General features: G+C 36.8%; 6 protein-coding genes across 14 annotated transcripts; 3 read left to right on the forward strand and 3 right to left on the reverse strand.

Annotated features, from left to right (window-relative positions):
• Positions 1-10,104: 10,104 nt before the first annotated feature.
• Positions 10,105-13,307, reverse strand: LOC144711294 (Ubiquitin carboxyl-terminal hydrolase family protein). Of its 5 annotated transcripts, XR_013583518.1 has the most exons (5): positions 12,089-13,307; positions 11,888-11,983; positions 11,204-11,662; positions 10,297-10,437; positions 10,105-10,211 (listed from the first exon to the last, which is right to left on the reverse strand). XR_013583518.1 is itself a non-coding variant. In XM_078585240.1 (2 exons), exon 1 carries the CDS (start codon positions 13,303-13,305, stop codon positions 12,127-12,129), a length of 1,179 nt encoding a protein of 392 aa, XP_078441366.1. In that variant the 5' UTR covers positions 13,306-13,307; the 3' UTR covers positions 11,768-11,983; positions 12,089-12,126. The 5 variants fall into 5 exon arrangements, 1 of the variants encoding a protein (XP_078441366.1); XR_013583516.1 differs by having other exon boundaries at positions 10,105-10,437; XR_013583519.1 differs by lacking the exon at positions 11,204-11,662 and having other exon boundaries at positions 10,105-10,437.
• Positions 13,308-20,620: 7,313 nt separating this feature from the next.
• On the forward strand, positions 20,621-28,221 carry LOC144710867 (RNA-binding (RRM/RBD/RNP motifs) family protein). 3 transcript variants are annotated; one of them, XM_078584704.1, is made up of 6 exons: positions 20,621-21,388; positions 22,760-22,883; positions 24,038-24,158; positions 25,868-25,904; positions 27,263-27,530; positions 27,972-28,221. In XM_078584704.1, exons 1-6 carry the CDS (start codon positions 21,200-21,202, stop codon positions 28,049-28,051), a joined length of 819 nt encoding a protein of 272 aa, XP_078440830.1. In that variant the 5' UTR covers positions 20,621-21,199; the 3' UTR covers positions 28,052-28,221. The 3 variants fall into 3 exon arrangements, with proteins under 3 accessions (XP_078440830.1, XP_078440829.1, XP_078440831.1); XM_078584703.1 differs by having other exon boundaries at positions 20,623-21,388; positions 24,029-24,158; XM_078584705.1 differs by having other exon boundaries at positions 20,631-21,388; positions 24,029-24,158; positions 27,990-28,221.
• A 3,981-nt stretch (positions 28,222-32,202) lies between these two features.
• On the reverse strand, positions 32,203-45,469 carry LOC144711209 (Haloacid dehalogenase-like hydrolase (HAD) superfamily protein). The gene is made up of 11 exons (XM_078585142.1): positions 44,808-45,469; positions 43,536-43,629; positions 34,466-34,510; positions 34,301-34,351; positions 34,131-34,205; positions 33,974-34,007; positions 32,941-32,996; positions 32,788-32,847; positions 32,621-32,680; positions 32,481-32,527; positions 32,203-32,382 (listed from the first exon to the last, which is right to left on the reverse strand). The coding sequence occupies exons 1-11, from the start codon at positions 45,200-45,202 to the stop codon at positions 32,334-32,336; spliced, it is 966 nt and encodes a 321-aa protein (XP_078441268.1). The 5' UTR covers positions 45,203-45,469; the 3' UTR covers positions 32,203-32,333.
• A 29,211-nt stretch (positions 45,470-74,680) lies between these two features.
• Positions 74,681-79,013, forward strand: LOC144711035 (cyclin-dependent kinase C-2-like). Of its 3 annotated transcripts, XR_013583447.1 has the most exons (14): positions 74,682-74,866; positions 74,991-75,112; positions 75,885-75,966; positions 76,071-76,161; positions 76,244-76,273; positions 76,717-76,826; positions 76,907-76,979; positions 77,163-77,283; positions 77,355-77,472; positions 77,562-77,701; positions 77,825-77,882; positions 77,967-78,037; positions 78,127-78,786; positions 78,873-79,013. XR_013583447.1 is itself a non-coding variant. In XM_078584947.1 (13 exons), the coding sequence occupies exons 2-13, from the start codon at positions 75,003-75,005 to the stop codon at positions 78,734-78,736; spliced, it is 1,569 nt and encodes a 522-aa protein (XP_078441073.1). In that variant the 5' UTR covers positions 74,681-74,866; positions 74,991-75,002; the 3' UTR covers positions 78,737-78,852. The 3 variants fall into 3 exon arrangements, 2 of the variants coding, with proteins under 2 accessions (XP_078441073.1, XP_078441072.1); XM_078584947.1 differs by lacking the exon at positions 78,873-79,013 and having other exon boundaries at positions 74,681-74,866; positions 77,208-77,283; positions 78,127-78,852; XM_078584946.1 differs by lacking the exon at positions 78,873-79,013 and having other exon boundaries at positions 78,127-78,852.
• Positions 79,014-80,336: 1,323 nt separating this feature from the next.
• On the reverse strand, positions 80,337-81,836 carry LOC144711288 (dihydrofolate reductase-like). The gene is made up of 6 exons (XM_078585233.1): positions 81,485-81,836; positions 81,294-81,392; positions 81,118-81,159; positions 80,910-81,039; positions 80,689-80,790; positions 80,337-80,595 (listed from the first exon to the last, which is right to left on the reverse strand). Exons 1-6 carry the CDS (start codon positions 81,731-81,733, stop codon positions 80,483-80,485), a joined length of 735 nt encoding a protein of 244 aa, XP_078441359.1. The 5' UTR covers positions 81,734-81,836; the 3' UTR covers positions 80,337-80,482.
• A 44,035-nt stretch (positions 81,837-125,871) lies between these two features.
• Positions 125,872-127,177, forward strand: LOC144711431 (zinc-finger homeodomain protein 2-like). The gene has a single exon (XM_078585437.1). The coding sequence runs from the start codon at positions 125,971-125,973 to the stop codon at positions 126,592-126,594; it is 624 nt and encodes a 207-aa protein (XP_078441563.1). The 5' UTR covers positions 125,872-125,970; the 3' UTR covers positions 126,595-127,177.
• The last annotated feature ends 17,002 nt before the right edge of the window (positions 127,178-144,179 follow it).

Genomic DNA, 144,179 nt, shown 5'->3' on the forward strand with positions numbered 1-144,179 from the left:
GTCAAAGGTATAATGTTGGCAGTCTCGCCGATGGTTTTACAAAGATGAGAGACATGGAAGATGGGATGAATGGTGGTCGTAGAAGGCAAGTCGAGCTTGTATGCAACGGGACCAATTTGTTCTAAGATGGTATAAGGACCGAAATATTTTGGGGATAATTTTTCAGAAGGGCACTTTGCCAATGTCTTCATTCTGTAAGGTTGAATCTTGACATACACTTGGTCAGCAACTTAAAATTGAAGATCACGTCGATATTTGTCATGTTGTCGTTTCATAATAGATTGGGCTTTGGTGAGATCGGATTTGAGAATTTCAAGGGTGACATCCCTTTCTTGGAGCATCATGTCCAGGGAATCGATAGGGGACGGTGTGGCGCCATACTTGAGCACTGAGGGTGGGTCACGACCGTAAACTGCCTTGAAATGAGTCATCTTAATTGAGCAGTGATGTGGCGTGTTCTAGCTGTCTCTGCCAGGGTATCCATTTGATCCATTATTTATGACATTGCGACAAAAAACAGCGTAGATAACACTCTAATCTTCGATTGGTGACTTCCGTCTGTCCATCTGTTTCTGGATGATAAGAGGTGTTGAGGTTTTTGTGTTTTAATGTACATTAAATTGAAATAGTAATCATGACTTTATAAATTAATAAGTTCCTTGAAGTTAAAGGTTTTTAAAGGTTTTTGAATGCTTTTAAAAAAAAAAATTTAAAATATTAAGAGCTATTAATATAATTGTTAAAGAAATTTTTAAAATCTTCTGTATAATTAAAAATGCTTTTAAATATTATGAAAATGTTTTTAAATGTTTTTAAAATGTTTTAAATAATATAAAGGGCGTTTTAGGTTTTAAAGTGTCTTTAAAACATTGATTTATATTTTAAAATATCAAAAAAAATAATAAGGAAATTAAAAGAATTTTTATTGAATGAGAAATGGTTTTTTAATCACTTTTTTTTTGGATTCATTTTGGGTTATAAAGGGCCCAATAAGGCCTAAATGGGCGGAGCCCATTAGCCTTAGTGGCGGACCCAACGGGGGGACTTAACCAGTTAAGTCTGCGGTCGGGTCCGCAGTAGAAAGTTTAAATAAAGAAAAAAAAATTGGGCGGGCGGGATTCAAACCCGCGACCTCCGCCCTGGCAACGTGGCGCTTGACCAGTGCGCCACGTGTGCACTTTAATAAAAAAATAAAATTTCTATATTTAACTCACTTCAGACCCGATAAATCGAATTAGGAAATTCAATTTATTCCAAAGGTCGGGTCCGACGGTTGACTTTCCAAAATTCATTTGTCATTTCTAAAAATCATATTTTTTCCGACTTTTGGAATTCCTATATTAAACCTAACTACTTTAATTAGCACTAATTAATATAATTAATTTTTTAATTAAGGAAACTTTCTATAAAACTTTGAAAGATCATAAAAAATTAATTACACCTCCTTTTGAGCTCGAATTTTTTAAAAAATTCTCAGAAAATTACAATCTACCCCTCTAGCCCTATACCCCTTCAGAGCAAGGGTTGAGGCATCCACTTTGAAAACCATCTCTCTTGAGCTCCTCTTTGAAGAAGAAAGTGCTCCCTCTTGTGAAGTTCTTCCCCTGCAATCAGTGTGCTTGTGCTTCTTGACTCTCAAGGGAAGTTTTTTCATTTTCATCATTCATTCATTTACTGAATAGGGTGATAGTTTCCTCCACAATCATTTAGTGGTGATTTTTATGAGATTTTGTGAAGGATAATGAAGGGATTGATATTATTTTTGAAAGTGATTAAGAGGAATTGATTTGTTGATCTTGAAAGTACTTATGAGACAGGTTTTCAGAATTGATCTTGATATCACATTTGAATCGTAGTGTGTTTGATCATTCATACATCATTGAGAGCGGTGATTGACCTTTGATCAATCACGGGGAGCGGTATATCGTTTCTTCCACTAATCTGAACAGGTGTTGAAGATCAAGAAGGCAGGGAGGTGACGTTGGTGGCACCAAGGACGTGACGGTGATGAGGGAAGTGGACGTACGAGGAAGAGCTCGTGACGGTCTACCCGAAGGCGATTCGGGGGTGAAGCTTGTGCACCCAAGGACGTGACGTACCATCGGAAGACTCCTCTGCAGAGGCAACTCGGTGAGTTGGGTTAGGGTGCCTTACAAGGGAGGATCCTTAGTAAGGTTATCCTGAGTCCTAATTTGGACTCGAAGGGGGGGGCCTTGGATTGACTCGATCACTAGCGGATTGAGGAACCAAGTAAATCTTGTGTTCGAGAGAAAGAAGGTGAGCGACAATCCAAGGAATCTTAAAAGTAATTTTGGCAAATTAAAAGTAGATAAGCTAATTCACCCCCCTCTTAGCTTCCAACAAGAGGAACTTATCTTTAGGGAAGTTCCTTGTTGTTTATGAAATTCCCTCAAAAACGAACTGGTAAATATACTACCGCAGTCAGATAAGATAGAATTAGGAATCCCATGTAAGCGAACGATTTCCTTAATGAAGATATCAGCTAAGGACTGAGCTGTGAATGGGTGTTTAAGGGCAATAAAATGACTGTATTTAGATAGTCGATCCACTACCACCAGAATCGAGTCGTACCCTTGGGAAGCCCTTCGATGAAATTAATCGAGATGTCTCCCCATATTTGATTCGGAATAGGCAGGGGCTGCAATAAGCCTGCTGGAGCTAAAGTAGAAGCCTTGTGCTGCTGGAAAACTTGGCATTGCAATACATAAGATTAGATATGTTTCTTCATGCCTGGCCAATAATGTTGTTGGGTAATTCTTTTATACATCTTCTGAAACCCTCCATGCCCTCCTACCTTGGCATCATGGAATTCGCGAAGAACCACAGGAATAAGAGAAGAATGTTGGGGAAGAACAAGTCATTTCTTGTAGAATAATAAATCTGCCTTCAATGAATAATGTGTAGGGGCTTGATTGGTGGAACGGAGTGAAGACAGTATTTCTGACAGCTTGGGATCTTCTTTGATTTCGTTAAACAAGAGTGGTTTATCTAACCAATGTGTCGTCGAGATTGAAAGACACTGTGTTGTTATTCCTTCCACTGAGAGAGAGAGGGCGTCGGCGGCTACATTGTTTTTGCCAGCTTTGAACTTCATTTCAAAATCATAGCCCAATAATTTCCCAAGCCATTTGTGATACTGTTGTGGAATCTCGTTGTGACTATTGAGAAATTTAAGACTGAGCTGATCTGTATGGATATAAAATTTTTGAAATAGCTAAACATATTTCCACTGGTGGACCGAAAGGACTACTCCCATGAGTTCCTGCTCATAAGCTGACTTGGCTTGTTGGTTTCGTGACAAGGCTTTGCTGAAATAGGCTAGGGGATGGGAGTCTTGCAACAAAACTGCGCCAATCCCTATCCCTGAGGCATCCGTCTCCACATAGAACGGTTTCGAAAAATCTGGCAATTTGAGAACGGGTGTTGTGGCAAGCGTATGTTTTAACTCATCAAACGAGGAATTTGCAGTTTCATCCCAATGGAAAGCATTTTTCTTCAACAATGAAGTCAAAGGGTAGGACTTGGAGGCATAGCTAGCTACAAACTGACAATAATAATTGGTGAGGCCTAAGAACCCGCGTAATTGTCTGACGGATGTTGGCACCGGCCATTTTTTGATAGCTTCAATCTTAGCTGCATCGGTGGCCACTCCTTGGTGAGATATGCAGTGGCCCATATAAGCAATTCTATCCGTTGCAATTTGACATTTGGACAAGTTAACCCAAAGTTGATTATTCTGAAGGATTTGTAAAATCTAATGCATGGCGATTTCATGTTCAGCCAGAGAAGAGCTATATACCAAAATATCGTCAAAAAAACAAGAACACACATTCTGAGAAAAGGTTTAAAAATAAGATTCATTAAGGCCTGAAATGTTGCTGGTGCATTGGTCAGTCCGAAAGGCATTACCGTAAATTTGTAGTGCCCTTGATGTGTCTTAAAAGCTGTTTTGTAGATGTCAGATTCAGACATTCTTATCTGATAATATCCTGACTTAAGGTCAAGCTTGGTGAAAATAACAGAACCATGAAGTTCTTCCAATAATTCATCCACTATTGGAATGGGCTACCTATTTGGCACGGTGATTTTATTGAGAGCGCAAAAATCGATACACATTCGCCATTCCCCGTTTTTTTTCTTAATCATCAGGGCGGGGCTTGAAAATGGGCTAGTGGAATGTCTGATAAATTTGGAGTCCAGAAGTTCTTGGATGATCCTTTCTAGCTCATTCTTGTGTAGGTGGGAGTATCTAAAAGGGCGAAGGTTGATGGGTTTTGATTAGGGTAGCAAATGGATTTGGTGGTCAATGGGTAAAAACCATGGGATATAATGAGGGAAAATCAAGAAAAGGGGGCTTAAGTTGGAGATGAATACCTTGGGAATATCTGGATGACATGCTCAATGTAGTTCTCTGAACTGGCGCTTGCTATTTAATGTATCTTGAGCAGTGAGATGATTGAAAACCCCGCTTGGTAATTGGTCTGGGTCAGACTGTAGAAGGTACACCTTGTTCCACAGGATCTTGAGAGTCAACAATTTGTAGTTGCTATAGAACCACTCTAACAATTTCAGCCACTGTACTCCCAATATAACTTCCATGTTCTTCATTGAGAAAGGAATAAAGTCTTGGATGATCTGTAATCCTTGAAATTTGATACGGACATTTAAACATATACCATGTGACTGTTGCAGGACACCATTTGCTAGGATAACATCAAAAGGTGAACCCTGGAACACTTTGATGGATAATGCCGCTACTAAATCAGAATGGATGAAATTATGTGTAGCGCCTCTGTCGATCAATACTCTTACGTTGAGTACTTTGATGTTTCCCCACAGCTTTACTAGTCCATTTGGCAATGAAGATTCAGAAAAATGGAATGAAATTTGAGCTGTAAATAAGGAACCTGAGTTGATTGGAGCTTCATCTGTTTGCATATAATCTGGCGCTTCATCCCCTGAGGAAAGTGAATCTTGGTCACCATCCAAGACCATGATGATGTTGAGATTTTTCTTGCATCTATGCCCCCGGGCGAATCGTTCGTTGCAGTAAAAACACAACCCCTTGTCCTTTCGTTGTTGGATTTCTGATTTTGTCCCAAATTTTGACGACGAGGTTGGCGGTCTGTATCTCAGCCTTGAGAAGCTTGAATTGGTGGAGTGTGATTTGGTAGTGATGGCCTTGATGATGCATGAGGACGGCTTGGAGGAGCATTGTTAGGGATGGGAGTATATGTGAGTGTTGGTAATCTTCTGTTGTCGTCGGAGACGCCGGTAGTGGGGTAGCATGGGTTATTTTGCCATGCTGACCATAATACTCCGAGGTCGAGCTCCGCTTGTAGAGAGATGTCCATGATTTCCTTTAGTCCATAGGGTTTTGACTTTAGGACTTCTCGGCGAATTTCAGCCTTCAGCCCCCAGAGGTACGCATTCTCTTTGACATTTCTTGCTAGATTTGGGATATGGGCAATGAGTCATTCAAATGCAGCTCTGTATTTTGGTACAAATCCCATCTGCTTAATTTCAAAGAGTTCTTGAAATAGGTCATGAGAAGAAATACTATACCGCCCTTCGAAGTGTTCTTTGAAATCCTCCCACGTAGTCATACCAAACTCTTGTTAAACATAGAGGAACCAGTCTTGGGCCGCCTCATCCAAATGTACTGTAGCTAAATGCATTTTTTCTTCATCTCGCACCGGATGTAGTCAAAAAAATCTTTCTACTCGTTTGATGCACCCTTCCAGATTTTCTCCTTGGAAACTAGGGAGATTTCCTCTTTTATAAACAGAATCATCGCCTAACCTGGGATTTTGGCATGGCATTGGCTCTCCGTAAGGTTCGCATGGAGGTCGGGCTTCCCCGGTTGGTGGTGAGTTCGGGGGCATGGCTTTCTTCATGGAGTCCATTTGAAGCTTCATTTCATTCATCTGTTCCATAATGTGCTCCAGTGCGATGTTTGTACGCTTTTGGAACTCAATCAGGCCCCTGTCACTTCTGGCTTCCGGTTCCATTCGGGAATATAAGGACGGTAGGAGAACAATCGATCGGGCAAGTGAAGGCCCTGTGGAAAACCGAGCTCTGATACCAGTTGTTACGATACTCCCGACGTAGCTCGGAAATATAACGACCCAACTAGCCGAGACCTCCTCACAGAACGTTCAACTGGACAATAGACTCTCGATTCAAACAAAGAAATCCGTTCTCAATAAGATAACTATTCCACGGGTCGAACGATGGGAAAATACGAAGTTCCAAGAGAGAAACGTAGCGACGAAACAAGAAAGATAAACGCTCTCTTCCTCTGGCTCCCAGGTCCGCTGCTCACAACTCCTTCGGGTGTTCTCTTCTTCAGGCGTCTTGTCGCCTTATATGTTGTTCGCCATCCCCGTCCCTAGCAGCGTCTGACCCGAAATGGTTGTTGCGTGAGTGACATGAGCGCGCTTTTGCTTTTTCCGTTTTTCCAGATTGGTCCTTGTAAATTCTTTATCATTATGACACTTAACTGTAGCTTGTGCTTACATCATGGGACTGAGCTTATTTAGTTTTAAAGTAATCTGGTTTGTCTAGATAGAAGTTATTGGCCCACAAACTGAGGATGACTCCTCAAAACTCAGCCAATCTCAGCCATCAAGTCTAATCAGATGGTCAGATCCTTCTCAATATAGTGGAATGTATCTTTCTCCCTCCCTCCCTTCCTCTCTCTCTCGTTTGACAGCATTGTCCAAAATAATTAGACCTTGCAAACCATTTTTTGTTGCAGAGTATGGATTTTAGTTTACTGGAAAAACAATATCAAAATATTTCATCTGATTAAAAATATGCACTAATTAAAAGAAAATAAAAATAAGCAACAAACAGAAGCATATGTATAAGGTGCGCCATTTTTTATTGAAGTTCGGTAAATCGAGACCAAACCGATACCATCGGTTCGGGTTTCATGGTTTTACCGAAAGTTCGGTAAAGGTTTCAGTTCAGACCACAAACTTGACCGAAAACCGAACCGAAAAATATATCTGCATAATATTTATTTCATTTGTAGGAGCCAGGATTTGAACCTTGCCCTCCTTTATCTCAGAAGACGCCTTCTACCAACTCTGCCATAGCACTCTTATGAAAAGTAAATAAAATACTTAGTAATATACATATAAATTTATTAAACGGTTTCCCACCTTCCTGGCTTCTAAGGGAGGACATTGCACGAGTCATTGCTCGCGGTCGCCGCCTGCATTTTGTGAAAATTTCAGTACATTTTTTCTCGTGAAAATTTCAAATAAAGAACTCTTTAAAATCTTACGTGAATCTTCTTAGATTATGTGGTGAATCAATGGTGAAAACGATTTACTACATTCTAAAATTGATTGACTCACTTTGTAATTAAGCATTTTATCTACATTTTGATTTTAATTTTGTAACTTTGATCTTCATTTTGGGTTGGTATTCATGACCGGTATAGGTTTTACCAAACCAAACCGATCTTGGACCGAACCAAGACCGTGCTGAAGATTAGGTACAGGTTTAGGTTTTTCCAGAAAACCGGTGCCGAGACCGTATGTAACAGAAATCATTACGCATGGAAGGTTCGCCCCATCGAGTCATTTTTATTGTCTTCGATATAAAAATTCTTAGGCTATGAAAACTTCTTGTCAGAGATGAGTAATGAACATTGCAAAATTTAATAGTTAAGGACTTTTTAAAACGGTGTTTTGATTCTTCTTAAGTAATTATTTGCTGCACATTGCTTTAGATGATTAGAGGTTTTTCAATATGTGATATTTTTCACATTGCTGATAAGATAACCTTTTACAGAATCAAAAGCTTTAATGTTAAAACCTATGAAATAAGATTGCAGGATTATTTATTAATATTTCTAAGTTTTTCGTGTTCATTTCACTCTAATGAAGTCTGTGTGTGACTCTATCCCTGCAGCTTACTGAAGGTACCTATGTTATTATCTTGGATCATATGAAGTCATCATACTAGCACTTAACTTCAGTCATTCATTCCAATATTTATGAGTGTTCAAAGGGGCACAAAGGTCCTAAAACATTGGTAAATATTCATCGTCTTCCTATAGTATTTGTGAATAATTGAAGATCAAATGAAGAAATTAATGAATTTCCAATAAGATGAGAAGTCGGAGGTTATTTAATGGAAGGTGAGGAACTATGTTCATGAGTATAACCAAGGGGAGCTTGGGTAGGTTAAGATAGGAAATCATGATTGGCTTCCATATCCAACTTATATTTTTTACAACATTTTAACCGTTAAAGATCATCAAACTGAATATTATTTTTTCGGTACCTCCACCTATACATGCATCATAATCATCCTCTTTTCTATCTTCATCAAAAAGCATAGATTCAATGAAAGAGAGTATGAAAATTGTAAATCCTTTCAAGAATGTGGTTTGGACTGAAAGGATTGAACATCAGTTTGGGAAGAGAAATGTTAAAGTGAATTAGTACGTTCTGCATTCATTTGTTGTACTATACTACTATAAAGTAAGAAAATATATTAGTAAGTTCACCTTAATCGCTTAGTACTAGGTAAAGCGTGAGCAAGGGGTCAACCCACATGAAGGAAGAGATGCAAATCTGAAATCAGATTTTTTTGAAAAAAAAAAGTAATATAAGGATTATGAGATTGATGTGGAAAAAAATAAGAGAGAATCAAGAAAGTACAGAATGCCCAACATTTGACTGGAAAGGAGTTTGTAGTTATAAAGTTTACGAAGAACGGGATTAGTGAAGAGAAAAATTATATTAGAGGATTATTTCGGAATAATCTGATACGATCCTCGATCTAGGCTCGTATCGGAAGGAGGGCAGAGGACGAGGAGAGGCAGAAGTTCCCGGGGTAGAGAGGTGAAACGGGAATGGTCGGGAAAGGCTGAGCTGAGGGGGTAGGGATCGGCCGGGGACGAGCCGCCTGAAGACGCGGTGAAGTGGAGACGATCGCGAGGGACGGGGATCGTAGAGGGAGAGAGGGAGGACAGACCTAGACGAGGAGAGGGGAGACAAGAACACCTTTCTTCTAACTTCTTGCCTGCCCTCCTAAAGGGAGGGCATCCCTATTTAAAGGGAAATACATAATAGCAAATATCTAAAATGCCCCTGTGGGATAAATGACGAAATTACCCCTAGATAGGTTTAGGATCCTATCAAGGATCCTATCATAATCAAATAGCAAAATAGTATATCTTGTTTGTCTGATTCAAGCAAGGAATCAAATATCAAAAGAGAAAATTCACATTAAAGTATCGAAGCACCTTGATGATTTAAGGAGAATATTTTCCTTCAAAAGTGAGGAGAGTGGATGATTATAACACCCCATACCTAGGTGTTAGTCCCCCTAAAATGCCGTTCACCAAAATTATCCCAATTTATGTTGATATGGGCCAGTATAAGTCCATAGTCTCTTCCATCACCCATCAATGTTTAATATTATACCTGAGTTATCGCATTATTAAAACACAAACCACGTGTCTTCTCTGAAGCCAAGTGGGTTAATCAAAATATATAATTCTACTAGATTCAGAACAATCAAGACTTGGGATGACACATGAAAATTCATTAAAACTTATGATATCACATTATTACAGTAGTATAATACATACTTTAACTGATGTAGCATATAATATGTTATCACCCTTGCTTTAAATGTATGTTCCCTTGAGCCCACTGCCAGGTGGTTCAACACTTTTTATTCTAATTCATTAAAACTTATGATATCACCAAAGGTTATACAAATATAACATACAACTTGAATTAGAATAATATAAAACTTATAACTTGAAAACACTTAAAAGTAATGCTACAAATAAATACACGAATACTTCTGCTCAAACAAATGAAAACCGCTAAAATAAAATTTCATGCAGTCAAGGTAAAATCTTAATTTTCTAAATAAAGAAAAAACGTGATTGAGAGTGTTTCAAACTTTAATTCATGCTTTAGTATGCAAAGTCTACTAAGTTGAGGCACACAAATCACATGCCGGCAGTAATCTTGAAGGGGAAATTAAGAATTGATAGCTCTCAAACCAAATGATCTGATGATTATGATTGATACTAATCCCTGATCAAGCAGACAACGATGATCCCTTTTTGTATTAGAAAACAAAATTTGTGGCAGAACCTGAACAGAAGATTTAATCCCAATTTAGCCATTCATCTTCGGCACACATATCTCCTGATCACGTAGAAAACAGCATTTCAAAGCCTTCATAATATGAGATTTGTCGGTTGTCTGACCTGAAAGATTTGAGTAATCATACTAGGAAAGTGATACGATACGACGACGCCAAATATACGAGGAAGAAGGAATCTGTCGTGTTTCATTGACCGAGAACGTTCCTCAGTCCTTTTCTTCTCTCCTTCTCCGAGAACGTCTCTCACTCGTATCTCTATCTCCTTCTCTGTTAACATTGAACAATCTTTCGTGTTTCATTGACCGATATAATATCTCTTAACATTGAACGAGCTATCGTGTTCATTGTCAAAGGTTTACAAGGAATCTGATACCGTTCTATATGGGAACGTATCATAAGGTGGATAAGGCTCGATACTTAAACCTTATTTAAATAAATAAACCATATTACACAGATATTTTCATGGTGACTATGAGTATTCATAACTTCAAGGAGCTTGAGCACATTTTACACAATGTATTCCACACCTAAATAAAAAACTAAACGGAGAGAGAATAACCTCTTTCGAAGCCTTTTGGTAGTAGTAAAGAAATTAATGATATCAGCATCATAAGATACGGAGAAATTTTAAATTCTAAGCAAGCTCCTATCATTTATACATAATCCCTAGAAATAAAAAATTGGATGATATATGCACACCATTTAAGAAATTGAAGTAGACCATTATATTATAAAATGGCAAAATCAATGGTTAATAAAATGACACTTGAATTACGAATTCATAAGTGACACCGTTTCATTAATGGTTAATATATAATCAGGTATAGTTCACAATCATTGCTGGGTTTCAAAAGATTCATTCAAAAAAATATGTTATTAGCTCCTATTTCAGGACTATGTGAGTATGCACATAGTGCACTGGCTCTCCTCATGCTCAATTAGCTGTAATCTCCATGATTGAGTATGCCCATAATGGCTTTTTTATCTAATAAGACAATGCAGAATATTTGATAAAGTTCCCCTAAAGACGTACCAGTCGAAGAAGAGAAGAGCTGAGGTGGCCCCACGTGCGGAAGGATCCACACGTGTGAACATTTGAAAATACACGGGCAGGAGCTGTTCAAGATTCTATAAATAAGCAGGAGGCGGGAAGGAAGAGGGCATCGAGCAGATCTGAAGTGTTCTTGACTCTCCCTGGAGATCCTCCCGGAGCTGAAGCGGACGCCCGATCCGGACGACCGCCGACCCGACTACCCCTACCGCGACTTCTTCTTGTACCTGACTCTCCAAACCTCTATCTCATTTCACAAACTTGGATCTTATAGCGGGATTGCTTCTATTCACTCTGAGTTCAAACCTCGTGTTACAGGAATTCATTCCAGTATCCTGATTTGTATTGCGATCAATTCCGGTGTTCAAACAATATTCTAAAAAATGGATATTAAAGACAAGTTGTAACCTCCTTGATTGGATGATATAAAAAAGATGGATCCTGAAAGAATCAAAGGTCAGAATATTGTAAATAGAGTTCATCCTCATTCTAAGTCTTTCCCAATGTTTCGGCTATAATTCAATGTGAACAGCTAAACGACTAGAATAGTTGAAAGTAATGCGGGCACTGGAGAATGCTAGCAATAGAGTTCAACAACGTAACAAATAAATTGGAAATTGTTGAATTTAACATGAATTGACACATTTGAGTGTAAAATTTACTCACCTCGTTGTGGCTGATATCATAACATAAATCCAAATAACGTCTTGGATCTGTACGTTGTTGAGATGACAGAAACTTCAGCTCCATAGTTTTTATAAACTGTACCGATGTCCATGACCGGATAATAAATGAATCAGTTAAATCAAATAACAACATTATAACTTCTTCTGAAATTGCAAAACAGGAGATATTAAGATATTGTACCTGGTTTGCCGCATAAATCTGAAGAACAACAAGAAAAGCTAGGATTTTCCTTGGAAACATTCTTCAGAAGTTCCATCACCCGTTTCGATCTTCGTCATCATGGCTAATCGCCGCAACTTCTCATTAAACTTCACCAGCGGATCGTCTTCCACCAGAGACCCGTCCTGATTGTACCCTTCCTTCAAGAACACAACCCAATTCATCTCCGTTCCAGCGAGATAGAACGCCCGAGGCTGCTTCAACAGCATCTGATACATGTGCTTGGTCAAGCTAAGCTCTTCCTTGAACTCCACGATATGGTGGATCGAAGCCCTCTTCTCAAGGGTTAGGGTTAGAAACTCGTGGATCACCCCAACGCGGTACTTCTCCGCCTCCAGAGTCCACAGATCATGACGCCAACCATCGGAATAAGGAGAAATCAACGGGAATGTGTTGGCCATGATCATCATACGCTCGTCCTCCTCGGACAAGCAAAGTGCCTTGCCATGGCGAAGAGGAAACTGAAACGTCCTTCGAACCCTATCCTCGTCGGAGATGAAGTCCTTCTCCAGCGCGCTGACCGCCAGCCGACAATCCCACTCCACCAGCTCCAAGATCCGCCGCCCGTCCGCCGGATCGATCGCAATTTTGAAGAAATTCGGATACTTGGAAACGCGATCTCGGAAATCCTCCGGCAATCCGAAGAGATGCCGGCAGTGGTGGAGTTTGCTGAGCGGAATCCGCCGGTCTTTAGACATCATCAGCAGCTTGCGGACCGCGGAAACCCTAACCGACTCGGTGGAATCCATGATTTCCGCCTCTTCCTTGAGCAGATCCTCCATGGTTTCCGTCAATCCGAGCCACGATTTGCCGTCCGAGTGACGGTAGATCTGCAGAAGAAGAGGATGGCGAGATGCAAATCGAGAAACCTTACGTCCGCGGGGAAATCCGAGTTCTCTGTGCAGTTTTCCGGCGTCGTCGAGGAGAAGAACATGCTCGGGTTGCCGGGAGAGGAAATCTTTGCTTCTGGCGATGAATCTGAAGAAGCAATCTCTCTGCACGATCTCTTCGAAGTGCGAGATCCGGCGATCGGATTCCTTCTGCACTAGCGCAGTTCTTGCGCTCTCCTTCTTCTTCTTCTTCCTTGCCTTCTTCCTGTTCAAATGGGGCATCGCCGTGGAGAAGAAGTCGCCCCTCAGAGCGGCCGCCAGGGTTTTCCCGCCCTTTTTCACCAGCATTCCCGCCATCTGAAGAATTTCGTAACCGTCTATCCATTTATATACCTCTCAGTTTGGGCCTTAATGGGCCTTAATGGGCCTTAATGGGCCTTCATTGCTGCATGCTGAGGACTTCTGAGGACATTATATATCTCTAAGGACTTTAGTGCAATGAAAGTCTTTGAGTATATGAGCCGTGGAGAGGAGAAGTAGCCCGTCAGAGTGGTCGTTGTGGGTTTTCCCGCCCTTTCTCAGCAGCATTCCTGCCTTCTGAAGAATTTCATAACCGTCTCTCTATTTATATACCTCCCATTTTGGGCCTTAATGGGCCTTCTAAGGATTTTGTTGCTGCATACTACGCGTGTGGGTTGAGATTGTAGTTTAGCAGTCCACCGGCCTTGACAATTGTTTGATCTCGAGTGCAATGAAGTCTTTGAGTATATGAGCCGTGGAGAGGAGTAGTAGTCCGTCAGAGTGGTCTGTGGGTTCTCCCACCCTTTCTCAGTAGCATTCCCCCCGTACGAGGAGTTTCATAACTACCTGATGCAGGACAACTAAGGGAGACGGGAGTGACGACGAGGGATGGATGACGTAGGACGATCAAGGGGAAGACGACTCAGGTGACGGGAATGACAATGACGGTGGAGGATGATGGACAGGTTTGGGTAGAGGAAATAAACAGGCACAAAGTTCACACGATCGAGTTCGAAAACCTAAAACCGATGAAATGATGGTGGTGCAGCCCCGTTCCCCGTCAAAGGCGGGAGTACTGTCTTCAACCACCGCGATGATGCCAAAGCACCAAATCCAATACTCGAATTCACGTCACGGGGAAAACTCACGATAGAGAGAGTTTTAGGAAGTTCTAAATCAAATCAAATCTATCGGCGATGGAGAACTCTCGCGGAACACTGGACGAAGAACACTTCGACACCAAAGAGTTCAGGCGTACCTTGACACCGTAGTGCGTGAAGAGGTTGCGGGGAATTCTGGTCGTGACGAGACTAGATGATTCCAAATGTTGAATGGCCCACTGGACGAGAGGGTATGGGCGTTTCGGGCGTTGAACAGCCCTGGCAAGGAGCGTGACGGAGGAGTGTGGACACGGACGGCTGGCGTGCACGGGCACTAGCGTGGTTGGTGCGCCTTGGGCGGCCCTAGGCGGGTGGTCTTGGGCGGCCTTTGGGTGGACAGCCTTGGGCGGCCCGGGGCGGATGCCCTTGGGCAGCCCTGGGCGGCGGCCTTGGGCTGTCCTGGACGGGCAGCTGTGGGCGGGCGGCCTTGGGCGGCCCTAGGCGGCGGTCTTGGGCTGTCCTGGGCGGGCAGCCTAGGGCGGCCCTGGGCAGGGCAGCCTTGGGCTGTCCTGGGTGGGCAGCCTAAGACGGTCTTGGGCTGGCGGCCTGGGGGTGTCTTGAGCGGCGGCCTTGGGCTGTCCTAGGCAGACGACCTTGGGTAACCCTAGGCAGACGAAGTAGAAGGTTGGGGAGGAGAAAGGAGGAGAAGGAAAAGAAGGAAGAAGGGAAGAAGGACGGGCGAGAGAGAGAGAGACGGTAGCCGGCGGCGGTGAGCAGTGGCAGCGGCGGCGATTGGAAGGAGAAGGGGATAGGGGAGGCTAGGGCAAGTCATCCAAGAAGAGTCTAACAAAAACTCAATTCTTGAATTATGACTTGCCTAACTGTTTCTTGAAACAATGGCCTATACATTAGGCCTTGAGGGAAAGAGAAAATATAGTTAAAAGAAATAAAAAATAAAGATGAGCGACGTGACAAGCGGCGTGGTTTCGTGTCACGTCAAGGGGCAGTTCTAGATCTGCCTTTGGCGACATGTCAGGACGCGCGAAGGGGTGTGCGTGGTTGGAGACGTGCCTGACGCTGGCTCGTTGACTTGATCCGGTGACGATGGCGGCATGTCTTTAGTGGTCATGTTGACTTCAGATGATGGTGGTAACGCGTCGTGTGTCGATGCGTTGACGTCGTCGCCACCACTACCTCTATATATATACCTCTTAGTTTGGGCCTCAATGGGCCTGCATTGCTACATACCATGCGTCAGGTGGCTACACTTGCATAGGTTGAGATTGTAGTTTAGCAGCGCACCAGCCTTGATGATTGTTTGATCTCATGTGCAATGAAAATCTTTGAGGATATTGGTCGCGGAGAATAAGTAGCCGGTCAGAGTGGTCGCTGTGAGTTTTCCTGCCCTTTCTTAGCAGCCTTTCTGCCATCTGAGGAGTTTCGTGACCATCTCTCTATTTATATACAGCTCAGCCTTAATAGGCCTTAATTACTACATGCTATGGCTAAGCAGCTACGCACCAGCCTTAACAATTGTAGTTCAGCAGTGCACTGGGCGTGACCATTGTAGTTTAGCAGTGCACTGCCTTGACAATTGTTTGATCTCGAGTGCAATGACAGTCTTTGAGTATATTAGCCATGGACAAGAAGTCGTCCGTCAGAGCAGTGTCGTGGGTTTTTTTGCCCATTCTCAACAGCATTCCCCCCATCTAAGGAGTTTCATAGCTGTCTCTCTATATATATACCTCTCAGTCTGGGCCTTAATGGGCCTTTATTACTATATGCAACTCATCAGGTGGTTACATTTTTGAGTAGGGTTGGAGATTTAGGTTGGATATTTTAAGGTGGACCGGTTGGTCATGCATGCTTAGGTCCAATGGTATTTGACTATATGCATAAATCTGGCTTATTTAACGATTTGGGGGCACCCGCTTAATGGAGAATATTTTTTCTTTGAAATTTGGCTGCAAGAACCCATCAAAATATCTTCCTCCATTGGACTTTTCTACTTTATATATTCACCCCACTAGTTCGCCGTGAAGAAACAGAGGTGTGGAGGGAGAAAGACCTAAAGAGGGAGATCGCGAGAGAGAGGGAACAAAGGGAGGTGAAGGGGTATTCATTATCGGCAGTTCTAAAGCTTGTTATGCTGATATTCAACATAACTATCAACATAAATTTTCTACTTTTACTTTGACATTGATAAGTCAACCTAACTAGACTGGGACCAAATTGCACCCGACCGACACTGAACAAGAATGGGACCAATTTAGGTTAGGTCTAGGTCTTTGCGGAACTCAGACCAGACGTGGATCACAAAACCCTACTCACGAGGGTCGAGATTGTAATTTAGCAGCGTACCGGGCTTGAAGATTGTTTAATCTCAAGTGCAGCGAAAGTATTTGAGTATATTAATCGTGGAGAAGGAGTTTCCCCTTAGAGAAGCTGATGAGGGTTTTCCCACCCTTTTTCAGCAGCATTCCCCCCAGCTTAAGAGTTTCATAACCATCTCCATATGTATACCTTATCAGTTTGGTCCTTGATGGGCCTTCGTCACTACATGCTAAGCGTCACGTTGAGTAACTTGGGAGGGTTGAGATTGTAGTTTAGTAGCCACTGATCTTGAAACGTTAATCTCATGAAACGTTCTCTAGTGCAGCGATAAGTGTACACACATCTTATAATTGGATCCTAATGGGCATTCATTAGGCTATCCAAGAGACTCTCCATAGTGAACTTGTTCGATTGCGATAATGTAGCATGTGTGTTGGCTGCAAGTACTTAAAAGACAGATTAAGTCATAGGATACATTGTTTGATATTGTTAACTATATTTTTTGTTAAAAAACTAGAGGTACTCAAATTTTCAATATTCAATTTAACTTCATTTCATGAAGTACATAATTTTTTCTATATTCATGTTCAGAAAACTGACCAGAGAGTCTGACATCATTGATCTGAGTACAAATAAACTACTACATAATGACCATGCGAATTAAAATGAAAATATATAACAAATGGGATTTTTTTTTCATTTACATTGACACAAAGCTTCAGTTTGACCTTTTAGTTCATTTGAATTATAAAAACTATATCAAAGACTTTATGTAACTATATACGGAACACTTAATCAAACAGTTGTCAAACATTTTCATTTTATCAAAAACTTTACTTTATTATATACAGAACTTGCAAAAAAATGGATTAAAAATTGATTGGAAACAACTATAAGATAATGAAAACCTAAAGAAGGAAGAGCGGCAACACCAGATACAGGACATATGATCGTCTATCGTCCGTTCAGTCCCTTATCACCATTAATCATGTCCTGACATCATAGAAGGTGTAAGGAAAGCCTTCATGCATTCCGTTCCATCTCGTCCTATTCCTTCTACATGTATATGAGTCACTCTAGTTCACTGTTCTATATAGACCCTAGAGGATAACAGAGCAAAACTGCAGACTTTGTGACGGATGACCAATTGTCTCATTCCATCAATATATGTGTGATATACTCTAGTCAATCGCTCCCTCCAGAACCCCCACATAGAAACAGAACAAACTGTTAACTCTGTGACAAACGACCAACTATCCCCGTTCCGTCAACATATATGTGATTTAATCTAGTTAACCATTCCTAGACATGGTTGTTCTGTTCTGTTCGCTTGAAACGAACAAAAAATTCACACAAAAAGACCGCATGGATGACCAATTGTCACATTCCTTGTTCTTTGTTCTGTTTTTTTTTCTTCAAAAATGAACAAAATTAGCACATTCGCACATTCACACAAAACTAGAACAAAATTCACACAAAGTGAACAAAAGAACTGCACAAGGGTCTATGCAATGTTCTGTTCTAATTCGTTTTTGTTCTGTTCAGAAAATCGAACTGAACGAACAATTCGCACAAATTTGCACAAAAAGAACAAAACGACCATGTCTACCATTCCATCAAGACCCCCAGACTTAAATGTAACAAAATTACAGATTCTGCGACAGATGTCTGGCTGTCACGTTTTGTCAACATGTATGTGATTTCTTCTAGCAAACCGTTCCATCTAGTCCCGAAGAAAAACAAAACTGCAGACTCTGTGACGTATGACAGACCAAACTGGCCATCATATTTCATCATCAGTTGCCGAACATTTTGGGCTTTCGAGCCACGTGTCTACGAAATTGCCCACCAAAGTGAACCACCACGGTCTGACGTCATCTTAATTGACGCTTAATAAGACAGAAGGCTCACTTCATAATGAACGCAATTAGGGATTAATTAACCTTTGTCAACGGCTATTATTGCTGGCCACTTAATCAAACAAAATCTTAATTTAAAATTATCAGAAAACTTAGCTGTCACTCTCGTGCTTGTATCGCTGGCATCCTGGCTGGCAGAGATATTTATACAAAGCCCACAAAAGAGGGTAAAATAAAAGAGACAAAGGATACATATACAATAAAAGAAGGAGCAAGAATTTAAGTTATTTATTGTTGTTTTGGGAGGGCTTTCCACTGCCGGGAAAATGCAAGTTGACCGGCGCCAGCGGACTGCCAGCTGGATGCCCGGGGATATGTTCCCCTCAAGAGGGCGACCGCAATTTATAAAATGAGGAGGTTTTATTTAAATTTAAATTTAAATTTATGTGGGTTTATTTGGGAAAAATATTCCCGCGAATACCGTCAAGTGGGAACCCCCGGCAGAGCGTGGCCATTGGATCCGCCGGTGATCATCGACTTCCAATTAAGAGAGAGAAAGAGAGTGGAGGAGAGAGAAACAGATAGAACCCGGCAAGGCGGCAAATATTAAGAGAGAGAAAGAGAGTGGAGGAGAGAGAATCAGATAGAACCCGGCAAATATTAAGAGAGAGAAAGAGAGAGTGGAGGAGAGAGACACAGAGAGAACCCGGCAAATATTAAGAGAGAGAATGACAGAATGGAGGAGAGAGAAACAGAGAGAACCCGGCAAGTACTAAGAGAGAGAATGAGAGAGTGGAGGAGAGAGAAACAGTGAGAACCCGGCAAATATTAAGAGAGAGTGGAGGAGAGAGAAACAGTGGGAAGTGAGAACCCGGCAAATGTTAAGAGAGAATGAGAGAGAAACAGAGAGAACCCGGCAAATGTTAAGAGAGAATGAGAGAGAGGAGGAGAGAGAAACAAAGAGAACCCGGCAAATGTTAAGAGAGAGAATGCGAGAGTGGAGGAGAGACAGAAATAGTGAGAACCTGGCAAGTACTAAGAGAGAGAATGAGAGTGGAGGAGAGACAGAAATAGTGAGAACCTGGCAAGTACTAAGAGGGAGAAAGAGAGTGGAGGTGAGAGAAACAGTGAGAACCTGGCAAGTACTAAGAGAGAGAAGGAAAGAATGGAGGAGAGAGAAACTGAGAGAACTCGGCAAGTACTAAGAGAGAGTGGAGGAGAGAGAAACAGTGAGAACCCGGCAATTACTAAGAGAGAGGGGAAGAGAGAGAAACAGTGAGAACCCGGCAATTACTAAGAGAGAGGGGAAGAGAGAGAAACAGTGAGAACCCGGCAGATCTTAAGGGAGAGAAAGTGCAAAAGAGGGAGAAAGAGAGAGAAGCCGGCAAAGATTAAGAGAGAGTGAAATTAAGAGAGAGTGCAAGAGAGAGAAACAGGGAGAACCGGCAAATATTAAGAGAGATAGAGTGCAAGAGAGAATGAAGAAGAAACAGAGAGAACCAGCAAATATTAAGAGAGATAGAGTTAAAGAAAGAGAGAGAATGAGAGAGAAACATAAAGAACCGGAAAATATTAAGAGAGAGAGAAAGAGAAAGAAATGGAGTGGAAGTGAGAGAAACAGAGAGAACCCGGCAGGTATTAATGGAGAAAAATGAAGAAAGAGAGAGAAACAGTGAATATAAGAGAGAGAAATAGAGAGAACCCGGCGAATAATGAGAGAGAGAACGTGAAAGAAGGAGAGAAAAAGAGAAAGAACCCGGCAACTTATAAGAGAAAGAAAGTGAAAGAAAGAGAGAGGGAGTGGAAGAAATGGAAAGCGAGAGACTAGAAGAGAGAGAAACAGAGGGAACCCGGCAAATACTAAGAGAGAGAACGTGAAAGAAAAAGAGATACTAGAACAGGGAGAAACAGAGAGAACCCGGCAAATTCTAAGAGAGAGAAAGTGAAAGAAAAAGAGAGACTAGAAGAGAGAGAAACAGAGGGACCCCGGCAAATGCCAAGAGAGATGGAGTTTAAGAAAAATAGAGATAAGAAGAGAGAGAAACTGATAGACCCCGGCAAATATTAAGAGAGATAAAGTGTAAAAAAGAGAGACTAGAAGAGAGAGAAACAGAGGGACCCCGGCAAATGCCAAGAGAGATGAAGTTTAAGAAAAATAGAGATAAGAAGAGAGAGAAACTGATAGACCCCGGCAAATATTAAGAGAGATAAAGTGTAAAAAAGAGAGACTAGAAGAGAGAGAAACAGAGGGACCCCGGCAAATACTAAGAGAGAGAAAGTGAAAGAAAAAGAGATACTAGAACAGAGAGAACCCGGCAAATTCTAAGAGAGAGAAAGTGAAAGAAAAAGAGAGACTAGAAGAGAGAGAAACAGAGGGACCCCGGCAAATGCTAAGAGAGAGAAAGAGAAAGAAAGAGAGAGAGAGTGGAAGAGAGAGAAAGATCGACGGTGGCCTCTACGCAGCTGTCCGTAGACATGGGAAGCCCTCGGACAGCAAAGACCAACCTGCGCCTGTCGGATCTACTTCTTCCCCTCGTTAGATTCCTCTCTCTCTCTCTCTCTCTACCCAGATCTATCTCTCTCTCCCTCTCTTCTCTCTCTCTCTTCTCTATATCTCTGCTACCCGCCTTCACTCCAGCTCTTTAGATTCTCCCTCTCTACATCATCATCTCTCTATCTCTCTTTCTCTCTCCATCTCTCCTCCCCCCGCTGATGGAAGGGGAGGCGAGGAAGAAAGAAGAAAGAGAAGGAAGGAGGAGAGAGAACAGAGAGAACAGAGAGAGAGAGACTCTCTCAGAGGAATGAGCTAGGAAGGGGAGAGACTCTCTCTTTCTCTCTCTACCGCTGTCTCCATCCATCTATCTATCTCTCCTCTCGTTTTCCTCTTCTGGGGACTGGTTTCTAGAGAGAGAGATAGAGGGGGGTGCCATGGCCGGCAGCCCTCATCAGTATCGATCGAGGTTTGGGGATACGACGCTGACGAAGGTGTTCGTTGGAGGGCTGGCTTGGGAGACCACCGACGATCAACTCCGACGCCATTTCGACCACTTTGGCGAGATCTTGGAGGCCGTCATCATCACTGATAGGCATACTGGGAGATCCAAAGGCTATGGCTTTGTATGCCTCCATCCCCACATCATCATCATCATCATCATCATCATGACCATCATCATCATCATGACCGTCATCATCGTCATGACCATCGTCATCATCATCATTATCATCGTCTTCTTCTTCTTCTTCTTTGTATTGCTTATTAATTTTCTTTCCCTTCTCCATAACTATAATCATCATCATCATCATCATTATCATCGTCTTCTTCTTCTTCTTATTCTTTGTATCGCTTCTTACTTATCTTCCCCTTCTTCATAACTATCATCATCATAACCATTATCATTATCGTCGTTTTCTTCTCCTTCTTCTTCTTCTTCTTTGTATTGCTTCTTACTTATCTCACCCTTCTTTATAACTATCATCATCGCCATCATTATCATCGTCTTCTTCTTCTTTGTATTGTGTCTTACTCCACTTTTCCTCCTTCATAACTATCATCATCATCATCATCATCTTATCATCATCGTCATCATAATCGTTATCATCGTCATCTTCTTCTTCCATTTTTTTTTTGTATTTATTGCATTTTATTCCTCATCGTCTTCCATATTCATCATCATCATTATTATTGTCTGCTTCTTCTTCTTTGTATTGCTTCTCACTCATCTTCACCTCCTTCATAACTATCATCATCATCTTATTCTTCTTCCATAATTATCAGCATCATCATCATCTTCTTCTTCTTCCATATTTTGTTTCTATTCCATTTTATTCCTCATCATCGTCTTATAATTATTACTATTCATTATTTTGTTTCTGTTGCATTTTTGTTTCTATTGCATTTTATTCTTCATCATCCCCCATATGCATCATCATCATATAATCATTATTACTATTTTTTCTTTTGTTTGTATTGCTTTTTATTCCTCTTCCTCCATAATCATTAGCATCATCTTCTTCTTATTAATCCTCTTCTCCTTCATTTTTCTACTTGGATTGCTTCTTACTCCTACTCCATATTTATCATCTTCATCATCATCTTCTTCTTCTCCTTCCCTTTGTTAGTTGGCATTGCTTCTATTCCTAATCTTCCTTCATATTTATCATCATCATCATCCTCCTTCTTCTTATTCATACTCCAAAATTGTTATCTTCATCATCATCATCTCCTATATTATTTCTGTTTGTATTGCTTCTATTCCAACACCTCCATTATATTCATCAGCATCATCATCATCATCTTGTTCTTTTTCTGCTTGTATTGCTTCTCTCTCCGACTCCATCTTTATTATCTTCATCATCATATTCTACTTCTCATTCCTTTTTCAGTTTGTATTGCTTCTATTCGAACACCTCCTTTAAATTCATCATCATCATTATCATGGTCAATGTCATTATCATTAGCTATGATGATTGATGGGGGATGATGGTCAGGTGACATTCCGGGAGCCAGAGGCAGCGAAGCTCGCCTGTGAGGACTCTGCCCCTCTCATCGACGGCCGGAGGGCCAACTGCAATATTGCTTCTCTCGGTCGCCCTCGGCCCTCCACTCCGCGAGGTTATCTCTCTCTCTAGAACTCTCCGTATCTCTCTATCTACCACGATATTTTTTAGTCTCTCTCTCCACTCAGCTGTTCATCTCTTCCTAGCTCTTCCTCCTCGTCATCGCTCGATCATTCATCCATCTGTTTCTCTTCATGCATCTCTCCCTACTGAACTATCTCTCATATTATCCTTCACTCTAGAATGGCTATCCTCGAATTATCATCTACTCTCTCTCTCTTTCTCTCTTCCCAATGCAGACAGTCTCTCTTACTCTCTTTATCCATGCATCTCTCTCTACTGAACTATCTCTCATATTATCCATCTCTCTAGAATGGCTATCCTCGAAGCATCATCTACTCTCTCTCTTTCTCTCTTCCCAAAGCAGACAGTCTCTCTTTCTCTCTCCATCCATGCATCTCTCTCACTATTGAACTATATCTCATACTCTCATCTCTCTAGAATGGCTATCTTCGAAGCATCATCCACTCACTCTCTTCTCTCTTCCCGATGCACACAATCTCTCTCTCTCTCTATTAAACTATATCTCGTATTCTCCATCTGTTTAGCATGGCTATCGTGGAATCATCGTCTACTCTCTCTCTCTCTCTCTCTCTTTCTCTCTTCCCAAGGCAGACAGTCTCCTTCTCTATCCGTGCATCTCTCTCTCTAATGAACTATATCTCATATTCTCCATCTCTTTAGCATGGCTATCGCGGAAGCATCATCCACTCTCTCTCTCTCTCTTCCCAATGCAGACAGTCTCTCTCTCTCTCTCTCTATCCACGAATCTCTCTCGAATGAACTATATCTCATATTCTACATCTCCCCAGCATCACTATCGCGGAAGCATCATCTACTCTCTCTCTCTATCCATGCATCTCTCGCTCTAATGAACTATATCTCATATTCTCCATCTCTCTAGCATGGCTATCGTGGAAACATCATCTACTATATCTCTTTCTCTCTTCCGAATGCACACAGTCTCTCTCTCTCTCTCTCTAACCATGCATATCTTCCACTTCATCTCTCTCTCTACATATATATTGAGCTAAATCTCATATTATCCATCTCTCTACCATGTTTATCGTGGAAAAATGATATGGCATCTCTCTTTCTCGCTCTTCCCTACGTACACGGTCTCTCTCACTCTATCTCTAGGTAGCGCAGGTGGAGGGAGCCATCTCTACCGGGGAGCACAGCCGCAACCTTCTGCTTCTGCTCTACAGTACAGTAGAGTGCCAGCCCAGCTGGCCCCTCCTGTCTCGCCACTTGTCTATCCTCCATATGGGTTAGCTTTCTCTCTCTTACCTCTCTCTCTCTCACCTCTCTCTTTCTTAGACAGACACACCTATTTGTCTTTATTTTCTCTTTCCTATTCATCTCTCTCTATCCATCCCTCGTTCTATCTCTCTCTATATCCCTCTCACCCTATTCATGGCTTGTTTTCTATCCCTCTCTATCTCTATCTCTCTCTCTCACCCTATTCATCTCTTTCTGTATATCCCTCCAACCCTATTCTTATCTTGTTGTCCATCTCTCTCTGTCTGTATCTATCTCTCTCGCTCTATTCATCTCTCTCTGTATATCCCTCTAACCCTATTCTTATCTTGTTGTCCATCTCTCTCTATCTGTATCTATCTCTCTCACTCTATTCATCTCTCTCTGTATATCCCTCTATCCCTATTCTTATCTTGTTGTCCATCTCTCTCACCTTATTCATCTCTCTCTCTGTATATCCCTCTTAACCATATTCTTATCTTGTTGTCCATCCCTCTCTATCTCTATCTATCTCTCTCACCCTATTCATCTCTCTCTTTGTATTTCTCTCGCTTTAATCATCTCTCTTTCATTCCATCACACACTCTCTCTATCCACCTATCCCCGTCTATCTCTCACCCTATTCATCTCTTTGTATTTCTCTCGCTTTACTCATCTCTCTTTCATTCCGTCAACCTCTTTCTCTATCCACCTATCCCTGTCTATCTCTCATCCTATTCATCTCTCTCTCTCTACCTATAACTCTCTATCTTTCTCAACCTATCCCTCTCTATCTCTCTCACACTATTCATCTCTCTCTCTACCTATCCCTCTCTATCTCTCTCACATTATTTCTCTCTCTCTCTCTCTCTACCTATCCCTCTCAGTCTCTTTCACCCTATTCATCCCTTTCAGTCTCTCTCATCCTATTCATGTCTGTCTATCCCTTTCAGTCTCTCTCACCCCATTCATGTCTGTCGATCCCTTTCAGTCTCTCTCGCCCTATTCATATCTCTTTATACCTATCCCTCTCTATCTCTCTCACACCATTCATCTCTCTCTCTCTACTTATCCTTCTCAATCTCTCTCACACCATTCATCTTTCTCTACTTATCCCTCTCAATCTCTCTCATCCTATTCATCTCTCTATATCTACCCTTCTACATCCCTTCCTATCTCTATCCATCTCTCTGACCCTATTCATATCTATCTCTATCCATTTCTCTGACCCTATTCATCTCTCTCTCTATCTTTATCTGTCACCCTATTCATCTCTCTCTCTATCTTTATGTCTCACCCTATTCATCTCTCTCTAAATCTATCTCGCTCTGGAGAGGACTGACACAACGACTGTACAGTATGTTTATACTTGCACCCACCACTCCCAACTTTCTTCGGCAGTTATGTTTTTTTATAGTAAGTTACTTTACAATATTCCTTCTCTCAGTCAAGGACCTTTCCAGCATTTATGTTGCTTTTACACCCCTCTGTACATTTCTGCAAATAAAAAAAAACCAGAGTCTTTTAAAAACACTCAGATTTCTTAGGGGCTGGTTGCTCTACGAGGGCTCTGTTCCTTGTCCCACAATCGTTAAAACTCCTGCCACGTCAGCCACGTTGTTCCACGTGGCCCTACCCCTTTCTTTGACCGTTGACATGCTTAAGATATCATCCTGACCGTCCAATGCCGATTTCGATCTCGGAGAAATTTCAGCCGTCTGATATCTCATCTGATCGCAGGTTCATAACGTACGGCGGAGATTACGCCTACCCACAGGTCAGTTCTCTCGTCGGTAGGATTCCAGGACGGATGACGGACGGTTATCCGGTTATTCCAACCCGTCATCCGTCCTCCATCAAACTGATGGACTGGTGCCTCGATGAATTCTTTTCCGTCGTCTGTCGTCCGTCATCCATTGACAGATGTCGAGAGGAAGTCATCTCCGTCATCAGTCCTCTGTCGGCCGTCACACCAGCGGACAGATGTGTGGAGGACGTCGTCGTCTGTCATAAGTCAAACCTGTGGACAAATGACTAGATAACGTCGTTTCCGTCATCAGTCCTCTGTCATCCGTCACACCAGTGTATAAATGCCAGGACGAAGTCATTTCCATCATTGGTCATCCGTCATCCGTCAGCCGGTGTATAAATTACTGGACAAAGTCATTTCCGTCATCAGTCCTCTGTCATCCGTCAGACGGTGTATAAATGCCTGGACAAAGTCATTTCCGTCATCAGTCTTCCGTCATCCGTCAGACGGTGTATAAATGCCTGGACGAAGTCATTTCCGTCATCAGTCCTCCGTCGTCCGTCACACCGGTGTTATAAATGCCTGGACGAAGTCATTTCCGTCATTTGTCATCCGTCTCACCTGTGGACAGACGATTAGAATAAGTCATCTCTGTCATCAGTTGTACACTATGTGTCGCACCGGTGAACAGATATCTAGAGAAAGTTATTTCCGTCATCTGTCATGTGCCATCCGTAACATTGGTGGACAGATGGCTAGAGTAAAGTCATCATCGATAATCTGTTATCCGTCACAGCAGTGGGCATATGCCTAAACAAAGTCATTTCCGTGATCAGTCATCCTTCAAACCATAGGGCAGATGACTAGACTTAGTCATTTCTGTCATTAATCATCTGCTATCCATCAAACGACAGATGCCTAGACGAAGTCATTTTTTCATGATCAATCATACGTCAAACCAGTGGACAGATGTCTAGACTAAGTCATTTCCTTCATCCATCAAACATGTCGACAGATGATTGGACGAAGTCATTTCCATCAGTAGGAATCCGTCAAACATGTGGACGGATGACGAGAGAAAGTCATTTCGGTTATCAGTCATCTGCCATCCATCAAAACTGCGGATAGACGACAAGACGAAGTCATTTATGACATCAGTCATGTGTCAAACCCGTGGACAGATGACTAGATGAAGACATTTCTGTCATCAGTCATCGGACCTCTTCGAAGGGACTGATGATGGATTGGTATCAATGATGAAATCCAGACGAGACGAGGATGAAACGAATGACTTAATGGATGTCTGTCAATCTATTCTCCATTGCTATTTAGCAGTATAATCAAACAATCAAGTGAATGTGACATGTATGAGCCACATGTATCAGGCACTGTACAATCCCCAACTTGGGCAACCCTACTATCCACAAGTATATGGGCCATCTTCATGGGGCTCTTTTATTGGGCCGCAGTATCAGTATCCGTCTCTCGGGGGGTACCCTGTCCAAAGTTCACCGCGAACCAGTTACCAGGCACCAGTTAGGCCGGCCCAAGAGGCTCCGGGCCCACCTTCTGTCCACATTCAGGCAGGGCCATCATTGCAACTTCAGCCACCTTCCCAGACTAGGGAGCAGCAATCATCTAATTCTACTTCTGGTGAGCCCCTTATTCTTCACACATTAAAGTCATGAATTAAAAAGAAGTCAATTCCTTAACTTCATGAATGAGAATCCTCTAAATGAAAATTTCACAAATTAGGTTTTATCTTGATTTCATTAAACGCGTATATAGTCATCATTAAAGTCATGAATTAAAAAGAAGTCAATTCCTTAACTTCATGAATGAGAATCCTCTAAATGAAAATTTCACAAATTAGGTTTTATCTTGATTTCATTAAATGTGTATATAGTCATCATTGTTTTGCATAACGAATAGTTTGTGAATGGATTTATACAGTATTTTATTTGTAAAGAATCAGAACAACAAGTAAGTTCTGCTTTTTGAAGACATTTGAGGCCCTCATACTTTTAATATCAAGGCGGGATACAAAATTTCCTAAAAGCTATTTGTAATTGCTGGTATTTTTTTATTTATCAGCAATTACTGTTGTTTCAGGTGTGCTTGCCTCCAGCCTACAACACAGCGAGGGGGGAGACAAAATGAGCACAGATTCTTGAGGGACCAAGAAGCTATTGATCATCTTCCACAACAAAGGCTTCTAGAAATAAATGGCACTTAACCAAAATTTCTCTCTCTAGTCTCCCTCATTGTGAGCCACTCATGGGTTGGATTTTTACCTCATGGGCTAAGAAAGTCCTGGATGGAGAGAGCATTTGATCAGGTAGAATCATTTATGGCATTATCATCTAAGCCTCCAGAGCTTATGTGGTGTGCCGCTTCCATGGAAACCATCTTAAGTTAGGCTAGAGAGCAGATCAAAGAGAGAGAGAGAGGAGGGAAAATAAAAAAGGGATTCTCATGCTCCATATCAGGGAAGTCACTCTTCATTTTATTTAGGGTATGAAGATACCCTTAAATCATTTTTCATGGTGGTTTCTACAAGTCTAATTACCAGGGTCACAGGGAAGATGAACTTCAATGACATCACACCTAGATATAAATAAAGAAAATTTTACGTTAAAAAACCCCTAAAGTAGAATTTCTGCATCATGCATACCCGGCTTAAAGTGGATGCATCTCAAATTGAGGGTTTTTTAACCCTTTTGTAGGTAAATCAACAATTTACTCTGCTGACATCATATGCTATAATAAATCTTCCCACTTCTCACCTTATCCTTAGTAAAAATATATTTGTATTCTTTCTATAATCATTGCTCATGGGTTATGTATGAACTCACTATTGCAATAATTTTGTCCATAGTGAACTGTTGTTTCTTTATCACAATGGAGCTTCATTGACTTCACATATGTGTTTGTCATTCATCAACATAATTCAGCTAAAGATTCCCTTGAAAATTTTTTGGAACTCTGGTTCTACATTTCATCTAAAGGCAAACTTATCATTTTTTCTCCGTGCAATTGAATTCCCTAAAAAATAATGATATGTTTGACTAAATCCTATTGCCGTTAAGGATTCACTACATTAAAATATAATAGTGAAAAACTGGAGGCTTGAGTGAATCATATTTTTTGAATTTATTATGGAGTATGTCTAGATTGATTTTACTGGGATGGTAGTCAACATCAGTGCGTACAGTTCAATAAATGCAAGTAATTACTCATCTACATCCTTCTTCCATGATGGATTAGTAATTTCACAGTCTACAGAGGTTCACATTCTAATAATTTAATCTTCTCAAGGAAATATTTTGTATGGAATATATAGTTATATATATGTAAAAAAACTTTCCACTACATGTGATTTATTCTGTGTTCATCATTGGTTCCTAAAAATGGGTTATCTTCAGTCTTGGCGTTTAATGGCTCAACACACACACACACATATTAAATATTCTAATTTTTCCGTATTATGAAGTTCCACTCATATTATTTTCTATTAATTAGGTATACAAAATTTTATTGGAACTACCTGCTCTCTTTTTTGGTTCACTAATGGTATATTTAACTGGCCCCTAGCTCCCCTTTACTTTACTGATCTAAGTATATTTGTAGGGATATTACCCAAATTGCTTTTTATGTTTTTCATCCTGAGGAGGTGCATACATTTTAACATGTATTCCACTCACATAAAGTTTATAAATAAAGGTAACACTAATGCCCTGATTTGTTCTAGTAAAAGTCCTGATTTCCTCGTGAGGTCTACAAATGTAGTTTCACTGACGATTCCCTATTTATTTAAGCGTAAAGTGATTTCTAAACTCTTAAAATATCTCCCATGTAAATTTGGAACATTATAGACAAACACAATGATAAAACTCACCCTTGAATATCATTATGTAATAGAAGAAATGGATAGTAAGACCCACTTATGGAAATTAATATTATGATTCTTCTAAAAAAACTGAAAATGATGCAAAACTATTTTCCAGGATGATATAATTCATAAAAACTTGACATAAGGAGTACAATATTGATGTATCCTTCACATCTTCTCCAAATGGGATGTTTTTATGCTCCATAACTTCTATCCATTAATTAGGTTCATTTGCAGGTTGTAGGTTAGCATACAATTAATTTTGCAATTCTGAATTTTTGGTTGGTCCACTTGTTCAATAAAAATTAGACTCGTCAAATTTTCAAAATTTTAACACAGGTTTAATCAGTCCAGTCCCTTGTCACAATTAAATCTGTCAACATCCAGGTTAATGAGTTCATGATATGTAAAACTAGTGTTATATGACTGGTAGAACCAGAATAAAATATCCATCCATGCTTCAGACATCTAATGTTAAGTCATTCATACCTATGGATACTAGATATGGATAGGAAATCTCTGAATCATTTCTTGCTATTTAAACGTAAACCTTTACAGAACTCCATTGATGATTTATTTATTTTCTCCAAATAATATTATTGAATCATTGTAATAAGTTTGTTGGATAAATAAATCTCCATATACTTGTCATGACATGAATCTAACCTTGGGTTCATGATGTTCCATGGAGCTTACTACAAATCCTACACGTATGATGATTTTTCAGCCATATACTATAGAGACAATACTTTGGGTATGTATGTTCCAAAGAGCCTAATTGTTTTCTGAATAAGGTCTTGCATGTGAGGATGTGCCCTTTGGGATGAACTCCCATGATTTCTCTGAATGATTTAGTCTGAGTTATGCAAAATAATTGAGTGTATAGATTTCCTTCTTCCTCCTTCATGCACTAACATTGTAGTGGTGCCTTCAAGGGACAATGCATACCCATTATACCATTGAATTCTCACATTTTCAAATCCAATTCTTTCGTATTAGAGAAATTGATACAATTTATTTCTATATGTAATTTCTTATTGATTGAGTTGTATGTAGATGGAATATAGTGGTCAATATTCCTTATATATCATGTGGAGATTCCATTTATTTTTTTACACACTAAAGAAAAAGAGCTGTCCTATTGAAGAATAATCATTCCCAGGTCCACCAGGTTTGAACTAATGGATTCATCCTCAGTATCATAATGCCATCTATTTAGTGCATTCCATAATTATATCCAGAATTTTTGGAGCTATTAGTGCATCCCATAACAATATCCAGACTGCAGTCTATCATACTTTTGGAGCTATCTGTGGATCCCATAACAATATCGAGAATGCAGTCTATCATCTAAGTGAATGACATATTTTCTTAATCTAATCCTTATTATACAAAAGTATGATGACGGACCATCATGGAACCTTAAATGAATGATTCTGTAACCTCTTGGGTTGAAGCTTCAGTTCTATGCATCTTGCCATTTCAGTAGATCATGGACATTGAAATGTTATATATAAATACTGGATGAAAACACAGAAGCCATCAATCAGATGCTACTGGAGCCATTAGGATCATACTGGTTTACCTCATTTACCTATTTCCAAAAGTATATCTATTCAAATATATTTATCTGTATATAATGTCTCCAAAAACCTCTTAAAGAGATGGCTTAGTAAGGAGGGGATCTCAAGTTGTACCATTCTGATATTTTAAGCGATGAATAACTTTGCTGCCACAATTATTAAACCATATAATACTATTTAAGCTTGATTTCATTCCAGAAAATCATAATTTAACAACACGAGTAGAGGTTTATACATAGAAACTTTTAGCTTCAAATAATTATTTTTAATTGGATTTTTTCAAGAGGAAATTTCATGGATGATTTCGGTTACGAATCATAGAGAATAATCACGAAATCTAGGAGATTGAAGTTCTTTTAGTCATCCAAAGACAATAAAGTGACAACAACAAAAAAAATAAGAAATTTGGGGATTAATTATACGTTTAAATAGCATTTTTAAATGTATAAATGTTTAACCTTAATCGTAGATCATTTAGAAACAAAAGACTTCCAGGGAGGCGTAGAAAATATCTGAATACTTTCAGGATCTCGAATTCCCCCAGGTTACTCTTTGTGGAAAGTTCCTTTAGATTTCCACCAAACCAACTCACACTCTTGAATGAAGAAACAAGACCAAAGTTTTAGAAAAAGGGAAAGTTATCAGATACATATATATATTTAAGTACACGATAACTTATATGCATTTTTTGATAAAGCTTAATTATTTTTTACATAAAATAAAGGTGATAGTTTAATTTGGGGAATGCTACTGTAGTGGAATGACCAGCTGGGACAGATTAATACGGAAAATAGCAAATGAGGGTATTATGTCCTTTTTGGGTTAGTAGAGTGTAAAGACTAGAATACGGTTGGAATAACTTCTCAGGAAAATCGAATATGAACAGTGGAGAATGAACATCATCAGTATTGGGAAAGTGGCATCAAAATTATGCCAATGATGGAAATAAATGAGCTCGGATACAAACCAGAATGCTTCTTTTTACTTGGGTATCCTGATGCTCTCAAGAAGGGACTCCAATTCGTCCAACCTGATTGGGTTTTTAATAAATAAATCATTTCACTAATCTCAGTCATAAAAATTTCCTAATAAATGAAATCATGGATTTCTAATTGGGGAAAAAATTACCTCACACCATCTAAATCAGGGTAAATTCCAATGGCATCGCTAAAATCCTGCAATTTTTAGATAGAAATCCATGAATTAGCTCCAAACTGAGGAAATGCTTGAGAAAAGGAAAACATGATGAGAGGGAAACAATGCTTTACCTGGTTGGCTGTAGAAGATGTGTAGGTGACTATGCATGACATTCCTGCCCCTGTGGCAGCCTGTTGGAAAAAAATGAAAAAAAATTAATTTTCTTGAAATAACTTTTAATGGTCAGGCATGAACCATGATATAACTGAGCCCTTAACCTGCCCAGCAAGCAGATTACCTGAAGCCCGATGACACTATCTTCGACAACCAGGCAGTTCTTCTCCAGCACATTGAGTTTCTGAGGACCAAGGAATTTGAGACACACTACTCGGAATGTCTATCAAGGTATTTTTTAAATTATATAATGAATTAAATAAGTTTCAGGGATTGCCTTTGCTGCAGTGCGGTATATCGATGGGTCTGGTTTCTTCTCCTTCACATCGTCACCTGTATTAATGGCACATGTTCATGAAATTCCTGAAGTCAAATCCTCCTTCATTATAAAGGAAACACAACCTAAACTTTGAATATAAGATTATGTATTGTCAAAAAATTTGAATGCGAATACTAGTCAACTTAGTTCAGAATTCCTTTCTGGGAGGAAAAAAATACTAACACAGAATGAAATTCAACCAGTCATATTCAAGTATAGGGACTGAGCTCTTACACCTGTACTAAGTTCTATGGCTATGACCAAGGCTGTAACAAGAACCATTTAACATTTTAGTCGACTCAACATCATAAGGGTTCTTTATTAAGAAGGAATTTGGTACTCCCAACATCTTCAGGTGAGAAAGCTGGTGCATTGAGTCTTAAGATGATTGAATCATCATTATGACTTTTCATGGTTCTGAATGACCTCCCAAGGAAGTCTACAAATCAAGGGTATTGAGCTCTTGATCATTTATATATCTTTAACCTTTTGAATCCTCCATATTTTAAGAAAAATTGCAGTAAAAACATTATAAGTTGTAATAGGAGTGAAGAAACTGTGATTCAAAACACAGAGTAGAAATCGACAGTGTACAATACTTCTACAAAGAGCAGAGCCAATCAACTTTATTCCAATTTTTCTGTCATCTCTAATTATAGATACCAAAGAAATGAATATTCACTGTGGTAAAGAATAAATTAGCAAGGATTGTCCGATTAGAGCTACATTACTCTGCTTTTTATTCATATTTTCACCTGGATCCAACAAAATGCAATCTGGTCTTCCCTAAAAAATAATAATATCAAAAAAAGTGGTAAAGTCTCTTGAAACAAGAGAATCCGTACCAACCGGGCTCAGGATGCATCAGTTTCAAACTTATCACTGGTAGTACCCTAAGGCTGATTTATTTTATTCCTACAAAGACTAACAATTTTAATGAAGCTAATGACAAAAAAATGGAAAAATATTTGATGTGAGCAACACAATTTACCTGCTAGAAAACAATCTAGACCCTGGAACCGTTCCTGGAATGGTAAATACAAATAAGTAATCTCAGATGAGAAGATTAATCTATTACTTCCACAGTTGAAATTGCGTTATAGGAAGATAATTTTTTTTGAAGAAAATGATAGGAAGATAATGCTTACATTTCCAATCAAGTTCTCAAGACAGAGGATGACAGAGCTCTTGGTAGCGGCAGAGCAAACTGCAACTTTGATTCCCTAAGTCAAATAATATGAAAAAAATTCAAATTGCTAAGAAAGAAACACAAATACATAGGAAATATAATGAAATCATTAGAGATTTGGCATCTTACAGCAGCCTTTGCCTCGTCCATTAAGCGAAGAACCCCTGGCCGTGGGGACACCTGCTCACAGAAAAACCAGAAAGCTATAAGTTTTCAGCAAGCTCCTAAAAAGTTAATTAAAATTGAAGTAAAAAGTATGCCAATCGGAGAAAACAGAACTCCAAAGTTACTCACAGTTCCTGATTTGATGATATCCTTGTACCTCTCTGTCTTCCAGTCCTGTAACAAAATGAACATAAGAATATATCGCTAAAAGACGAATAACTGCTGGACACGAATCAGATACATTGGTGGAATAAGCTCAAATAGAAACACAATATCTTTGATCCGTCTCCTTATACTGATATGTTTAGTGTTTGATAGAGTCCTGATAAGGATTTGTCACAGAAGGCCCAAACAGGCCTAATAAGGGCCTAGTTAACGTTTGGGAGAACATGATACCATCCCCATTGCATCCAGGGTTAATTTTATCCTTTGAGCCCACTAGGGGCATTTTGGTCATTTTCCCTTCATCAGTATTCCACTAAGTAGAACAGCCGTTACTTTAGGCAGGTAGCCAAGAAGTATTATCGATCACTATTTCTCCTGTCTCTGTCTCCCCGTGTGACTTTTATTCTGCAAGAGTATCCTTCCTAATTGACGTCCATTCTGTCAGGTCCTCTCCCCTGTGGCCGATGCCCATCCCGACATTTTCTCTCTGCTGATGATCATTCTGCCGTCCTATCCCTCTCTTCTCATCCTCTCCCTGATAAGAACTCTTGGGTTCTCATCAGAATACCTCTCCCTGATATTATTTAATTCACAAGGTTATAACAACAACCCCATATTCTATTAAATTGAAGATGAATGAACTCTCCATGTTTTCAATGAATCTCGAGGGCTATACCCAGATTGAATGGAGGACCAAGATTTCCGCATTTGAAATCTGTTAAGATCCTGACCTTCCAGGGATCTAAATTTTTTTTTTATTTTTTTATTTTGAAATATAAATGGGATGAACACCCAACTAATTGGTGAACCTCCCATCAGGACCTCACGGTCCCATACCTTACATTCCGATCAATCAAAATCTCCCTCCTCCTGTCACTCTCCAGAGCCATGCGGCCTGAAAACCTTCCACTTCCAGGGATCTAAATTCCGCTTCGTATGTAGAGTCCAAGTATAGATGTTAGGAGAAGAAACTCAGATGCTAGATTATATAACAATGAACAGGAATTAGGTGATATGTCACCACCGTAGATAACAAGCTCCAAGCAAATTTCCAGAGAAGATCAAACTAAATGACAAATAATGGTGAGAGATATCTCCCAATAGAGTGTGTAGCAAAGCCGGATAGGAACTCCCTCCCTTAAGTTGATGACGCTGGAAGAATCTTCCCCATTCCTATCCTCGATTTGGAAACTGATTTGTTGATTCTGGAAATGACTCCCCCTCCTTATGTATAGGCTTCCACTCCCCCCTTTATCATATTTGAATCCGCACATCCAGGCTCTGAGTCACGTGCCACTTGGCACCTTCTCCTCTTGCTGGTATGATAGGTTCATGCAAGAACCGTATCAAAACCTTCTTGATCATCCTCTTTTCTCTTTTCTTCCCCCACTTCTTCCTTCTCTGCCCTACTGTTTCCTGTATACTCTTGATTCCTGACAGACAGCATCAGCCTTCTTCCAGCATTCTATAATATGATATTTAACATAGAAATTTGGGCAAATGACAAAGCATGGGGATTAATTACTTTCTAGAATTATTATTACCCATAATCAACGAACCGGTCTATGCGATAAACCAAACCCATGAGACAATTGATGTTGTACAAACAATTCTTGTATTTTCAGATGGATCCTGATACAGTCTTCCCCCCCACCTATCTGGAGAAGAGGAAAAAGAGAAGCCGCCTCACTGGTGCTACATCAGACAACATGTAAGACATGTAATAGGAGGAGATATGCGCCTATAAATAGGAGGAAATAAATCATCGAAGGACTTCTTTAAGTTTGTTAGTGTCAAGTTGAGTGGGAGACCCTCCTCCTCCTCAGTGGGAGACGACGGCAATTCACCTCGTCTCTCCACCAAATCTCTCTTACCTTTCTCTCTATTCCATCTGTCCCTGCAGTCGGCTACTACATTGATTGTGGAACCCCCTCATCCCCTCGACTCTTGGAGTACTTTGCCAATCTTGATAACCTCTTGATATTTTGTTGAAACTGAAATCATACATTTGTTGAAGTTCGTCGTTATATCGGTCTTCTCCTTGGAGGATTATATCAGATCCCTAATCACATTGGAATAGAGGCCTTGATGGAGGCCTCCATCAAGGAAGTTGGTTTCTGCATGTTCAGAGGACGTAAACATAGGGCATTGGCAGCTGCATCGACGATTGGTTGATGATATTTTCTGAGTCAAAAACCTTCATTCCTGACATAGTCAACGTCAACATCAACTGCCAAAAATGTCAATATCCATATCATCGATCGTGCAACAATGGCAGTTCATGTGTGCTTCCTTCTATTTGGTTCATCCATTAGTGTTGCTATTGACATAATGTTGAAGTTGTCCTCAACTATCAATGTCAACCGATCAGGGCATCCTGTCAACTTCATCATCCCAACATGGAAGCCATCAACATCATCTCCGACGTTCGCATCCATCGAGGTTGATGACACCGTAATAGAAAAGGAGTTTGTGGGGGGGGGGGGGACAGAAAATTACAGTGATTAGCTCTTACCAAGGACTTATCATTGCAAGAGAAGACGCAGGTCAAATGCCGCACGTGCGAGTTAAGGGACGTGTGACCTCAAACGATTAAGAGCAGTGAGGACAGAGGCTACAAATAAAGGGCGGGAGTGTCAATTTGAATCAGGAAGTTTAATATGACCTGCGTAAAGGGTAATATGATCAGCGTCTTTCTATTCCATTCCCTTCTTGGATGATCCTCTTTGGGGAAGTCCTTTTGCAGTACATTTGAGCATTACTCGTGGAAAATTGTTGCGTTCATTTGAATACTGGACACATACCTTGTCACCAAGTATTTTGGATTTCGACTCGCTCATTGTTGATTTGGACCAGGGATAGAATCATAACAAATAGAAAAATAAAATAGCTAGAGGCCCACAATCGTCACCCATGCCCTGTTATGCTCCTGGATCGTGAATTTCCTGCAATGTATTTCTGACTATAATTCTCAACTAAATATTCTCTAATAGAATGACTTCAAGAACACTGTTTCTCCAAGGAAAAACAGAGGGTTGATAATCGATGACGAGAGAGTACAGGATGGGAACAGGACCCAAAAGAAGAGGAAACAAACGAGAGACTGAATCAGATCTTCTTGGATGAACAGTGAGGAGAGGTCGAATCAAACCTCGATCACCAAGACTCATAGGACCTCCTCAACCCCCGATAGTCCGCTCTGTAGTTCTTGATTTTGAATCGATGCCCTTCTCGTTTGTCACTCGAACCTTATTTATAGGAGGCACTTCAAGCCAGCCTCTATTCCAAACTCTCATGTGCGGCTATGTTTGACTTTTAGTGCGGCTTTGTCTCTTCTTTGAGCTATGATAAGTCTGTAAGGGGACCTTATCATGCCCCCCTTGTCAAATCGGCCCAAGACAACTTCTTGTCTGTTCTCCTTTGGGGAGTGCTACAAGTATTTAAAGGGGAACTACTCCTACGGCAAGTGATGAAAATACCCCGGACAAGGATTGGAAATCCTATCATATTGTTCGATTGTTACGATCCCCATGGAGATCTAACAAAATCAAGAAATGGGATGAGGGATAGAGAGGAGAATATGAGAGATGGAAGAGGTAAGAGAGAAGAAGAGATAGCGATAGGTGAACAAACTCTCAAGAACCTCCAAGTCGGGAGTTCTTGCCCTCACGAAAGCCGGATATAGCTACTCGTGCCAAGAAACCACAGGGTGATCATTCATCAAAAGTCCCTCTAATGACCTTAAAGGGGGTATTTATAACTGTTGAATGTATGGGCATAATAAAGCCCAATAAACGATGTAATCCCTATCGGGCTAAAATAAAGGCCAATTAACATCTTAGGCCCATTACCCGATTTGATATTTTCAAATCGGGTAAGTCCTAACGGCTAGTTTTCTAGCCGTTAGAACTAGTTTTCTAGTTTTCTAACTACCCTATAAAAGGGATCTCCCATTGTACTTATGATTTACTGATTTTAATATACATTTTTCTTCTCTTCATCTTCTCTCCTTCTCATGCAACCAATCTTGCAAGCTACTTGAAGATTCGACATGGTATCAGAGCAGGCTTTGTGATCGCCTGTGGAAAGCTGAAGTTCCAAGATTGCTGCTACGGAGGAGTTCATCCCACGCGAGGATCTTCTTCTAGATCGTTGAAGTTGAATTCCATCTCATCAGAAAAATTTCCCTATTATGGCAGACAAAGTTACAAAAGTTTCCTCTCAAGTGGTACCTTCAAGCCATCAAATCCTGTTCGCAGATAGATGGCTTACCCAATTTCCAGTAATTGCCAAGTGCAATATTTTCAACGGAAATAATCTTCCGCTATGGGAGAGGAATATCGAGGCAGTTTTGAAGCCTAGGAAGCTTACTCCTCATCTCACAGAGGATGCTCCAGACGAGACTCATCCAAGCTTTCCAAAGTGGATAACAGAGGAGGAGTTCTTGTTCGCATGGATGCTAGATTCAATAGCATCTGAACAAATAACAATATTCTCAATGTGCAGAACAGCAAAATCCTTGTGGGAGGCAATTCATCGAAGTCATTCTAAAAGGGATGATAAGACGAAGATTATTGATCTTATTGTGCAAGCATACACCCTCAGGAAAGGAGATATGGATGTCTTAACTTACTCAAACAAGCTACGGGATATTCATAATGAGCTGGATCACTGTCGACCACCGTCTACAGAACCAGTTGCCAGAGCTCATGAAGCAACAAATCGGCTATGTCAGTTCCTACAAGGGCTCAGACCTGAGTTTGAACTGATCAGGAGTCAATTATACAATAGGGAGGAAGAGCCCACTTTCGACCAAGCAGTGTTCAAAGTTATGCAGGAAGAAAGTCGCGTAAATGAAGTCCGTAGCACAGTTGAGAATACAGCTTATGCTACAAAGTCTCAGAACCTTGCTGGAACTGAAAGAATAAACAAGGAAGAATTGGTCTGCAACTACTGCAAGAAGAAGGGCCGTATCAAAGACAAGTGCTGGAAGCTTCATGGGAAGCCTCCACACATTGCCGGAGCTCACCTCACACAACAAGGAGCAACCAATTCAGAAAATCTACCCTCAGCCCAGGACTTCCAGAAGATGATCCAAGAGTTCCAGACCTTGAAGTCAATCATCTCTGGTGGTGCTGTCATCGGGTCAACGTCCATGGCCAATACTGGTAAAAGGGAAATACTCACTCATATTACTTTGTTTACTAGGAATCCAGAAAAGGCTTGGATCCTAGACTCAGGAGCAACAGACCATATGTCATCCCAAAGAGAAATCTTAATAACATATGAGAAAATTGCTCCTGGAAAGCATGTTCAAACTGCTGATGGCACACTACTTCCAGTAGTTGGCATTGGTGGTATGAACATTCAGCCCATTGGAAAATAACTAATGTGCTACATGTTCCAAAATTATTTGTAAGCCTAGTTTCAGTACAACAGCTTGCAAAAATGAGGGAATATACTATACTATTTGATAATTTGGATGCCTATCTATGTCATAAGGACCTCGGGTGGAAGATTGGACTAGCTAAGGTACAACAAGGTCTCTACTACCTACCTTGGAAGTCGCTCCGCACCCTGACAAACGATGAATCCAAGGTTGCAGCAATATCATCTCAAGCCTCCATTATGGAGATCCATCAAATAATGGGTCATCCTTCCTTTTACCTTCTAAAACATATGTATCCACATCTGTTTAAAGACATTTTGGTGGAACATATCATATGTGAAGCCTGTCAATTGGGAAAATTCAAAAGAGTTTCTTATCTTCCAGGTGACAACAGAATGACTAAACCATTTCAAAACATACATTGTGATGTATGGGGACCATCCCCTCAACCAGACATGCTAGGGCATAGGTATTTCCTAGTATGTACAGACGACTATAGTCGATATAGCTGGGTATTCCTACTCAAACATAAAACTGAGGTCGCTAAGAATCTGCAAGGATTGTGTAATCTCATTAAGAGACAATTTGGTGACCCAGTCCAAGGATTAAGAACTGATAATGCCAAGGATTTTCTTAACAATGAGCTAATGGAATTTTTCAGATCTGAGGGAATAAGACATGAAACTTCATGTCCTTAAACACCACAACAAAATGGCCTGGCTGAGAGAAAGCTTGGAGATATTGTTGATAAGGGGAGAACTCTCCTTATACATGGAAATGTACCTGCAAACTTATGGGGTTTTGCAGTAATGACAGCCACACATCTTATAAATCGACTTCCCTCTAGAGTTTTAGAATTCAAAAGCCCTTTAGAACTGCTTGAAACACACAACCAAAGTGTGAGACTGAAAACAGGATTACCTGTTAAGACATTTGGATGTGTTGGATATGTATACAACCATGCATATAAACAGAACAAATGGTCTACAAAAGGATTAAAGTGTGTTTTATTGGATACTCTGTCACTCAAAAAGGATACAAAATGTACCATCCTATTACTTGCAAATATATGGTTACAAAGGATGTAGTATTTGATGAGAAAACGTTTTATTATAAACCCAACGGTACTGAGGAGCACAGATAAATATCTCACTTACTCACTAGTGTGCCAGAGGCTCAAACCACCGAGGAAAGTTCACCTAGAGATGGAACAGATACTATATCTATCCATTCGATCGATCCACAGTATGTGGAATCCAGAGTTGAACTTGAAAAGAACAATGATAACCTACCCAGCGAAACAGGTGATACAATGGAAAGACTAGAAACCTTACATCAAGTATCCCCATACCCAAAATATTATCAGAGGAAGAGAAAGGAAAAAAATAAAGAAGCCACGGCCTTGGGTGAAGGGGGAGACATCTCTAATCAAGGGGGAGTAATAGCTGGCCATGGAAAAAAAGTTACTGATGGTAGAGGAGATGATTGGCCGATTGCACTGAGAAAGGGAACTAGGACCTGTGTGAAACCAGTCCCCTACTCAATGGTTAACTATTTAAATTACCAGAAAGTATCACCTGAATACAAAGTTTTTCTTAACAGGATCCAAGATATCCCTATTCCAAAATCTCCACAGGAAGCCATGAAGAATGTCAGATGGAAAGAAGCAATGGACGAGGAGATGAAGGCACTATTACAAAAAAATACCAGGGAGATCGTAGAATGCCCTAAAGGAAAGAAAACGGTAGGCTGTAGATGGGTATTTACCCTAAAATGTAGGTCAGATGGCAGTATAGAAAGGTATAAGGCTAGACTGGTGGCTAGAGGATATACCCAAACTTATGGAATCGACTACCAGGAGACCTTTGCTCCAGTAGCAAAGATCAATACCATCAGAATTTTTCTCTCATTGGCAGTCAACTTAGATTGGCCCCTGAACCAGTATGACATAAAAAATGCTTTTCTCCATGGTAATCTAAAGGAAGAAATTTACATGGATATTCCACCTGGATATGAAGAAAAAATACATCAAGGAAAGGTATGCAGACTTCGGAAGGCTTTGTATGGATTAAAGCAATCACCTAGAGCATGGTTTGGAAGATTCAACCAAACCATGAAAAACCTTGGGTACAAACAATGTAATGGTGAACATACTATGTTTTTTAAGAGTATAACTCAAGGACTGATAACAATCTTGATAGTATATGTAGATGATATTATAATTACAGGAAATAATCTAGAGGAAATTAAAGATCTTGAGCAACACTTAGAAAGAAATTTTCGAGTCAAACAATTAGGGCCCCTTAAGTATTTTTTAGGAATAGAATTTGCACGCTCCAGTAAAGGAATCTTAATGACACAACAGAAATATATTTTGGATCTTCTAGAGGAAACGAAGCATATGAATTGTCATATAAATGAGACACCGATTGAAGTTAACCATAAACTAACTATTAGTGAAGATGAACCTAGAGTAGATATTAACTCATATCAAAATAGTGTTGGAAAACTACTATATCTATCACATACTAGACCAGATATCTGTTATGCAGTAAATGTTTTAAGTCAATTTATGCACTCACCTAGAAATTCTCACTTTCAAGCAGTCAACAGAATTCTCAGGTACCTAAAGGGGACGTCAGGACTGGGCATCGCATATCGGAAAACAGGTAAACTTGATCTCATTCTATACACTGATTCTGACTATGCTGGGTCTCGTCTTGACTACAGGTCAACTACTGGGTACTGCACAATACTTGGAGGCAATCTAGTGACTTGGAGAAGCAAGAAGCAGAGTGTCGTCTCGAAGTCCAGTACAGAAGCTGAATTTCGAGCTATGTCCAAGGGAATAGATGAAGTAATGTGGATCAAATACGTGCTAGACGACCTGAAGATAAACTATATAAGCCCAATTGTCATCCACTGCGACAACAAATCCGCTATCAGCATAGCACATGATCCAGTCGACCACGACAAGATGAAACATGTCAACATTGACCGGTTCTACATTCAAGATCACTTGTAGCAAGGAATTTTGAAGACAGAACATGTGAATTCTGAAGAACAGTGTGCGGATATCTTCACCAAGGGTCTACCTACCAAGAGCTTACAACATTTGCTATCCAAGCTTGGAATGACGAGTATACATTCCTGCACTTGAGGGGGAGTGTTGAATGTATGGGCATAATAAAGCCCAATAAATGATGTAATCCCTATCGGGCTAAAATAAAGGCCAATTAACATCTTAGGCCTATTACCCGATTTGATATTTTCAAATCGGGTAAGTCCTAACGGCTAGTTTTCTAGCCGTTAGAACTAGTTTTCTAGTTTTCTAACTACCCTATAAAAGGGATCTCCCATTGTACTTATGATTTACTGATTTTAATATACATTTTTCTTCTCTTCATCTTCTCTCCTTCTCATGCAATCACTCTTGCAAGCTACTTGAAGATTCGACAATAACGCTACAATTTCAAGAATAGGTTATCTCATCACGTATCTAACAACTTCTCTCAAAAGTACAGATCTGAGGTCTGTGGTTTATTTTTCGATGCATCAAGCAAAGATTTTGAGCACAATAACACTAAGTCTGAAATAAGTAATAGAAAATATGAGCATGCAGTAAGTTTTACGAAGTCAGATTGCCTGAAGTGTATCGATCAGGGCCGCTCTCTCAGAATCAGTAGCTGGAGGAGTATCAGAGAGGGTTGATGTTGGCCACCCATTCTCGCCGAAATACCTACAATTGAAAAATCATTAAAAATAATAATTGAGAAGCTGCAACAAAAAAAGAAGCGCAGGACACGTGATGATTTTGAAATATTTTCTGTTGGTCCATCCATTATCTGATTTGTCAATCAGGAATTGAAGAATGAACGTCGCCTCATACTATCCCCTCTCAGACTTTCCTCAGCAAATTCAGTGATGACTTTGAAATCATCTAAAACTAATAGAAGTGTCTGAAAACAAATTGAATTAAGGGAGTTTTGTGATGGTTTTGAAATATTTTCCAATGATCAATTCATTGTCCTTGAGTTAACAAAAATATAAAATTCCGAGGTTGATCGACTATGGCAATCCAAATTCAAAAATCAAAGAATTAACATCTTATCGGTCCATCTCATCCTTGATTTTCCCCCTCTGATTCGGTGATGATATTGAAATCATCAATTGAAAAGTCTCAAAGCACTTGAATAGGAGACAATTCGTGATGGTTTTAAAATATCTTCCCATAACTAATCCATTATCCTCGAGCACAAAAAACTACATCCAACCGTTTTTTGAAATCATCAAAAAATAGTCGAAAGTCTCAAAACAGTAGAATAGGAGGCGATTCAGGATGATTTTGAAATACTTTCCAATGACCAATCAGTTAACCCTGAGCACAAAAATTCTAAATTTAACTGTATTTTGAAATCATAAAAAAAAATCAAAAAGTCTCAACACAGTTGAATCAAAGGACGAATTTAAAATATTTTCCATCAACTAATCCATCATCCTTGAGCAGAAAAACACAGAATCCCCAAACTGGCCGACTCAAGCAATCAAAAATACTAACTTTAACTGAATTTCGAAATCATCTTCAAAAAAAAATCAAAAAGTCTCAACATAGTTGTATCAAAGGACAAATAGAAAATATTTTCCATCAACCGATCCATCATCCTTGCGCAGAAAAACACAGAATCCCCAAATTGACCGACTCAAGCAATCAAAAACACTAACTTTAGCTGAATTTCGAAATTATCCACAAAAAAAAATCAAAAACTCTCAACACATTTGAGTCAAAGGACGAATTTAAAACATTTTCCTTCAACTGATCCATCATCCTCGCGCACAAAAAAACACAAAATACCCAAATCGATCGACTCAAGCACCGAAAAAATTCAAGAAAACCAGAGAACAAACATCACCCCATACCATCGCATCTTGGGTTTTCCCCCGCCGATTCGGTTCTGGAGATCATCATAGAACTCGAGGCCCCAATTCACGGGCTCCGAAGAAGAAGACGGGCAGCGGACGTTGAAATGCAAGAAGGTGTCGTTGTAGGCCTGGCGATGGAGGTGCTCCGACTCGAGGATGACGCCATCGCAGTCGAAGATGAGGGCGTGCAGAGGGGATGACGTCGCGATCGTCGTCGTCGTCGTCGGGGCGGCGCTGGGCGTCGTCCTCTTGAGCTGAGAGGAGAATTGGGCGATTCTGGCGAAGGAATTGGGCTTCAACTGAAGAAGAGGAGTGGCGATAGGGGGAAAGACTCGAGCTTTGGGCGGGCGAGGGGGAGAGATTACTGGGTTTTGAAGCAGAGACGAACCCATCTCCTCTTTCTCTCACTAGCTTGCTCTCTCTCTCTCTCTCTCTCTTTCTCTCTCTCTCTCTCTGTATAGCTCTTGCTCTCTCTTTTGCTCCACTAACTGTCTGGTTCGTTCTCTCTCTATGTAGCTCTCTCTCTCTCTCGGGATATCTGTCTCTAGCTCGCTTTCTCTCTATGTAGCTCTCTCTCTCTCTGGGGATATCTCTCTCTAGCTCTCGCTCTCTCTCTATGTAGCTCGCTCTCTCTCTATGTAGCTCTCTCTCTAGCTCACTCTCCCTCTATGTAGCTCTCTCTAGCTCACTCTCTCTCTATGTAGCTCTCTCTTTCGCTCACTCTCTCTTTATGAAGCTGTCTCTCTATGTAGCTCTCTCTAGCTCACTCTCTCTCTATGTAGCTCGCTCTAGCTCACTCTCTCTCTATGTAGCTCTCTCTCTCTCTCTCTACACGCTCTCTCTCAATGTAGCTCTTTCTCTAGCTCACTCTCTCTCTCTCTCTATGTAGCTCTCTCTCTAGCTCACTCTCTCTCTATGTAGCTCTCTCTCTCTCTCTCTACACGCTCTCTCTCAATGTAGCTCTTTCTCTAGCTCACTCTCTCTCTCTCTATGTAGCTCTCTCTCTAGCTCACTCTCTCTCTATGTAGCTCTCTCTCTATGTAGCTCTCTCTCTAGCTCACTCTCTCTCTATGTAGCTCTCTTTCTATGTAGCTTTCTCTCTAGCTCACTCTCTCTCTATGCAGCTCTCTCTCTAGCTCACTCTCTCTATGTAGCTCTCTCTCTAGCTCACTCCCTCTCTATGCAGCTCTCTCTCTAGCTCACTCCCTCTCTATGCAGCTCTCTCTCTAGCTCACTCTCTCTCTTTGCAGCTCTCTCTCTAGCTCACTCTCTCTCTATGCAGCTCTCTCTCTCTAGCTCACTCTCTCTCTTTGCAGCTCTCTCTCTAGCTCACTCTCTCTCTATGTAGCTCTCTCTCTAGCTCACTCTCTCTCTATGCAGCTCTCTCTCTAGCTCACTCCCTCTCTATGCAGCTCTCTCTCTAGCTCACTCTCTCTCTATGCAGCTCTCTTTCTATGTAGCTCTCTCTCTAGCTCACTCTCTCTCTACGTAGCTCTCTTTCTATGTAGCTCTCTCTCTCTCTCTCTGCACGCTCTCTCTCAATGTAGCTCTTTCTCTCTCTCTAGCTCCCTAGCTCTCTCTCTACGTAGCTCTTTCTCTCTCTAGCTCCCTAGCTCTCTCTCTTCGTAGCTCTTTTTCTCTCCTCTAGTTTTCTCGTTCTCTCTCTACGTAGCTCTTTCTCTCTCTAGCTCCCTAGCTCTCTCTCTTCGTAGCTCTTTCTCTCTCCTCTAGTTCTCTCGTTCTCTCTCTACGTAGCTCTTTCTTTCTCAGTCTCTAGCTCCCTAGCTCTCTAGCTCTCTCTCTCTACGTAGCTCTTTCTCTCTCTGTCTCTAACTCCCTCGCTCTCTCTCTCTCTCTCTCTCTCTCTCTCAGTGTAGCTCTTTCTGTCTCTCTGGTTCCCTCTTCCTCTCTCCTCTCTCGTTCTCTCCCTAGCTCTCTCTCTATGTAGCTCTTTCTCTCTCTGGTTCCCTCTTCCTCTCTCCTCTCTCGTTCTCTCTCTAGCTCTCTCTCTATGAAGCTCTTTCTGTCTCTCTCTTTACTCTCGCTCTCTCGCTCTCTCTCCCTCTAGCTCACTCTCTCTCTATGTAGCTCTCTCTCTCTACTCTCTCTCTCTCTTTAGCTCACTCTCTCTCTCTACCTCTCGCTCTCTCGCTCTACCTCTCTCTCTCTCTCACAACTCTTGCTCTCTCTCTACCTCGCTTTCTCTCTCTACGGAGGTCATTCTCTCTCTAACTCGTCCGGTTCTTGTGGTCTGCAGTGGACAGGTTTCGGTTGGTTCTTCGCGCTCTTCTTATCCCAGTCAGACGAAGGCCCCTCGACGTCATCGGACGACGTTTATAAATGACGAAAACTCGTCCCGTCATCCATAAAACCTTTGTTTTCCTTTGGGTTGATTCTTGACTTTGATGATGATTAGAAAGACGATAACGATGACACTTATGATGCTGATCATAGTAAAAAAATCATAACCGTAGTGATTTTCATAAGGATGATAATGATGGTGATGATGATGATGATAACAATAACAATGATAGGGATATCGATTACGAGAACGACCACGATAATGATAACGCAAACGGTAATGAAGATGGTGATAGTGATGGTGATGATGATGAAGATAACAATAATGATAAGGATAATGACACTGATAGCGATAAAAATAACGCTAACAATAATGAAGATGGCTGCGGTAATGATGGTGATAATGATTACATTAATGGTGATGATAATGATAATAATAACGATAAAATGATTTTGATGATAATGATGACGATGACGATAACGATGATGATGATAATGAAAAATGGGAATATAATTGTTCCTTTGTGAACCTTATTCTCATGGCAAGAGAGGATGCCGAAATTGTCACTGTCGTCATCCTCCTGCGGAGAAATGACGATGACGATGACGATGATGATTTAGTTGTTGTCACTTGTCATTCTGAGCAAGGTTAAGAAAGGGGTGATGCTAATTTTTCCGTTGGCTCCAATCATCTGAGTGAGATTAACAAATTCAATGTGACTATTTTATCTCGTCATCGTCATCGTCATCATCATCGTCAGCGGTGTAAAACACAGATTGGCCTGGGTCGTGGAGATGTTTAATTGGGTGAAGGTTGGGATCGAGATGGGCTGATTAACTCACTCTTTAAAACCTCTTGAAAGGCTAGCCAATATTCATCAGATATGGAAGTGAGCCCTAGCACGAGGAAGACTGTACCAATCATCCATTTCAAATGGCAAGGATTCTTTTAAAAAAAAAAACTATGCAAGGGTGTGTCTTGGGACTTTGTGTCCTTGCATAGTAACGAAAAAAATTCTGGATTGTACACCTAAAATACTAAAGAATTTCATGTTTTTACATCCAAATTAAGCCATCATACTGTAATACTGAGCCATTCAAATTTTCACGTCATGTATGAATAGGAAATCACATTGTTTCGAGAAATTGCTGGTGGAAATCACAGACTATTTAAATCTTGAATTTTTATATCTACGAACTAGTATCAAATTTTAAAGGTGTTGTTCAAGTCAAGTGAATGAAATAAAAAATGAAGATCAATTATCATAACATCGGTGTGATGTAACGCTAAATTGAAAATCGACCAATAACCTTTGAGGCAGTGTTAATCATTTAAAATTGATTGGGTAAATTATACTATTTCTAACTATTTAATCCTTATGAAAATAACTGATGGCACACGCCATCAAGGATCGTCATCGACGTCATTCGCGCCCTGCGCCCGCGACGTTGAAGACCGGGTGATCTTGCTCCGGTTATCTTCCTTGCTTTCCGTCATCTTTCTTTCGTGTTTTGTTTTATCCCGCCTCTTTCGTCCGTTTTGTCCTGTTTCGTCGCCCCCGCGATGGTCGTGTTTCGTTGTTTTTCCGCTGAGGGGATGGATCTCTCTATCCACCCCTTTTTCCCCTTGTTTCTTCCCCTAAACTCCCCTTCATTTCCCCTTATTTCCTCTTAGTCGTGTGTTGTGTTTGTTAAGGGGAGCCCATTTAGAAGGGCTCCCAAATCGGACCCGTTATGGCCCACTTAGGGCCCAACTCTTCTCCCCTTTATAAGGGAAGAGAGGGCGCCCTAGGGTTGGAAGACCCATTTTCTTCATTTTGGCATTTTATCGAACAGATCGTAGGTCTCGTTCCTCGTTTTGAGAAGAACAGAAAGAAGAGGAAGGAGGAAGAGGAGAAGAGGGAAGAAGAAGGAGGGGAAGGAAGGAAAGGCCGCCCCGCCGCCGTCGGGCCCTCACCGAGCGCCGCCGCGCTCCCGCCCGCCGCCGCGCGTGCTCGCCGCCCGCACGCAGCTGCCGCCGCGCCCCCGTGCGTCGCCTGCGCGCGATCGCCGCTGTGCATGCCCGCCGCCGCACGAAGCCACTGCCTGTGCGCGCCCGCCGCCGCGCCGCCCGCGCGCGCCAGCCGCCGCGCCGCTCCGCCGCGCCGCCGCGCCGCTCCGTCGCGCCGCCTGTCGCCGCATCGCCGTGCTGCCGCCCTGCTCACGCCTTCGCCAACCGTCATCCCGCGTCGCGCTCGCCGTGACCGCTGACTTCCGATCGCGGCAAACACACTGCCGTGCTCGCGACGTCGCCCCGCCGCACCGCTCGCCGACGACCGCGCCGCTCTGCATCCGCCCCGCGCCGTCCAGCGCCTACTCCGCCTCAACGGCGTTCCGACTCCACCCCTTGACGACCCATCTTTACGAGTCGCTCCGGCACTTTGCTGCACGTCGAGCCGCCGTGATCTCTCCGGCGCCCCATCACCCAAGACGAGATCCTGCATCACGAGCCCCATCGACGAGGTACGCCGTCCTCTTCCGTCGCTCGTTCATTTATCCTTTGCAGTATATTTTCGTCCCGTCTCCACCGTGCTCGGGCTAGGTAGGTGAGCGAGGTTAAACGAGAGAACTACGTCTTGAGTGTCCTACCGGTGCGGACGAGTACGCCCGTTACGTGCGAGCCCTACGGATTGAGTCCGTTCGGCCGTAGACGCCTCCGTCGCTCCGACGAGGTACGAGAGGCCACCGTCTCCATCACACGACGACCCGTCCAAGCTTGGAGCTCGGCGCCCCTCGAGTCGGAGCCTGCACGTACAACACGTAGGGCATTCATCCCCGTAGTTACATGCCCGTTAGGGTATCGTCGGACGACAACATCGCCGCTCCCGATACGTATCCTTTATCGTTGCCGAGCCATCATACTCGGTGACGACGGGACGACGTTCTAGACGTACGTCCTGCATCAATAACTCTGTTAGATGATTCGTAAAATACTTATAAGGATGTTGGAAAAGTAACTGCTCTTGTATTTTGAAGGTACATGATTTATTGGATGTAACTTTTATTTCAATCAGTTTACAAATCGTTCAAGCCATTATCCAAGCATAGTTTGGTTGAATTACTATTTTATGGACCTATAATTATGCCTAGCTTGCAGAAGATCTTGTCACTATCTTTACATCTTGATATTATATTATAAATATGAACCATAATGCCTATTATTATAACCACATGCCTGATGTGGTATTCTCCCACAGTTGGGGGGTACATAAATTATCCATTGATCCCATACGTTAGAAAATACCTTGATTATATCATGCTTAAAAAATAATGTATCATGATTCTAGAAGATAATAAAACCTAAATAGGTACAAAAAAGGCTTTATAGAGTGTGCACTTCTGATAGTTGTTAAGTTTATGTAGGAATTTAAAAATAGACATGAACTTCTCAATGATTATTATTTACATAATAGTAAAACTGAAATCAATAATTTTGCGAAAGCCGACGTTCACATGTAAGGATATTACAATGAATTATGTGTATTTCAAGGGTATGATAGATGGCAGTGATTTTAAGATTTTAGTTCACTACAGTTGTTTTTTCATAAATACAATATTATTTATTCATGCCCTATACCGTCCATGTCCCTTTATCAAAGATAATCTCCACTACCTTAATATTTCATCAAATTTCCAATAAAAATTTGGAAATGTAAAACATAAATTTGATCACTCATAGTCGAGCATACCATTTCAATGTAATGATTGTCAGAAAATCCACACAACTCAGAAATCAATATCTAATAACATATTTTTAATGAGCCACAAAATTTCAAACTTAACATCATAATTAAGTCATCCATAATTTCTTTAAGTTTTGAGATTAAATTCGAAGACATTGTTTATTTAAAATTATTATTTTTTAGTTGAGACATAATTTTCACAATTGTGAGGTCAAAATGCATTGAACTTCAAATCTTTAAAAAATTAGGAATTAAAAGTGTGTCTTTGATCAGCTCGGTCTGGGAATATGATGATCCACTAAACATGAACAGGTCAACCAAGACCAAAAAATAAATAGAGACCATGTCCCCATCAATAGGGCATGCCAATGGGCCGTATGAGCTAGCAAATGACCACCAAATAGACCCCAGAGGACAGATGTTAATTTACTGCACCCTTGAGTCAGACTGAGTGTTTCCAAATGGACTAGTGCCCAATAGAAAATTTCTAATCAAGAAGTTTCCTAGGGGTTGGCCTCTTAAAAGAAAACTAGGAACAGGGGAGGTATATTTACCCGTGCAAGCCTCTGTTAGTTAGGCTTTAGCCACATCTCCCTCTGCTGGATGCTAAAAACCAATTCAGTTGGCTCTATATCTCCCATGATTCTCTCCATCAAATTCAGTTGTCTCTACATCTTCCACATTGGTGTCATTGAAGCCTCTCATTTCCTTGACTATTATAGAAGCAGGTGATGATGCTTAAACCTTTGCCAGTGTTGGCTGATGCTGAGGCGTGCATTTCCCAAAATCCCTTTCATCTGCCTCATACAAAATCACTGCTCCAAGTGTAACTTCCACTGGTTTGTACAAAATCTAGAGCCTCCATGAATCTGGTACACTAAAATTTATTTCACTTGTGCCCTGATTTTCTTGGAAAAAGGCACAACATCAAATTAGTAGGTCAGTAAAAAATAATTTTTATCCCATGATTTCTATACTGGGTGGAGATATATGGCAACCAAATTACTCACGCACTTATCTTGAATTCTTGTGAATCATATTTCATTTTTCTACCTTAGACAGTTGGTTTAGAGAAATCAAATACCAATAGGTTCATTGATAATAATATTTTTGAGTTTTTTGGATGTAAGTCTGAAATTTTTTTACGTAAAACGTTTATTTCATTAAAATGATAACTGTTTTTCATTTTGAGTGGATTCTAAGATATTCAAATTATTATGAATAAATTTGAGATCAGATACAATGTATCTAATTAGGAAAAGATGTGAAATGTTTATATTGAAATTATAAGGAATATGTATTGCATCCCTTTACAAGGTATTGTCCTCTTACTTAAATACATTAATGTATGAATTAATTTTGGTTAGATAGTTATACACTCAAAAATTAGGTATGGTAATCTTGTCACTTGTGTTTCATTTTAATCAATAATATTTTTAAAATTTCTACTCATTGAATATAACTAGTAAGTGGTAAGGATCGTCTCCAGAGGAAACATTGTTAACAATTTAGTGCTCTTTAACAGTGATAAAAGAGATGAGAATGAATACCTATACGGTAAGAGGTAGAGTGATGAGGAAAAAGGTGAGGTGAGAAGGTGAAAACATTTATAGAGATTGTGAATTACTAATAGAAAATATGGAAGGTGGACGAGGATAGTGATGTCGGGAGGGAAAGAGAGAGAATGAGAAAGAATGATGGAGTGAATAATGATGATGGGATATGTATTGGTATATGTATACAAATGGATATTAAATATATATATATATATAAATTTGGGAATTTTGGAACAATGAAGAATGATGATATGAAAAGTAAAAGTAAAGGAAGTGAATGATTTTCTGAATGTGAATGGATTCATCTGATCTCATTGTTCTGGAGCATTAATTGGCCTTTTGGAGCATTAGATATCAGTGTTTGACGTGAACACAATCTGGGCTGTTGATTTTGTTTAACTTCTCTCTCTCCTCATTAGCACCTCTGCTGCATAGGTTTAGGGTATCACATCCAAAAATTTCCCAAGATTTATCTTAATCATTGGGCACATTTTTGTCATAATTCGTGATCACTTGTCTCAATTCGACATGTGCCCTTCATCAAAATAGAAAAATAATGCGTAATTAGTGACACATTTATTGCATAATGCTGCAACACATACTGAATACCATTTCAACATATTTTCCCTTTTTGTCTGATGAAAACAGGCCATATGTCCTATTGCTTTTGAGACCTTGTGAAGAGTTTACTAAAAAATCAAACAGACAAATTTTCCAGGACCTATGTATCATCTTGTCAAATTGCATTCACTATTATTTTAATCACGCCAGTTTCTTTATTGGGACATGTAATGCTGCACATTTTAAAAGATAATGCATCAGGTAATGATTGACCACTACGGCATCACAAATTTGGGCGCCACCATGGTACCTTTTCACAATGATTAGCTGTGATAATTATTGTTGAAACCACTGAATGGTAACCATTTGAGTAAATTGAATGCTGACATATGGGGGCACAATTTAAAAGCAGAAAAACTATTTAAATATAGTAAAGGCCTTAATTTATTATACAAAATATCCTGATTTATAAAATTAATACTTATCTGAATTACATGTCATAAAATCCATAAATGTATTCTAACTTAAACTATACATTATTTTATTTATGAATATAATGTTGGAAAATTCCATATAACCCTAAAATACACAAAAGTAAGAATATTAATCTAAAAATCCATTTAATCATTTTTTACATTGGTAACCCACACATTTAGTCTTTTAATACGTTTAATCATGCAAATTTATTGTATCTAATGCAATAAATAACATAATATCATATTGTAAGTAAATTACCTCTATTAAATTAATTTTTTACATAAATTTATCTACTTTTATTAGGTATATATGAATTGATTATTAATGTTTACCTCCCAAAATTGTTAGTCGAGCTAGTAAAGTTGTTCTTCTGTTTGTGGTAGATCAGAAAGTGACAATGACTAGATGAAACGACTGTGATAATTGGGACGAGGAGAAGAAGATGAAAGCACAATGATATAAAAGGCATAAATCATAATAGAGAGTGGAAATATATGACATGATGTGATGATATGGACTATAATTTGAAACTAACAATGATGAGGAAGATTAAAAAATGTAAGGCAAGGCCACTTACCCTTGGTCCTTAAGTTCTACCAGGACCCAACAATTTTACAGTGCAGGTAAGCTCCTCCGGTTCTCTGTTCCTCTCCTCAAAGACCCTTGACACCAAAACATTTGATAGATCTCTAAAACTCATTATATTTCCAATTCTCAAAATGCTGGATAAAGTTTAGGGCTTATTTTACAGATATATGCACCTCAATTTGTGGGTCTGAGGCATGAATGTAAATCAGGGAGAAAGTAAAAAAATCTATCCTTAAAATTCAGCTCAATTGGCCTTATGAATCATTAGATATCAAGCTTTGAATTTGGAGCACTATTGCAATCATTAGCTGACATTTTCCTTGTAATCCGTGATCAGTGACTCCAAGACATACACCTATTATGCGTGAAATAAGAAAACAAATAGTACACAAATAATGTATTTTTAAAAGCATGGTGTTGCTGCATGCCAAATCAACACAATATCCCTTTCAATTAATGACATGGGGGAATGTGTCACTATCAATATATTAAAATTTCACTTTCAATCATTTGATAAAAAAGTAATGATGTACCAATGCAGTGACACCATATAAGCATGACTTCTTTTGATTAACTTTTCAACGGTAAGTAATGCATACAATAAAATTTTATCTATCTACAATTGCTTTTATTCCAACTTTACTTACGCCATTTTTTCTATGGGTCAATGCTACCTTCAGTTTTAAGGCACTAGTTAATTGTTTGGTCATCATGGCATCACGATTTGTGATGCCATAATGATCTCTTTTTGAAATATAACATCAGAATGACATATTTCTGAAAACCATGATTAGTAGCCATTGAATCAGATCAAATGGCAATGGGTGGCAGGAAGGAAATAATACCTCAAAGACCTAAAATAAATTCCATTAAATCAAATTTAATTCATAAATTTATAAAAACAACAGAGTTTTGAAGCCTTCAAAATAATATCTCCCTGAATATAATGTCAAAAAATTATAAAATATATTCCAAATCTGAAAAATAATTTCTTCATAATATGGTGTCAATAAATTCATAAACTATATTTGAAATCTGAAAAATAATTACTTTGGAATATGGTGTCAGAAAAATCCTTGAAAATAGCAATAAACCCACAAAAATCAAAACATTACTTAAAAAATAGATTTATTAATTTAGGGTTGATAAAACACATATAATTTTTGAATGCATAAAATATGCAAATTTTATTATATTATTCTAATAACTAACATGTTAACATCCATCTCATTCATATAAATCAAAATGGCTATCAGAAATTTCAAAATATCACATTACTGGCCCATTGTTAATACTATATATCGCAACCTTTATACTGATATGATTTTACATATTTATTAAATTTGAAAATACTTTACTAAAATCCCAAATCACAAGCTTTCCAACATATGTCAATGTTTACTCCTCTCTCGTTGGCCACCAAATACCTCCTTGGAGATTCTCCTTTGAATTATTATTTGGTAATTATCTATGATAGTGGAATAGAATAGGAATGGAAAAATTAATAATACAATGGCTCATCTTAAATCAGTTAAACTTGTTGTCTCTATATTCCTATGTCAATATATTAAATGCTTATATATAAAACTGAATTAACAAAATCCTGAAATTTTTGGCAAGTGAGATTCATCAATTTCATCTGAAGGGCTCCATTGGTTGAGGCATATCGAGCCGTTTTATACACCAAATGTAATGTTTTTTGGTCCTGGTAGCTTCTGTATGTTGGTTACAAAAGATTTTTCCAAACAAAATATCAGGAGTCATATGGTTTGAATTGAGATAAAATTTAAGAAACTGAATTTTCAGCAAGATAAAGGGAATTGTTCATGGTCTTGGTAAATATTTATGGAGAGAGAAGATAAGAAAATTATTCATACATTTGGATATAATGAGTAATGGATTCCTTTATTCCACTTCTCCTGGACATATTTCATCAGTATATGAAGCACCAAGTTACTTGTAATTTTTTTAAATACTGATGATGTAGTGATAATGTTTATTTGGGTTAAATAAGGGCTCTTACATTATCAAACACAGTTAGTAAGTATGAACTTTATTTTTTGTTAAAATCCCTACTTTACGTCAAAATCATTATTCTTGACTTTCATATCGAAAGTTCTATCAAGGCACTTGATTCATTCATTGTATAAAATTTGGAATTCAATTCCTTCACATATTCTGCTACAATATTTTAAATATTTACCAATCTTCTTTGTAATATAATATACATAGATGGAAACTTTAAATAAAAATTTCTGATATATTTATGTATCATAGATGGTGTTTATAAATCTGATTGTTTGAAGTCCAATTTAGTGCATGATAATGTTTCTTGTTAAACATGTATGCTGGATATGAAATATACACATACAAAATTAAATGTTAATTTCTTATTATAGATCAAATGCTAAATTTCATTCTAAGTAGGGGATCTTAAGTTTTAATCGTATATGTATATATTTTACATATTATTTAAAATATACAATGTAATGAATTATTGAATATGCATGCAATAAAGATGTATACAATTGAAGTAAAGAAAATGATTAACACAATAATGTTTTTATACTGGTCTAGCTAGCCCAAAGCTTCATTATTTCATGAGGGATCCGTCCTTTCACATGAATCCACGTTCAAAATATTATCTACCAAAAAGAAGTCAATTTCGTCGAGCCATTCCATTATGGTCAACTCAGTTGTCCCATGTAAACTAACGAGTTTTGTCATTATGTATGGAAAATATAAAATGCTAAAAACGTAATGAATCCTCTCAGACAGAACAAAAAAGAATCACCAGATATTTTTTCATCAAAATGTATATGAATTTGTGGTACTGTTTGGCATTGGTATCGCCTTCTTGAAGCGTTCTATATTCCATTTACATTTAGGCTTAGATTTATCATGTTCCATCAATTTTCATCTTCAGATAACCCGCTTGAAGTACATAATGTTCTAAATAATATAATCAGTAAAGTAATCTAATAAATAATTAAAAAATTTAACTGTGTCTACTTGCCCACTCATAAAAGTTATTTTTGAGATTTCTCAGTGTAAGGTTTGGGGAATTGTAAGGTTATTGATAAATCATTCCTCATCTATATTTCCTAAGAATCATTATATAATTTTTTAAATTATGAGACAACATAAATAATAATTGAATAAGAATTTATTTTGGGATATGAAACTTTAAATGTGATAATGTCCTGAAACGAAACTGTTTTCATATTTCATAACATCAGCAAAAAGTGGCTAGGGTATGTAACCTATATAAAAAATAATTGAAATAAATATCAATAAAGTTTATCTATATTTTAATACTATTGGCCTGAAAACATAAATTTTCAAATGTGTAAAGTATTGTCTTCAAAATGATATATATATGTAACATATATTTCAGTTAGATATTCAAAGGATGTTGACCTGACGAGACATCTGAAGTTATTAATTAAGATGAGGAATTATGAAGCCTATATATAAAGGTTTAGATGGGTATGACATGGATACTTACAAAATGAATTACGTTAGGAACAAATTACACATTTTGGCAGAAACTGGCTATACATTATAAAGTTATTCATAAATCATGATTTGGTTTTTAGATGCTCTTCAAGAAACAAGATTTAATGGTCATACGTCACATGGTTTGAGGTAGTGATCATACTCTGACGAACATGAACATATTTTATTTCTAAAAGAGTGGTTATACATCCAAAGAGACAGAGAAATGTCTTAATTTGTTAAAAAATAAAATTCAAGAGATTCAGATATCTTGATTTTTTTTTATCTCTCAACGTTTAAAACTTAATTCTAATGGTAGGGTAATTTAGGTGAACGCTAATTAAAAATGAAAAAAATAATGTTACCCAGATTGACCTTGGTATGCGATTGGTATATGATAATATGCATAAATGTGTTACAACAGAGATACCTTCTTATTGAGAAAAATTGAAAATCCAAGAATTTCTAAAATAAACGCAGTAAGATATATAATCAAAGGCATAAATATGAATCATAAAATACATTAAAAGATATATGTGTAATAAATTCACAAATTATATATTCTCTTTCTATCCCTTTTGAGCATCAATCACGAATCATAACATTTCACTGCTATTTATCCACTAGGATGTGATTGATTGATTTCACCATTTTCATATAAATGTGGATGTAAAACTTATTCAAGAACTGAATTTAGTTTTTTTGTTTTTCCATGAACTGTATCTTACACTAGAATTTTGGCTCATTTAGTTTAAAACATTAAAATATTTTTAGATGTAAATACACAGAATCTTAATTTTAAATTATAAATTGGAAAACTGGCCAGATAGAGCACCACAAAGTGAGCGAATATATCTACAAGTAAATAAATACCTGTTGTCGGTTAACTTCTGAAATGATTCTGGGAAGATTTTTATCATTAGTTTTGAACTGCTATCCAACCAAAACCATTTAATATCTTAAATCATTATTTGACAATAAAAATTGTGTCACAATTTTCCAATTTTCCAAGTGCCCCTGAAATATTTTGGGCACATCGAAATTGGTTCCTAATTTTTAATGTATAATTTTCCATTTGATTAGTCGTACTAGTTCTTTGATTGTATTGGGCTCTTACTTTATGTCTCATAACAAAAAAACAAAACAAATATTTGCTGAATATAATAACCATGTACGATAGAGTTGCAGAGCAATTTTGCTTCTAGAAAGAGAACTGTTAGGAAGAATACTAAAAAATGCTGCGCAAGACTATTCTTCTCTTCAATATCTTAATGCAATTTTACAAATGCTTAGTCAAATAATTCCCCAGTATGTGAATGATATAACCGAAATTCTTCAACTCCTATCACGACCACTACAAACAAAGATATGAAACTTTTCACATAGTCTCTGGAGATCATGCCACGTTGATGAAGATCTCACCACTTGAATAAATTCCACTTGAATAAGAACCTCCAACAAGGGCCAACCAATGTGGATAAACATGGAGAGAGAGAGAGAGAGAAAGAGAGAGATATAAAGATGGATAGATCGAGAAAGAAAGAGAGAAAGAAAGATAAGTAGATAAATAGAGAGAGACATAGATGGACAGAGAGAGAAAGAGAGAGATAGAAAGATAGATAGATAGATAGAGAGAGATAGGGAGAGAGATCGAAAGATAGATAGATAGAGAGAGATAGGGAGAGAGAAAGAGAGAGATAGAAAGATAGATAGATAGATAGAGAAACAGAGATATAGAAAGATAGATATATAGAGAGAAACAGAGAGAGAGAGATAGCGAGAAAGAGATAGAGAGAGAAAGAGAGAAAAGCGAGAGAAAGGGATAGCGGGAGAGAGACAGGAAGAGAGAGAGAAAGAGATAGATAGATAGAGAGAGACATTAACAGAAGAGTGTCACAACGGACACAGCAACCACCGACATCTAAGGAAAAGCGAGTGAGGAGGGTAGCGACAACGGGGAGAAACTCCAAGATTCACACCAGAAAAGAAACCCAAAAACAACTCTCTACGTTCATACAGAACAAAAGACCTCTCTTAATCCACGGTTGTTGGCAAGTTACCTCCTTGAGAACGCCCTCATGGGCAAGCAAGCAATGCTTAATTCCCCTATCATTATCCAAAACACGTGCCACAACGGCAAAAGACAATTGAATGAATAATGGCCTTTGAAAACTTCCAACCCATCTGCGGTCAGAAACAAGGAACAGTCCCCGGCTTGGACTCTTCTGCCAAAACGGCGAACTCCCCAGAAAACCCATATAATAATTGAGCTCAGAAGTATAAAAAAAATAATTGAAAAAAAGAGCATGAACAGCGCGCAAGATAAAGAATTTTGTCTCTCTCCTCCAACTAATAAACGGGAGAAATTCAACGCGCCGACCGCGTTAACAGCAGGGCAAAAACCTTGGGCCGCGTGGTCCTCGTGCGCAACCCAGAGCTATATAAACGGCGATGGAATAGCCTGTTGGACTTAGAGAAATTCGAGTGTTCGAGAGAGGAGTTTGAGAAATTCGAGTGTGAAAGGATGGGAAGACTGTCTGATGTTGCAAAGGCTGGTCGATTATCGGCGGAGGAGGAGGAGGTGAGAGAGGCAAAGACGTTGGCCGTGGGTGTTCTTTGTGGGCATGGCAGCGGGGCTCCGATTGATCCGTCGGTGTGGAGGGACGAGGAGAAGATGAAGAAGGAGCTTGTGGCCTGGGCCAAGGCCGTGGCTTTGCTGGCCTTCCGTTCTTGAGGATAGGTTCCTCCCGGAGATAGATCTCTCTCTCTCTCTCTCTCTCTCTCTCTCTCTTTCTCCCTTCTGCTCTCTCTCTCTCTCTCTCTTTATCTCCTTTCACCCTCTCTCTCTCTCTGTCTTTATCTCTCTCTCTCTCTCTCTTTATCTCCTTTCACCCCCTCTCTCTCTCTCTCTTTATCTCCTTCTTTCTCCCTTCCTCTCTCTCTCTCTCTCTCTCTCTCTTTATCTCCATTCGCCTCTTTCTCCCTTCCGCTCTCTCTCTCTCTCTCTCTCTTTCTCTCCTTCTTTCACCCTCTTTCTACCTTCCGCTCTCTCTCTCTCTCTTTATCTCCTTTCACCCTCTTTCTACCTTCCGCTCTCTCTCTCTCTCTCTCTTTATCTCCTTCTTTCACCCTCTTTCTCCCATCCGCTTTCTCTCTCTCTCTCTCTATCTATCTCCTTTCACCCTCTTTCTCCCTTCTGCTCTCTCTTTCTTTCTCCCTTCTTCTCTCTTTATTTCTCTCTCTCTCTCTTCCTTTTTTTCTCTATGCCCATTCTACTTTCTCTCTCTCTCTCTCCCTTTCTCACTCTCTGTCCCTTCTACTTTCTCTCTCTCTCTCTCTCTCTCTCTTCCTTTCTCTCTCTCTGTCCCTTCTACTTTCTCTCTCTCTCTCTCTAACTGGCGTCTCCCCATTCTCTGTCAAGCTAACACAATTTTTTGGGGAAGTGGAGAGCTGTTCTATGAGCCTGTAAAAAAATTATTTTCTTTTAGTTTCCTTGCGTATGATGAGTTGAAACTGGGTGGTAATATGTAGGAGGTGTAATGACTTGTTGAAAGTTTCATTATCTCTTTTTATTTTGCACCCAATAGAACGGACCATACCAAACAAAAGTTATAAAATTCAAGTGGAACATAAAATTATCTAAAATAGAGACTTTGGAGGGAGGAAGCCAAATATGAATTAGGTTCCATGAAAGGGTTTAATATTTTCCCTGGCTATGCCAATTGGCATGCAATGGAAATTTGAAAAGTGAACTTGGATTTTATTGATGAAAGAAAAAACTTGCATTAGTTTAAGAAGGCATGAATTTTTCTCATTCACACAAAATCTTCCCTCAAAAGAGGATAAATTTTTACTTTTAAACTTATAACTAGACAATGCTCCACATTCCCAACAATCAACATAACCAGTGTTCCGAGTCATAAATAGAGAGAGAGGGTCTTAAGATGACCCAAGCTATCAGTTTTTTTAGAAACTGAATTAAATAAAAATTCATCCTAAACTAAATGTGTCTTTGCTTGTGAGAATTTCTATTTTTAAGGTGGGATTTAATATTAATAAGCCTCAATCCTCAAGGATCTACGAAACTGGGTGATTTACAATTTTTAGAAGGTTTTCACAATGCAGAGACAAAATTATCAATCTAATATGATATGCTAATTGAGTTTATCTTGGTCTATTTCTGGATCATGCGAGGAAACTAAAATTCTTCAAGAGGGATTTCTGTAAATATTTATTATTTATGTAAATATTTTCATCTATTTAATTTAATGAATGGCCCACGATCTCTTTGGTCTTCTCTCTCTACCTCGTGACATATTTAGCTTATACTCCATATTCATTTATTAAATTTCTTCACCTTCTCAACTATTAGTGGTAGTGGTATCTTTTTGTTTGAAATGAGGTTGATGCTGATGTCTCCTTCACCTTGTTCAAGGGTGTAACTATTTCACTTGATGTATCCTTGTTTAAAGAGTCATATCATAGCCTCTCCTTGACATAAGGTGATCTCTGATACCCCAAAATAATGCTAAGTATCTTTGAGCTATTTAAAACACTTTTAAAATTGATGGAAATATATGTGTCTGGGAAACACATTCCATATCTCATTCCATGTTCATTAGTAGAACATATTCATTATAGTGCATGTGTGACACATATGATGAAGTCCATGAATACATGATCGGACTATGTGATTTATGATGAGATCGTAATACGAAGATTACTAGTCTTTAAGAATGTGTTCCAAATTTTCCTATTCGAAGGATACTCGAGAAGGACATCAAAGTATCCTGATATAATACCACTCACTATCTAGCTTCACTTATTTGATAGGTAGGCCGTTCGCGTAGCCATTAGTGTGGATACACTAAGGATGGATAGTGGGTGCTCTTTAGTTGAAAGACTTCATTGAATTAATCCGTACAAATCCTTAAATAGTATTATACCAAAGTCTCAATCAGGTTGATTCACGTCATGGTTGTGTAAGTGGTACTTAGACGTGAGACACCAAAGATGTCTTGTGGACATACAATAATACTTTTGACTATGGTATATGAGTCTCTAATCATGGGATTCTAAATAGTCTTAGTTCGGGTGCATCAAGAATTTCAAGAAGACAATTGAGTGTTCAAGATGGGATCGTCCACCCTCAGAATAAGAGGTGACAACTCAAGGAAGAGGATGTGATGAAGTCCTCAACCAAAGTAGTGAAATATCAAAAAAGAGTTCTCTAATGATTTCTGAACGCATTCATACTAACTCGGATGACCGATTAAGGTTTGACAGTTGACCATACCCTAAGTCATCTAAGGAGCATAACCGATGAGGAACATGTTCCATGAGCGAGTAGATACGTACTAATTTATCTCCTCTAGAGCACGAGGTGTAGCTTGGCACCCCATGGGTTGTAGACTCAACCTATCGATTGGGTTGAATTGATCTGACATTAATTAATCTATATGATGCTATAGCTAATTAATTTTGAAGACCAATAAAGGTTATTGGGCCATTGGAGTCATTAACTGGACTAAAACATGAGCCTAGAGGGTCATACGTAAATCATCTTTTAGACATCACAAGATGTACCTACTTAGTATAAATAGGGGAAGGCCTTGAATGAAATTCACCTAGGCCAGAATCGTTCAGGGACCTTCTACTTATTCTCCCTTATCCCCAAATCTCCTCTCCACTCCTGATGTTATCAGAACAACGTAACGACGATGATGGAGGGTGAATGGAGTTCAAAAGGGCAAAGGAGGATATTTGACCTGCTGAGGATCATTTGGATACATCTAGAGCCTGCACACTTGATCAGCTCGTCTTGCTTCACTCTGAGATCTAAGAAATCACATATGCCATCCATGCACATGTTCTTCGTTTCAATGTTTTGTTGATGCCCTTATGATTTTGTAATGAGGTTTTTCCTTGTGTGGAATCATTGTTTTCATCCATATCAAGGCCTGTAGAACCCAAGAAATTTTTTTTCTAAGTCATCTCTCTCATTTTTATCCATTCTATGGAAAATACTTATTTCATATAATGGTCCATTCAACATATTGATCATATCATCAAGGTAACTTACTTCTGATTATTTCTCCTTATTCTGTTTTATCAGTCTATTATCATCTAACTCTAGTTCATTAATTATAATGGTCTGATATTTTTTACTTGCTACTCTAAGGGATTCGTGAAAATCAATTTCTTACTTAAACCTACAAATTTATTTCCTAAACTAGTTAACTTACAAGTAAATCATTCAATACTCTCTACTTTCATTCAGTTCAAGTCTAGACTCTTAATTAGCACACACAATTTCTTACCTCATCATTCGTTGAATCAAATTCATGCGAGAATTCATGATTAGAATCTAACGACTTTGGGAGTAACTCCAAGGATGGTTCATGCCCTCAGTGGTAGAGGAAACCTCTTTAAGATTTAAAACAGTTCCTGACCCTAATTAATAATCTTCTAACAGAATACCCGTCCTGGGCTCATCCAGCCTAGTTGGAGCTTGTCATAGCTTGAAGGAGGCTTGGCTGGATGAAGAAGGTGCCCAAAAATGTGCCAACATGGAGGAAGACCGCTAGGACGCACAAAGAAGTCATCAGGTGAGGAACATTGGCCCCATCCTCAGCAGTCCAAATCAGGGACTTATTGTGATGTTTGTAAACATAATGGGTAGAATTTACAGTGTCTTCTTATTTTGCTTATTGATTTGATGTACATTCAAGTTTGAATTGAATGTTCATAGTTGAGCTTCTTTGATTCATTTTGGCAAACACCTACCAAGCACCGACTTTTTACCTGATTTCCCATATGTCTTTTCGATTTTACATTATAAAAATACTAAAAATTACCTATCAGTATATTTATATAAACCATATAAAGTGTATCCTCTTATGTGCCCTAATCATATAGTAATATATATATATATATAATTAAACCTTGATTTATCCTTATTATTATCCATCATCTGCTATTATTCTCTTCCTCTACACTTAATAAATGAAAATCTCCTAAAAGAAATTTAAAATCTATTCCCTCCCTCTCTCTCAAAATCTTAAAATCATAACATATATCTATAACCTACATCACCAACTTAATCTATAGATAATTAGATAATATCTTTCCCCTATCTGTCTAATTCTTATCCTCTTTCTTCTCCATCCTTCTCTTTATCTTCTTCTAAAAGTAAATATTCTGATTTTGACTTATCTCTCTATCCTTCTTATCTCTCTAGCTTATTACTCTTAAATATTAATGAACAAATCTAAAAATAGTTCTTTCACTACCTATCTCAGAATTTTACTTTAATATAATACTAAAAATCAATTCTAGTATACTACTTATTCACTATCTCTAATATCTATAAAACTACTAATTCTAATAATGATATAATTAATACCTACCTCTACCTTTGTCTATTTTTTCATTATCTTCCTGTTATCACTTTATCACTTATAGTATTCTATTATATAATTAATTTCTCTTATTACTCATCTTATTATTTTATTCTCCATAACTTTAACTTAAACATTTGAATGAATTTGTTTAATTACAAATTTAAATCTCTTGATTTTTTTTGTAATTTTGGTGGCGAGGACGTCAACACAACTTCTGCGGACACGCCGCCGCTGTCACCCGACCAAGTCTACGCACCGGCTTTAGTCATGTCTCCACCTACGCACGCCCCGACATGCGTCATGACATGTCGTCGACAACTACAGGACTGGCCGGACAACGACCAAGTCAACGCACCGGCTTCAGTCATGTCTCCACCTACGCACGCCCCGTCATGCGTCATGACACATCGTCAACGTCATATCAAGAACTGCCCTTTGACGTGACACGATACCACGTCACCCATTGTTATTTTTATTCTTATTTCTCGCATTTTCTCTTTCCTCCAAGGCCTATATGTATAGGCCAATGTTGCAAGAAACAGTTGGCAAAGTTATATTCAAGAATTGAGTTTTGTCTTCTTGGTGGACTTGCCCTAATCCTCCCCTCTTCCCCAGATCGCCGCCACCGCCGCCATCATCACCGCCACGTGTTGTCGACCGCCGTCCTCTCCATCTCTCTCTCCCTCTTCTCTCTACCCGTTCGTCCAATGCCCCAACGCCAGGCCGCCCAGCGCCCACGCACCAGGCCGCCCAGTGCCCAAGAGCTGGGTGGCCTAGCGCCCACGCGCCAGGCCGCCCAACGCTCGAGTGCCAGGCCGCCCAATGACCTAGCGCCAGGCTGCTCGGCGCCCAGTCGACCAGGCCGCCCGTGCCCGGCCGCTTAGGCGCCATGCTGCCCACACCAAGGCTGCCCAGCGCCCGGCTGCCCAGGCGCTAGGCCGCCCACGTTGGGGCCGCCCATCATCCAGGCCACTGGGCTACCAGGCCCCCTAGGAGCCAGGCCGCCCATGCCAGGGCCACCTAGCACCCGGCCACCTAGGCGACAGGCTGCCCACGCTAGGGCTGCCCAACGCCCAGGTCGCCGAGCGACTAGGCCGTCCAGCGCTTGGCCAACCAAGCGCTAGGTCGCCCAACCCAGGGCCACCCAACGCCCGGATCGCCGAGCACCACTTGATCACCGTTCGACCGTCCTCACTCCTTGACACCATCCATGTCTCGACCACGCCCCGCGTTGACCAGCGATACGACCAGAATTCCCCGCATCCTCGTCACGCACCCTGGGTGCCGAGGTACCCCTTACACTCTTTGGTGTCCTGTGTTCTTCGTCTAGTGTTCCTCGAGAAGTCTTCCACTGCCGTTGGATTTGTTTGAATTTTCTGGAATTTTCAAGGACTAGTGGATTAGGTCTTTTCTTGAGCTTTCCCACGAGCGTGAATTCGAGGTATTAATTTTGGTGCTTGGCATCATTGCGGTGGTTGAAGGCAGTACTCGCACCCTTGACGAGGAAAGGGGCTGCACCCCCATTATTTCATCGGATTCGACTCTCTCAAGATCGACCGTGTGAATTTGTGGTCTGTTTTATCCACCTCCTCCAAAAACCAATCCCACATATAGCACCTCATCATCCTTTCCCCAATCTCATCAGTCATCTTACACTCCTCATCACCCGCCGTCCCCTTTACCGTCACCATAGTCGCCTTGCATTAGTTGTCCTGCATCAATTTTCCATTCACCATGTGAACCTGAAACATGAGTATGAAGTGTTACAGATTTAAATAACACCTTTAAGTATGCATATCTCCATGTAATACTCGAGAACACCTGATAAACTCCATCATGATTTTGGAAAAATATGGTGTCATGAGGAGGGAAGCTTACTTCTCAGAGTGTATAATACTATGATCAAAATGATGCTCTCATGTGGTGGTTACTAGGTCAATCAAACACATGCAGGGGCTACTTAGAATTTTGAATTCTCTACTAGACTTCCTCCTATCTGAAAGTAAAAGATGGGCATTATTCTCCCCTTATTCCAACACAAAATATAAAATGTGTACCTATGGGCCATGGATGGCGAGGCTCCGATATATCTCTGGGTAAAGAAGTATGAGAATGATGGAGGGTTCAATAGAATGGGTAAGGGTAGATAAGAAATAATGGATGGATAAATAATACTTGGATAGCTTACTCTCAAAGATAGAAAAATGAACTGAACACCATTAGGGTGTAGAGAAAATGATACAATTAAGAAATTGATAACTTGAAAATTAACATGATTAATTGATGAATTTTACATTATATTTATGTGTTTCAATGACCATATTTGCATGTTATCATATACAAATAGAGAGAAATGACTTACACTTTTATTTTATTATTGTTTCTAATTTTTTTTTATTTTTACATGTTATATAACCTCATTTCATGGAAGAAATATTTTTTACAGGGCCTTAAATACTTGGCTAAAGGTTGGTAAGGGATTTCCTAAATTTTCTGGAATTTTCCATATTTTTATATAATTTTCTGACCAATATTTAGCCAAGAAATGATTTTTACAATTTTAAAGAGTACATATATTATTTATTTGGCATTATTAAAATAAAACATTTTTATAATTTATTTATATGTATATCAAGGTACATCCACGTCATTCGCCCAAAATTCGGGCGAATAAGTGGATGGATATTATAAAAATAATGTTAAGAGAGAGAAAGAGCATTATTCGCTCATTATGGCATCGCAAATCGTGATGCCATAATGAGCAAATCATTAGATCAAAAGTACTTATGACGTGGCGCGGTCAGCGAGAAAATGTACGTTTTCTTTTATTTAACTTTTCGTGCAATAAATGCACGCGGAGAATTGATTTCCACGTGCATTTATTAAATATTCTACCTTGTACCGGAGTCGGGAAGCCGCGTGCATTGCACGCGGCTACCGACACACATTTATTTTAAATTGTCTTTATTTGGCACACACAATCAATTCACCGTGTGCATTAAAGGCGCGTGCACTAATGATTAAGGACGTCGTTTTGTTTTTTTATTTTAAAAACAGGTCGACGGGGTGACGTGGAGCGTTTCTGGCCGTTTAAACATAGCATCAATTATCCAATGATTGCGTGCTGCCGACGTGGACAACGACGTGTCAGATCACGATCGGAGAAGGGGGAAAACGAGAAAAAAATGCGGCAGCCAATCAGAAAGCGTCATTTCCTAGCTTCTTGGAGGAGAGATAAATTAATCCAACGGCTAGGACTAATCCTCAATAAAACGACGATATCTTGAGATCTAGCGGTTTGATTGAGCTGAAATTTTGAGGGCATGTTTTTCTTTTCCCCCTTTGATCCCTACGGTTGGATATTTAAATAGAGCTCTGGAAAAAGGCAAAATTGAATTTTTAAAGCTCTTCCCAAGGATTTGGCCAGGAAGGACACAAGAGTTGCTTTGGAAGTCAACAGTTCTTGATTTTGCATTCAAGTTTGTAAGTTTCTCATTTGTATTTTAAACTTCTTCTTGAGAGATTCTAAAATGCCTTAGCATGGGCGAAATGTACATGCCCTAGAAGTTGTTTTGAATGAAATTAGCATTTCATTTTGGGTCTGATTCAAGATCTGATTTTTGATCTTTAGTTTTAAATAGATTTGGAATAATTCTACATTTTTAGATTTTAATTTAGGGTTGGATTTTACCTTTTCCCCAAATTCTTTACTTTCTATCTCTAGGTTAATTTGTCTATTTTCTCTCTCTAGATTTCAAAATTGATTGTTTGAAAATTTAATTCTATATATAAAAAACCTGAAAATAAAATTTCATCTGAAAATTTATCCATCTTGAAGTCCAATTTCAAAACCCCTTTCTTGATTATTGAATTCCCAATTTTAATTCATAAAAATTGTCCTAAAATTCTATAATAATTGGGAAATTAATAATTGGAATTAATCTGATCTTATAATTAAAATTATCCTATCTTGAGTTTTTTGACCAAAAATATTTAAAATTAAAATTAAGTTTTAACTTAATTTTGATTAATTAAAAACATCATTAAGTATAATTAAGGTTTATTAATTGTAAAATTAATTCATTCTTGAATTAATTTATTAAAAATTGGATAGAAATATTTGCTTACTGCCTCCCTGTGGTTCAACCCCTTGCTTGCTCTATAATCTATATTTAGTGATTAAGGCGGTCGCCACCCTGAGGCGGTTGACCCACATAAGGCGGTCGCCGCCCTGAGGCGGTGACCCGCCTTTGAGGCGGAGACACCGTAATAAAAAAAAAATTTCTAGAAATTTTACAGTTCTTGCTAAAGGTAAAAAAGCAGAATAAAGCTTGAAGAACAGAGCTGTTCTTGAAGAACAAAGCTCGAAAAACAAGATGAAGAGTCATGCATTTGTCATCATTCTCAAAAAATGTAAGCATGAAAAATTTATCTTATATGTGCTCGCCAAGCATGAAACTTTAGGGCAATTCTTTTTAAGATGTCCACTCTTTCTGCAATGGAAACAAGTCACAAATTTATCCTGCTTCTGTTGCTTCTTCTGATGCGGCCCATTTTCAGCGTGCTTTAGTTTTGGCTGCCTCTTGATTTTCCTCTTTGCATTTATTGTCAAATTGGCGCTTTCATGACGCTCTGTAATCAGCTATTGCTGTTCTTGAGCCAGAGCGAAATAAAATCGTTGAGACTCATCTTTTCACATTGAACCTAGTATGCCAATTTGAATTGCTTATATGGTGCATGAAGTGAATATAGCACAAGGTGCATGAGCATCTTTTCAGATACATCCATGCCCAATTGTCCGATTTTAGTAGCTATAGTGGACATTTCCAAAACATGTTCTCTGATGTGACCCTTTTCATGAAATTTCATGGAAATCAACTTGTGTAATAGTTCATGAATTTCAGATTCTTCATGAGTTGCAAACTTCTGTTCAATTTCTGCCATAAATTCTGTTGTTGTGATGTCATCTCGAATAAGATTTGCCTGATAAGATTCAGGCACAACACGTTGCATCGTCATCAAACTTAACCGATTTGATCTTTCTCATGCCTCTAGGTTTTCTTCATCTGCATCGTCTGGTTTTTCAGATCTCATGGCATAATCAAGATTTGAGTATGCGAGGGCAAGCATTACATCTTTCTTCCACGTCTGAAAGTTATTGGGATTCAAGATGGGAATTTTATGCCCTTGTACGGTGATGTACTCGTGTGCAGTCATTGTAGAATAGGACAAATAGCTCACATAAGAGAATGAATTGCAAATAAAGTACAAACCTATTGCAAGACATCATGCGCAACATTAATGTATCATCTTTGGACAATAACATTAACTGCAATTGACATCTTGTTGTGAATAATAACATAGACAAAAAAGTTCCTGCTTACTAGCAAGTCTGTCTTTGGACCGACTAACCAATCACAAGAAAAGTAACTGAATATTTGTCTCATGTCATTTATCACGAGCGTAGAAAGTCTCGTCCAGTATTTACTGTCCTTTGGGCCAGCTAGTACCGACATTTGACACATGTACCCTACATCCAATGTGTAGAGTAAATGATTTTCAAATGTGTAGACTAAACGCTCAATCAATGACGTATTTACACAACATTTTTAGGCTTATCAGATATATACAGAGAAAGTGAAGAAATGTGTAGGAGATGATGGGAAATCATGAATTAAAGCTTATAAGAGTTTGTTTTTTAATGAAATCTTAGGTGACTAAAAAAATTAAAGACATTGATGAAGGTTTAGAAAGAGTAACATACCAGTCTAGAGAGAGGGAGAGGGAATATGCATGCATTTTGAGAGAGAACCCGATGGAATGAAGGGGAAATAGGAAAATAGTAAAAAACTTTAGATACAATTTCCTATGACTTTAATGGGTATCGCCTGAACCCTCAACGCTTCATCTCAAGTCTGAATCTTTGTACTTCAACAAGACTTGACATTTTTCAGTACAAAGTTGAGAAGAGATTGAATGAAAACTCTAAAAAATATTATATAAATAATGTTATACAACTTGAACCTTGGAGAATGAATTGTCCTTATGTCCAGCATCCTTCTATAGCACGTTTAGAATGAAGGGAAAGAAAGCAAAAAGAGTGTATTTATACATAAATTGTAATTAATAAAATACACATTCATGATTTTTCTATCCTATTTTCTTCACATTTTTCTCCTTTTCTCATTGGCTGAGGGCTTGTCCATGAAATTTAGTGAATAATAGGGAATATTAAATGGGCATTGCCATTAGGGTACGCCCAACCGATATCTTTCCGATATCTGATATTGGACAACCGATAACCGATATCTGGGAGAAAACCGGGGTGATGTCTGATATCGGATATCGGATATTGGTCGATATCCGTCCTTTAGGTCTAGACGGATATCGATGACGGATATGGGGGGGGGGTGAGGACGAAACGGGTATCGGAACCGGTATCCAGATATCGACATCCGGTATCGACAGAAAAAAATAAGCTTTTTAATCACATTCAATGACTTATGTACATCAGCGTCGTATGGTTTTGATGTATTTTCAACCTCATTCAATATATAGAGTGCAAAATTTTTATTTTCTTCCATATGGGATAACATGATTCAAAGTTAAATGTAAACTCAGAATCCCGTTATCCCACATGGAAGAAATTAGAAAATTTTCTTTGTATATATTAAATGAGTTGGACTATACATTAAATGATAAAATAACATTTTAATCTATACTCGCTATATTTAAAGCCCCTTATATATGATGATTATTTAATATATTAACACATCGTCCAATAAATAGAGATGAAAAGTTCTATTTTCTTCCATATGGGATAAAGGGATTTGGAGTTTAACACCAAACTCTGAATCCTGTTATCCCGTATGGAAGAAATTGAAAATATTTGGCTGTATATATTAAAGGAGATGTGGAATCAATCAAAGAGCTCTCCTATTACTCAATTGCCCACGTTAATCCATTCTAACCGCTGAATACTTATCAGTTAATTATATTTTTAAGTATCCTCTCTAAGTTGGATATCAAAATCCGATATCCACACCTGATATCTGATGTCGTCATCCTTACCCCTGAGACAGAGGCCGATGACGACATCAAGACGGATATCGGTATCGGATATCGGCAATGTAGCAACCGATATCCGATACCGATATCCGGTATAGATATTGAAAAAAACAGATACTGGAAATTCCCTTTCCGGTATCCGATACAGCATCCGTCCCAATACCGGCATCCGGTACCAGTATCGAGACAGGCGAATACTGTTTGCCATCACTAAAACTCCTTGAATTGATCCTTAAAATTCGTAGAAATCCAAAATTTTTCAAGATGTTGACTCATCCGATGATTTGATTTGGACCTCCCTAAACCTACTCCAAGTATTCAATACACTTCCCATTTAGTTTTTTAAACAAGATTAGTTCCTGATCATACTGCATACATAGACGTGGAAAGTTACTTAAAATCTGTTTGATTTCATGAAAGTTAAAGTGGACTTTCATGAAAGTGAAAGTTAAAGTTAAAGTTACTTAAAATCTGTTTGAAATTTCTGTTATGTCCAATCATTGCAATTTCCATGTGATGCATGAATATTTTGGTAATCTAATGAACGAGATGATAAATTCAAGGTTAATATGGAAAAAAACAATGTAAACACATGTAGCGCACACTTCTTTTTATCATATTAAGATGTATCTTTTGATTGGTATATTAATAGTACATGTTTAAAGACTTATGATCTCAAATGTTATTATCTTATCATAGCTCACTTAGGTTGGTCATGTATTCATAGACTTCATTGCAAGTATCACATGTGCATTCTAGTGAATTCATTGTCACAGTGAACATTGAACTAGATATGAAGTATGTGATTGGCCCGTGGGCCAAATAACTTTCCATCAAAAGAGAGGTCGCTACATGATCTCTTGTAAGGACATTATGCTTACACAAAAAGTATTAATCCCACAGTAATCTAATCAATTGCTCTTAATCAATCATAAAACCGTTGTGCTTCATGACACATTTGATCAAACATGCAACTTTGTACTTACCATTCCCTTCATTTCTACATATTTTGCAGACGTTGATGGTATTTTTGAACCTGTTCATTGATCTCTAGTTTACAGAAACATACTAAAGTCTAATATAAAAGGAGAATTTTAATCTACAAAATTTATATTGAAATTAAATACAAAAAATGTCACTATAAAGTATAATACAAAATGTTAATGTCAATCTTCACACTTTATATTAAAGTTAAAAACAATAATGTCAATATAAAGTTTAATACAAAATGTAAATCTCAATCTTCAGACTTTATATTGAAGTTTAATACAAAAATTATCAATTTAACTTTTAATAAAAAATGTGAATGTCAATATTCACACTTTATATTGAAGTTTAATACAAAATGTGAATGTCAATCTTCACACTTGATATTGAAGTTTGGTACAAAAATGTCAAAATAAAGTTTAATAAAAAATGTGAATGTGAACCTTCACACTTAATATCGAAGTTAAATACAAAAGTATCAATATAACGTTTAATTAAAAATGTGAATGTCAATCTTCAAACTTGATATTTAAGTTTAGCACAAAAATTTCACTGTGAAGTTTAATACAAAATGTGAGTCTGAATCTTCACACTTAATATTGATGTTTCATACAAAAGTATCAATATAATGTTTAATAAAAAATGTGAATGTCAATCTTCACACTTGCTATTAAAGTTTAGTACAAAAATGTCACCGTAAAGTTTAATAAGCAATGTGAATGTGAGTATTCACACTGAATATTGAAGTTTATTACTAAAGTATCAATATAACGTTTAATTATATGTGAATGTCAATCTTCACTCTTGATATTGAAGTTTAGTTAAAAAATGTCAATCTGAAGTTTAATAAAAAATGTTAATGTGAATCTTCACATTTAATATTGAAGTTTAATACAAAAGTATCAATATAACGTTTAATTAAAAATGTGAATGTCAATCTTCACACTTGATATTGAAGTTTAGTACAAAAGTATCAATATAACGTTTAAGTTAAAATGTAAATTTCAATCTTCACACTTGATATTGAAGTTTAGTACAAAAATGCCAATGTGAAGTTTAATAAAAAAATGTGAATGTGAATCTTCACACTTAATAGTGAAATTTAATACAAAGGATCAGTATAACGTTTAATAAAAAAATGTGAACGTGAATCTTCACACGTAATATTGAAGCTTCATACAAAAGTATCAGTATGACGTTTAAATAAAAATCTGAATGTGAATCTTCCCACTTGATATTGAAGTCTAGTACAAAAACGCCAATTTAAACTTTAATAAGAAATGTGAATGTGAATCTTCACACTTTATATTGCAGTTTCATAAAAATTTTGAATCTTAATCTTCACACTTGGTATTGAAGTTTAATACAAAAATGTCAGCATAAAGTTCAATAAAATATGCGAATGTAAATCTTCACACTTGATATGGACGTTTAATACAAAAGAGTCAAGATAAAGATTAGTAAAAAATATGAATCATAATCCGCACACTCTACATTGCATTGCAGATTAAAATAAAATGTCAATATAAACTTTGGACACTTTATATTGCAATTTAATTATCACAGTTCATAGTTCATACTGAAGTTTAATCCGAGGCTTAGTAGTTCAAGTTGGATCCGAAACGGTTTTAAATTTGCCATATCGGGTCTAGATATTTCGTTATCGGATCAGTTGAAGGTACTATAAATACTTGAGCTTCGTTTCTGTTCTTCGTTTTCCCCAAGTCTGCTCGTCTTCATTTGCGCTCTGCCCGGCGAAATTTCAATCTCAGAACGCGCGCAGAGTCTTCTTATCATCGCTCGCGCGTCAGATTTGCTTCAATCTATCCTTACATTCCTTTTTAATCTCCGATGGTTTGACGATTTGATTGCAAACCCTAGGACATACAATCCAGGTCTGTTTCTGATTTTGAATTTCTTTGTATTTTTAGGTTTAACATTGGGAATTCTAGTTTTTTATTTATTATTTTGGTGTGAGGAATTGAATGCGTCAATTTTTGTTTTCTGTTATACCTTCAGAGAGAGAGGGGGATGGCAATCGCTGTGCCTGGGCAGCTCAATCTGGATGAGTCTCCGTCGTGGGGTTCTCGGAGTGTTGATTGCTTCGAGAAATTGGAGCAGATTGGGGAAGGGACGTACGGGTGAGTAAATGACTTTGAGTAATGATTTCGAGGATTATAGTAGAATAAGGCTGCAGAAATTAAGAAGAAGTCCGTTGATTTACCTTTCATTGATATCGGCATTTCCTTGGGTTTAGTTTATCATGAATGGCCTTCTGCCCTTTTCCTGATCGTTTCTTTGAATTTAGATTCGCTTGCCGTCTTCTTTTGATTCCTTCTCAATCATAATTTATCAGTTTTTTTCCTCTTGTATCTTATTTATACCAAATACCAACGATTTAGATTAAGAACCCTTGGCTCTTGATATGGTCGTCTTTCAGCCATTTGTCTGGGAGGATTTGAGATTTCACCGTTCCCTTGTGTTGGAATTATCAATTGAAACAGGAAGATCGATCTCCATAAAGAGGAAGAAGAGTAGAGTTGATAGATCGTGAAAAATTTAAGAGAAGATGGCTGAGGACTTGACATGACACAATAAACTTCTGGTCTGTCCACCGCTTTACAGGTGGACATTCCGTTGCACATATGACATTAATCCGAAAAGAGAATAGAAATACAATGTATTCTTAGCTTCAACGCCTAAAATAGTTTTGGTCTGATGGCTTTCGATATTAAAAAACTTCATGCTGAAGAGAGTTGGTGGTGTTATTCAGTTTACTCGGCTTCGAATATTCAAAGAATGATGCTTACGAGAGTAGAATAAAGATTGGGAATTTATCTTTGTCTTTTTTTCATGTCGGAAGTACTACAATTCGAAATTGATCCCATTTCTTTCTCATGTTTTCCTTTGCAGGCAGGTTTATATGGCTAGGGAAATCCGTACTGGGGAAATTGTGGCCCTGAAAAAGATCAGAATGGACAATGAACGGGAAGGGGTAAGCAAATTTGATGAATTTCGCTCTCTAGATGTGATGCATTTTAACTGTAAAAGCTATAATTTTTAGCCAGCTGTTTTTTAAACTTGTTTTACCTTTTGCAGTTTCCTATAACAGCTATTCGGGAAATCAAGATCCTGAAAAAGCTTCATCATGACAATATTATTCGACTAAAGGAGATTGTAACCTCGCCAGGTAGAGTTCTTTGATGCTCTTGTATTCATGAGTCTATTTAGTCTATGAATTCTTTGTTAAGCTGTTTGATGTTGGGTTCCAGGTCCGGAGAAGGATGAGCATGGAAAGCTGGGTAAATGAATGATATCACGAGGATTTAAGTTTTAATTATTTAAATCCTTAAATCGTTATTAGAAATCGTTAAGAGTACTTTTTTCTCTATTATGAAGGGCGTCGTATCTGTCTGAAGAAGATTTTTTTTTTTGTAATTTTCTTTCTTAGGATTCCTATCCTAAAAGAGGGTAGGGAATCCTCTTGTTAATTGAGTTGTGGTTTATTTTCCTTGCTCTCTCTGTCTGTCTCTCTGTCTCTGTCTCTGTCTCTGTCTCTCTCTCTCTCTCTCTCTCTCTGTCACTGTCTCTTTCTTCCGGACTCTAGCTTTTTCAATATATTTCGACAGTCATATTCATATGAGTTAGATTGTTTTGTGTGAGTTATATTTTGACAGTCATCCATCTGTTGTGCTGGTAGTTATTTTACATTGACGACTCTGCATTCTTAAACATTTCGATGCAGATGGCAATAAGTATAAAGGAAGCATCTACATGGTCTTTGAATACATGGATCATGACCTGACGGGTCTTTCAGATCGTCCTGGCATGCGATTCACGGTTCCGCAGATTAAAGTAATCCTTGAATGCGATCGTTTATAAAATATTTCCTTAAACACGGATGCTTTTTCAAACATGACAACTTTGAATTTTAGTGCTACATGAGGCAATTGTTGACCGGACTTCACTACTGCCATGTTAATCAAGTTCTTCACCGGGACATTAAAGGTCAGTTCTACTCAAACAGTTCTGTCTTGTGCATGTGTTTGTGGGGTTCAAGATTCAACAAGATTTTCAATCAAATCAATCTGATCATGATCAGGACTGTTTAATAATCAAATCTTCCTCTCAGATCCGATCCAATTGCTAACCTCCATGTAATTGTTCTTGAATCTTTGACTCTTTTCACAGGTTCCAATCTCCTGATTGATAACCATGGGAATTTGAAGCTTGCAGATTTCGGTCTTGCTCGATCATTTTCCAGTGACCAAAATGCTAATCTTACAAATCGGGTCATAACGCTGTGGTACAGGTAAACCGCTATACCCTCTCAAAGAAATCATTATATTTAATGTAATTTTATTTTTTGGAAAATGCCAACAGACCTCCAGAGCTTCTGCTTGGCGCGACCAAGTATGGCCCTGCTGTCGACATGTGGTCGGTCGGCTGCATATTTGCAGAGCTTCTTCATGGGAAGCCCATATTGCCTGGGAAGAACGAGGTATTAAAAATACCAAAGCATAATGAAACACATGTTAAAACCCGTATATTATGCTCAATTTACTGAAAAAGTCTATGATGCACCGACAGCCAGAGCAATTGACGAAGATTTTTGAACTCTGTGGGACTCCTGATGAAGTCAATTGGCCCGGGGTTTCAAAGATCCCGTGGTACAACAACTTCAAGCCGCCAAAGCCTATGAAGAGACGAGTCCGGGAGGTCTTCAAGCAGTGGGTTTTTCCTACACTTTTTTGGCATTTTGGTGATGATGATAATGACGAGTCTAGGATTAACTAGCTACTACGTCGATGAAGATAACATCGTTTACGGCACTAATCTTTTTACCGCGACAGCTTTGACCGGCACGCGCTCGAGCTTCTAGAGAGAATGCTCACTCTGGACCCATCACAGGTTTCCATTCACTTTGAAACTATTTTTCTGTCCACGGTCATTTTCTTGAAAAACCAAACTCTCCAACTTGGAGTAACCCTGCAGAGAATATCGGCAAAGGATGCTCTCGATGCCGAGTACTTCTGGACCGATCCGCTTCCCTGCGACCCCAAAAGGTCCCTCCTTCGACTCAACCCTCATGCTTAATCAGCATTCTTTTTCTTTTCTGCGAAAGAAGTTTGATTCGTAAAAAAAAAGTCTCCAGCTTGCCCAAGTACGAGTCGTCCCACGAGTTCCAGACGAAGAAGAAGAGGCAGCAACAGCGGCAGAACGAAGAGAACGCGAAGAGGCAGAAAATGCAGCATCCTCAGCCGCACTCTCGCCTGCCTCCGATTCAGCAGACGGGTGGGCCAGTCCACCCGCAGATGCGACCTGGCATTGGCCAGCAGCCTCTTCACGGCGCGCCGCCGGCTGCCATGGCAGCGATGGGCCACCACTACCCGAAGCCACGGGGCCCACCCGGCGGGCCGGGCAGGTATCCGCCCGCCGCTAATCCAAGCAGGGGCAGCGCTCCGAGCGGCGGCGCGGGCGGTGGTTACGCTGCGTCTGGCACGTATCCCCCTCAGGGCCGGGCCCCGCCGCCGTATCCGGGTGGCAGTGGTATGCCGGCGGCCGGGGGCCCGAGGGGCGGCCCTCCTGCTGGCTATGGCAGCGGGCCGGGTTACCAGCAAGGCAGTAGCGGCGGCGGCGGGGGCAGTGGCGGTGGCGGCAGTGGCGGGGGTCACTATGGGGGTTCATCTGGTGGCCAGAGCAGGGGATCCAACATGATGGGCGGCAGTCGGAGCCAACAGCAGTATGGTGGCTGGCACGGTTGAGGATTATGCCGACAAATTTTTGGAGAGCGAGGCCGGGCGTTGATCTTGGGGTATGTATTCGATGTCCAAGAAAATTTTTTTTGATTTCTTTTTATCTAGATTTTGGTTGTGTTTGATTGGGCTTTTTTCCTTCTAGGCTATTGTTTGCTTCATTGGTGATGGATAAAAAAAAAATCTGATCTAACCAGCTTTCTCTTTGTATTATACCAAGTCATTGTAAGGTTAAACACAAAATAAAAAGATTGGAAAATGTCTTGCTGGGAGGTTGGTATTCTTATCTCAAACCATATGTCTTGCCCTTAAGTTCTTTGTATCCATCATTGCATTTGCTGAACCTCAAATTATTTTACTTACCTGGGAAATATTATTATTACTTCAAATGGGGCAGACAACTCGTGACAAGTCATAGCTATATTTCTTGCTCTCCATCTCTCTTTCAGTTGATGCATATTAATGTTTAATTTTTCTGGAAAAACCACTACTGAAAATAGTTCCATGGGAAGTTCATATAGATAAACTCCATGATGGCCTAATCTTAACTTATTTTTTCAGATCAGGAGTGTGGCATATGTGCAAACAATAAATGTTTTGAAGGAATATGTATAGTTTGATATAAATATCCATCCATTCAGTTTCAGAAAATAAACTAATGGGTACGCATGTGGTGATTTTCAATATATTGGGCCTAAGTTTCCAGAAACACCAAAATAGCTGACGTCAGGGTATGAATGTTGTATATTTATTAGGCCAATAAACAAGCTTTATAAACTAAAAACTAAACTAAATTGTCTCAATACCGTATCTAATTGACTTAAAAATTTCCCAGCAAATCATGTAAGTCTTAACTTCAATTTTATGAGAATAAACTAATATTTATCCTATATGTCATTCTGTAAAAACAATTCATCCAATATGAGCTAAACTTCATTGACACAGTGTTGACCAATACATTTTGAGCAAGAGGCAAAAAATCACAATGTTGAACATTCCTCAAATTTTAACTCAGTATTTTAAAGTCTAATGCTTTAGCATTTAATCTTCGAGGTCGAATAAGCAAATATTTTAGCATTTATTGTTTTTCATAGTTTTGAAATAAATTTTTTTCATACAGCATAACATCTTAAATAGTTTCAACTTTTCTCCCTCACCTTATAGGTCTACAATAAAAAAACCAAATTTATGATGGAAGTTTGTATCTTTTGTCAGCACATAAACGTGCATCATAAGGATAAATAGATTTAATATACTAGAATGATATAATATTATTTTCAAAAGAAAAAATCTTGAAACGTACTGATAAAACAGCTGTTTACTCAATCGGACTTTAAAATTAGAAAACAATTATTTCATGTTTCTTTATTTTGCGAGTTATAAGGAAAAGGCTCGTTCTTCATTCTGATAAAATCCTTGACCTGATAAGAGGAAAACAAATTTTTAGTCTTGCCTTATTATTCTTCGGAATCAAATATATCCTTTTTATTGGACTTTCGAAACATTATAAATTTGAAACTTAAATGACCTTCAGGCCAATGTTCGACAAAAATATTTTGCCCTTTGTAAAAATATTGCATCCTCATTCTCATAGATCGAGATAATCGACTAGAGCAATGGGCACATGAAATTGCTCACTTTTTCACATTAGTTTATAACCCACTTAAAAAATAATAAACTACAGTCCATAATAACAAAAGAAATATTGCACAAGTTAGTACAATTTTGTCTTGGATATGCCCTTTTGCATAGTCTTCAAGCTGCTGAAGCTGCTTCCATTACTTCAAAAGAGAGATTAGAACTTGCAACGACAACTTTCTCAATCCTGTCGAGGAAGCTCATCATCGTTTCAAAGCTCTTCTCGTCCACTGGAAAATACCAATCAATATAAAAAAAATTAATCAGTCCAAAGTTATCCCAAATGTTCACAAAAATTAAATTTGTTAAAGTGATGAATTTACGGAGTCTTGGCACTGTATGTCCCCTGGGATGATGAATCACCACAGGCTCCTCATATGAATGTAAGAGGACCTCCCCATGAGGCCTAAGGAAGTCCATCTCCCCTGCAGATTGGAAAAAATAAAGATTTCATTATCTTATTAAACTTTTTACTTCACTGGACACATAAGATTGGTTTATTTAAGAAACTTAAAACTTGTTCTAGCCTCCTGAAGAGGCAAACCTAGAAAATGGAGAGAGGGGCAACAGATCTTCTTAGAATAGGCCATCTCAGCAACTTCTGGCGCTTTAAACTTGGCACCTCCAATGATGACTACAAACTTCAACTTGGGAACTCTCTTCAAAGCCAACCCCTGAAAAACTCATCAATCAACAGTTTGTCCCCTCCCATGCCTCTAAACCTTCCTTCTTGCTTCTTCAAAGAAACCCACCTTGGCTTGCAACCCGGGCAAAGCAGCAGAGAGGATGGCACCCTGCAAAAATGGTGTTAAAGTAGCACCCTTGAAATCTCTTCTTCAAACTGTGATCTTTCTTCATAATCAAATTGCTAAAGTATTTTAAATTAAAATTTTCATTCAGTAGTTTAAGCACAGATGATGAAGATAACCTGGGAGAAACCCATCAGCCCATCAAAAGGCCCATGCTTAATCATAAGCTCCTCAATGAAATGGAGGCACTCGTCGAAGTTTCTGTAAGTCACAAACTCCTGAACCCACCAAATTATCCATCAGAACATACAAACAACCGCTAAAAAAGCTTAAATTTTTTTGATAATTGGAGGAGGGAGGAAGACTATACCTTATCAAACTGGAACCACTCGTAGTAGGGAGGAGGGAAAAGGGCTTCAACTTCAGATTTTCCTTCTGCAGGGAAAGGGGCGTCGGCGAAGAACAAGTCTAGCCTTGAAGTCACGTCCTCCGGCCACTTCCCAAGAACTTGTTTTTTCATGATATCGCCGCTCGTGCGAAAGCCATGAAGGCAGAGAATTCTCGGTTTTTGATTGGCCATGGCGGATTCAAGAACGTCCTCTGCGGCGAGATTGCCCATTTTACGAACTACCCTTCTCTTCTTCGATTGTGCTGGCTTGTTCTAAAGAAACTTGCTTGGGTTGCTTGTTTTAAGGAACGTAGCCTTGATTCATGGGTTGACGCGTGGCGAGCTGTCCAGTTTTATTTCTACGGTTTTGAAGGGTAGATGGAAGGTATGATTGGAAGCTTCTCCACGTATCTCTCGGATTGTGAGGGTCGGCAGAGTCGGCAGGACGTGACTGGACGGAAGACAGCGTGGAATCTGAGGTCAGCGTTGTCCCGCGATGAGCGCTGTCTGCGTTCTTCGGTCTTTTTCCGATAATTATTTGATTACAGCCCTCTGTCTCGCTACCGTATATCTCTCTCTACTTATCTCTATTTGTGTCTGTCCTTCTATCTCTATCTCTATCTCTATCTCCATCTCTATCTCCACATGTATCTCTATCTTTATATCAACCTATATCTCTATCTCTATCTTTATGTGTATCTCTATCTTTATATCAACCTGTATCTCTATCTCTCTTTTTTTTTTTTTGGCAAAAACCACAGTGCCGGGTACGGCCAACCCCAGGGTTGTGCGCATAGTCCGATCCAGCCGTGCCCTGGACGCCACCCAGGGGGATTTTATAGATAGAATATAGTGTTTTTAAATGTTTGTGGGCGTGGATCGAATATATATATCCCAATTACACGCGGATCCTACTCGTCCACGCCCATACTTAGGGAAAAGAAAAGGTACATGAGTGGTACGTCGCGGACGCTCGAGGAAGTGGGTCGTCGCCGTCTCTGTATCTCTATCTCTATCTCTACATGTATCTCTATCTTTATATCAACCTGTATCTCTATCTCTATCTCTACCTCTACCTCTATCTCTATCTCTATCTCTATCTCTATCTCTACCTGTATCTCTATTTTATATCAACCTGTATCTCTATCTCTATCTCTACCTCTACCTCTATCTCTATCTCTATCTATATCTCTATCTCTACCTGTATCTCTATTTTATATCAACCTGTATCTCTATCTCTATCTCTATCTCTATCTCTATCTCTATCTCTACCTGTATCTCTATTTTATATCAACCTGTATCTCTATCTCTATCTCTATCTCTATCTCTACCTCTACCTCTATCTCTATCTCTATCTTTATGTGTATCTCTATCTCTATCTCTATCTCTATCTCTATCTCTATCTCTATCTCTATCTCTATCTCTATCTCTACCTGTATCTCTATTTTATATCAACCTGCATCTCTATCTCTATCTCTCTTTACCTATCTCTATCTGTATATGTATCTCTATATCTACTTCTCTCTCTACCTATCTCTATCTGTATGTGTATCTCTATATCTATCTCTATCACTATGTCTATCTCTATTGCTGTCTCTAACTCTATTGCCATCTCAATCTAAATATATATTTCTATCTATCTATCTATCTATTTATCTATCTATCTATCTATCTATCTACCTCTATCTCTCTGTCTCTCTCTATCTCTATCTCTCTCTGTACATCGATCTATTTACCTTTCTCCCTCTTAATAATCTATCTATCTACAGATCTCTCCCAACTCTCTCTCTCTCTCTTTCTCTCTGTCTCTCTCTATCTGTCAATCTCTCCCTACTCTATCTCTGTCACTCTCTAGATCTATCTATCTATCTCTATCTCTCCCTTTGTATCCATATATTTCTCTCTCTCTATCTATCTATTTATCTCTACTCTCTATGCATCCATCTATCTCTCTACTCTCTATCTATCCATCATCTCTCTATCCATCTCTCTGCACAATCCATCATCTATGTATCTATCACTCTCCATCTCTCTCTACTCTCTATCTATCCATCATCTATGTATCTATCACCCTCTACTCTCTATATCTACCTTCTATACCTATATCACTCTCTCCATGTCTCACTCTCTTTATATCAATTTATACAGAGCCGTAGAAAAAGTGTGAGGGTAATAAAGTTATTGACTTCATAATGAGATACATGAATGATCCAGAGAGGCGATGGCAGTGGGTTCCTCTGAATCCGTGTTTTCCCAAATAACTAATCTCATAAACCATCTCGCTAAATCAATGATTATATAATCTATAAAAAATATTGATTAGTTGGACACTCTAGAAGGAAACGAAGTTATTGACTTCACAACTATAAATGATGCAGATGGGGGATGGCGATACGTTCATCAAATTCCTTTGTCTTGGACGCTGTTCTGTTAATCCACAGGTTGTGAGCTGTTGGTATCCCCTGACATGGCAGCCGATGATGGTGAAAACCAGAAGACCCAGTCAAATGTGGCCATGTTTCTTTATTCATTAGTCTATCTGTCTGTCTGTCTGTTTGTCTGTCTGTCTGCCTGTCTGTCTGTTTGTCTGTCTGTCTGTCTATCTATCTATCTGTCTATCTGTCTATCTGTCTATCTGTCTATCTATCTATCTATCTATCTATCTATCTATCTATCTATCTATCTATCTGTCTATCTGTCTATCTGTCTATCTGTCTATCTATCTATCTATCTATCTATCTATCTATCTATCTATCTATCTATCTGTCTATCTGTCTATCTGTCTATCTGTCTATCTGTCTATCTGTCTATCTGTCTATCAGTCTATCTATCTATCTATCTATCTATCTATCTATCTATCTATCTATCTATCTATCTATCTATCTATCTATCTATCTATCTATCTATCTATCTATCTATCTATCTATCTATCTATCTATCTATCTATCTATCTATCTATCTATCTATCTGTCTGTCTGTCTATCTGTCTATCTATCTATCTATCTATCTATCTATCTGTCTATCTATCTCTCTCCATAGTAGACCTATCCTGGTTGGAAAATTCATGACAAGGAAACCTAACAAACTTAAAGTTTGTGCGGCAATGACATTTGTGGGAATCAGTTATCCATCTATGTCGAACTTCTCCTAGCAAAAATAATGTCTTGTTGAAGGATGTTACTTCATGACATCCATCATATTACAATGGAGAAATAAATAGAGGTATAGATCCAGAGACAGATGTCATAGAAACAGTGGAATAGAGGTGGAAAGATAATGGATGGTTAGATGGGAGAGAGATATATGTTTACAATAATAAGAGACATAGGATGATTATTGACAGATGATAGATAGAGTGGTGTAGAAAAATTTTCACAGAGAGATAGACGGAGAGGGAAAGTGATCATAGATGTCAGATGGGTAGACAGCAAGAGAGGTTGACAAGACATGAAAGTTGATGATTTGGTGTGCAAGGGTAAAGTCAATTAAGATATGGTTAGATGCAAAGAGGGTGACCGTGGCGGGGGAAGTATCCAAGTTCTAGAAGATGGAGTTCTGGCCCATCATATCTCTTGGAATTGACTTTATTAATACACTGATTCCTTTTATACAATGTAATTTATCCCATTTGGTGAATGATCCTCAAAGGTAAACCTCTTTTTTATCACTGCCCTCAGTTTATGCTATGTTTGTAGAACACAAAGCACCATCCCAATTCTTCCCCCTATTGTATATTCATCAAATCACAAGCAAAGAAGTCTTGAAATACACATCCCAAAATAGTGTCATTTTCAATGCCAGCTTACTAAATATGCACTTTATTGCATTACATTGATGTAAATTTTCCCGAATCATCGTGGTATCCTCAACTCCAATAATTTAATGGAAATTACTGTGGTAAAACCCATGAATCATGGACTACAGTTGAAATTGAAGCCAATCACCAACTGTCACATCCTCAGGTTGGGGCAATCCAAAATCTACATCGAATCCAGTTGGATAAATATTTGCACATCATGTGTTTTCATAAGTTTTTGTTGGTTGACCAATCAAGCTATGGTAAACCAGTATCCACTCTAAGAAAACTACCTGGATCTAATACACTTGTCCGGAAATTGACAAATGTAATTTAGACTTGAAAAAATAGTCATTATATACTTTTACAGGACCTTCAAATATATGGGCCTCACTGAGAAGTGAAAAATAACAAAAAATGGACTCAGATACAACAAATAATACGTCATTGTATCACTCTTCTTATACAAATATTTACCTTCATCTATTACTTTTGTCATATACACGACCATTTTATATCTCTCATAACCCTGCTAGTATATCCATTTATCCACTTCTTTGTATTATCCATGAATCCAATTTCTTTATGTTCTCTCTTACCTGCAAAATGTATCATTTCGTCTATTTCTCTCTACTACCCAGTATTTATCCTCCCTGTCTCTCTCTCTCTGTCCATCTATATCGTTATCACCCATCCACCCTTTCTTCTATATATATCAATCTTAATATAAAAATGTATCAATTTCAATAACTTTCTTTCACATCCATTCTCCTACCATTGGATCAAGTTACTGTAATATCATTGGATCAAGTTAAAAAAATGTACTCCAAAAACTATCAATCATTTGGAAATTTTTTAATCAAGTCTTCAACAAGACCTCCAGTGGTCATCCAATAAACAATAATATCATAACTCTAGGTTCACTTATTTGATATTGAATTTGAATATTTGTTATTACTTTGACCTCCAAGTACAAATTTTACTGTTTTTCAAACTAAAAGGATCAGTTAAAGGTCAAGACAGAACTCATTATGACAATCAGTTAAGATTTTTGAAAAAAAAAAGAATGGATGATATCATTCTTAACTAAACAAACATATATGTTTTATCAAATTGGAGATAAAAGTTTATAAATAATATTACAGTATTTTTGTTTAGGTTAATCTTTGAATGACAAAATAAAAAATGATATCATCCTTATACTAGTGGACGTAAAGCTATGAAGGTGGATGTGATTTAGGTATGCTTTCATATGATTATTGTTGGCGCTCATCATCAGTATGTAGTAAAAAGCTAATATGAGAGATATTGAAGGGCATAGAAAAATTAAAAATCTGTTATTAGCTAATATGTGTAAGAAAGAAATAATGGATATTTTAAAGAAATGGGTTAGAGAGATAGAACTTCTATCAATCTAGAGTCATAGGGAGGAAGGTTGCATCTGAATGTCATTTAAGATATATCAGAGTCCTCATCCATGCCAGGCATGGGACTATCAGCCATCGACCATCATCCCATCTACCAAAAATTTCAACTCCATAGAACTACTAAAAAATTAGGATTTTTGACTGGTGAATATTTCTCTTTGTGAAAAGTAAAAAATAGAAGTAAATGCATACGTCCAACCAATTAATATAAATTAAACTTAATGAAACATAAAAACAAATGGTAATGTATGTGGGTTAAATGCAACCACATATGTGGGTTAAATGTATTATACAAATAAAAGTTCAGAGAATAAGATTAAACATAGAAAAACCGTGAAATTTATCAGATAGGATTAAATCTACTTGTTAGGGATTGATAATGTGGTCATTGTGCTCATAATTACAACTGTTTCATATGATTTGAGACCTCTAAATCATAAATCTACCATTTTATGTAAAATATGGAATGAATATTCATAGACCTTATAAGAATTTTACGACATGGGTGTTTTCAACTAACCCTGCGAAATTCACATAATCCTAGAATTTTTAGCTTCAATCTCCAGTTGAATACTTAGCGGAGAAGTCAAGGTAGATATCTGGCTGAGATTTTATTGCAGGAAGGGGTAAAACAAAGGTGAAAGCAAGACAGAAAATGGCAAATGGTGACAGTGATGAAACGGGAAGACTTGTGAATCATATGTCACCAACAAGACTACTCTAGAATCACAGTCACAGGTCATAAGTCAGAAATGTGTTTTTTATAAAGTTTTATTTCTTAAATAAATTGAGTTTTTTTTTTCAATCTTGATTGTCTGATGGCTGATATGCGTCGATGGACAATAAAGAACGAAGACGTGAGTTGGAAATGACCAAGATCACACTACCTTTGTCACCATGTACCCAACGGGCTAAGTGGTGCTTTTTCTTCACGTTTCATCGGAGCGTCACTCCGTCAATCCCTAACACTTGGAATAAAAGAATGGACCGAAAGTAGATTTCCAATGAGCAAATCACTGTACCAATTGTGATTTGGAACAAAATTCAAGGGTGCCTTTTTTAGAGCAGTAGGGGTTATATTTATAGATCCAGTGGTGGATGGATTTAAGAGGGAAAGGTGGAACAACCCCCTCAAAATTTCAGCTTGAAACTCTTTCTAGATCATTAGATATCATTGTTTAAATTTAGAGAAATCTGAGACATTCAGTTTTCTCTCGTCTCTGAATTGTATGGCAGATTGACAGTGTCACACTAACTTCTTGGAGGAAAAAAACCATATAATTCATTAAAAATATTTAAATAAATTCAATATTATGTTTTCTGACTTATACAATTACTTTATTTATGAATTTGACATCAGAAAATTCCATAAAATACCAGAAAATCAAGAAAAATCAGAATACCATACTAAAAATGTAATAAAATCCTTAAAATATTTGAATAAAATATAATAAATAGATTAGGAATTAATGTTTTATTTCATTCATAAATGTATTGCCAGAAAATTATGTTAAAATATCATCAAATAAATAAAAATTGGAAATTTCTTCTCAAAGTGAAATAAATTATTTTAAGCTTTAATACATGTATTTATGATTATTTTGGACTAGACATTAGATTTATAAAATTACTGTAAAAATTATCATGTTATTTGTGACTATCACGAGGTCCCCAAAACTTTCACTTAACGAGGTGGAAGCCACATTCCACCTACAAGTGTAAAGCTGAGTCGACTGAACTACCCCTTATGACATCGTTACAATTTGATAACTATATGTGGACATTGGCTGGGCTTATGCCTCACTTACAAGAGGCCTTAAATAGCTCCATTCTTCAACCTAGAGCACCTGTGGTGGAGTGGGACATGGTCGCCATTGCCACGAACATGTTGTTAATGACCAACAAAGTTCTTCTGATTCTTCAAGATTGTGATATGACTCATTCAGCAAGGATCATGATTAATTGGAAACTTTCTCCAGCTCGGAGTCAAGATTAATATAGCTAACAATCTGTACTGAAGTACACCCAGTATTAAAAAGTGAATTAAAAAATATTCACAATATTGCTACATCTTTAGGCTCAGTTGGATGCTTAACAATGAGTACACCTTCAAGTTCATACTTCTATTTGGGCTGGGACAAAAATACTTAGTCTTTCTCACCGCCATCAAAACCAACCTATCCTATTATTTAGATGGCAGAAATTCTGCCATCTAAATAAAATATGTTTCTATTTGGAGAAGAGAAAATGAAGAACCAACTCCCATGCCAAGTCAAGCACAAACAGGTTAGGATTCCAAAAAAATAAGGGTTGACCTAGACATAATTGATGAATCTTAAAAAATTGTCAAACTCCAAATCAGAGTCAAGGAAGAATGGGTCTCTAGTGCCAAGTCTATGGTCCCAACTGCCACCACCCCTAAGATTCACGCTTCAGACAAACAACCTGCATGCCTTTGTATCCCATCAAATGGTCTTATCAAGTCAAAACTCAAACTCGCTCACTCATTACTCCTCATTGCCATACATAATAGTGGTGCAACACAACGCATTGTCTTGAAAAATCATAATCTGTATCGACCCATTCCATGTCAATTACTAGAAAAGCTCTAGGTCCGTAATGGATCAGGTTTGAAAATCTAGTGTATTGTTTGCTCACCCTTATCCATGTCTCATTAGCATCTTAATCTTAATAATGTTATTTATGCTTCTAATATCAAAGGTGATCTTCCATCAATGAAACAACTCAAACTTAATAATAATAATATATATGTTTAATTCACTCAAACTCTTTTGTCGTTAAGGAATAAATGATCGGGCACATGATGACCTCAAATTTAGGGTGTTAATTTATCATTGATATTTGAGTTAATCAATAACAATTTATAAACCTTTACTCATAAAATAATTTGACTATTTAGCGATGAGCAAGGTTTATCTCCACAGGAAATAGAGATAAAGGTTTAAATACGAATTAAGTGATGATTCAAAAGGGATAAAAGAAGATACATATAAAATATAGGATTTTAATGTGATGAATACGAGGTGGTGAGAGGGTGATGATGATTATCTAATAAGGATGATATGAATGATAAGATACTATGAGGAAAATTTAGGAGCAAGAGGATAGATTAAGACGTGAAGTGATGATGAAGTGGAAGATGAATAATAAGATATGATGATGAGATGGGTAATTAGATGTGAGTGGATGTGAATGGATGATCGTGAAATAAAGTGGCGGAAGAAGAAAAGGTAATGATCCAACCAATGGATGTGATGGAAGGATGGATAGGTGGTTGTGAGACGAAGAAGAGAATGATGGACTAGATGATTTAGGGCTTTTATATGAGATGGATGTGTTAGGGTGATATGATAGAAGATGGTGATGAGATTCAGATAATAGATGGATGTATTAGGGTGAGATGATGGAAGATGGGGATTAGATTCAGATAAGAGATGGATGTGTTAGGGTGAGATGATGGAAGATGGTGATGAGAATGAGCTGATGATGAAAATAAGGTTGTAGATCTCACTAAAGGGATGTGAACGAGAGAAATCAAAGTAAGACAATAAACTAACCTCAGATCCACGTGTTTCTTCAGAATCAAGGTAATTTTCTGATGCAGATCAGCCTCTCCAATAAACTGTTGATCTTCCATAATCACTCAAAACACCAAGAACACATTGATGGACCTTCAAAACCCTCACTATCTTTATATCAGCCTCTCTATGACGAAGTGAGTTCAAAGAAGGTTTTTGCAAAAATCCAAGGCTCTATTCATAGATCCAACCATATAGATGGAAAGAGGGGGGAAAAGAAAGCTCTAATCAAAATTTCACCCCAAACCTCCTTTTAGATAATCAGATATCATATGAATTAATATCCTATGAATGGTCTAAGAGGGGGGGGGTGAATTAGACTATTCCCTGTTTTTATTTTTCTTCCTGTTTTGTTATTTTCCTGATATCTATACCTATTACCTAATTATAAAGAGAGAAGAAGTATCTGATTAGGGCTAATCCCTTAATCCTGTCCCGGGGTATCTAGCCGGAGTTTTAATATGTCCCTAACCAAGTTTATAGCCCCCCAAGCTAAAACAGCCTGGTAATAGGGATACACGGATACCTCCTATCTAGAAAATGAAAAACAAAAATAACCTTGAGCCCCCTCAGCCTTTTTGATGGTATCCTTGCCTTCACTTCTACTTCCAATGGACCACTCAAGTCCTCAGCTTCCAAAAACTCCTTTACTCAAAATATTGTCTCTATTCTCACAAGTGTTGAAAGACCTTGTGAAATATTGAAACACTTGAATTCGATTTACCTGAAAGGTTAGCTCAAGAGAAAAAAAAATTCCAATATAATCTTTTTATATGAATGTTTCTCAAGTTCTTATTATTTTTAAAAAACTTAAAGAATAAGATTGATACTGTGATAATACTACTTTCTTAAGATATCAGAACTCTGAAAAGAAGGGAATTGAAAAATCTGATCCCTTTTCAGATTTGAAATTCAACAGTAAAAAAAAATCCAATTCTCTTTTCCTTTCAAATAATGGTTTCAGCAGGTAATTCTAATTCGTTCAGAGTGTTAAAATCAGTAAATGGAAAGAGAGATAAATCTTTATCTGTTTCTATCTTAATCAACAATTTCAGCAGGTAATTCTGGATTATTCAGAGTTTAAATTCTGTAGGTGAAAAGAGAAACTAATATTGATTTCAGCAGGAATTTAAAATTCGTTCAACAATTTTTATTCTGCAAATGAGAAAGAAGATTGATCTCGATTTTTCAGCAGGAATGGTAATTCATTCAAAATTTTTTATTCTGCAAATGAGAAAGAAGATTAATCTCGATTTTTCAGCAGGAATGGTAATTCGTTCAAAAAATTTTGTTCTGCAAATGAGAAAGAAGATTAATCTCGATTTTTCAGCAGTAATGACAATTCTTTCAGAATCCAAACCTAATTGTTATTTTCCGAATTTCAAACATTCAATTTCGCCAAAGAAACTCAAATATCAATGAATTTAATGTTCTGTTCTTACCAGGAATGCTGAGGTCGTAGAATCTGTTACTCTTACCAATGATGCCAATGCTGTTTAGAACCTTCACCCAAGATCTTCAGGGTTGACAATTTTGATCAACGTCAAAGATCACAAGAATGATCTGAGTCGCCGCACAAGGTCTTCCACGTCTCCCTGAAATCTGAGTTGTGTTTCCCAAGAGCTCAAGATTGCCAAACTTTTTCAAGAGCTGAAGATCGCCAGATTTTCTTTTCCTGCAGCTAAAAAAAAAGTCACCAGACAGACTTTCCCCCAGGAGTTCAAGATCGCAAGCCCTTTTCTCTTCCCGCAGCTGAAAAAAGATTGCAAGCCTTTCTCCTTTCCCACAGCAGACTTTCTCCTTTCCCGCAGCTGAAAAAAATTGCCTATTTTTCTCTACCTCTTTCTTTTTACACCACTCACGACCAACTACTTTTCTTTTTTTTTTTTTTAAATTTCGTGCCTACTTCTCTCTTTTTCTAAAATATTCCTGCAACTCTAACCATAATAACATTTTTATTTTATCTATGATAAACTAGACACACAAAATCGAAACTTATGGATTTTGAAAAAACTAAACTATATTTTTATTTCTCTTTTACCCAAAACCTAAATCTTGATTATTCTGTATGTTTTGAAATTCATAAAAATTTATAATCAACAATTTTCAAACCTCCTTTTAGATAATCAGATATCATGATTTGAATATGGATCATTCTCAGCCCTCCGATTTCCTCTCTCCTCTGGTTTTGAAAATGTCGAAGAGCCATTAAATAATTTCATTAAAAAGATATTAATTAATAAAAATGTTAGAAGTATATATTTTGAATTAGAAAATTTATCCCTTCAAATATAATTCTAAAATGTTCAGGAAAAATTGTATTCCTATTGAAAAAATTATGTTATTTTAGAATTTGACATCATAAAAATCATTAAAAAATACTTAAAAATTCATAAAATTCAAAATGAAGTAATTAATTAAATTTAATCATTTTAGGGTTAATAACACACATTTAAATAAAAATGTAAATATGATCATATTAAAATGCTAAAATGCGTGTTATGAACACACAATGCTCAAAGGTGAAATATGAAATGGCCTTTGTGAACTGCCTCCTCCTCCAAGAGCACACCAAAGCAGGGAGACTTCTCAAACCTACTAGCATCATCGAGTTCGATATCCTCGTCTCATTTTGGGATTCAAATAATAAAAAACTTTCTTCGTAGAATGTATGTGCATCCAGGTGTGTGACAAAAACCAAACATTTACCTTTATCTTTATCCATTCAACATTTTTTAAATCGTCAGAACTTGTTCACTCTGGGAACCAATCTTGTTCTCTCACATACAGTTGTTGGTGCATATACCAGGTTTAAATGGCTCACCTTAAGAAGAAGAGTTATATTCTTATTACATTTGATCATTTTCAAATCTACTTAAAGCGCCTGCTCAACCACAAAATATAAGCATTCAAATCTGAATGTTGAGGAGAGTGCTGGCCACTTCCTCAACACCTTTGATATCAAGGGATCCAACATCTCATCTTAAAAAAAAAGAAACTGCTGAATGAAAACATCTTCACATCATGAAAAATTGTCACTATCACCTGCCTTTTCAACCAAATGACAACTCTTGCAGTCAAAAATCATTTTCCCTATGAGGTAGTTTACTATGAGTCACATGATTACAATCTTGTCAAATTTTTAAGCTGTTTGTGTTTTCCAAATCTCAGGGCTCACACCAGCTCCAAACTCAGGCAATAGTCTCAGGAATGTGTCATAATGGATACAACACACATCACAAAGTATACTCATGACCTCGTATTTAGTGAACTTTTTTCCCACTTACAAACCTCACTTCTCCACTTGATACATCACCAAGCACACTTGCATCTAGTATTTTAGGACCAGCAACTTCATATTCTGACTTGTCAGTTGTCCCTATCAGCTTCCCAATTGATCCCCCTCTTATGAGCTCACTTCCTTCAATGGCTACTCTGGCACCTTAAACTAACCACGATACACGCCAAACAATTTTTTTCTCTATTCAAACTCCACAACATTAACCCATGTCTTATACTTCTACCAAATTTCCATCACTGCACTGGCTTACCTCTTTACTTATTCCTTCTAAGCCCACATCTGTTTCGACTACCCTTGCTCACACTCAATTGGTTTAAGCCATGCTCCATGAATACCACACCCTTCTCCAAAATCATACTTGAGATCTGATAAACTCAAAATCTGGGTAAAAAGTTAAGTTGTTGAGAATTTGAGTTTAATCAATAAAAATTATAACTGATACTCATAAATAATTTAATTAATTAGTGATGAGTACGGGTCATCTCTAGAGGGAACAGATATTAGGGAAAGTACAATCTCAATGGGGTGAAGCGAAGATGAGAGGAATTATGTATACGGTAGTGAATGCGTGATGAGAGTAAATAAAAAGATGATAAATGGCTTATTAGGGTTTGATTAATTTGGGATTTGGATGGACGAGAAAGGAGAGCAAGACAGGATCGTAACAACGGTGTGGTAAGTGGTGTAAACGTGAGTGGATACGGTGATAAAGATAGCGAGAATGAGGTAGACCGATGATAGAAATGACGTAGTAACCTGTGTTGGTTGAAATAGGAAGCAGAGAGATGTATGACGAGATCGTCACGGTGTAGAGAGCACGTGAAATGAAGGTTCAGGTGAGAATGGGTAGAGGACGATGACGGAGTAGATTGAGGATGGTAATGGATGAGGGTGATAGATCACGGCATCTTCCTGCTGTAGGTCAACCTCCCCACTTCTCTATTGAATCTCCCCAAGCACTAAAGACACCAAGGAACACTTGATCGGCCTTTAAAACTTCACTTTCTTTCAATCAGCCTCACTAGGAGGAAGTGAGCTTAAAGATGTTTTTTACAAATATCGGAAGCTCACGTCATTTGGTTAGGGTTTTGTCTCTTATGGGCATTAAATGCGATGATTGGCTGAGATACCTCTTCGTCATCCATGATCAATGGCTTTCGTCGCGCCACGTGTCACTCTGGGAAAAAGAAAAAAGGAATAATGATAGTTTATTATTTAAATATATTACTTAATAGCTTTTGTCGCAGTTGACGTGGCACCACGTCAGCGCATGCCACGTCAAGCGATTTCCCCTTCTAAACTAATAGAAATGTGACATGTATGCGCCACTTGTACTCATGTGCCCTTGTGTACACATGGGGCTCTGTGGTGCTGTCACATCGCCGCCCGTCATTATGGACTATTCCATGGAGAGAGAAATATTAATATTTTAATCATCTCTTTTTGGGGCCATGAAATGCATTTATTGCAAAAAAATAGTTCCTTTTTTCTGATTGGTCCACGTCACCTGCACAAAGAAATTCAGAAAAGCCCAAAATAGTTTCTAAAATTCAAATAAATAAAATAAAATAAAAACCCAAAAAAGACATATAATATAAATTTTGACTTAGAAACATCATATCTTTCCATAGTTAATGTCAAAAAATTCCAAACAAATCATATTTTGACTCAAAAAATTGTTTTCTTTTAGAATTGGCTGTCAGAAAATTTTCTAAAAATACATAAAAATCTAGAGAATTCAGAATATCATTCAAAAAATGAATTTAATCATTTTAATCTTGATCACATGCATATATTATTAATTCAATGCAAATAAACATCTAAATATGGTCATACTTAGCTACAAAAAATGCGTGTTATCAAGATCTCATCACCCTCCTCCTACCTCTAAACCCATTGACTGCAAATGGATCTTGTGCACCAAGTTAGATAGTGATGGTAGCTTTGATCACTACAAGGCCATTCTACTTGTACAAGGATTTAATCACACCCCAAAGATTGATTTTCATGATATGTTGGTCCCCTCTTAAAGATAACTATGCTTCGTATTTTTTTGTTCTGACAGCTACTCATTAGTTTCATTTGTTCCACTCATCCATCTCATGTCTCTCACATTTAGAAGTCTTTGTCTCACTTGAATGAGCTGCATATGCATGGTTCCAAAAACTCAGCTCCATTTAGCTTTCTCTCAAATTAATTGGCTCTCAAATTGATTCATAGCTATTTTTTAAAGCTTTTTCCCTCCATTCTTATTTATCTTCTTGTATATGTTGATGGCATTCTTGTTTTTGATTTAAATCCATAGGGTGTATACGATGTCATACAGTCTCTCAGTAATAAATTCATTATGAAGCCACTTAGGTCATGTGCATCGCTTTTAGGATCCAACTACACCATCAATCTTCTGGTTTGTATCTCTCTCTAACTCAGTATACATTTAAAGAATTATGCATGGCCAAAATGGCCCTATGCAAACCTTCAAGTGTAGCATGATGCATAGTTTGAACTACCACTAACGATAGAACTGTAAAATTTTTGTATGATCCAACTGAATATCATCATATAATTGGTAGTTTTTAGTATTTTACAATAATTAGACCTGACATTATGTATGAAGTCAACAAAGTATGTCCCTATGTGCATGATTCCCAATTACAATGCTAGGTTTCCTTGAAAAATTTGCTATGATATGTTAAAGGCACACATGATTATATCTTGTTTTTTAGTTACAAGTCCTATTCTCAATTTCATTTTTTCACTGTGCCAATTGAGCAAGTAACACCACTGGTCCTACCTCCACCAGCAAGTATCTCATATACCTCAGTTCAAATTTGGTTTGTGAGGGCTGCAAAAAGTGAAATACCTTTGATCGCTTCAGCATTGAAGCAAACTACAAAGCTGTCACCAATGCTAAAACAAAAGTACTCTAGGTAAAATCTCTCTCACATAAACAAAAACTTTTAGCAAACTTAACTCCAGTTCTCTTGTGTGATTATCTAGGAGCCCCTTATGTCGCCAATAACCCTAAGTTTCATGCAAGTACCAAACACACATTAAAGTTGACTACCATTTTGTGTGAGAATGTGTTGCTCAAGGTAGCTAGCAGGTGAAGTTCATCCTAACTCATGATGAAGTTGTGAACACTTTTACCAATCCCTTGGTCAAAGGTCGATTTCAATGTATATTTCATTCCAAGCTCAAGCTTGGGTATTGATGGGGGATGTTTAAGACACTACCCTCATCACATCCTAACATTAGAGATATGAAAAGACAAAACATCAAATGATCACTCTGTATGGCGGCATAGCTGCCACATGTCAATGCAGTCATCTAGAATGCTCTTCATGGAGAATCTCAGGAGAACTGACTCACTCCTATTAAGGACCAGTTGAGGCATGTTCCTATAAATTAATATGCAGATGTACATTCAGATACAAGAGAATATGATTCATTGTGATGGATGTTAATTTCTCTATTTCTACTTCCTACTGCTCTGTATCGCTGATCTTTTTCTTCTCTACTCTCTCTACTATCTCTTCCTTATTTTCTTACAGAATTTCAACCACGTACGCTCCTGGTCTTAGAAATTTTCAGTGACCCATTCATGATTTAGTTAATTTGGTGATCCAGGTCTTTCTTAAACTTGAGGTTTACCTAATTTTTATTGAGTTGAAGAATTCTTGGCTTATAAAAAATGCTAAAATAATTATAGGATTTGTTCTCATGCATAAATATTTTATTTTTTAATTATATGATTATAATATGTTATTAAAAATCTATATTCTTATCCAAAAATAAAGAAATTATGTAAAAATTTAAATTATACAATGCATATTTGAATGCTATAATTTAGACATAGATGTTTTTATGCTCTTCCTAATTATGGTGCACAACTTCTTAATCCCTCAATAGGCTTGAAAGATGTCATGTCCAATGCACTTTTCAAAAATATTAAATACATTTATTTTGGGTTTTATATGGTATGGGGTTTAAAAGGGTAAAGCTAAGCTATATAGTTTCCCCTAAAATGCTTTAAATGTATCTTGATCTGGGACCCCATGTATGGGTAGTCATAACTTATTTTTGAAAGTTAAAATTTACCCCATAGCCACATAATTGGTCTCACAATAATGACATCAGGGGCATTCAATCCAAACCAAGGACAAATCCTCAAATAAATTAGCATCTTTAAGCAAAGTCTTCAGCACCTTTTGGTCATTTGATTAGACCTTAGACCTTTGATTTGGCTCGATGTCACTTTCCCCCTTTGCTATGTCTCCATCTTTGGCTGTACCTCTAACATTGCTGGCTCCAGCCTTGATGATATTTTTTTCTAAATGGGATTTATATCCCTCAACATCCATATTTTGCAGAATGCTTCACAACTTTAAAATAGAGCTAAGAATAAATTTAAAGCACTCATTTTTTCCATCGGATCTTTTGTTGAAGCATTGGATTTATTTGACTAAAAAAGGCATATGGCTTCTGATTGGACTCTGACCTCATCTGCACATGTGGTTTCACCTTGACCTTTTTTGTAACAATATTTCTTTCTTTTTAAACCCATACATCTCAAAACACATATAAACTACATGCATTCCTTCAAAAGGTTGACGCGCTGCTCCACACACCACCAACTGCTTCTTTGTGCACCATCAAACCCCACTCCATGCATTCTATCACTGCTATGCCTCCCAATTCACGTGACAAAAAACTTGTGATTTGTGACTAAATTAAAAAAAACTTGTAATTTAGCCACCAGTTCAAACTATAGAAAATAAAGTAAAACTTGGGCTACGAATATCAGATGGTTAAACTGAAGAGGAAGCCCACATTAAATAAAAAATCTTCTCAGACCTGGCTGCCATTGTGACAATTACATCTAGGGAGACTCCCTCCTTGTCAAGCATCCACCTCATGATAGTATAGCAGTTGTCAAGGGCATTCTCATGAAAGTATCTCACTCCTTGCAGTCTCATCGTACAAGGCCATCTTTCTCATGAAATCTAATAGGACATTTACCTTAGGACATTAAACTTTGATCAAAGCACTCCATGGTTTCTGCTCGTGTCAAACCAAATGGTAATAGTTCAGGTGATAAACAGTGAGAATTACAAAAAATCAAAAAACTAGGGTTCAGTGACGAGTTCAAACTATAAAAAATAAACTAGACCTAAAACCGCATTTATTGCTTGGCTATAATGAAGAGCAAAAGCGTTCTGAAATTAAAACTAAAAATTAAAATTAAAACTGAAATTAAAAATTAAAACTAAGTATCAAGCAGCTGCCTCATGATAGTTGAGCAGTTGTTAAGTACGTTATGATGTTCCTTGCATTTCTGTCGTACGATCCCATCTTTCTCTAGACCATATCAATTTTCAAATAATTATGCCTACATAGCCCCATGTTGAACACTAGAAGGCTCCATCCTGCTAACTAGTCATGTATTCAAGGCTTTTTTCATATGGTTGGGTCTGACCCAGAACAATTTTTTGGTTCCATAGAAAGTTAGTTTGCGAACAAGTCATAGGCTCTCACGCTAAACTTGACCTTGGAGAGTAGACTGCATGAGCAGCCTTGCAATGCGGCCTAGGCTGGTGTGGAAGCCAACACTTAAAAGGTTTGTGAGTTCAACTAGGTGCACTCCATTGGTGGTGTGACCTTGCACAGCCCTATGGAAACATGGTCAATATGAAGTCTAGATGTGTGGGCCACTTCCATGCCCATGCATGGCATGCTTCCACATCTTGTGTAGGATGTTGGGAAGCTTGAAATATGTATTAGGGTACTTTACTTTCATGCAAGCACTCTGGATGAAGTCCTAGGATGTCCTATCTTCATCGTGTCGAGCAATGGCTTACATAGTGTTGGTAGAAACAAAGCTTCTTTATTGTTGCTTGATAAATAGAAAAGATGTGACAAGATAGTGAGATACATAGAAGAAATGTAATTTATTGATAGAAAACATACCGGAGTGCACGTGTCATACACATTTATAGTGCATTGATATAAATTTCAAAGCGCCTTTAAAAGAGAACTTTTAAAATAAATTGTGAGCTCATCTATTAAGAAACTTGTGTAATTTATTAAAGAGTTGATTCTTTGCATTACTCCTTGTTAGACCATAACTGCCATTTGTAACATTGCGTGCACCTAATTTATTCTAATGAAATAGAGTACAAAATATTGTTGCCAGAGTCTGCTCATTACAATGGCTTATCAATTAGTAGGAAAACCACATTGGTAGGCATAGGATTTTCCCAAGGTGTATTGTAATTTCCTTTGATCAATTTGATATGTTCTTCATTAATAGGTATGCACAAATTCTATTGAAGACTTAAATTATGATAGTCGAGGCTACTTGGCATAGTGCCCTTGCCAAGGTATGGTCCTATTTGTAATTGACCAAATTTCAGAAAATTCATAACATTATATTCACGTTCAATCTGGGATAATTCATCACTTCTACAGATGCATATGGTTTGTATACTTGGAAACTCAGATCAAAAGGTGTTGCCTGGTGAAAGTTAATCATGGAAGGTGCCTTTAGTAATGCTCTAAACTGGTGGATGTGTTGCATCATGTGATTAAATTTCTTCTTATTATTTATTTCTTCTTTAGAAAAACCTAAAAAATATCAACTCAATATGAAATTTTAGATGAACATATGTTTGACACAAAACATCAAAGAAAATTAAGAAATAATAAATAATTTATGATTTTTAATGCTTACTTTATGAAACTAAATAAAAATGAGAAATATTGGGGTGCATTTGGGGTGCATCTATATCGATAATAAAACTTATTTAATATTGAAACAATATATGACTTCTCCCATCATGCAGAATCAGGAGGAGAGAATCAATAAGATATGGACCTTCACAAAATATATTGTTAAATAATTTGATACTATCCATGTGCAATTTCTCTCTTTATAGAGAGATACACCCAAAAATGGTAGACTTCTTTTACTCACTAGTTAAGTCAAGTACAATGAAAAAAATACAATTTGATTTAAGTGATAAGCTCATTTTATGTGAAAATAATATTTTTTCTTGATCCCTTGAAAATAATATGTGAATTTCTCATGTATCCATTGAAAATAATATGTGAAAATAATAATTTTCTTGTAGAATAGAATTCATATTTCACCTAAAGCAAGATATATATCAGAAGATTACAGAAAGTACCAATATAATGAATAATTTTTTGATCTTCCTTTGAGGATGAAGACATTCCAGATCATAATTTCAAATAACGTGATATTTTGGGGAAAAGTAGTCAATCTAGAAATAATACTCAAATGGAAATATAATAGCTCATATTTTGTGAGCTTTTTGTGATCGAATCCAATCTTGAAGGGATCTTTATTAAATGAGGGCTTGTTTATACTGCACAAGCCGTGTGTTTTTTAATGGACACATGAGAATCAAAATACATAACAAAAAACTTATTTGAATAATAGTTGAACAGGAAATTTGATCTCCATATGCACTCCTTTGTGCTTCCCAACTGATGAAGTAAAATTGCAGCATTAAATCCACTATCATTGTAAATTAATTTTCCAGAATCATATTAAACTTTTACTTTATGTAAACTCACTCAAATATGTGTATAATGGGAGTGAAGTAGTCTCCGCAGGGACTGGACTTTTGGAGGTGAATCAAATTATATAAATCGGATAGTGGAGAGTTTTTAGGATGAAAACAAGGGTAGTTAAGGAGAGTAGTTAGATTTTGAGTAGGAGAAGTGATAGTAATAATAATAAAGATAGTGAAAAGATGAATATAAGTAATTAGAAGGTGGTATGTAAGGAATTAAACAGAAGAAGTGAGATAGTTGTAAAATAGGATGTTAACGATATCATTTATTAGGATTAATATTTTTATAGATGTTTGATATAGTATGTAAGATGATGAAATTTATTCATGGTGTTATAATGTAGGGATTTATTAAGATAGCTAAGGAAGAGGTATACAATCTTTGTAAGATAGAGAGAATAATAATATAATATACTTAGTTGAAGATAGGAAGGTTATTTATTTAATTTATAGTCAGCTTGGTATAAGATATGAGATAGATATAGGTAATGATGGGTTATTTAGTTATATGTGGATTAATGAAATATATATATGTAATAATACCTTAAGGGAGATTGACAAAGAATATATGTAATTTTGGAACAATTAAATAGTTAGTGAAGAGGATATATATTAAAATTTAAAATAATTTGATTTACTACAGATAAATAGAGAGAGAGGTTAAAAGAAGATAAAAGGATTAATAAGATTCATGAAGAGTCATGCAATTATGTACTTTTGTTATTTTATATTATGGTTATCTCAGAATATTAGAAATATGATTTTTATAGGTAGATATATTTAATAGGTATTTTAAAATATTTTTATACTTTAAAATTAAGGTAAAATCATTTAATTTTGTATGTGCCCTATAGGTGTTCGATAGAATGCCTCAAAGAGGTTGAACTAGGAAAATGGCATTTGAAACTAGATTGCAACATTGATTTGTACCAAATATAAGCATGTATTCTTTCACATAAACTAAATATCTACCCAACAATTTTTAGAAGAACACTGGTAGTGCCCTGATTCTAGCAACTGATGATGGGGGCATCATTCAGTGTCCTACTCCGTGCTGGCATGCTTTTCATGTGTCTTGGACCTTTCTTGGCCCCTTCTTGAGCCAGACCCACTTCCGTGGAGATGTCACCAATTTTAATGCAGCTGGACAAGCCACTAGAGGGGTCTCGTGCTGCCCTTTGAGTCTCAATTGGAAGATGGGTAATTAAGGGTTTCATGACCTTTTTAAAGGCTCTGAGATAAGCTCCAACAGCTATGGATGGCGGGGAATGGTCCTAGAGATTGTCCCTGGCAGTTGGATGGCCGGTGGGGTCCTCCTCGACCTGAAAACATAGTCCGAAAAGAGGAGGATTATAGTCAGGGGTGGGGATGGATGGATCTGCTTTGATCTCCTCTATTGAGGATCCAACGGCTTGGATTAAATTGAAGCTCATGACCTCTAACCTCCCTTTCCACATCAGCAGCCTCATATGCTATTGTGACCAATCAAAAGCCTGAGAAAGAAGAATTATAGTTGGAGTTGTAAAATTAGTAAAAATTTATATCAAAACAGTCATTTTAACCAAGTCCTCCATTTAACGCATCAAATAAGAATCCAAATAAAAATGAAGATAATATAAGTAAAATGATCCCAAAATGGCCTTAAAATATGTATAATTTGAAGTGGCATTTTGGGTGCATCACCAATCATTGAATAACACCATATCTCATAGAGTGATTTACGATTGATTGCTTCCCTTGATATAGAGATTGAGACTTGGGAAGGATATTGTACACCCCGTCCCGTCTATTTGAGCTGTGGCCTCCAATTCTTTCTCCTCCTCCTTGACTTCACAGTATTTGTCTTAAGCTCCAGATCTCTACTGGTCACAACTGAGTTGCTCCACTGATGGGACATCCTCCCCCTCCTCCATTCCATCCAATCACACCATGACACATGTTTTTTTGGCATTTTATTCCATGCGCTTCCTTGAAATCATTAAATGCCAAATCAACAAAGAACACCTATTGCTGGATTAGCATCTAATTGTTGGTGCATGTTTAAAACATGTGCTCTCTATTATATAAAATACATGTCAGTGTGAGTTCATCGCAGAAAATTGTGGGAAAATCAAAGTTAAAATAAAGCTATCAAATTCATCTAAACCTGAAAGTAATTATTGAGTGGTATGATAACATCCATATTAGAACTAAACAATTTTGACAATTAAATATAACTGGCATGATATTGATGCATGATTTGGATTACATCAGTATCCACTTATAAAACTTATTCCAACTCATAAATCAAGTGAAACTTTTCAGATATAAATATTATATATTGGCATAAAATATATCTTGTATAGATAAAGTGCAGTAACTCCTTTTCCTAAAGTTTCATAATATAAAAGTCAACCAAAGAGAGGAAAATTTCAAAGTAGAATTACTTAAAGATTACATATGCACAATTTAGATAATCTTTCCTCGGTTACAGAATAAGTTACTGTCACTGCATAATTTTTAAGGATTTATATAAGTCATAGATTTTAAGCTCATGCAACATATCACCCTCTAAAGTCACTTCTAGCCCAAGATATGGGACTTAAGGCGACCTTTGATTTCCTGCCTATTTAAAGTTAGTTATTTCAAATATATTTATAATTAACTTGAAATTTGAATGAAAAGAACAAAAATGTTATGGTCTCATTACATGTACCAAAAATTCATTTTTCCCAATAATACTACTGGCTTATATGATAATTTATTTACCAAAATCTATTTTTTAAATTACCATAAAAGTATTTCAGGTACTGGTCTAATAATGTCAATTTTTTTACTAAAAAAAATACTTACGAAAATACTTGATCAAGAAAATTTGAGAATATTAAGTACATTTTATAGGTAAAATTAATGTAAATTTAGGTCATAAACTGAAGTTCATGCTTGAGCAGAATATATTTTAGGATGACCCGTTGGAAGTAGGTATAGTGGATTTCATTAAGACATTTATAGCTTTTAGTTACAAAAAACTTTAAATCCAAATTTTTTACTTTTTTCATAAATTATTAATTATGGTATAATTGAATTGAAAATTTATTTTGCCTTAATAATAACAAGTAGACATGGTCGTTCTGTTCTGTTCGTTTTAAAAGAACAGAAAATTCACAAAAAAAAAACCACACAGGGCCTTGTTCTTTGTTCTGTTCTTTTTTTTTTTCAAAAACGAACAAAATTGGCACATTCGCACAAATTCACACTTTCGCACAAAACTAGAAAAAAATTTGCACAAAGCGAACAAAAGAGCCGCACACGGGTTTGTGTGATGTTCTGTTCGAATTTTTTTTTGTTATGTTCGGAAAACCGAACAGAACGAACAATTTGCACAAATTTGCACAAAAGAACAGAACGACCATGTCTAAGTAACAAGCTCTCAGAGATAAAGATAGGGTTAAATGAAATTCAAATTAAATATCATTCTTTCTACTTAAAATTTTCTAGAAAGAAAAAAATGATAATAGAATTAAAAGGCTAATATATTCTTTCATATTCATATTCTCTACAAAAATGTAAAACAATCTGATAATTTGTTTTCAAAGAGTGTTAACAACATCAGGTTCAAAATGGGGTCTCTAAGTGATTTTATTAACAGTCGATAACACCCTAAACTCTGTGACTAATTCAAGTAATTAGCACAGTTTTATGAATTTAAAGAGTTTAAAATTGGGTTGTTCTCGTATATTTACATGTTAATTAATATTCGAAGAAATTTCTGATTTTTTCCTAATTTTCCATAAATAATGTGGGGACAAACTATTGAAATTTCTAGTTTTTTCTAGAAATTTATTGGTTTTTTTGAAAATTTATTTGAGGAAGAAATGAATATTTAAATAAAAAATGATATGTTTATAAGGAAGATAGGAGTTTTAAAGAAATTTCTAAAGTTGGAGGGGCTTTTCTTAAATTTTTGTTTGAACTATGCCTGAAAACAGCACTCGGATGCCAATTGCAGGCGTACAGATAATATTAAAATAGTTTCAGGGTTTTATCAAATTAATTGGGATTTTTGTATGTTTTTTAGGAAATATGGAGGAGAGAGAAAGTAGAGGGACATATGCATAAATATTTTTTGGACAGCGTCAGTTTGTGCGGAAGAATATTTTTAGGGACTTTTGTGAAGAATTCCTCTAAAAATTGGCCACATAATGAGAGATTGACACGTGATTGTGTGTTTCAAAAGTGAAAATTAAATAAATAAAAATTGATCCAATGGCTCAGATTGGTCAATTTTCATTTATTAAACACTTTTGATCCTGAAATTGGATTGAGGTCAATTTTTTATGGATTTGCTCCTATGAACTTCCTCTTTGTATCTGTATATTAGATTATTCAGATCAAACCTACACCGATGGATAGAAATTAATTAATTATTGGGGGTAAAATAGTAATTTTAACCATTTAACTTAAGTATAAAAGCTGAATTTCGAGATGAGGATGTCATTCTAGAAGGGGCTCTTTCAGAGCTGCAAGATAAAGAGGAGCTACATCCTGGATCAACCCTATTTGGTATTTTTTACTTCATTGTATTTAAATTTAGTGTAATTTGGATTACGTGTTAGTGAATTTTGAGATTGTTCTTCTTGATCTTGGTCTGCATTTCTAAATCACTTAGCTTGAGCGGAATGTAAAAACTCTTACTAGGATTGAAAGGAGAAATTATGAAATTGATCTAGCTATTACATTTGCACATTGAGAAAAAATTATAAAAAAGTTTAATTTCTAGGATATATTAGATTGTGTTTATAAGATAGTAGTTAGTGAATTTGGCTACCCAATTCCCCCAATACAACCAAAATTAAAATTTCTTCTTAACCCCTCTACTTGACTCCTTTGATCCTTTTTATTGGATTAAAAAAGTCAATTTAGAGATCTCCAATTCTTCTTATATTCCCATCTGTTCCACATTCATTTATAAATTCATCATCTAATTAGGGTAAATTTATCATAATTGAAGATTAAATTAACTCTAATTAGGGCTGAATTATTCCAGTAGATCACTAATTGAATTCCTTACTAGCTTCCCTTGGATGATACCTATACTTATCACTATACATATTAAGTTAGGGTTTTAAAAATATTATTGTTTAAGCTAAAATTAACAACGACAAGGGATTCTAAAATTGCATGAATCACCCCTTATTTTTAGCTTATCAACATTTTATTTATAAATTTTAAAATTAAATCTTCAACTAAGAAAACAAAAATTGATTTAACTTAATTTGATCAAAAAGTACACATCATGTAATATTTTAAAAATTAATGACTGCGGGAAAATTGTGTCCTACCATTTACATTCTTGGATTTGTGAAAAACTTTACTTTATCATTTTCATTTGTTATTGATACTTTTGAGTTTAATAAAAAATATAAACCTACAATAATGTAAATAACTCTACTTAATGATGATTACAGATTTTCCCCAAGGGAACAGTAATTTGTGATTTAATAATATTTCAATGATCATTTTAGAGAGGACGGGCGATACATATAAATACAGGGTAGAGATATGCGAAAAAGGTGAGGCGAGTCGGTGATAATTATAAATAAATTTAGAATTTTTATAGTAGAAAGGAGATAGTTATATCAACATGGTTATAAGCATGAGTGAGATAGAGAAGTAAGTGACAATAATGAGATAGAAGGTAAGTAGGTATTTTATGGAAGAATGATTCACATAACAATAATGTAGCCAGAGAATGTCAATCAGATGATGAAGACACTGAGGTATCTGTAGCCAGAGATAGTTCCATAAGGATGAAAATATACTTATGGTAGTAAAAAAATTAAATATTTGACTTAGATGTTTAAATAAAACATTTAGTTTTTTAAAATATATTAATTGAGGTGACACAGAAAAGAGAGAAACTTTTGTATCAACTGTTAGACTCAATATCATGTTATCAAATGATAGAAAATAAAATTATTTGTATCTGACTAATTTATAGATTGTATTCCAAAAAAATATTTCTGTTTGAATTTTTTGAAGTTAACAATTAGGGTGTTATTAAAAAATAATCAAGTAATTTTAAATTTGTGTAATATTTAATAAATAGGTGAATCATATGTGAAAAAAAATCCAAAATTGTTTAATGCCATATGGAATGGTAAGTTAAACCTGAAAGATACATTTATAATTTAAATAAATTTCACAAAAATGAATGGTTTCAATGATTCCCCAAACTATACAGAAATATTAGTAAAATAATTGCAATCTGATCGAACTCAAAATTATCTAAATTTTTTATTGACCAAAGTAACCCAACAATCTCCCTTGGATACTTAGGCTCAAATTTTGTAGTATGACCACACTTTGAAAATATACTCAACTTTGGACTTGGTCCTCCTCACATAAGATATATTCATTACCATTTTATTAAACTTAGGTATCAATCATGATAATGCATCATTTATCATAGAATTTATTAATATAAGAATACATAAAAACTAGAACTCAAATTTGATTCTTCATGAATGATGATTCATCACTTTTATTAATATAAATATTATATTACATTTGTACAAAACCATAAAAGACTCTTTATTTCTCATACTGAAGAAAAACATTGCCCTTCTGGTTTTATATGACAGACAAAAGTATTTTGTTTCCTTGTAAAATACGTTTAGAGTTTAAACTCTATTGGCAAAGTGTCATAATTTTCCTTCATTTGAATGAGAAAATATTGGTCATCAACTCATTGAGTTCTTATATGAAAAATATAAGAAAATTGACATTAATAATTTTATTCAAGTTGAAATATATTCTCTGTGCTTTATAACAAATTTAACTAGGTTTAGAACATCACTAATATTTTGATGAGAAATCTCCTTAGATATTTAATGAAAAATGAAGTAAGTATCAGTTCTGTAAAGAGTTAAAATATTCATACAAAGGCAAAGCTAAAATGAGACCATGTATTATTTTTAAAAATGACTTCAATGTACCATTTATGACACTTTATAGTAAATAAAGTGATATTAATAAAAATGTTATGAAAATGTTTTATAAGATTTTTATATTGGAGGTCTGAAATATCATTTCATAAATCATGACAAACATGTTTATATTTGTGAAATATGATTCAACTACTTATTAAATAGTATGCAAGTCGAAACTTATTTCATTTATTCAACACCATCTTGGTTTTTTCATTAGATTTATATAAGGAAATTTTTTGAAATACACTATATATTTCATATAGATAAATTATTTTTTTCCACTCGGTGATATATTATTAAGTATAAAAATAATAAAATGATTATAAGCTATTTATGATAATTCAATGAAAATGATTAAAAAATTAGATGTTTAATTTTTTATTTAAAACATATATTTCATATATTTACTGCATGTGTAAATTTTACTCCTTACAAAACTACCCCAGGCTTGACCTTAGAGTTGAGATGTGTGACAGTTTGAAGTTCCTAATACGTAAATAACCAAAGTTGTACTTTTTGTTTAAAATTGATTCTCATTATAAATCATTTTTACTAATCATTTTTTTGGAATATATGGATTTCTAGAGAACTATAACCTAGTTAAGATAAATGCAGTGTGAAACTGATTGTGCACACGAGGGCACAGCGTAGTGACCAGCCATGTGCATGTCTTTATCAAAGTCATCCAAAACTCCAAAAAGAGGTCAGATGGAAATCATGGGTTGTTTAAATCTCTTGATATCACTGTGTTTTAAGGTTTCAAAACATTGTGGGAAACATGGAGACATGAAATGTATGGACGTGGCAGTGAAACACACATTTGGACTTCAATATTAGTTCATTCATTGCCCATGTTGCCATAGGGAAGTGCAATGGCACACCACCTATGGATTGCATCTGGTTGCAATCACAAATTTTCTGAGTGGTGGCTGTCACACCCACCCAAGATGCCATGAAAGGGGGCAGGTTAGCGTATGAATTTTCCATTAAAGCAGGAAATGGCTCCAGATCACAGCTATCACTATTTGAAAGCCCTGAAGATGTGACTGGTATCCACTATTGCACCCCATCGACGTCCAACATGGGGCTACTGGGACATATAGATCAGAATAGTGACAAGACCTGGGAAAGATGGCATCGCGCAACGAGAATGCAAGGATGTCTAAAACAATGTGATGCACATGATTTTAGCTTATTTCTTTTATAGTGTGAACTGGTGATTAGACCCCATTTTGTTGTTTTTTTGCTAATCATCTATTTTTTTTAGTTGAGCCCCAAACACCAAGTGTGATAGAGGTAGGAATGGGGGCCTTATGCATTTAACACCATCTGGATGTTAGTTTGAGCAACGGGATAGGCCTTGCAGAGATCAAAGGTACCGTTACCGTGTAATTTTTTGTGGAAGTCTATTTTTTGTAGCATTTTGGCTTGGAGATATGAGAAGGGCATGAGATCTTAAGTGTTATTTTGGAGAAGCCAGTGTTTGTCATGGAGCATGGATTGTGGGCACTGAGGGAGAGGAAGGTAAGCTGAGACAAATGCGAGCTTAGATGGAATATGTAAAGGGTTTAGATAGAGAGGTAATGTAAATTTGGTAAAATAATGAGACAAGTATAGTGGAATTCAGATAGGGGACAGTTATTGGGGCTGGAGGAGGGAGGTGAGGGGGTTGTAGTGGGGTTTGCTGAAGGTGGCAGAGTAGCTGTTGAAATAGGTGAGGTCGTTGGAGGGCGATCAATAAATAAGATGCCATCATGAGATTAAGGAATAGTAGTGAACCCCTTTGTTATCTGTGCAGTATCCATTATGACATGTTTTTCAGAATTGTTAGACAACTTTGAAGGTAGCGTTGGATCTGAAAATTGGAAAACAAAAACAGCCTACAACTTTGGCGAATATGATAATCAGGGGTATCATAGTGAACTACCTCATAGGGAAAAAACTTTTGAGCATAAGAATTGGCATTTGGTCGAAATCATAGGTAGCAATGACAATGGATTCATCCAAGAACTTTTGAGGCACTAATGTTTGATGCATCATAGCATGGTAATTTTTCATGATGTGATGATGTTTTCATTCAGTAGATTCATTTTTCTGAGGTGTGTGAGGGCGTAAGATGAGATGTTGGATCCTTTGATCTTGAAGGTGTTGATGAAATGGCTGGTACTCTCCTCCTTGGCCACATTAAATGCTTATAATTTGTGGTTGAGCTTGATCTGTAAGCAGCTTTGAAAATGATCAAAGATTTCTAGAAGATCACTCTTCTTAAGGGGATAGGGCCATGCAAACCTGCTATGAGCATCAATAAATGATATGTAATAGGAAAATAACAAATGTGAGAAAATGGGAGCATGTCCCTAGTGGTCAGAGAAAACAAGTACCAAAGATCAATAAAAACATTGAGTAGATGAAGAGAAAGTGTTTGGCTACAGTCACACAACAAAATGCGTGTATAACTTAGTGTGGGGATTTTGTGAGGGGAGGCCCAAAATCAGATGTAGTAGAGTTTAAAATACGAAGTGGATAAGGGTGGCGAACCGACTTGCAAGATTTGCAGAAGCATTATGGTGCATTGACCATTACGTGGATAGCTGATAACACCCTAAATTCAGTATTTATTTCAAGCAATTAGCACACTTTTATGCACTTAAAGAGTTCAAAATGGGGTTGTTATCATATATTATGTGTTAATTAATTTTTCCAAGTGAATTCTGATTTTTCCCTATTTTTCTGTTAATTATATGAATTTTATGCAATTTATTTAAGCTTGGAATAATTCTGTTTTAATGAAAATGGCATGTTTAAAACTTAATTTTGATGTTAATTAATGTGGGGACGAATTACTGAAATTTCTAGAATTTTATAGGGTTTTATTGGATTTTTAGGGAATTTATTGGAGGAAGAAATGAATTTTTAAATAGTAAAAGGATATACTTATATGGAAAATATGAGTTTTTAAGCAATTTCTAAAGTCAATGGGGTTTTTCTTAAATGTTTGCTGAAATTATGCCCTTAAAACAGCCCCCGGTTGTGGTTGTAAGCAATTTAACTAGTTACGGAGTTGTATTGCAATTAATCAGTATTTTTTATTTAATGATTTCAGCAAAAAAATGGAGGAGAGAGAGAGAAAAGAATATATACATAAAGATTTTTTGGGCGGCTTTGGTTTGCGTGTGCATATTTAATCATAGACTTTTTTGCAAAATTCTAGGCCATTTTCTCTCCAGGAGGAAAGTTCACCTCTTATGATGTGCATACAAAGCGCACGGACAGGAGATGACATGGCGCTCTGTTATTGGGTTAAACTTTGAAGGCGCACAGGTAAGTGAAAATTGATTTATATTATGTCTATTTTTATTGTTTTTTCCTTTATTTTGATTTCAGGACAGGGGCTATGTGGCACATCGAGAATCAACCCGCCATTTTAAGTTCAAAATTCTCCAGCCAATCCGCCATGGACACATCATTGCTTGTGAAGAAAAAAAATGATTAAAATAAATGAATTTTGATCCAACAGCTAGGATTTGTCAAAAATCATTTATTAATAACTTTTGATCCTGACGTCCGATTGAGATGATTTTTTATGGATTTGTTACTCAACCTCCTCTTTCTATTTATATTGTTGGATCATTCAGATCAAGCCTACATCGATGGATACAAATTAATCTCTAAATGAAGGTAAAATGGTAATTTTTACCATGTAACCAAAGTATAAAAGTCAAATTTCGAGAGGAGGGGGTCATTATGGAGGTGGCTCTATTACAGCTGCAAGACTGAGAGGAGTTTCATCCTGGATCAACTCTATTAGGTGCGTTCTATTTCATCGTTTTTTAATTTTAGTGTAATTTGGATTATGGTTTGGTGAAGTTTGTGAGTTTTCCTCTTGAACTTGGTTTGAAATTCTAAATCACTTAGCTTGAGCGGCATGTACAAGCCCTTACCAAGATTGAGAAAAGAGATTTTGAGATTTACTTAGTTATTCCAAGTGCACCATAAAAAATCTAAAAAAAAGGTTGAATTTTTAGGAGATTAAATTTCCCCTTTTATTATCTAATAGTTTAATAATTTTTGAATTACCAAGCCTCCAAAACCAACCAACACCAATCAAATTTGCTACTTAATCTCTATAATTGAATCCTTTGATACTTTAAATTGGATCAAAGAATTTAATTTTGAGCTCCCTATTTCTTCTATTCTTCTCATCTCTTCTACCCCCCCTTCTAAATTCATTATCTAAATAGGGTGGCTGGATCTTCATTGAAGATCAAATTAACTCTAATTAGGGTCAAATTATATACACACATCACAATTGAAATTCCTTACTAGCTTCCCTTGGACGATACCTATACTTATCATTATACATCTTAAGTGAAGGTATTATAAATTTTATTTTATAAGCTAAAATTAACAACAACAAGGGATTATAAAATTACAAAATTCACCCCTATTTTTGGCTTATCAATAGCAATGTGGATTCATAGTAGAGGGTGTTGAGTTTGGACCTTGATGGGATATGTAGTTATGAGGTTGCTTTGTCTAAGGAGTGAAACATGGGGGGTCATGACAACTGGATGATTGGTGTAGTCAAATGTGTATATGGATGGTGTCTTGGGAATGGTCCAAACCTGTCTTAACATATATCCACCCTCTGGTCTGTGTGACCATAGACTTAACACTTGGGACCCATTCTGCCTTACTGATTATGATTTGGAGGTTGGCCATTTTCCTGACTACATCCTCTCTCATGTCGAGGTGAGCCCCAATTATTTTTGGAATCCTGGCCTATTTGTGTCTTATTCACTAAGGGAGTCGGTAATTTTTTTTCATCTTCTGCAAACATAGAATATTTTATTCAGATTGCAATATTGTGATGATGGTGTCAAATCTTAATAGAGATAGGCTTGTTTTGATTACTGTGTGGGAGGATTAGTATTTGGGTCCAAGCCCACAAAGAAGAACAAACTTCAATGTGTGCTCTTTGTTGTGCATCCAACTAAGCCTAAATATCTAGACATGTTATGAATATGTTGAAAGAACTCATAGATATTGTGTATACCTCAATAGAGATTGTGGAGCCTGCTAATTAGGTTCATTATTCTCGACTCTGAGCTGAAGGTTGGAAAAATCGTTAACTGTGATCCACTCTAAATGAGCCGTATTAAAGTCTTCAATGAATGAAAACCTTTTCAGTCATTGAAGCCATGACAGCTAGGTCCTACTTCCACCACGAGTGCTCTGGGTTTGGAGAAGACAAACTGATGAAGGTCTGTTGTGAGTGAGTTGTAAACCAACTTGATGATTCCATAAAAAGTTATGCCAAGTCAGCTTCAGGCCCATATGTGGAATGTGGCTAGGAGATGGCTGTGTGACATCTCATTATAGGTACCTTGTTCATTGCAGTCTAGGACATTGCATGAATACTTCATCAAACTCAGAGTCCTCTTCATGGTTGTGATTTCAGAGGCTCTGATACCATCTTATAATGTAATGGAGAGAGAGAAGATACAGTAATGAAGAGGAAGGTCAGTGATACAGAGATAGTGAGACTGAGTTGACAAGAGTAGAGATAGAGAACTGAAAAATTACAAAAAAATTTCTTAAGATAAAACTTACTCTAATGAATTATTAAACCCCTAATTTGAGTTCATAAGTATACTCCACAAGCTTCAGATGATTTTTTCATGAACTTAGATACATTTCATTAATCATATCATATATTGAATCCATGAATCATTCAAGTATTAGAAAGGACAACCTTCAGAGCATAGGTAGAGTTTGTAAGTAATTATATTTAAATTTTAGTCCATTAAGAAATAATTGAATTTTGATTAAATATTTTATTCAATAATATTTATGAATTATCTGTGACAAATATTCTAATCTATCTTTTAAACGAATACAATATCATGAAGGCAGAAAAAAACATTTATGGATTCAAATATGATAAGGGCTTCTTAAAAATAATATCTTGAAAATTTTAAAGTTTAAATACTATATGGTGATCTCTAATGATTCATGGAGGTTAACTTTCGGACTAAACCTTTGAAAATATAAAACTCTGTACTGTAGTATTGAAGAAAAGTTTTAAAGAATAATTTTGGATTTTACTGCTCTTAAAGGAGAAAATTTTACAAGTTCATTAAGCTTTGTTTAATCTAGAAAAAAGTTGTACTGGAGTTTAGGTCGATGTAATGAGTCAAAATTTAAATAAAAAATTAAAAAAAATAATAAAACTGTTTCTATTTTTTTAGTCAAATAAAGTTTAGATCAAATAGTCCAAAGAATTTAAAATCAATTTTCAGTAACGCCTTTGACTTGATAAAATTTTCAAAATTTCAATAGGAAGTCTTTTTGGAACTTTTGTTAGTATTTTTCATGTAGAATACCTTTCTTTTTGTAATTTTTTCCTGAATGAATCAGTGAATGTGGAATGGTAAATATTACTTTATATTTCTACTATGTATTTTTTCTACAACTGTTTATTTAAATCTTGTTAACCTTTTAAATATTGTTCATATCTTCATGCACACCGAGATTAAGCTTCACTTCTTGCATATGAAAAATATTTAGCTTCCCCTAGCTTGTAGCATCTAAGTATTTATATCGTCCCACAAAAATATGTTTAGGGATTGTTGGCACAGATTTGTGGCTCCCCCTAGACTGATCTCAGAATTGAGTTTTTTCTCCTGGAGTTTCATTGACTTATCAGTTAAATGTGCAGGCCATCATGACCATTGTCCCCAATAACACTGCATCACCGTTGTCTATGACAATGAAGATTGATCTGCAGTGTGTGTGTATATATACATATATATAATATTTTATTTATTTGAAAAAAATTTCAATCAATCCAATGGTTATAAATCATAACAGTTTGAAACTTTGTATGAGATGCTCTCTAGTAGTATTTATTAACATAACCCCTCATAAATTATCATTTATATTCAGAAGTAGTATATAATTATTTTTATCAAATTTATTATTAATTTAAAATGAAATTTAGTGTCAAATGGCTACAATTTCTCACTAACTCTAATGATCAATTTTTCGAGGTGTTTCAAAATTACTCTCCCTTTAGCATTTTGGTTTGGTATGATACCATTTTAATGTTCATATGAGACAACCAATAATATTCATACTTTTACATACTTAGTATTTTATTAGCTCAATAATTAACACAATCAAATGACATAATTAAAATACTATATACACTATAACTATGTTGGGAGCTACACATAGTCCTGTGGGGTTTGAGTTAAAATGTAGAGGGATGAATGACAGTGTTTTAGAAATTGATTGATATGGTTGATTTAAATATGTGATTAAGAAAGTAAATATGGAAAAATCCATGGATAATAAATAAGAGCATATAATAGGTCAAGGTACAGATGTGTATTTATATATAAATATATAATTTATATGAAAATATTGTGTATTTCTCATATATATATATATATATATATGCAAAACCTGTACTGATCTATGTTCCCTTATTGGATAAATATCAGATGTACCTAAAAGGCGGAGTTGAAAATGTCCCGGGGTATATTCACAAACTAGTCCCATGATACAAATACTTAAATGGAAATATTCATTCGCTTGAGGGAAATCTTCTCCAGATATTGATCAAGAAATAGGCCCTCAATTCGTTTAATAAAATAAAGATATTTAGTTTAATAAAATAATTCTCAGGACCTTTTAATTCTTCTAGAGCATATCAAACTCTAGAATCAATAAAAGTGATAGAGGATGAGAATATTGATACCTATAAAGTTGACCTAAAATCTCATTAAAAGGCTCAAAACTAATTAATGCTATCAAGTGTCCCCTTTAGGCCAAGTGGGAGTCATTTGGTATTGAATATTTCTATAAACTACTAGGCTTTTACTGGTCTTGATATGACCTAAAATAAATATTCAGGGTTGATTTTTTCACATCCACTCATTGAAAATATATAGATCGGTGACATACCAAATGAAAAAACAGTCATTTCCATTTGGATGTGGTCTCCCATGTATTAAGCTTTATTTCATGGAAGTATGAGCGGCCTTGATCATCCCCTTTAGTATCTAGGGGCACTTCTATTCCCTTTATGAACCATATGGCTTAATTAGAACTATTTTTTATGTGCATAACCATTTCAATGGTCCAAATTGGAATACCTCATTTGACAACTTGAAAGATGCCATTTGTCTTATCATGTCCCTTATTTGACATTTAGTTATAGTCCAAATAGTGTATTTTCATTGGTCCACGAGGAAGCACCTTGTTCATCAACATTATTTTACTCAATTAACTTGGATAAATCTATTTCAAGAAATAGAAAAAAAAATTCTCATGAATGCGATTTTAGTTAAACTATTATGGATCAGTATGTTAAACGCACAAAATTTTAAGAGAATTAGAAATCTGTCCCTACATAATACTTGGATTATAATTGACATATATATTAAACAATTCTATTTTATTTAGACCTCACAACAGAATGGCTTACAATGATTCATTAGAGATAGAAATAGCCCCATTTCTGAGGTTGGTCATATGAATCCTTATAAGTTCATGATTTTTTTTTGATGATTATGTTAATGAAATTTATCATTGAACTAATTCCTTCTTTTTTCTATGTTGAATCGGGCTTCTATGTATTAGGTTTTATAAAATGCAGATATGAGTTTTAAGTGAAGTTTTGTTTCTTTCAAATTTTCTTGTTATGTTATTATTTTGGAATTATATCCTTCAAACAACCCCCAAATAAAAATAGTCCTTTGAAATATGCTTTATCGTTGAAGAAAAGACTATCCCGACATGTTCTTGATATGTCTGTTAATATTCATGATTGCAAGACTGGTGTTATATGATAATATCCTAGTATCTCCAAGTGCTGCAGTGTAATATGTTGTCTGATTCTAGCATTAAAATTGAAGAATGATTAGATGAGAAAATCCTTAATCTACTTATACATAATCTGGCACATAACCAACTACAAATGTCCTCATCTAACTCATGTTTGACTAGGTGATTTTTATAAACCGCTGGTATAAATACTCTCTTGATTAAAATTTTATGATCTTTTTTCGAGCTCAGAAAATAATTTTCTGAGCGTGGGTAACATTTGAAGCATCCATTACAATATCATGGTATTATTGAAAAGTTTGAACATAAATTGATTGCTCTCCCAGCAATCTCTTAATGATATGTGTGACTATGTTTGAACATAATCAAATGCATGAAACATGTCGACGAAGCCATTTGAGTAGGTGTTTATAAATTTTAATATATATTATTACCTTCCTAATGAATGATGGTTTTTTTCATCAACAAATGAATTTATCAATGCTTCCCGATGCTGATAAGGTATTATCACAATGCCTAAATATTAATCCAAGTAACCTTGTCTATTGGAGGAGTAAGAAGCAAAGTGTTCTCTCTGGTGCTAAGGCTAAGTATAGAGCTACGAGTCATGAAACAATTTGAATAATTCGAGTTCATTCTTCTTGAACTTCCCTTTGAATCCCAATTGGCCATCCCAACTACCTCAGGCATGTAGTGAAATCATTAGAGATAAAGTTAAGACTATATTATTAGTACAGCTAGTTGCGAATCTAATAACCAGGTCAGTCATTTTCTCATAAAGACATCGAGTGGTCCACATTAAGTTGTTATGTAGCAATTTTGGAGCTCATGATAGCCATCCTCCATCTCGAGATCAGATCATAAATATTTCATTAATTTAACATATACCCAATAAATGTAAGTTATTCTTTTTACTAAAATTAAAATTTTATATAAATCGTCAATTAATTTAATATATTGGAAACAACTCTTTGTAATGGTGCCTTCATATGTAATATAATGTAATGTTATGTAGCAAGTTTGGAGCTCATGATAGCCATCCTCCATCTTGAGATCAGATCATAAATATTTCTTTAATTTAACATATACCCAATAACTGTAATTTATCTTTTTACTAAAATTAAAATTTTATATAAATTTTCAATTAATTTAATATATTGGAAATAACTCTTTGTAATCGTGCCTTCAACTGTTGTCAATCAAATAATTTGATTGACTTGAAAATTTACATAGAATGTAAATCTTTTAATTTTATAATTTTATTTATTTTATTTTTCGTTATTTTTTTCTTTATTTTTTATTTTATTTACTGGTTTACGTTTTTATAAATCTACTATGTGTCAAACCCTTTTACAGATGCTTCTTCTGTTCTTATAAACATGTTCCTTACACCCTATGATATGTTGGGGGTATATCATTGATTTTCTGGCTTTTTACGTTCTCATTCCTCTATACCTACATTAGAATTCTATTAAGTGTATATTGGAAACATTACAATATTTAATATATTGTAATGTGTTAGACAATCTTGTAACATAGCACCCTCTATTGATCATTAACCATAGGATTTGTTCCCTAGTTCTTGAACGTTATAAATATTCATTTTGTTTTTTTATGTCATCTCACCGGTTCACAGTGGTTTTGAATCTTGATGGGAAACAACGAAGACACACCGTTTATAATCCAGCTGCATAAGATGTGGTTTAGAACGAGGGAGGAAGAGTACAAAGAGGCATAGAAAGCCTGACAAAATAAAATAAATGTGAACCCAGTCTGAGTAACTTTTCTTGTCTTGTCAACATCATGCCCCTCCCTTTCTCTCTCTATTTCCATATCTCTCTCTCTCTCTATCTATTTCCAGATTTCTCTATCTTTCTCTCTGTTATCTTTCCCTGACAGTTTTCTACTGGTGAGGGGCAGAGGAAAGCCAGAGGCGAATGAGACTGAACAGGCGAGAGGATAAAGAGAGAGAGAGAGAGGATAGATAGAGAGAGAGACAGATAAAGAGAGAGAGAGGATAGATAGAGAGAGAGAAACAGATAAAGAGAAAGAGAGAGAGAGAGAGGATAGAGAGAGAGAGGGGTTAAAAGAGGACAAGATTCCAGTGAATCTGAAGAAGCGTTGAATTTGGGTAGCGTGAGAGGCTGTTGCCATTTGTATGCCTTCGCTGCTATCGCTGCATGCATCGACCAGCACGCAACGAAAGTGTCAGCCCACCGGGATAGGCATTAGGCAGCCTTCCATGTACTTACATTCTTCGTCTTTTTCTGCTATCGCATCTCTCTCTCTCTCTCTCCTTCTCTCTTGCTCTCTCTCTCGCTCGCTCGCTCTCTATCCCTTTCTTATCTCTCTCTCTCTCTCGCTCGCTCTCTATCCCTTTCTTATCTCGCTCTCTCGCTCTTTTGCTCTCTCTCTCTCTCTCTCCTCGCTCGCTCTCTATCCCTTTCTTATCTCTCTCTCTCTCTCTCTCTCTCTCTCTCTCTCTCTCTCGCTCGCTCGCTCGCTCGCTCTCTATCCCTTTCTTATCTCTCTCTCTCTCTCTCTCTCTCTCTCTCTCTCTCTCGCTCTCTCTCTTTCTCTTTCTTCTCTCTCTCTCTCTCTCTCCCTCTCTCTCTCTCCCTCGCTCGCTCGCTCTCTCTCCCTTCTCTCTCTCTCTCTCTCTCTCTCTTGCTCTATCTCTCTCGCTTGCTCTCTATCCCTTTCTTATCTCTCTCTCTCGCTCGCTCGCTCTCTATCCCTTTCTCTCTCTCTCTCTCTCTCTCTTTTGCTCTCTCTCTCTCTCTCTCTGCTCTCTATCCCTTTCTCTCTCTCTCTCTCTCTCTCTTTTGCTCTATCTCTCTCTCTCTCTCGCTCGCTCTCTATCCCTTTCTTATCTCTCTCTCGCTCGCTCGCTCTCTATCCCTTTCTCTCTCTCTCTCTCTCGCTCGCTCTCTATCCCTTTCTTATCTCTCTCTCGCTCGCTCGCTCTCTATCCCTTTCTCTCTCTCTCTCTCGCTCGATCCCTTTCTCTCTCTGCCTCTCTCTCTCTCTCTATCCCTTTCTCTCTCTCTCTCTCGCTCGATCCCTTTCTCTCTCTGTCTCTCTCTCTCTCTCTCTCTATGCCTTTCTCTTTCTCTCTCTCTCACGCTCGCTCTCTATCCCTTTCTGTATCTCTCTCTCTCACTCTATATGCCTTTCTCTTTCTCTCTCTCTCTTGCTCTCTCTCTCCTAACATCTCGCTCTTTTGCTCTCTTTCTTTCTCCCTCTCTTTCTCTAACTCTCTCTCTCACAAACTCTTAAGCAAAATGCTGGACCGATGAGTTGAGCAGAGATCTTTTTAACTTTTTCACCTGAAGGATGCAATCTCTCTCTACTTATTATAAATGCCAATAGTGTACACCTCTCCCTCTCTCTCTCTAAACCCTTAAGCCAAACGCCGGATTGGTGAGTTGAGCAGTAATCTATTCTCCTTTCCCACCTGAAGGAAGAGTAATGCAGTTTCAGGGTTGCAATCCACATTTACTTGCTCTAAAGGTAAATAGTGTCTTCTGTTCTCTCTCTCTCCCCATGACCTTTAAGCCTAACCAGGGATTGATGGCTTTAGCAGTGATCTATTCCCCTTTATCAGTCATCTGAATAAGGGTAATTCAGTTTGAGGTTTCCTACCTCCTACTAACTCCAAAGGTGAATATTGTAGTTGTGGTCCCTCTCTCCAAAATTTTAAGCCAAATCAGGGATTGATGAGTTGAGCAGTGTTCTACTTTTCATTCTCACCTGAAAGAAGTTTAACTCAGTTTGAGGGTGTGCTATTTCCCTTGCTGACTTTATCAGTGTTCTATTTCTCTCTCTTGCCTGAAATAAGGTTAATTTAGTTTCATCGACCGTATCTGTTGTCTTTTCCTCTCTCTCTCTCCGCCTAAAAGTTTAGAGTGGGAGAGGTTGATGAGCTTAGGGTTTTATTTCCTTTCTCATATGAAAGAAGTGTAATTCAGTTTTAAAGATAATTAATTCCAACCCATTATTCGAAAGCTGAATAGGATAGTCCCTGGTTTCTCTTGTCTTTTCCTCTCTCTCTCTCTCTCTCTCTCTCTCTCTCTCTCTCTCTCTCTCTGCCAAGGCCCAATAGTTTAGAAAGAGAGAGGTTGATGAATTTAGGGTTTTATTTCCTGTCTCATCTGATAGAAGAGTAATTCAGTTTTAAAGATAATTAATTCCAATTACTAATTCCAATGCTGAATAGGGTAGTCCGTGGTTTATCTTGTCATATCTGTCTCCCTGGCGTGGTTTAAATTTTAGAGAGAGAAGATGAGGAGTTTAGTGTTCTACTTCTCCTCTCTTCTAAAAGAGGAGAAATCTATTATGAGGGATACTTCCCACTACTTATTCCAAGTTTCCGTCTACACAGTAGACGGTGGCCTCTCTCGTCTTGTCCTCTCTTCTTGCTTATCTTTGGCTTAAAGTATTAATTTCTTATATAAAGGGAGAGGGAGGACTTAAGGGAGTCGGGAGAGAGAAAGAGAAAAGAGAGATAGAGAAGAAAGCGTGAGAGAGAAAGAGAAAAAAGAGATAGAGAAGAAAGCGTGAGAGAGAAAGAGTAAAGAGAGACATAAGAGAGCGAAATAAGAGAGATGAAAGAGAGACATGAGAAAAATAAGAGAGAGAGAGAAACGAGAGAGGAAAGAGAGACATAATAAAGGGAAAAAGAGAGAGAAACGAGAGAGGAAAAAGAGACAGAAGAGAGGAAAAAAAGAGAGAAACGAGAGAGGAAAGAGAGACATATGAGAGAGAAAAAGAGAGAGATGGAGAGATAGATAAGAAAGGGAAATAAAATAGAGAGAGATAAAGAAGAGACAGAGAGACATAACAAAGGGAAATAAAATAGAGAGAGGAGAGAGAGAGAGAGATGGTGAGAAGATAGAGGGAGATATAGACAGAGTCGGAACAGAGAGGTAGTGAGACGATATAGAGAGAAAGAGAAGAGAGAGAGAGAAGAAAGAGCTAGTAAGAAGATGGAAATAGAGAAGAGAGAAAGAGAGAGGATGGAGAGAGAAATAAAGAAGTGTGTGAGCGAGAGTAAGAGGTACATAGAGAGGATGGAGAGAGAAAGAAAGAAGTGGGAGAGAGTAAGAGAGATATAAGAGATAGAGAGAGTGAGGATGAAGAGAGAAATAAAGAAGTGTGCGAGAGAGAGGGATAGAGATAGAAATAAATAAGAGAGGTGAGAGAAATAAAGAATTGAGAGATAAGAGATAGAGAGAAAAAACGAAGAGAGAGGAGAGAGAGAGAGAAGACGGAGAGAGAAAGAAGAGAGAGGATTAGAAGAGAGAGGGAGAGAGGGATAAAGACAGGACAGGAGAAAGAGAATTATATGTGAGAGAGGGAGAAAGAGGAGAGAGAGAGAGAGGGAATTACAAGTGTGAGAGAAAGAAGAGAAGAGAGAGAGAGAGAGGTTGTGTTCTGAAAAAGGGATAATTCAGGTTGAGGGATACTACATCGCACTACATGGTCCAAAGGTGAATAGTGCAGTCGGTTGTCTCTCTTGTCTTGTCCTCTCTCTCTCTTTCTCTCTCTATCACTAGCCATGGCAGGATGGAAGAAGAAAGATGGTGGGTACATACCTCCCATGAAAAGCGGGCAGATAAATCTCAACTTGCCCATCTTTCTCGTCACTGTCCATTTGTCTGTTCTGTTTGTTTGCTAACTTTCAAATCCCATCTCTTTGGAAAAAAAGACCAAACCTTGCAATTCTCTGCCATTTTTTTCTTGAAAAATTTCCAGCATCTTTAATGAAATGTCCATTTATCCCCTAACTAATGAATTTATTTAACTTCATGATATATTTAATTCAATTATTGAGATATTTTCGCTTAAATATGCTTCAGCAGAGAGAAGAAGCACCCCCAAGTTGTCATTTGACGATATATACAACGTCTCAAGATACTTATTTTCGTATATTTGTCTTCAATAATTTTTTCCAGGGAGAAAGAGCACCAAAACATGGTCATTCCTGATAAATGGGCAGAGAAGAGAAAATTATTTTTTTTCACATTAATTCCGGATACAATTTAATACTGAATAAGTTAATTATGGTCGTCCCGGATAATGATATCCTTAGTCCTCTAAAGTCTTATCTTTCATCTCTCTCTCTCTATTACAGAAGGATAACTATTCCTATTGAGTGACTTCAAACACGCGACTCCACATGATAGAGAGAGAGAATGGAGAGAAACAAAGAAAAGAGAGAGAGGGAGTGAGAAAAAGGTAGAGATTAGAGAGATAGAAAAGAGAGTGGCATAGAGAGTGGGTGAGAAAAAAATAGAGAGTTATAGAAGAGAGATAGAATCGAGAGATATAGAAAAGAGAGAGAGAGAGAGGGGGATAGAGAGATACAGAAGAGAGAGAGTAGAGAGAGAACAGAGATATATAGAAAAGAGAGAAAGAGAGAATAGAGAGATATAGAAAAGAGAGAGAATAGAGAGAGAGAGAGAGAGAAGAGGATATAGAGAAGAGAGAGAGTGACAGAGATAGAAGAGAGAAAGAGAGATAGACAGAAATAGTGAACGGAATGAGAGAGAGAGAGAGTGAGAAGAGAGATAAAAGCAGACAGAAAGACTGTGACGGAGACCGAACGACAAAGAGAGAGAAAGAGAGAGAGAGAGAGAGAGAGAGAGAGAGAGAGAGAGAGGCGCGAAGGAATTATTTTCCTGTACAATATTCCAGACATAAATATGAATAAACTACGCTAATTACTGCCGACCCAATTAAGGGTGGGAGGCGATAGATAGATGCTTACGATAATCCAAATATAATTTAATATTAAACAACATTAATTATCACCCACCCAGCACTGGATATTAATATAACTAAAATAATAATCAAATATGTGGATAGGGAAGCTGGAAAACAAAGGTGTCCACATTCGTCCGACCTCTTATCTTCCATCTCTGTCTACACCCCAAACAACGACAATTATTCCTGTTCAGCGACTTACTATTTACAAACCCTCACAGAGATAGAGAGAGAGAGAGAGGAAGAGAGAGAGAGAGCCAGAGAGAGAAAGAAAGAGAGAAGGTGAGAGAGAGAGCCAGAGAGAGAACGAAAGAAAGAAGGTGAGAGAGAGAGAGCAAGAGAGAGAAAGAAAGAAGGTGAGAGAGAGCCAGCGAAAGAAAGAAAGAGAGGAGAGAGACAAAGAGAGAAAGAGCATAGAGAAAGAGAGAGTCTCAGAGAGAGAATATAGAGAAAGAGAGGAAGAAAGAGTGTCAGAGAGAGAGATTATAGAGAAAGAGAGGAAGAAAGAGAGTCAGAGAGATAGAGATAATAGAGAAAGAGAGGAAGAAAGAGAGAGTCAGAGAGAAAGAATAGAGAGAGGAAGAAAGAGAGAGTCAGAGAGAAAGAATAGAGAGAGAGGAAGAAAGAGAGAGTCACAGAGAGAGAGGGCAAGAGATCGAGACAGAGCAAGAGAGAGAGAGAGAGAGAGAGAGAGAGAGAACGAAAGATTGAGACAGAAATAGAGATAGAGAGAAAGAGAGAGGAAGAGGCATGGCGAAACAGAGGGAGAAAGAGAATGTAGAGAGAGGACGAGCGAGAGGAGAGGGAACTGGAGAGAGAACGAGAGAGAGAAAGAGAGCGAGCGATAGAAAGAGTGAGAAATAAAGAGAAAGAGAGCGAGAGAGAGAAAGAGCGAGAAATATAGAGAAAGAGAGCGAGAGAGAAAGAGAGAAATATTGAGAAAGAGAGCGAGAAAGAGAGAACTAGAGGGCAAGCAAGAAAGTTAGAAATAAAGAGAAAGAGAGCGACGGACAGAAAGTAGAAACGATATATAGAGAGAGAGAGAGAGAGCGAGAGACACAAAGAGAGAGAGAGAAAGAGAGAGCAAGAGAGAGATAAAAATAAAGAGAAAGAGAGAGAAATAGAGAGCAAGAGAGCAAGAGAGAAATATAGAGAAAGAGTGAGAAATATAGAGAAAGAGAGAGAAATATAGAGAAAGAGAGCGAGAGAGAGAAAGAGTGAGAAATATAGAGAAAGAGAGCGAGAGCGAGAGAGAAATGTAGAGAAAGAGAGCGATAGAGAGCGAGAGAGACGAAGAGGGAGAAAGCAAAAGAAAAATATAGAGAAAGAGAGTGAGAGAGAAAGCTGGAACGATAAACAGAGAGCGAGAGAGAAAGCGGGAACGATAAACAGAGAACGAGAGAGAAAGCGGGAACGATAAAGAGAGCGAGAGAGACAAAGAGAGAGTAAAAGGGAGAACAAGAGAGAAAGAGAGCGAAATAGAGAGCAAAAGAAGAATATAGAGAAAGAGAGCGAGAGAGAAAGCGGGAACGATAAAGAGAAAGCGAGAGAGACAAAGAGAGAGAAAGAGGGAGAACTAGAGAGAAATAGAGAGCAAGAGAGAGAACTAGAGAGAAATAGAGAGAGAGAGAGAGAAAGAGAGAGAACTGAGAGAAACAGAGAGAGAGAGAGAGAAAGAGAGAACTAGAGAGAAATAGAGAGCGAGCAAGAGAAATACAGAGAAAGAGAGAGAGCGAGAGAGACAAAGAGAGAGAACCAGGGAGAAATAGAGAAATAGAGAGAGAGAGAGAGAGAGAGAAAGAGAGAGAACTGGAGCGAAATAGAGAGCGAGAGAGAGAAATATAGAGAAAGAGAGGGATAGAGAGAACTAGAGAGAGAGCGAGAGAGAACCAGCGAGAAACAGAAAGCGAGAGAGAAATATAGAGAAAGAGAGAACTAGAGAGAGAGAGAGAGAGACAAAGAGAGAGAGAACCCGCGATAACTAGAGAGAGAAAGAGAGCGAGACAGAAAAAGATAAACAAAAAAAGACAAAGAAACACAACGAAATAGCGCCGCAAGAGATTCCTAGATTTATCGCGCTTCAACGAAACCCAGGAAGAGGCGCGCTGAAGGCTCCCGGCAGAGAGAGAGAAAGAGAGAGAGAGCAACTGGCATGGACTACGACGATCACGACGCCAACCCAGACGACCTCGTCTCCTCCGCGCCCCCCGACTCCACCTCTCCTCCTCTCCCCATCTCCAACTGGCGCCCCCCCCCTTCCTCCTCCCCCTCCTCCGTTCGATACAGAGAGTGCCTCAAGAACCACGCGGTGAACATCGGCGGCCACGCGGTCGACGGCTGCGGCGAGTTCATGCCCGCCGGCGCGGACGGCTCGCTCGACGCCCTCAAATGCGCTGCCTGCGGCTGCCACCGCAATTTCCACCGCAAAGAGCTCGCCGGCCACTCTCTTCTCCCCTTCTACCGTGTCCCGCCTTCCAACTTCCTCTCCATGGCCGCTCCTCCTCGCCCCGCCGCGCTCCCTTCCACCTCCGGCCGCCTCGACGAGCCCCCCTCCGCCGCGCTCGCCAAGAAGCGCTTCCGAACGAGGTTCTCCCAAGAGCAGAAGGAGAAGATGCTCGCCTTCGCAGAGCGACTCGGGTGGAGAATTCAGAAGAGCGACGACCTCGCCGTTCAGCAGTTTTGCGCCGAGGTCGGCGTCAAGCGCCATGTTTTCAAGGTCTGGATGCATAACAACAAGCACACTCTCGGCTCCAAACCCCCCCTCTCCGAACCCTAACCTTCTTCTCCTTCTCCTCCTCCTCCTTCGTCTTCTTCTTCTTCTTCTTCTTCTTCTTCTTCTTCTGCTGCTGCTGCTGCTGCTGCTGCTGCTGCTGCTTCTTGATTGGAATTTAGGGTTTTGTAGGGTTCTTAACCCTACTCCGAGACCCCACACTCCGAACCATAACCTTCTTCTTCATTGAAATTTAGGGTTTTCTAGGGTTCTTAGCACATTCAATTTTTTTTTCTTACTGGTCGTTGACGTGTTGCTGGGTATGGCTGATTCTTCTTCTCTGCAGAGATTTAGCTGGGTGTTTGACTCTAGGTTTTAGTTTAGCTCCCAGGATCTGATGAAGGGGATAATTGGCTTCTTGAATCGGACACTGGGAGTAAAACTGGGTGTTTGTTCATTAGCTTCAGGAACTCTCGTCAAACGTTGAAGAATGTAGGCAGAGTTGAATTAGGGTTCTAGGGTTTTAGCTCATTCATTTTTTTTTATTCAATGATTATATGCTAACTGGAAGACATGGGTATTTGGCTGTAGCTTTCGTTGAAGCTTTTCTGGTCTGATTGTTTCCATGAAATTTGATTACGTTTTACAATGTGCTTGGTAAAACTGCAGATGTGAGCTCCCTTGATCTGATTTTTCCACGATAAAGAAGTAATTCAGCTTCTTAATTCAGCTTCTTAATTCAGCTTCTCTTCTTGATTACAAAGCCAAAGTAACTGAAGGGTTGGTATATCCGCAAAGAGAAAATACAGTATTCTAGAGATAATCTGCTTACCATAAAGGGGTGAGGAGGAGAATAACAACATGGGTTTCTCCATCTACCAGGGCAAGTGAAATCATCATCATAACCCTGACAAAAAAATCAGCGAAAACGTGTCTATCATGCAGCCACTCAAGTGATGCTTTTGTCGTCTTGTTTTGGATCTTTCATTACTAATCTAACAGGTGGCATTGGATAGACTGAACCTCATCAGGCTAGGGCAGACAGTCGTCTGAAATAAATGAGAGATGCTTATCCATCTCCAAGTGAGAGATAGTACAAGACAAAAGTGTTAGTAAGGAGAGTCTAACGAGGAGAATGAGAGATTACAGATGGGCATGCTACATTCAGAGAAGATCAACTAAGTTGGAGCCCATGCCTTGTACGAATGTTGAACAAAGTCTCAAAGGGTGTCAATATATTGATGGGTTCTGGCGTTCTAAGCCCAATGCTCTAAGATTGTAGACATAGTTGGATAAAGAATCTGGGTTTATTGTGTTTTGATGAATGTTCAAAGATAATATTTACTGGTGTACTAAAAGGAATAGTCAAACATGGATCAACCCAATGTGATCTGGGCTAATGAAGGTCAACCTTGGTTATAAGTCTAAAACATCCCAAGAGATCTTCAAGTGAATATAGAAAATTTTTTAGAATTGAATGTATTATGTAAGCATTCATGTTTATGAATATAGTTGACTTTTGTCAGTAAGGTCACTGGTTCAAAAGGAAGAAATTGGACCTGAAAATTTTGAGATACGAAATTGAATCTCTAGTATTGTTATGCAAATATATCAATAAAAATCGGATGGTCAATGCTCATTTATAAGAATTAATATATTCTTAGAGAGTTACTTCAGCCCTTTCAGCTTTTTATAGAATGACTCAATCTTATAAGGTCGTAAATATATTTATCGTGTTCCTTTTAATAAAAAAATCGGCACAGTAATGTCAGCTAATGTGAAAATTTGCAGAATGGTCGTTTTCAAACGCATGTCTTAGTTATGACCAGATGGGAAAAGACTCATTAACAGGTCCAATAGATTTTTAGATATAAGGCACACTGATGGATGATTGGGAATGTGTCAATTTCTCGGCGAATAGTTGGCATGTGTCATTCTTTGGCCATTTGACAAACGTGACGAGTAATTGTGAGTATATATCCGGGACGCGGACGAGACGAAGGTTTCGTCCGGGGACGAAGTTTTCGTCCCGTCTGTCGTCCCTAGACAAAACCTGGGACGAACTTTCGTCCGGAGAACCCCGGACGAGACGACTTTTCGTCTCATTGGACAAAAACTTCGTCCGTCCAGGATGTCTGGACAGTGGACGATCTAATTGGACGAATTTTTTTTGTTTTTTTCACTGCGAAAATGCCATTTAGATTAAACATGAATGTAGTCTGCTTATTCATTTTTTTTTCTTGAAGAGATAGTCTGATTATTAATAAATTGTGTTCATCATTAATTGATGTTAATCATAAATTTTTTTCTCTGCGAGAATGCCATTGAGATTGAACACGAATATAGGCTGATTTTTAATAAATTGTGCTCATCAGCCCCTTTTTAGTATTAATTTATGTTAACAGTAATTTGCATTCCTCTATTTACTATTTCATTTACATAAAGGTGGCATTGAACTTCAACTCCAAGAAAATATTTAGATAAATAAGAAATCATAACTCATGTTGTTTTAATTTACCTAAATCCGATAATACAGAAATCTCTTAGATTTCTGTCATGAGTAGTGTAATATTGATAATTATATACGATATTACAATCTCACTCAAGTTTTTCAGTGATTTATCATTCATTTGCGTTTCGCACTGGAGAACGAAGCTAAGGAAATTTTATAATAATTTTAAAATTCAGAACAATTGCCCAACTTTCAAAGTAATCGCCACATTAAAAGAGATTAAATGTTGAAAGAACAAGGTCCAGAAACAGTGTGGGTGAAAGAGAAAATAAAATCGTTTTTTAGGAACTGGGACGGAAGGATGAGGCGGACGTCGTGCCCCCATCCATCGCCCTTGCGCAAAACTAGTCGACGTTGAGTTAAAAAACCTTCAGGTAATAGAAATAAAAGATAGAGAGTTAGAGAGGGAGATAAGTAGAGAGATACGTAGATAGAAAGAGATATAGGGAGACAGAGAGATACATTTCAGAGAGATGTAGATGTAGAATTGATGAGAGATAGAGATAAAGAAAATAAAAGAGAGTAATTTAGAGAGAGAGATAAGTAGAGAGATACCTGGATAGAAAGAATTTCAGAGATATGGAGAGATAAGTAGATAGAGAGGGAAACAGAGCGAAGAGAGAAAGAGATAAAGAATAAAAGAGAGAAATTTAGAGAGAGAGATAAGTGGAGAGATGTGTAGATGTAAAAAATTTCAGACAGTCGAGGAGAGACGTAGATAGAAAGGGAAACCCAGATCGAGGAGAGAAAGAGAAAGAATAAAAGAGAGTAATTTAGAGAGGTAGATAAGTAGAGAGATGCGTAGATAAAAAAAGTTTCAGACAGTCGGGGAGAGGTAAAGATAGAAAGGGAAGCCCAGATCGAGGAGAAAGGGAAGGGTATCCACACACAGAAATATGAGGACAGATGAACCAATGTGCACACATAGAAGAAGTAGAAACAGTACCGGACACGTAGTAATCAAGCACTGCTTCTTAGAAGAAAGGACATGCCGCAGCCAACCCCTACGCCTGCACCGACCTGCAGATAATGATGATATACTTAGATGTTTATTGCATTTCATATTGGATGGAGTTATATGTGGTCACGTATTTATTCAAAAAATTAGATTTCTAGCAAAGTACTCATTCAAACAGAATAATAATGAGAATTGAGAAGCCAAATATATTGAAATACTCTATGGAAATTGACTTCATCAATGAAACAAGATGTCTACAAATGCTTAGCCGACGTCTTCACGTACTATCATGACAGTTTCCCCATTATATGATGAAATCATTGTCATCCTCATCACAACCATCCATCGGTTAATACTGAACAATCATTGCTAAAACTCATTAGTTCGAGCCCAAACATGGGTCGATCCGGGGATGGCGGTGATGACAACAAATTCATCCTCGTCCACCACAAGTTAAACCCCAAATCGTCAAAAAAGAACCCAAGGGAGAGTCCAGTATCTCCGATAATGAATAATTTGATTCATTATCGGAGATACGTAATCAGGCTGATGACGTTGACCGCCTGTGGACAATTTTGCTTCATTATCTGGCCTTTTCATTTGATTTCCAAGACACACATCATCGGCCCGCCATCAGCAACGATAAACCCATCCTCATTCTTCCAGGCACAAACATGGATGAGATTGAGAGAGATCGAGAGAGAAAATTAACAAATTAAAACGACAGTTTGAGGGAGATCGAGAGAGAACATTAAAAAATTAAAACGTGAGATTGAGAGAGACCGAGAGAGAAAATTAACAAATTAAAACGACAGTTTGAGAGAGATTGAGAGAGAAATTTAACAAATTAAAACGAGAGATTGAGAGAGATCGAGGGAGAAAATTAACAAATTAAAACGACAGTTTGAGGGAGATCGAGAGAGAAAAGTACATAAATCGATAGATATATAGAACGAAAATCAGATAGATAGATAGATAGCTAGATATATAGAAGGAAAGATCGACAGATAGATACATAGATAGGTCGAACTTTAGATAGAAAGAACTAAAGAAAAATCGGATAGAAATACCAATACATATGTACCTTGCCGGCACGATTCCGTGTCCCTGTCACGAGCTCGAAGGATCTTGAAGAAGATGTTGAACTCGCCTATTCGTGCTCCAGCAGGTTGGTTCCACCTCTCCAAGCCAAGAATGTGCTCGCCACTGGCAAGTCGCCAGACACCAATACGCAGACACGCAGTCCCGCCGATGCGATTTCTAAAAACCTAGGGCAGGCGCGATGATTTTTCATTTTAATTTCGTCCCACGGGACGAAATTTCGTCCCATGGCCTTGGGACGGATCAAAACATCGTCCCAGGGTATGCAGGGGCCGGGGCGGTCGGACGTATATATCTCGTTCTCCGTCCCCCGGGAGGACTCACGGGCACGTGGACGTGTCGGGCCGGCCGTGTCCGTCGCACACGTCGTCGTGCGATCCGGAGCCGCATATATGGTATAGAGAACAAAAATATACAAATATATATAGAAACAGAAACACTGAGACTGGGCCTGTGGCTATTCTATTTTTACTATATTTTATTTTGCAGTGTCTACTCTTCCTCCTCTGCGTTTAAATCTTCTGAAATCTTTCTCCCAATTGGGGATTAAAAAGGGAAATTAATTTGGCATTTTTCATCCTCTTTGAAGTTATTAGCTCCAACTTCAATTTTTGAAATTTATCCCTAATTTTGTGGATTCAAAAGGGATTATTATCATACCAAACCATTCCTTGAAAAGGTAAGACATGCTAAAACTATCAGATCCCCATGAACTATACGAAGCATGAAGCCTACTAATGTTTTTTCGTAAAACTTTGGACTATATTGAAGAGAAATAGTTAAATCAAATATACTCTATAAATTGCATATGTATGATTTTAAATCACAATCATGCTTTATTTTATGATAAAATCCCCACATTGAAAATTTTTAGTTTCGTTTTGCATGGATTTTAAGTGTAATACTTTGAAAACCTTTCAGCAATATATATATAGACTCCTTATATTTTTGTGACAGCTTTTGATGAATCTTTGCTTAGGGCATTATGTCTAAAAAAAATGAATAATTTGATAAAAACTAAAATAACACCTGAAACAAGGCCCATGGGAACTAAAGGATTGTATCTGGAAGGTGCATTCACTTTTCCAATTAATGAAAAGATACAAAGAGGGTACCAAGAAAAATGGTGTTCATTTTGACACCTTCACATTGAGATAAAATTTTAACACACTGAATGGTTCAAGCTTACATTTTTCAACTCAGTTTTTCTAATTAGATACCACTATTATCCTTAATTGTAATTATGAAATAAATTTTAGTACTGTCCTGAAAAATATTTGTGATGTCCCTAGTCATTTAAGCTAAGATTTAAATTGGCTTATCTGATAACATGTCCACATATGTTTCAGGATTTGAGAGTTTATTGAGAGTTTTTCCCTGACATTTGGTACTTTCACTTTTTTTCCAGACCAAAGTGGACAAATGATATTGGGCTTATGACAGTTATTCAATTTTAAAATTACTAAAAATATAATTTAGATTTTCATGTAAGTTAAATAATTTTTTTCGTTCGTATGGAAGTATTCATTCGCATCACATTTTACGAGAGACCAGTTTCTACTGCCTGTCCGATGGTGCATAGGTCATAAAGGATTTTAGAATTTATTAACCTAACTAATACTTTTTAAAAAATATATTTGTTCATTTTCATGCTCTTGAGTTTCAAATTTTGATTTAGTTGTGATGACATATCCCAATTATGACTTGTGAAATCTCATAATAAATGTCAATCGTTCATGATTTGATTTTTACTCAATGTCTGCTATTAGATGTATATTTTTTATAATAGAGGAATATACAGTATATTTTATCTATTGATTTAATAAAGTTCAATTAAAACCAAAATTACATTTTTGTGGTCGGTAAACATATAAGTTAGTTGGAGTTGTTTCAATATGTGAAAGGACATGAAACATATATCCATTCTTCAAGAGCCTATATAGAAATATGGAAATATTTCATTCTAAGTACATTACTTCAGAAATTTATGATCCAATTTTCTCTAAGATTTTAAAATTTTAAATCCTTCATTATATTTTTATAATTAATGCCAAGGATATTCATGAGCTAATATCTGCAAAGATGACCCATCTATGAAGATGAAAAATGCAGTGTCCTGTTAATTGATTTTAAAATAACTCTAAGAATTTTTAAATATTCACCGGAAACCTGGCACTCTGATTATGCAAATGAGATATACATCTAACAAAATAAATACTCAACTTAAAAACTCCAAAATGATATGAAGTTAGTGGTGGCTTTTTGACATTCCCATATGAAGCTTTCAAAGGAATTTTAATGGGAATTGTGACTTTGATAGGGTTATAAATTAATATATAGTATTTACCTATACTAATATTATAGATAATTTTGAATTTCATTAATTTGAAAAACATGTTATCTTTTTGAAGTTATACAAATGTATGTTAAAATATATCATATCTTGAACATACAACAGTGCCACAGGCCACCCAAAATATGGAGTGGATCAATTCATATTTTCTCAATCTTATAGTTTCAGTGCCTAAAGCTCTCAAAATAACTATTCATATAAATCTTAATAATCAAATATAGTGATTAACTCCTCTCAATGGGTTTCATAGTTTTTTTTATCTCATTAAGACACCAACTATATTACAATCTCATTCTTTGTAGTCTTTCAACAAAAACAGCTCAAAAAATTTATGGCATGCAACATGGGTTTCAATCCATAATATCATTTTTCCTTTCATTTATAATATCCTATAATTATTCCTCTAATGTGTGAATTTCAGTGTACTGTTAATCCGAATACCAACTCATTTAGGATATAAAGTATGTCACATAGAGTATCCTTATAATGTAACTTATATTTGAGTCATGAAAGATTCCCAATATCATAATTTATGTGTAAATAATAATAAAACTATTTATATTCCTACAACAATTATAACAATTTTCCTAACCTGCGTTTTCACTTTTCAAACATTTCTTATAATTTTGACTAATCAATTTGACATAGATATGCTCCATATAATTAATGTAAAAATATTTTCATATATCTATCCCATCATCCAATCATTATTTTAGTATGTTAAAATTTTAGATCTAATGAATCTTATCATACTTCTGGAAAAAGGAAAATCTTATATCTTGGTTGAACAGAAATATCACATAAATATGACAAATGAGTTAAACAAAAATATGACTAATCAATTTGACATAAATATGTTCCTTATATTTAATTTAAAAATATTTTCATATATATATTCCATCATCCAACCATTATTTTAATATGTTCAAATTTTAGATCTAATGAATCTTATCATACATCAGAAAAAAAGGAATATCGTATGTCGTGGTTTAATAGAAATGCTTATTTCTTTTTGCTACCACGGCTTAAATCCTCCTTTTGTAATTATTTTAAAATGATTCATTTTCAAAGTGTTATTTTATTTAATAGAAAATTATCTTATTCATCATTCACACATTCCTTTATGTAATATTGTATTTTTTTTTGACATATTTTTTAAGATTTCAAATATTTTTATTCAACATTTTATAAATAATGTTAAATGATTTATAATAATAATGGAACAGTCTAATCATTAATATGAAGTAAAATCAGATGAAAATAACCAAGTTACAAGAGTCTTTCGAAGACCCAACTTGAACTATGGATATCTCTTATCTTGGGCAATAATCAACCTGAAATATGTATGAAGTACGCGTATCAATATATCTGATTTAAACTCAAGAAAACTGTTATTGATCACATACAGGAAAATTCTTTTATGTGTGCTAATATCTGAATAAAGAGGGTACCCTTAGCAATTCTAATTATAAATTGATAGAAAGAGAGTTATTTCCAGAATATTAAGTGTGTATACCTTTCGTAAATATTTTGGAATTCACATACGATGTCAAATGGATACAAATATCTGAACATTGATATTTTTTACCTTTGTTAAATTATTTTCTCAAAATCCCCTTGATTAAGTGTTTATCTGAAAACATAACATAGACTTTCTAGTAGTACCCTTGTAAAAGGCCATTGCATGAAAAGAAATATGTGTGAACAACTCCATTTTAATTCTGATAATTGAGATTCACCAAACCCAATTTGAATTTTCTAAATCAAACATGTCAGTCAATACCACTTAATCTTTAACTTCGTATGATTATCCTCTCTTTATTTTCAATATCATAGATTTTGGTCAATGATCAGTCAAAATTTAGTGGATAACCTAGTCAGTGTATAATTTTGAGAGTTATGTAATAAAATTTATAGTTAACCCTAATTCACTTATTACTGATGTAAGTGGTCAAACCATAGACAAGGCTTTGTGATTAAGATTGATATGTAGAACAAAGTAATGATTTAGAAAGTGTTTAAGATGAGAGAGCATGGAAAGAAGAGATACTAGATATATATATTGTGATTTTAATTAAATTAATTTCTATGTATAAATTCTTAATTCTTACTCATAAGAATTATAGGTGTATAACAGACATTAGGATAGTATTAAAATCACTGAGTGAGGATAGGATGAGAGGAATGAATGGATGTGATGAAGAAACCCTAATTAGGGGTTTCCTATGAAAACCCTAATTAGGAATGGGTGTTATAAGCTATTAATCCCTAATCATAGGGTGTACTAACCTATAACAGAGAGTGGAAAGATAGGAAAATGTGAAATAGATGGATGAAATGGAATCATAATGAGATGAACCCTAATTAAATATTTAGGACTTACCTTTTCCTTTGGTGATGCTCCCAAGCATTGATCTCTCATCATGAGCTTGTATATTTTGTGTGGTGCTTTAGCATGTTGCATGCAGGTCACGGGGAGAGAAGTAAGAGGTGGATATCCCCAAAAAAATTTTAGCCAAAACTACCTATGGGATCAGCAGTTACGGCCATTTGAATTTTGAGCATTTCCAGCCATTCATTTTTTTTTAGTAGTTCCACCAAAATAGGGAGCCACCAGAGCATGCCGCATCATTTGTCATTGTAGGGCACAAATTTGACTTGTTCCATAAGAAAAGAGAGCGACCAGTTGTTCCACATCATACCTCCTTAGTGGGCTTTGATTTGGCATTTTAAAACCTAAAAAAATACCTTAAAATATCAAATATAATCCAGAAAATTCTCTAAAATTCAAAATTAAATATCTTTTTATCTACAGCTCCTTTTCGGACAAAATTTTCACCAAATTAATTCTTTTTAATACTATTCATTTAAATCATTGTAAAAATCAAAATATACTGAATTTAATGCAAGAATAATTTTTTAATGTACATTTGTATTTTTGGTGAAAATTACGTAAAATTCATGATAACACGCATAAAATTTGCTTAATTATGCTCTATAATGCATGAAATAAACACGAATTATTATGCTTATTTGTATGTTATCAGTCAATCAGCTTAATTAGATTAAAATTATTTGATAAAGTAATAAAAAAGAATGGAATATTTTTTTTGTTTTTACGATATATTTAATATTTTTATGATTATTATAGCACTTAAATTATGTTATAAGTAAATCTGATTTTAGCTATTTCTCATATGTCTAATCACTGAATTGTATCACTTCTCTAATTGCTCTTTTAAAAACCCAACTTTGTATTAGATTCCTTTAAGACTGTTTGGCCTATAACTTGGCTGCTGAGAATCATAACCTCGATCGACAAGATCCAAACTCAAGTAAGCAGCAGAATATTGAACCATACATGGTTCCAAAAAACCAAAACCATTGATAAATTGAAAACATCACCTTTGCACTGTTCTAATTTGTGATTTCTTCATTCCTTGAGTGAGCATCTTAAAATTATTAAAATTCTTACTTCTGAAGAAAGGGCACATTCAAAATGACTCGTACAGTTATGAAAGTCCCAAGTTAAATTCCATTAAAGTATTTTTCCCTAGGAATCATAAAATACCATCAACATTTTACCTACATCCAAACATCTTATGGGTGAGACCTACTAGACCCATGTCTTAGTCTAGTTAGTGACTTTAATGTCCCATAAACCTGTATTAGATAACCTTATGAATTAATTATATCCAAAAATAGATTAATTAATCAATCTAAACTAATTGATTGGTCAAGGCATCAACCAGTGGGATGGCGATCTACACCTCATGCCATAGAAGATACAAAGGATTATCTCATGGAATATTTATACACTTGTTTTATTTCTTCATGACCCCAAGGCACCTGTTTTATTTCTTCATGACCCCAAGGCAGTCACTTAGTCCAAAGATAACCATTCGATAGTCCATCAATTGTTCATAAAAATCATATGATTTTTGTTTTGTTACAAAGCTAATATATATATATAACTTTATTTTGATTCAAAGTAAAATATTTTTTATAAATTGGATATTTTTCTAAATTATTGTAAAAACTGAAGTATACTATGGTCTATTCCTGTATACTTTATCTACTTTCTTCCTTTAAGTATTATTGAAGGAAATTTTTAATGATTGATCAGTTGTGATGAAAGGAGGTTTGAAGATACAAGTCATACTGTTCTTGCACATTGATTGACATGTCAGACAGGTTTTAAAAGTTAAAAGGTTCATGCATTAAATTCTTATTTCGAAAAGCTTTATCATTTTTATGGGTTTTCTAGAAACAATAACTCATCAACTAATGTAAATACCATGAAATATCATCTAGGGTTTACATAAAATTTCATGATGCATACAATTACCTGAATTTTTAGAATACTCATCCTTCTACTAGAGTCTCTATAACATAAAAAATGACTGTTCTTACTGGAATGTAGTGACCTAAGGTGATTTCTTAAATTGGTAATTATGATTCGTTGAACCAATTTACATTATACTAACAAAAACATAGTAATAAGAATAGCATAATAAGAATAAGCTTATGATAATAAGAATGACAGAATAAACCTTTCAACTTCATGAATGTTTCCTTCTATTATCCTTCTCTTCTATGTTAGGATTTTTCAGCCATATCTCATCATATTTCTTGGGTGTTGTGCCCTATTAAATCCCATACTAATCCTTCCATCTACTAAGTAATTACAATCTTATAATACTTCTATTCCCTAAGGAGAAAATCTGTTTTAATACAAAGTTTCTCATAGTTGGAATGCCTACATTGTATGATAATTTAGTAATTTTTTCTCTTGTCTAGCAAAATGTGATGTTTAATAAATGTATGTGATGCTAAATTGTATCATAATAATTTGTGTGATACTGAATTGTGTGAATTCTATCATAATAATTTGTCTCTTTGTCTCATTCCTTGAAAAGATTATCTACATTCAGCCTACACTTCTGTAATTAATAAAGTTCACTCTTAATTTTTTTTAACAATATTTAATTCATAAAATTAATCAAATGTATCAAACAACTCAAGTATCTCATCAAATTATACTTTATTTACTAAACTGGTATACATATATATATATATATATATATATATATATATATATATATATATATATATATATATATATATATATATATATATATATATATATATATTCATATTGGAGCTTGACATTGTGGGAAATGAATAGGAGCTGCACCATTAAATGAATAAAATATAACATATTGGTATAGTGAATATAATGAGACAATTGTTATATTCCTTTTTGGATAACCTAAGAGTACATCAGTGATAAACTTAATCCTTAAAACAAGAAAACAAATGAAACAAGCTGAGAATAAAACTAGATTTGTCAAAAACATATCAATAAATAAATTAAAAGCTTTCCGTTGATGGAATAATGAGAAATGTTTTCGTAATATCATCAATTATCATTGATCAGTGTGATTCATATAAATAATTTTTAAACTGGGTTTTTTTCATATAGCCACTGTTAACGAGATTTATACATGATATTTTCATATCCTTGGGGATTTAAAAAGGACTGATTATAGGTAAAAGCCATTTTACTTTATGATATTAAGGCGGATCATTTTTAAGTGAGGTATATTATTAGGAATTTTAATCTTGGATTTTATGATGAATATGATATTGATTATGAAAAAAGGTCTTTATGCACGCTATGTATAATACTTTTTATTGTGTTTGTATGGGAGCCTATATAGTAAATATGGGAGTTATTTTAAGTTTTATTTATTGAGAGTCCAATTTATTTTACTCCGAAAATGAAAGTTTTATGTCAATAAATATAGAATGCAGAGATAAGACTTGATATTTGTATTTTTGAAGTTATTAAAAAATAACATAAAAATACTTTAAAAATTATATCTCAGCCTTTTGATCACATTTGACCCCTACAACTTCAAAAAATCAAATGATTGTGCCTGGTCAACATTCATGTAATAATTCCTTGCTCTATATAGGAGGCTTAGTTGACCGCACCTGCCTGATATTTATAAATTAAACATAAAGTTCATAAATATTCAATATACTACAGATAAACAAAAAAATAGTTAACTTCATCGTTGAATGATTTTTGTTTTTATAATGATATTTATCATTTCCTTAAAATCAGGGCACAAGTATAGGTTAAATCCATAGGTTGAAAGTATTGAATAAGTCAACTTTAAAGTTAACCTACTTTACCTCATATCCTACCTTCAAAAGAGAATGTGGTCCTTATTTACGTTAAAAATAAACCATGACCTGATTCCACAACCAAGATTTACTTTATTTTTTCTAGTTATTAATATTTATAATTTATTTATTTTTTCTATAATTTTAATATTTCTAATGTTTGTTTTCTTCTTTTAATATGTTTTCCTTTTAACTTTTAATTTTTCTTTCCTCTTTTTACTTTTTAGTTTTTATGTTATATTTTATTGGTTATTTTTTTCTGTTTGTTGCTTTTAATTTTTACATTTATCTTTTTTATTTTTTACTTTTTTATTTTGTCCCCTTTATATTTTAATTTCTAATTTTTGTCATTTTTAATTTTAATTTTTTGTTTTTTGTTTTATTTTATTTTTACCTTAGGTTTTCCTTTCTAATTTTTTACAGTGTATATTTTATTTTTAATTTTTTTACTTTTCATTTTTATTTAGAATTTTATTTATAATTTTTTTTATTCTTTGTCATTTGTCATTTGATTTTTTGTTTTTTTTCATTTTTTTAGTGTTTCATTTTTTTCATATTCTTGAAGTGACAAAATATAAGTTTTTTTAGATAACGAGGTATAGTTCATCTAATGTTTGTGAGGAAGAGATGAAAGAGACTTGGAAATGTTGATGAAAATTAAAGAGGGGGATAAGAGGAAAAGGTTATCATGATTGACTTCTATCATAATAGGGGAGACGATAAAAACACATTGGAAGTAAAGTATTTCTGATGTAGTCAGAGATAATGGGGATGACAGATTCCTATACACACAGGGGTTGAGGTGGTGTAAGGTAAGCTAGATAATTGGGCGAAGAGGATTTATAGGTTTCAAATATAATTCTAGGTGGCTCAAATAATCGTTATTTTATGCTTTAATACATGAAGAAATTGATACTCTAATGTGATAATAGGATTCTTCTAATGAGCCAATATACATAAGTAGGACCTTCACACTAGCCACTCATCACTCCATCCAAGACTATAGTACTTCAACCCGCTGATTTTTCCTATTAGTTCTATAACCCCTTTTGGATACCCTCACCATTTGTAAATCCTCATCATTTTGTTTAAAATAAAATTTATAATCATATAAATATGTTCATGATCCTCTCTAGGAGCCTAAATTATCTACACACACTCTTATGTTCAAATATGGGTTAATAATATTACTCTTGTTCATGGAAAAAATTATACTTACCCCCCAACTTATAATGATGCATGAAGTTTATAAAGTACATGACATGTTATAGGACAACTTTTCCCTATTGTCTCATCAATGGATATTAATGCATAACAATCAGTAAACCAAAAATTAAAGTAATTTTAAACAGTAGTAATTTCTCTTCTCCATGCATCATACCTTATTTTGATCCTTACTTAGCTATCTGAAGATTTTATCTTATTAAAAAGGTAAATTATTTCAAATAAAAATAAAGTTGACTCTAAGAAAAGCAAGGTAAAAACAGACAATAAAAGAAACAAATTTTTGCCATTAACTTTATTGAAAGCGAAATACTAAAAGAAAAGATAATTCATGGCATCAATATTTATATGTAAGAGAAGATCAATACCCATATGAGAAACATTATACTTGGAGAAATAGGCATACAATGAAACCATTTTATTTTTAGACACAAAAGCAACTTTTAAGATAAGTTTCTAAAAGGGAACATATGTCATGCTATGATGTATGTCTTTAGTTTTTTTCTACGAATGCTAACAGTACATGTGTTATTATTAATGTGAATCACATAAATGATCATACCGATCAGTAAGAAGAACTTGCTTTAATTTAATTCTTATTGACACTGATGAGGTCGTTTATCAGTAAAAAATCACCAAAATCCATTTTTTTTATCCAAATACTTGAGATTTTACCGTATCATCCCTCACAATAAAATTTTCATGACACTTAACTAAATAAATCAGGGATAATTTTATGACACTTAACTGAATATTCATCTACTTCTTTTCATCTATTATTTCCTTAGTTCATAAATAAAAAATTTAGGTCCAAAAGTATGACATATACCATAAGAAATGAATATCTGACATATTGTAATCTTAAAAAGAAATAAATATTTTTTATTTATAAATATTTTTTTATAAATTCATAATAAATATTTTTTTAATAATAGGAAATAAATTTGAAGATTTTCTGGTGGTGGATCTTCTTATTTTTATTCTTCTACAGTAACTTCATCATACTCACTCTCTTTTCCTTGAACCTCATTCTCAGGAATTTACTTAAGAATCCATAAAATTATTTTGAAAAGCATTACTCCAGCCATGACATGAACACATTCCTAAATTGTATTATCTTTTGATGGATTTTAAATGATTTAACATGACTAACATTTCTAGGATTAACTAAAATTTGATCTGGAAATCTACCTTTCTGGGAGTTTATCTCAACTCCTTAACCTCTCACTTGATCATTTTGGGGATGGTTTTGATTCCCTTCTCTCTTATCCAGATCTTCTATCCTCATCAATATTTTTTCATTCTACTCCATCATTATAATTGATTTCTTATCCATTATTTATTTCATCATAAACATCATATATTCATTAAAGCTTTGATTGGTCACATATGTATATTGAAATTGAGGTTTAGAGGTAGATTGAGATTGAAAACTTGAGAACTGTGATTGCTGCTGAAATGGAGATTGGGATCCACATCCTTGAATTCCTTAATTCCCTCTTGCATTCCAATGGCTTTGACATTGGTTCCAATTCATGGCATTCACTTCTTCGACTTCTTGGCATTCTCCATATTCATCTTCATAAGTACAACAAATAGAACAATATTGTCTATGATCTAATTCATTTTCATAATTATATTCATCAATATTTTAAAAAAAAACTTATTAAATAACCAATTTTGCTTCAAAATAAAATTTATCAATATGATCGACATTTTCCCATTAATCTCAATAATGAGGGATACAATTTCTCTATAACTTCATCGATTTTAGCTTTGCAAAAATTTCTAGCTTATAAATCATGATAATAATTTTTCAAATCATAATCATTAATTAAATAACAATGACATGAGTCAGTAATGAAATTTTCTATTGAATTAAATCATTATTAGTTATTAAAAAAATTAAATCATAATGATTCTCAGATAATATTGTGGAGTAATTTTTTCTGGTGATAAGCTCATAATTATAATAACTTTACCCAAACATTGGACAAGCATGGAGCTTAGTCAAGTTGAACCGGGTTGCGCTGCTTGATGCTCTGATCTAAAACAAATCAGTGGGGTCATGACGGTAATTAGAATAACAAGAATAAATTTACCCTAATGGCTCTCACATGCATGATAAGGATCACAATTACCATATGCTCTAAGATCATAATATTTATAACCTTTCTTATTAAAATATGAACTCATTGATTTGTAACAAAATTAAATTGATCAGGTATACAACATTAAATCTGTTTTTCTCTAAAGTACTCTTTTGACACATTTCTAAACCAAAAATATATGGGAAAGAATAGTAATCATAATAATTTGTTAACTCTATGACACATGCTCCTCGGCAATGGCCATAGTTGGTGAACCATAAACAGGGGTTAATTTATGTCTTTTAATACTTCTGATTTGTACAAAAATATACACAATTTTCCTTTTGAGCATAGCATGAGTAAGGGTCGAATCCATATGGAGCAAGTGTCGAATAAGTGAATCTTACGTTTAGTTTTTATTTTATTATGAATTTATATTTTTAAAGACTTAATTCTAATTTAATGAAATGATAAAATTAGTTTCCTAGTTTTACTAGTTTGTTAAAAATTTATAAAACAAATTTGGGAATTCTGATGGAAGTTTAGAGTAGAAAATAGTAATTAGTTCTTAAAAAATACCTTACCCGGTATTTGTTTAGCATTAGTGATGGTGATGGTGGTAGTGTGAATGGAATGAGTGGATGACTTTGATCATCACAAACTATTGTGGAGAGGGCTGCAGACACAGACCATAAAATATCAGAGTGGGGCAGAGTGATGTGGATTTACTACTGGAGAGACAATGGATATGGAGGGGCATATGATGGCTGTATGTGGTGGGTAAGCTAATCACACATTCCACATCTCGTTCCATGTTTATTAATTAGACATACTCATTATATTGCACTTGTGATGCTTCTAATGAAGTCCATGAATATATGATCGGAATGAGTGAATTATTATGAGATCGTAATACGAAGATCACTAGTCTTTAAGCATGTGTTCTAAACATTCATATTCAAAGGATACGCGAGAAGGACATCAATGTATCCGGATAGAATAGAACTATCTAGCCTCACTCATATGATGAGTATGGTCGTTCCCATGCCATTAGTGTGGAGACTAAGGATAGATAGTGGGTGCTCTATAGTGGAAAGATTTCACTGAATTGATCCATCGAGTCCCTGAATACTATTATACTAAACTGTCAGTCAGGTTGATTCACACGGTTTTTTAAGTGGTCCTTATACCTGAGACACCAAAGACGTCTTATGGACG

This window comes from Wolffia australiana, chromosome 13, assembly GCF_029677425.1.
Source record: "Wolffia australiana isolate 7733 chromosome 13, ASM2967742v1".
In the NCBI taxonomy this organism is placed as follows: Eukaryota; Viridiplantae; Streptophyta; class Magnoliopsida; order Alismatales; family Araceae; genus Wolffia; species Wolffia australiana.

Bases quoted from the DNA above. Each gene is read 5' to 3' on its own strand.
- LOC144711294 (XM_078585240.1), bottom strand. From the start codon at position 13,305: ATGCTGGTGAAAAAGGGCGGGAAAACCCTGGCGGCCGCTCTGAGGGGC.
- LOC144710867 (XM_078584703.1), top strand. From the start codon at position 21,200: ATGGCCGGCAGCCCTCATCAGTATCGATCGAGGTTTGGGGATACGACG. The intron at 21,389-22,759 runs GTATGCCTCCAT...GATGATGGTCAG, and splicing joins GATCCAAAGGCTATGGCTTT to GTGACATTCCGGGAGCCAGA. The intron at 24,159-25,867 runs GTTAGCTTTCTC...ATCTGATCGCAG, and splicing joins CTTGTCTATCCTCCATATGG to GTTCATAACGTACGGCGGAG.
- LOC144711209 (XM_078585142.1), bottom strand. From the start codon at position 45,202: ATGGGTTCGTCTCTGCTTCAAAACCCAGTAATCTCTCCCCCTCGCCCG. The intron at 34,352-34,465 runs GTGAGTAACTTT...TTCTGTGAGCAG, and splicing joins ATATCATCAAATCAGGAACT to GTGTCCCCACGGCCAGGGGT. The intron at 32,528-32,620 runs GTAAAGCATTGT...TAAAAATTGCAG, and splicing joins CATCTTCTACAGCCAACCAG to GATTTTAGCGATGCCATTGG.
- LOC144711035 (XM_078584946.1), top strand. From the start codon at position 75,003: ATGGCAATCGCTGTGCCTGGGCAGCTCAATCTGGATGAGTCTCCGTCG. The intron at 77,473-77,561 runs GTATTAAAAATA...ATGCACCGACAG, and splicing joins TATTGCCTGGGAAGAACGAG to CCAGAGCAATTGACGAAGAT. The intron at 78,038-78,126 runs GTCCCTCCTTCG...AAAAGTCTCCAG, and splicing joins CTTCCCTGCGACCCCAAAAG to CTTGCCCAAGTACGAGTCGT.
- LOC144711288 (XM_078585233.1), bottom strand. From the start codon at position 81,733: ATGGGCAATCTCGCCGCAGAGGACGTTCTTGAATCCGCCATGGCCAAT. The intron at 81,393-81,484 runs GTATAGTCTTCC...TGGTGGGTTCAG, and splicing joins AGTGGTTCCAGTTTGATAAG to GAGTTTGTGACTTACAGAAA. The intron at 81,160-81,293 runs GTTATCTTCATC...CCATTTTTGCAG, and splicing joins GGCTGATGGGTTTCTCCCAG to GGTGCCATCCTCTCTGCTGC.
- LOC144711431 (XM_078585437.1), top strand. From the start codon at position 125,971: ATGGACTACGACGATCACGACGCCAACCCAGACGACCTCGTCTCCTCC.